This window comes from Ranitomeya imitator, chromosome 3 (genome assembly GCF_032444005.1).
Source record: "Ranitomeya imitator isolate aRanImi1 chromosome 3, aRanImi1.pri, whole genome shotgun sequence".
In the NCBI taxonomy this organism is placed as follows: domain Eukaryota; kingdom Metazoa; phylum Chordata; class Amphibia; order Anura; family Dendrobatidae; genus Ranitomeya; species Ranitomeya imitator.
In genome coordinates, this window is record NC_091284.1 from 285,296,935 (window position 1) to 285,418,597 (window position 121,663).

At 45.0% G+C, this 121,663-nt stretch overlaps 1 protein-coding gene across 1 annotated transcript; it reads right to left on the bottom strand.

Annotated features, from left to right (window-relative positions):
* Window positions 1-15,280: 15,280 nt before the first annotated feature.
* SARS1 (seryl-tRNA synthetase 1) lies at window positions 15,281-96,125 on the bottom strand. Its single transcript, XM_069756501.1, has 11 exons — window positions 95,893-96,125; window positions 77,889-77,959; window positions 72,975-73,055; window positions 62,651-62,809; window positions 60,618-60,761; window positions 58,476-58,631; window positions 54,276-54,497; window positions 40,845-40,974; window positions 34,005-34,162; window positions 27,539-27,668; window positions 15,281-15,640 (listed from the first exon to the last, which is right to left on the bottom strand). The coding sequence occupies exons 1-11, from the start codon at window positions 96,026-96,028 to the stop codon at window positions 15,495-15,497; spliced, it is 1,533 nt and encodes a 510-aa protein (XP_069612602.1). The 5' UTR covers window positions 96,029-96,125; the 3' UTR covers window positions 15,281-15,494.
* Between the last annotated feature and the right edge of the window lie 25,538 nt (window positions 96,126-121,663).

A 121,663-nucleotide genomic window follows, 5' to 3' on the forward strand; every position in this document is an offset into this window, starting at 1 on the left:
GCATGCTGGCTGCAATATTGGATTGAAGTTCATTCTCTGTCCTTCATAGTACATGCCTGCACAAGGCAAGATTACCTTGTGCAGGCATGTACTACGGAGGACAGAGAATGAACTTCAATCCAATATTGCAGCCAGCATGCAGCCAGCGGGTAAGGAAAGGGTGAATCAAAAACCCCAAAACCCCGCCTCCATGGCTGAAGATTGTTCCCTCCAAATTCAGGTGACAGTGTCCCTTTAACTATTTTGTGTCACATAACTCTCTGGTTTAACAGAATAAAAATTCAAAATGTGAAAATTGCGAAATTTTCAAAATTTTCTCCAAATTTCCGTTTGTATCACAAATAAACACAGAATTTATTGACCTAAATTTACCACTAACATGAAGCCCAATATGTCACGAAAAAACAATCTCAGAACCGCTAGAATCCATTGAAGCGTTCCTGAGTTATTACCTCATAAAGGGACACTGGTCAGAATTGCAAAAAACGGCAAGGTCTTTAAGGTCAAAATAGGCTGGGTCATGAAGGGGTTAATCCTCTGGGGATCATGTTTTCATCAATACAGTTCTCCCATATAGTTTGATCCCACCAGATACGTAATTCACTGAAGACAGTTTTTCAACTTCATGCATGTTTAATAAATCTGGGGGAGTATCCAGTTTTTGTCATCGATTGAAATAGATGCACTGCATGTGCTTTTCTAGATAGGTCAATTAGGGACTCCATGAAGATGAATTTATAGTGACTTTATAAAAAAAATAAACACCATGAAAAATATCATGAAAAAAAGCAACCTTAAAAAAATGTATAAGGAGTATGTCAAACTTATATTCGATGTTACTAAGTTACGCCCCTTCCTAGGTAAGCCCAGCCTTGGTTCACAAACCACATGACTCACCTGCGGGCGTGACAGTATTGCACAATAAAGCCAATCACAAGAGTGGTTAGGGCGTAAGGATAGATATTTAGACAATACATTTTAGGCGCCAGACCAAGGATTTGGCGTGTCCAATGTTGCACCTATTCTTAAAAGATAAGCTGCCGCCATAGCAATCTGGCAGCGGATCCTCTGTGCAAAGAGTAAAGGCACCGTCACACTCAGCAACTTTGCAACGAGAACGACAACAATCTGTGACGTTGCAGGAGCCTGGATAGCGATCTCGTTGTGTTTGACACGCAGCAGCGATCTGGATCCCGCTGTGCCATCGCTGGTCGGAGCTAGAAGTCCAGAACTTTATTTCGTCGCCAGGTCGGCGTGTATCGTCATGTTTGACATCAAAAGCAACGATGCCAGCAACATTTTACATGGAGCTAACAACCAGCGAGAACGATAAGTGAGTCGCCGTTACGTCACTGGATCGCTCCTGCATCGTTCTGGAGTTGCTGTGTTTGACGTCTCTACAGCGACCTAAACAGAGACGCTCCAGCGATCTAGTTTAGGTCGGCTCGTTGTCTATATCGCTGCAGCGTCGCAGAGTGTGACGGTACCTTAAGGCAAGATGTCTGCCAGCTGAACGATTGGCCGGAATATCATTTGGCTAAAGGTACCTTCACACATAACGATTTCGTTAATGATATCGTTGCTTTATTTCGTCGCTGGATCACCCGCTGACATCGCTGAATCGGCGTGTGACGCCGATTCAGCGATGTCTTCACTGGTAACCAGGGTAAACATCGGGTTACTAAGTGCAGGGCCACGCTTAGTAACCCGATGTTTACCCTGGTTACCATTGTAAAAGTAAAAAAAAAACAAACAGTACATACTTACATTGCTGTCACGTCCCTCAGCGTCAGCGCCGGCCATAAAGCAGAGCACAGCAGGGACGTCACCGCTCTGCTTTCCGGCCAGCGCTTACACAGTGCAGGGAAGCTGACGCTAGGGGACGCGACAAGAATGTAAGTATGTAGTGTTTTTTTTTTACTTTTACAATGGTAACCAGGGTAAACATCGGGTTACTAAGCGCGGCGCTTAGTAACCCGATGTTTACCCTGGTTACCCGGGGACTTCGGCATCGTTGGTCACACAGACAGCTCTCCAGCGACCACACAACGACTTACCAACGATCACGGCCAGGTCGTATCGCTGGTCGTGATCGTTGGTAAATCGTTAAGTGTAACGGTACCTTAACAGTTGTCTATTGTGTATGGAGCCTCGAAGCTAAACTGGTGTTAACTTGGCACCAGTAGATGAATGTATCCTGCAGTGCAGAAAAGGAGCTGAATTTTTGGTGTTCTCTTAGCATCAGCCTTCTGGTGAAAGCAGAAAACACCCACGGTACCTGTGTACTGTAATGAAACACCTGAGAAATCAGTGATTCTACACCCAAAATAATACTCAGAGTTGAATAAAATGGGTACATTTACATTTGTAAAATGCAGGAGAAAATCGCGCTGGTAAAACCCCAAATTCGTCTTTGAGCCAATTAAACAATATTCAGAAGGAAGGCACAGGAACTGGTGTGTGTAGGTGTAGTGCCTACCACAATGTGCATACTCAAATGGTGAAGCGTGTCCCAGAACCAAATACACGCTTATACCTTCTCTGTACATAAAACTAAAAGGGGGCCACTAATACTAATGAGTGGAGTGAACTAGATGAACTAAAGGTAAATACCTATGTGAATCCAGATCAGTCACCCGTCGTTCTATCCGGGAGTCTTCAGTAACGCTGCATGATAAAGATGGAATCTTTGACGGTAAGAGTTCCGGAGAGCTGCCCCGGCCGGTGGCAGCTGCTCCGAGTACCGAAGTCAAAGAGGGGATGGAGATGCACCATTTCAGGCCGGCAGCGCCGTAATGTGCGATCAGTGTGCACGGCGCGTCTAGGACCTGTGTGACGTGGTGAATCAGGTGACCGTCCCACGTGACTAAGGAGTTCAGTACGAATCGCGGTAAGGACCAGAACAAACCGACGCGTTTCGAAAACAACTGTTTTCTTCCTCAGGGCTGGTCCTTCCCTTGTTTCCAGGTCATTTTATAGCTTCCGCGATCCAATTATGCTAATGAAGCCAAACAATTCCACTCCACAGTTCAATCCTCTAGGGGTCAGTGTACCTAAAAGGCCGGGGACACACACAACGTATTTAAAAACGGTCCGTTTTTGACGGACGAGAATCGCACAAATTTTTACAAAACAGTGATCCGTGTGCAGTGCGAGGATGCGATTTTCTCGCGTCAAATGATCCGTTTGACATCCGTGTGACATCCGTATGGCGAGTTTTTCTCGCAGGCTTGCAAAATGGACATATAACGGTTTTTCCACCTGAAAAAATTTAAATCATCACCAAGAACATTATTTAATGGCCCTAAACACAGGTGCCACCCACCAATCTATGCAGTAGAGTCCCTGCTTGTGTTGGTGCACTTCGGATTGATGAGCAACATGTCTGATCGACTGACTTTCAACACCACAGAGCGTGTGCTTTTCAACTGGGTACTTTCCCAACGTTTTGGCCAGCCATACCCAGTTATTGTAGATCCGAGGAGGCGGAGACGGATGTGGGTACATCCACTTATCAAGCAACGGATCACTAAAGGCCATTTCAGCCGTCTGTATGCTGCTCTGAGGACTAATCCGGACAAGTTCTTCAACTATTGTCGGATGAGGATTCAAACCTTTGACATTTTGTTGGAGATTTTGCGTCCAGGGATCACGAAGAAGGACACCAGGATGCGCAAATCGATTTCAGCTGAGGAGCGCCTTATCCTTACCTTGCGGTATGCCTTAATACTAATTGACCCAATCTGTTACACATTTTTTGGTCGCTACCCTTTATTCAAATTAGATACTTAAATGGTTAAGTAACTTCAACATCATTTGTCCTTCTTTTATTAACTTAAATTTTTGCAAAGATCAAAGCCATTGCATCTCCTTTTTTTTTTTTTTAAAGGGTTTTATTGCCCCATATAACCCTGTATTGTGTTAATTTTATATTTGAAAACAATATTCTTTTGTCTTTTAGCTTCCTTGCCACTGGCCTATCATATGCGGCTCTGCATTTAGAGTTTTTATTGGGAAAATCTACAATTTCTGGGATTGTGCGGGATACATGCACGGAAATCTGGAGAAGACTCCATCAAGAGGTGATGGCTGAACCCAAAATTGCAGACTGGTTACGTATTGCTCAAGGATTTCAGGACACATGCCAGTTTCCGCACTGTATTGGGGCTCTTGACGGAAAGCACATCCGTGTGCGTAAGCTGCCAGGTTCAGGGACCCAATTCTATAATTATAAACAGTTTTTCTCTGTAGTGCTGTTGGCCCTAGTCGACAGCAACTACAGGTTTATAATTGTAGATATTGGGGCCTATGGGAGAACTGGAGACTCTAGAGTCTTCAGTTCTTCCATTATGGGTCGGCGGCTGCGCAACAATGAATTGGATCTCCCACCCCCAAGTCACATACCAGGGGCTAATTTGGATGCGGTCCCTTACATGATGGTTGCAGATGAGGCCTTTCAATTATCAAGGAACGTCATGAGACCCTATCCACGGAGAGGCCTGTACTACCGGCGCAGAATCTTTAATTTGCGTCTTTCCCGTGCCCGCCGTCTGGTCGAGTGTTCATTTGGCATTCTCAGTGCAAAATGACGGGTCCTTCAGTCTGTAATCCAACTGAGTGAAGGCAATGTAAATGGCGTGATTAAAGTTAGTGCAGATATAAATTGCGGGTGTTGCTGCAAGTTGCGATCATGTGTATGAGCTAACACTTGATGTGGAGGGTAGAAGGGCATCAAGTCCTGGGTACTAGATTGACCCATTTGGTCAGAAACCCCAATATGGCCATGTCGAGCAGACACATGTTGGGACCAGCCTCCAAACATGTGTCTGTTCAAGTGGTCAGATTGGGGATGTGCTGCAAAATCATAACTACCCGTTTTGGGCTTGTTGTGTGGTTTGTGCAGGCTGTTGTTGGGGAGCTAGAGGTTGCGGGGGTGGTGCTGACACAGTTTGTGATTGGTCCTGTGGAAGGTCTTGCACCGCCAGAAGGTTTGTAGATGACATTTGCCACTGTTCCAGATAATTAAAGATATTAGTGGGGTTGTTTGGGGGTGTTGCCGCATCTAGCAAAATTTGGATGCAACCTCTGGTCCGCAGCCTGAGCGAGCGGGGAATGGGCCGTAAATAGCGAGCAAGACTGCGGAAGTAAGCTTCCTCCCCATCGTCATTGGCAGCTCGGGACAGATAGTCCAACACCCCGGTATCAACTTGCCTCCTGGTGCCAATGTTCAAAGCCACCCTTCTGCGACGACCACGGTTTGGTCTGGTAGTAGGCTGTGGTGATGTATCCAGAGCCAATGTTGGACTGCTGCTCTGGCCTCCTTCATCAACCTCAGGATTTGCCTCCTGTGGAGCGGAAAACGCTGCTGCTGGTTGTGGTGGTGGGTGGTTGCTGCCTGCTGCTTGCCCAGATGGTCCAGCCATTTCTGCATCTTCAGCAACAGGGTCAATCAGCAACTCTGAGTCAGATCCAGTCTCTCTTTCAGTCAGATTTGACTCTGTTCTGTATTTCACAAAAGATTATTTATATTAAAAAATACCTACATATTCACATCATAAGATGTGTAAAATATTTGTAGACATGCATGCACTTACGGTCGTAGCTCCATCACCGGGGCAAGAAAATTTAGACGGTCATAATAAAGGTATTTCCTTTTTTGGGGGGCTGCATCACCACTCCGACCAGAAAGTTGTCGTTCACGGCGGTATTTGGTCCCGGCAACTCCGCCAGCGTCTATTTACATCGACTGCAAATATACAAAATATTTGATATAAATATCACACACAAACAGTTACAGGGTTTGCAATAACACATGGGCCCAGGAGGCTAGGGGGACATAAAATTCCTTTGGCCCTATATTAACGGACTATAGCTAAAATAATTTCAATCCATATTTGTGTCTCTTGGTAATGATTTTGCATCTTCAACCAAGAGCATGGATGATTTACTCCCATCATAAAAAAAACACATATGATGGTTTCAGGCTTATTTTTTTATCATGAAAAATCAAATAAGAAACATCATTTTTTGGTGAAGAATGGTACTTACATATTTCTTGCTGAACCTCTTGAGGTCGCTCATCAAAATCAGGGAACATGTGGCGACATATTGCCCTCCATGCTGCGTCTTTACGTGCACGGTCCGCATAATGTGCGTCGCGTTGGTCCCATAATTCGGGCCTTTCATGGACCAGAGCAATGAGCATCTCCACATTAATATGCCAGGCCATGCTGCTACAACAGAACACTCCGTGGAGGCGTGCTTCCTGGTTTGCAATCCAGCGTGGGCCAGAAATTAGCATGCCAAAGCTTCCTGATAATGGATGATTCAATTTCCTGTCACCTGGAGAAGTCTTCCGTATTTCTCGCAATGCACACGCATGGTCCGTATGTAATCCGATTTTTTCTCGCACCCATAGACTTGCATTGGCGATTCTCGGCCGAGATACGCTGACAATCGCAGCATGCTGCGATTTCCCTCGGATCCGGAATACGGCCGAGAAAATATCGGATGATGGGAGCTGCCCCATAGATTAACATTGGGACGAGTGCTATGCGATTTTTTAGCGCACTGCACTCGTCCGTAATACGGTCTAGTGTGACCCCGGCCATAGGAAGATCCACTTGCTTTCAGTTCTAGACATGGATTTGATATAATTCCCCCCTCTCCAATGTGGATGTACAGTTTCAATACCAAAAGCTTCCATTGTTTGGACGATTCCTCCATGTAACTCAATAAAATGTTTGGAAAGTGGGTGACCGATAAATTTTTTCTTTATATTACATATGTGCTCATTTAATCTAATTTTCAGGGGCCTTTTCGTGCGCCCGACATACATTTTCTTACAAGGACACGATGATATAAATGACTCCAGTTGTAGAGCAAGTTATAAAGTCATTTATCCTATAATTAGAATCCCCTTTTTCTATACTCGTAATATTATGAGTGTTAATTTGCTTACACATGTTGCATCTGCGACATGGGAAGAAACCTCTTAGTGCGTTATGAAAAAAGGAAATGTTAGCGGGGGGAGATTTGTTCTGAATTGTAGGGGCAACCATATTCCCCAGGTTCACCGCCTTCTTATATATAAATCTGGGACCAGTAGGTATCCTATCTCCAATAATCTTGTCGTCCTTTAACCCCTTTCTGCCATTAGACGTACTATTGCGTCCATGTGGGGTGGGCTTTACTTCCCAAGGACGCAATAGTACGTCATATGCGATCGGCAGCGCTCACGGGGGGAGCGCCGCCGATCGCGGCCGGGTGTCAGCTGTTTATCGCAGCTGACATCCGGCACTATGTGCCAGGAGCGGTCACGGACCGCCCCCGGCACATTAACCCCCGGCACACCGCGATCAAAGATGATCACGATGTGCCGGCGGTACAGGGAAGCACCGCGCAGGGAGGGGGCTCCCTGCGGGCTTCCCTGAGCCCCCCGCAGCAACGCGATGTGATCGCGTTGCTGCGAGGGTCTCACCTCCCTCCCTGCTCCCTCCAGCCCCGGATCCAAGATGGCCGCGGATCCGGGTCCTGCAGGGAGGGAGGTGGCTTCACAGAGCCTGCTCAGAGCAGGCACTGTGAAGCAGCCTGCACTCCTATCAGATCAGTGATCTGACAGAGTGCTGTGCAAACTGTCAGATCACTGATCTGTGATGTCCCCCCCTGGGACAAAGTAAAAAAGTAAAAAAAAAAAATTTCAAATGTGTAAAAAAAAATTAAAAAAAATATTCCAAAATAATGAAAAAAAAAATAAAAATATTATTCCCATAAATACATTTCTTTATCTAAATTTAAAAAAAAAAACAATAAAAGTACACATATTTAGTATCGCCGCGTCCGTAACGGCCCGACCTATAAAACTGGCCCACTAGTTAACCCCTTCAGTAAACACCGTAAGAAAAAAAAAAAAAAAAACGAGGCAAAAAACAACGCTTTATTATCATACCGCCGAACAAAAAGTGGAATAACACGCGATCAAAAAGACAGATATAACTAACCATGGTACCGCTGAAAACGTCATCTTGTCCCGCAAAAAACGAGCCGCCATACAGCATCATCAGCAAAAAAATAAAAAAGTTATAGTCCTGAGAATAAAGCGATGCAAAAATAATTATTTTTTCTATAAAATAGTTTTTATCGTATAAAAGCGCCAAAACATAAAAAAATGATATAAATGAGGTGTCGCTGTAATCGTACTGACCCGAAGAATAAAACTGCTTCATCAATTTTACCAAACGCGGAACGGTATAAACGCCTCCCCCAAAAGAAATTCATGAATAGCTGGTTTTTGGTCATTCTGCCTCACAAAAATCGGAATAAAAAGCGATCAAAAAATGTCACGTGCCCGAAAATGTTACCAATAAAAACATCAACTCATCCCGCAAAAACCAAGACCTCACATGACTCTGTGGACCAGAATATAGAAAAATTATAGCTCTCAAAATGTGGTAACGCAAAAAATATTTTTTGCAATAAAAAGCGTCTTTCAGTGTGTGACGGCTGCCAATCATAAAAATCCGCTAAAAAACCCGCTATAAAAGTAAATCAAACCCCCCTTCATCACCCCCTTAGTTAGGGAAAAATTAAAAAAATGTATTTATTTCCATTTTCCCATTAGGGCTAGGGTTAGTTAGGGCTAGGGTTAGGGCTAGGGTTAGGGCTAGGGTTAGGGCTAGGGCTAGGGCTAGGGTTAGGGCTAGGGTTAGGGCTAGGGTTAGGGTTAGGGCTAGGGTTAGGGCTAGGGTTAGGGCTAGGGTTAGGGCTAGGGTTAGGATTAGGGTTAGGGCTAGGGTTAGGGCTAGGGCTACAGTTTGGGTTGGGGCTAAAGTTACAGTTAGGGTTTAGATTACATTTACGGTTGGGAATAGGGTTGGGATTAGGGTTAGGGGTGTGTCAGGGTTAGAGGTGTGGTTAGGGTTACTGTTGGGATTAGGGTTAGGGATGTGTTTGGATTAGGGTTTCAGTTATAATTGGGGGGTTTCCACTGTTTAGGCACATCAGGGGCTCTCCAAACGCGACATGGCGTCCGATCTCAATTCCAGCCAATTCTGCGTTGAAAAAGTAAAACAGTGCTTCTTCCCTTCCGAGCTCTCCCGTGTGCCCAAACAGGGGTTTACCCCAACATATGGGGTATCAGCGTACTCAGGACAAATAGGACAACAACTTTTGGGGTCCAATTTCTCCTGCTACCCTTGGGAAAATACAAAACTCGGGGCTAAAACATATTTTTTGTGGGAAAAAAAAGATTTTTTATTTTCACGGCTCTGCGTTATAAACTGTAGTGAAACACTTGGGGGTTCAAAGTTCTCACAACACATCTAGATTAGTTCCCTGGGGGGTCTAGTTTCCAATATGGGGTCACTTGTTGGGGGGTTTCTACTGTTTAGGTACATTAGGGGTTCTGCAAACGCAATGTGACGTCTGCAGACCATTCCATCTAAGTCTGCATTCCAAATGGCGCTCCTTCTCTTCCGAGCTCTGCCATGCGCTCAAACGTTGGTTTCCCCCAACATACGGGGTATCAGCGTACTCAGGACAAATTGGACAACAACTTTTGGGGTCGAATTTCTCCTCTTACCCTCGGGAAAATACAAAACTGGGGGCTAAAAAATAATTTTGGGGGGAAAGATTTTTTTTTTTAATTTTCACGGCTCTGCGTTACAAACTGTAGTGAAACACTTGGGGGTTCAAAGCTATCACAACACATCTAGATGAGTTCCTTAGGGGGTCTAGTTTCCAAAATGGTGTCACTTGTGGGAGGTTTCTACTGTTTAGGTACATTAGGGGCTCTGCAAATGCAATGTGACACCTGCAGACCATTCCATCTAAGTCCTCATTCCAAATGGAGCTCCTTCCCTTCCGAGCCCTCCCATGCGCCCAAACAGTGGTTTCCCCCCACATATGGGGTATCAGCGCACTCAGGACAAATTGGACAACAAATTGTGGGGTTGAATTTCTCCTTTTACCCTCGGGAAAATACAAAACTGGGGGCTAAAAAATAATTTTTGTGGGAAAAAATTTTTGTTTTATTTTTACGGCTCTCCATTATAAACTTCTGTGAAGCCCTTGGTGGGTCAAAGCGCTCAGCACACATCTAGATAAGTTCCTAAGGGGGTCTACTTTCCAAAATGGTGTCACTTGTGGGGGGTTTCTACTGTTTAGGTACATTAGGGGCTCTGCAAACGCAATGTGACACCTGCAGACCATTCCATCTAAGTCTGCATTCAAATGGCACTCCTTCCCTTCTGAGCCCTCCCATGTGCCCAAACAGTGGTTCCCCCCACATATGGTGTATCATCGCACTCAGGACAAATTGGGCAACAAATTTTGGGGTCCAATTTCTCCTGTTACCCTCAGGAAAATACAAAACTGGGGGCTAAAAAAATAATTTTTGTGGGAAAAAAATTTTGTTTTATTTTTACGGCTCTGCATTATAAACTTCTGTGAAGCACTTGGTGGGTCAAAGTGCTCACCACACCTCTAGATAAGTTCCTTAGGGGGTCTACTTTCCAAAATGGTGTCATTTGTGGGGGGTTTCAATGTTTAGGCACATCAGTGGCTCTTCAAACGCAACATGGCGTCCCATCTCAATTCCTGTCAATTTTGCTTTGAAAAGTCAAACGGCGCTCCTTCCCTTCCGAGCTCTCCCATCCACCCAAACAGTGGTTTACCCCCACATATGGGGTATCCGCGTACTCAGGACAAATTGTACAACAACTTTTGGGGTCCAATTTCTTCTCTTACCCTTGGGAAAATAAAAAATTGGGGGCAAAAAGATAATTTTTGTGAAAAAATATGATTTTTTATTTTTACGGTTCTACATTATAAACTTCTGTGAAGCACTTGGTGGGTCAAAGTGCTCACCACACCTCTAGATAAGTTCCTTAGGGGGTCTACTTTCCAAAATGGTGTCACTTGTGGGGGGTTTCAATGTTTAGGCACATCAGTGGCTCTTCAAACGCAACATGACGTCCCATCTCAATTCCTGTCAATTTTGCATTGAAAAGTCAAACGGCGCTCCTTCCCTTCCGAGCTCTCCCATCCGCCCAAACAGTGGTTTACCCCCACATATGGGCTATCAGCGTACTCAGGACAAATTGTACAACAACTTTTGGGGTCCAATTTCTTCTCTTACCCTTGGGAAAATAAAAAATTGGGGGCGAAAAGATAATTTTTGTGAAAAAATATGATTTTTTATTTTTACGGTTCTACATTATAAACTTCTGTGAAGCACTTGTTGGGTCAAAGTGCTCACCACACCTCTAGATAAGTTCCTTAGGGGGTCTACTTTCCAAAATGGTGTCACTTGTGGGGGGTTTCAATGTTTAGCCACATCAGGGGCTCTCCAAACGAAACATGGCGTCCCATCTCAATTCCAGTCAATTTTGCATTGAAAAGTCAAATGGCACTCCTTCGCTTCCGAGCTCTGCCATGCGCCCAAACAGTGGTTTACCCCCACATGTGGGGTATTGGCATACTCAGGACAAATTGTACAACAATGTTTGGGGTCCATTTTCTCCTGTTACCCTTGGTAAAATAAAACAAATTGGAGCTGAATTACATTTTTTGTGAAAAAAAGTTAAATGTTCATTTTTATTTAAACATTCAAAAAATTCGTGTGAAGCACCAGAAGGGTTAATAAACTTCTTGAATATGGTTTTGAGCACCTTGAGGGGTGTAGTTTTTAGAATGGTGTCACACTTGGGTATTTTCTATCATATAGACCCCTCAAAATGACTTCAAATGAGATGTGGTCCCTAAAATAAAATGGTGTTGTAGAAATGAGAAATTGCTGGTCAACTTTTAACCCTTATAACTCCCTAACAAAAAAAAATTTTGGTTCCAAAATTGTGCTGATGTAAAGTAGACATGTGGGAAATGTTACTTATTAAGTATTTTGTGTGACACATCTCTGTGATTTAATTGCATAAAAATTCAAAGTTGGAAAATTGCGAAATTTTCATAATTTTCGCCAAATTTCCGTTTTTTTCACAAATAAACGCAGGTACTATCAAATAATTTTTACCATTGTCATGAAGTACAATATGTCACGAGAAAACAATGTCAGAATCACCAGGATCCATTGAAGCGTTCCAGAGTTATAACCTCATAAAGGGACAGTGGTCAGAATTGTAAAAATTGGCCCGGTCATTAACGTGCAAACCACCCTTGGGGGTAAAGGGGTTAAGAGATGCCAATGTTTATTGACTATTTTACGTAGAAAATGCGAATTGGTATTATATTGAGTGATTATGGGGATGGCTTCGTTATTTGCCTTCTGTACTCCAGTGGGATTAATCAAATCCTGGCGTGATTTAACCCCTTCATGACCTTGGGATTTTTCATTTTTCTGTGTTCGTTTTTCACTCCCCTCCTTCCCAGAGCCATAACTTTTTTATTTTTCCGTCAAATTGGCCATGTGAGGGCTTATTTTTTGCGGGACGAGTTGTACTTTTGAATGACATCATTGGTTTTAGCATGTCGTGTACTAGAAAACGGGAAAAAAATTCCAAGTGCGGTGAAATTGCAAAAAAAAAGTGCAATCCCACACTTGTTTTTTGTTTGGCTTTTTTGCTAGGTTCACTAAATGCTAAAACCGACTTGACATTATGATCCACGAGTTCGTAGACACCTAACATGACTAGGTTATTTTTTATCTAAGTGGTGAAAAAAAATTCCAAACTTTGCTAAAAAAAAAAAAAAAAAAAAAAAAATTGCGCCATTTTCCGATACCCGTAGCGTCTCCATTTTTCGTGATCTGGGGTCGGTTGAGGGCTTATTTTATTTATTTTTAGGTAATAAAATTAATAATAAGAAAGGGAAAACGAGGAATTTAAATGCACCACAAACTCGGAACACTACTAACATTAGACACCCTTTTTTTCAAGTGGGTACAAAAAAACATGCAAGACTGGCTGTGTTCTACTACCTACCCAAGGTGCACAAAAACCAGACCAACCCACCAGGTAGACCAATCATATCTGGTATCCAGTGTTTAACTACAAACTTGTCAAGATATGTGGACTGCAAAAAATTGTACCAACATTACCATCTTACTTAAAAAACAGTGCCCATATTTTAAAATTATTGCAGAATATACAGTGGCAAGACCACTTTATACTTGGCACATTGGATATTACTTCTCTATATACTATTATAGATCACAACAAAGGGTGCAATACTGCTAAATATTTCTTGAACCAGTCTTCTATGATTCCTAGTGAACAGATTGAATTTTTATATGACTCCATGCAATTTATTTTAAGTCATAATTATTTTGTATACAATAAGGACTACTACTCCCAGCAGTGGGGTACTGCTATGGAGACCAGGTTCGCACCGAGTTACGCTAACCTCTATGTGGGTGGGTGGGAAGAGAGTACCATCTACCCTGGGGGGCAACTTAGGGCGGACCTGGTCCTCTGGCAGCGTTTTATCGATGATATTGTTTTTATCTGGTCAGATGGACCTAATACTCTTAATAGTTTTTTAAGTAATTTAAATAAAAACAAATTCTTTTTAAAATTTACTGCTAATACTAGTACTGATGCCATCAATTTTTTAGATTTACACATTTTTATTGATAACGGTGCAATACAAACTCGGACTTTTTATAAGCCAACAGATACCAATAGTTTTATCCCCCTGGACAGCTGTCATCTCCCCATAAGGTTACTCAATATACCCAAAAGCCAATTCATGCGAATACATCGGAACTGCTCAAGAATTGAAGACTTTAGCATTGAGGCTGAAGCACTGACAAACAAATTCGCACAGAAGGGTTATAAACAGGACAGTCTGAATACAGCCAAAAATAATGCCCTCATTAAATCACGCCAGGATTTGATTAATCCCACTGGAGTACAGAAGGCAAATAACGAAGCCATCCCCATAATCACTCAATATAATACCAATTCGTATTTGCTACGTAAAATAGTCAATAAACATTGGCATCTCTTAAAGGACGACAAGATTATTGGAGATAGGATACCTACTGGTCCCAGATTTATATATAAGAAGGCGGTGAACCTGGGGAATATGGTTGCCCCTACAATTCAGAACAAATCTCCCCCGCTAACATTTCCTTTTTTCATAACGCACTAAGAGGTTTCTTCCCATGTCGCAGATGCAACATGTGTAAGCAAATTAACACTCATAATATTACGAGTATAGAAAAAGGGGATTCTAATTATAGGATAAATGACTTTATAACTTGCTCTACAACTGGAGTCATTTATATCATCAAGTGTCCTTGTAAGAAATTGTATGTCGGGCGCACGAAAAGGCCCCTGAAAATTAGATTAAATGAGCACATACGTAATATAAAGAAAAAATTTATCGGTCACCCACTTTCCAAACATTTTATTGAGGTACATGGAGGAATCGTCCAAACAATGGAAGCTTTTGGTATTGAAACTGTACATCCACATTGGAGAGGGGGGAATTATATCAAATCCATGTCTAGAACTGAAAGCAAGTGGATCTTCCTATTAGATACACTGACCCCTAGAGGATTGAACTGTGGAGTGGAATTGTTTGGCTTTCATTAGCATAATTGGATCGCGGAAGCTATAAAAAGGACCTGGAAACAAGGGAAGGACCAGCCCTGAGGAAGAAAACAGTTGTTTTCGAAACGCGTCGGTTTGTTCTGGTCCTTACCGCGATTCGTACTGAACTCCTTAGTCACGTGGGACGGTCACCTGATTCACCACGTCACACAGGTCCTAGACGCGCCGTGCACACTGATCGCATATTACGGCGCTGCCGGCCTGAGACGGTGCATCTCCGTCCCCTCTTGGACTTCGGTACTCGGAGCAGCTGCCACCGGCCGGGGCAGCTCTCCAGAACTCTTACCGTCAAAGATTCCATCTTTATCATGCAGCGTTACTGAAGACTCCCGGATAGAACGACGGGTGACTGATCTGGATTCACATAGGTATTTACCTTTAGTTCATCTAGTTCACTCCACTCATTAGTATTAGTGGCCCCCTTTTAATTTTATGTACAGAGAAGGTATAAGCGTGTATTTGGTTCTGGGACACGCTTCACCATTTGAGTATGCACATTGTGGTAGGCACTACACCTACACACACCAGTTCCTGTGCCTTCCTTCTGAATATTGTTTAATTGGCTCAAAGACGAATTTGGGGTTTTACCAGCGCGATTTTCTCCTGCATTTTATTTTATTCTCTACAATTTTGTGGTGATTGTTTAAATCTGCTGCAGGTAATTTTACACCCAATACCCCCAGCGCCGCTTCATATTTTATATATAGACATTTACATTTGTAATGTATTTCTTTATTCCATCACATTTTGCCATTGTAGTCAATATCGTTAAATGCTTTGTACATACGAAGTTTGTATTTTTTATTATTTTTGCAACCGATCTTAAGACCAGTAACAGACATTCTGCAATAGACTAGTTCAATATTGGTTGATATTGCGCAGCAGTTAGTCAATTGGACATCAATAAACTGTACTGTGGAGTAATTAAGCATTATTCACATCCATATTCTGCATCGGAGATTCTAAACCAGAATTTTGATTTTTCTTTCCTCCTTGCTGCTTCTTTTGCTTTTTTGTAAGTTCTTCGTCAATTGGAGCTGGTTTGACAAATTTGATTATTTCTTTCAGTCCTGCGAAAAAAAAAAAACTTTATTAATATTAACTGGTAGAAAACAGAATAGGATTAATTTTCTAATTCTACTTAATTTCCATAAAAAAAAAAAAAAAGTCTTGCATGCCCTGCACATTTATTTTGCGTTGTAGACATGATCCATAAGGGGCCTTGGCCCATTGGTAAATGGGTGGAATTGGGAAGTGGCCTAAATTGTTATCCTATGTGCTCAAACTGCACCACAAGTTTGCATGATCTAGTGTACAATAGTAAGCCAACATTAGACAATGTAAGCCACTTTGATAAATCTGGCACTTTTCACAACGGTTTCACAATAGTCTGAGTTTGCAAGGTTTAAAAGGTAGACAAGTTTAAGATGGATTTACACAGAAGGTATAATTTCACAATGATCTTTCGGAGTGAACAGGCTGCAGATCACCCAATCAACAAGCAAACCTCTTTGTGATCAGGTGATGTGATTATTTGTGCAGCACAAAATATCAAATGTTTTCAGTGAGTCCTGTTTACCCAAGAACCAAGTTCGTACAGTGTATATAGTTTACCATGGTCTGCCTGTGTAACCAAGCTATTTAAGTTAACCACTTCAGAAATTTTGACATAAGTTTACGTCATGCTCAGGAAAGAGTTTCAGCAAATTGACGTAAGTTTACGTGGGATGCTCAACTACGATCATTGTGATTGGCTGTTGAATTCTGATTTCAAAGTTTCGGCAAATGAAATTGCATGAAACATTGAAGTTGAGCTATGATCGGAGCAATAACAGCACCGATCATAGGCTGGAAGCTAGGCAATGGGGGCATCAGCGGACCCAGTGCTGATTGGTGCAATCGAATGATGGTGTCCTCATTCCGGCTTGGAGACATGTGCAGAGCAGTCACTGTCATTCTGCTGTGGATCTGCTGGGTCTTGTGGTGCCACAGATGATATTAACCTATGCCATTACTTCTGCTGCTGACCAAAGAGCTGAAGAACAAAAGACCTTCCTGACCCGTTCCCTGCTTTTTTCCAACTCACCCCAATCCATCTCTTACTCCTTTCCCTCCTGCACCCCCCCTGTCCCTAACCCCATCCCCAGCCCCCCTTGTGCTACCAAGCAATGATCAGTACTTGAGACCCCAATTTTTGGCAGCTTTTTTTCTTTTGCCCCACCTCCCCGCATGCAGCTTACACAGTAGTGTTCAAAATAATAGCAGTGTGTTCAAAAACATGAGTTAATCACAAAATCTTTATACTACTTTTTATTTCCATGCATTGGGAACATTGCACACTGTTTTCTAATTTAAAACATGAAGAAAAATGTATCATATTTTTCGGAGTATAAGACGCACGGCACCATAAGACGCACACCTAGGTTTTAGAGTAAATAAGGAAAAAAATAAGCAAAAAATGTGGTAATTTCTGTACTTCATATCCCCTATCCTGATATATATGGTCCCCATATCCCCTATCCTGATAAATACGGCCAACCTCATTCACACCTTGGTATGCATGGCACCCTCACACCAATCCTGGTCTGCATGGCCTCCACATCACAAATCTGGTGTGTATGGCCCCTCATCCCTATCCTGGTGTGCATAGCCCCCTTGTAGTGCCTGCATCTCTGCCTGCAGTCCCTCTCTCCCTGCAGAGACACCAGCATACTCACCGTCGAGGCTCCCGACCTGTTCCTTCCGGGTCTGCTGAGGTGCGTGCACTTCTGACAGGTCTCCAGGCACTGTGTTTAAGACGTGTGCACGCGCGCGCGCACGTACACACACACACACACACACACCCTCTTTCTGAAAGGGGTCGCGCGCGTTCCTCTAAAGTGTCCCCAGCCAATAGCTGGAGGTCACTTACTATTTAAAGCGCCTCCATGGAGGTGTCTGTGCAATGCTGTGAGTTTGACCCTAAAACTTGTCAGTTCTCAGGTCCCAGTGTAGGCATTTAGTCTGCCACACCCGCCAGTGCTCACCTCAACGGCAGCCGAACCGGTTGCACCTTCCAGTACTCACCTCAATGGCAGCCCAACCAGTTGCACCCATAATTGCACACCTCAACGACAGCTGAGCCTGCTGCACCCACTTGAGCTTGTTTGTTCCTCAGCCTGTCTTGTCTGCACCTGTGGTTCCTGTCACCTTCTCTGCCTGTCTGCATCTGTTGGACATTCCCCCAACAAACCTTATTCTACCCCTTCTACAAACAGGGTCTCCATGCATGTGTTGTGAAAGTGAAACAGCTGTGACACAAGCAGCTGCGGTGCCGCACAGCTGATCAACAGGAGCGATCCAGGTAATCGGCTTCCCTCTGCAGCTTAGTCAGTAAGCACTATAGGCTTGCCGAATAAGGAGGGACCCGAACAGATTCGCTCATCTCTAATAGGAATGTCTCTTTCTTGACCAAACTACATGGTTAAGGCAGCAACCCCACCGTTGTACGAGCTACAGCTACAAAGGTCTATTATCAGCAGGGAGAGGTGAATTAGATATATACAATAAAGTATAACTATTCGTGATAACACTAAAATAATAAACCTAGAATCAATGACAACTAGAGACCACCCTAACACACATATATAAATAACCAGTGCTCATATAAAAAAGTTCAATCTCACGCATATGTCTTCATGAGATATATACAGTCATGGCCAAATGTATTGACACCCCTGCAATTCTGTCAGATAATACTCAGTTTCTTCCTGAAAATTATTGCAAACACAAATTATTTGGTATTATTATCTTCATTTAATTTGTCTTAAATGAAAAAGCACAAAAGAGAATGAAGCAAAAAGCAAAACATTGATCATTTCACACAAAACTCCAAAAATGGGCCAGACAAAAGTATTGGCACCCTCAGCCTAATACTTGGTTGCACAACCTTTAGTCAAAAAAACTGCGACCAACCGCATCCGGTAACCATCAATGAGTCTCTTACAATGCTCTGCTGGAATTTTAGACCATTCTTCTTTGGCAAACTGCTCCAGGTCCCTGATATTTGAAGGGTGCCTTCTCCAAACTGCCAATTTTAGATCTCTCCACAGGTGTTCTATGGGATTCAAGTCTGGACTCATTGCTGGCCACCTTAGAAGTCTCCAGTGCTTTCTCTCAAACCATTTTCTAGTGCTTTTTGAAGTGTGTTTTGGGTCATTATCCTGCTGGAAGACCCATGACCTCTGAGGGAGACCCAGCTTTCTCACACTGGGCCCTGCATTATGCTGCAAAATTTGTTGGTAGTCTTCAGACTTCATAATGCCATGCACACGGTCAAGCAGTCCAGTGCCAGAGGCAGCAAAGCAACCCCAAAACATCAGGGAACCTCTGCCATGTTTGACTGTAGGGACCGTGTTCTTTTCTTTGAATGCCTCTTTTTTCTCCTGTAAACTCTATGTTGATGCCTTTTCCCAAAAAGCTCTACTTTTGTCTCATCTGACCAGAGAACATTCTTCCAAAATGTTTTAGGCTTTTTCAGGTAAGTTTTGGCAAACTCCAGCCTGGCTTTTTTATGTCTCGGGGTAAGAAGTGGGGTCTTCGTGGGTCTCCTACCATACAGTGCCTTTTCATTCAGACGCCGACGGATAGTACGGGTTGATACTGTTGTACCCTCGGACTGCAGGGCAGCTTAAACTTGTTTGGATGTTAGTCGAGGTTCTTTATCCAACATCCGCACAATCTTGCATTGAAATCTCTTGTCAATTTTTCTTTTCCGTCCACATCTAGGGAGGTTAGCCACAGTGCCATGGGCTGTAAACTTCTTGATGACACTGCGCACGGTAGACACAGGAACATTCAGGTCTTTGGAGATGAACCTGTAGCCTTGAGGTTGCTCATGCTTCCTCACAATTTGGTTTCTCAAGTCCTCAGACAGTTCTTTGGTCTTCTTTCTTTTCTCCATGCTCAATGTGGTACACACAAGGACACAGGTTGAGTCAACTTTAATCCATGTCAACTGGCTGCAAGTGTGATTTAGTTATTGCCAACACCTGTTAGGTGCCACAGGTAAGTTACAGGTGCTGTTAATTACACAAATTAGAGAAGCATCACATAATTTTTCGAAGGGTGCCAATTCTTTTGTCCACCCCGTTTTTTATGTTTGATGTGAAATTATATCCAATTTGGCTTTAGGACAATTCTTTTTGTGTTTTTTTCATTTAAGACAAATTAAATGAAGATAATAATACCAAATAATTTGTGTTTGCAATCATTTTCAGGAAGAAACGGAGTATTATCTGACAGAATTGCAGGGTGTGAATACTTTTGGCCATGACTGTACATCCGAGGTAAGACTGCTGCAGAAGAAGACATGTATGGGGGTATGCTCTACGTTAATCCTTTCGCGCCCTGTGTGTAGCTCCTGCTAAGTGTGGCACTGCCTAAAAAGTACCTCCAATATATGTCACCCTTCCTTCCCGTTTTATCCTCAGTATTCAGGGGAGTATATACACAAGGCAAAAATGGAGGGGGTTGTGGTGGTGAATAAACGCGGTTCCTGCAATAGCAGGAAAACCTAAGCAGGTATAGCATGTATTGCATGGACTTGAATAAGTCATGTGGTCATACGATGCACTGTGATGAGTGCCTGCATTAAATGCCATTGCTCCCATGCCCAATCACAGATCAATGTCTGACATCATATCTGGGCTATGGAGCGCACACGTGACACTCAATCTGTGGAACGCACTTGTGGGTGAGTGGAACGCAAGCAGACCCGCCGTTGGTCATACTGAAAGTGGGGGACACATCATCATGACATGCCTCTACCCCTGCCATCCAATGCCAGCTCTAGGTGGTGCCCGTTGTACCCAGTCATTAGTCGCATATTTAAACCTCTTACATAGGGACATGAACACTTCAGGGTCATGCTACTACAGAGAGTGTGAACAAGGTTTCACCAATACCTAATGATGATAGCTAATAATAAGAAAATATCTTGTTTTAATAGGCACAGCTTCACAAAGCAAAGAAACAGGACACAGAGGGAAATAATCTGCATATAAAACCATTATGGAATCTCAAAACAAAGGACTACAATTACCAAATTAATCATAGCATATATAGAGGGGAAAAGGAAGGGGGGGGGGTGGAGAGGTGGAAAAATAGGAAAGGAAGAGACATTAATGAAAGCAAGATATTACAGAAAGTAGCTGAACTGAAGTTGCTCATTAAGTCCTTAAGGGTGACATGTATCCAACTGAAAAATACATCTGGATTCTCTTTATAATAGCATTTTTTTGAAATTACGTCCTCTATTGAGAGGTTTCACCCTGTCAGTCACTATAAAATTAATAACTGATGTTACCTTTGATATTTTACTGGTATCACTAAAGGTTATATTATATTGTATCGATCTGATCTGATAGATATATACATATATATATACACACACACACATATATATATATCTCTCTAATATATAATTGCCTAGAATACTACTTCCTGCAATTTGTGCCAACTTCCGTGGCTTTGTCCGGAGCTAATGTCCGGAGATTAATTGCCTAGAATACTACTTCCTGCAATTTGTGCCAACTTCCGTGGCTTTGTCCGGAGCTAATGTGCGGAGATAATGTCCGGAGCTAATGTCCGGAGATAAGTGACGTCAACAGTGTCCAGTGTCTGATTGGTTGCTGCCTGCTGCGAGCGACCAATCAGAAACGTGCCGTACTGTGACACACTCCGCCCGCCATTTTGGTGTGATTTTTGAATTTTTACCTCACAGCAAGTTTCTACTGCGTGGAGGCGGGCCCAGTGACGTTGCTCTTCAAGCTCCTGCCGAATTTCGTCAAAAAAATGATAATACCATTTACCAAAACTATATATATTTAGTTGTGAAGTGGTTCAGTGACATTTTCACACCAATTTTGAACTTTTGTTTGGTGTTTTCTCCATATACTGCCTATTTTTGTTCTTTCTTACTATTATTTATTACTAGATGGCAGCCCGATTCTAAAGAATCGGGAGTCTAGAATCCATATATACTTTATTTATTCAAATGTAAGAATAATACATTTAATAAATAATAGTAAGAAAGAACAAAAATAATAGTAGTATATGGAGAAAACACCAAACAAAAGTTCAAAATTGGTGTGAAAATGTCACTGAACCACTTCACAACTAAATATATATAGTTTTGGTAAATGGTATTATCATTTTTTTGACGAAATTCGGCAGGAGCTTGAAGAGCAATGTCACTGGGCCCGCCTCCACGCAGTAGAAACTTGCTGTGAGGTAAAAATTCAAAAATCACACCAAAATGGCGGGCGGAGTGTGTCACAGTACGGCACGTTTCTGATTGGTCGCTCGCAGCAGGCGGCAACCAATCAGACACTGGACACTGTTGACGTCACTTATCTCCGGACATTAGCTCCGGACATTAGCTCCGGACAGGAAGTTGGCACAAATTGCAGGAAGTAGTATTCTAGGCAATTATATATTAGATTAATTGTATTATTCTTACATTTGAATAAATAAAGTATATATGGATTCTAGACTCCCGATTCTTTAGAATCGGGCTGCCATCTAGTATATATATATATATATATATATATATATATATATATATATATACATACACATATATATATATATATATATATATATATATATATATATATATATATATATATATAATCTAGGTAAGGGAACTTAAGATAAACTAATCAAATTTGCAGACGATGCAAAGCTAGCAGGGAGAGCTAACACTAGAGAAGACAGAGAAAGGATTCAGAAGGATCTAGATTAGCTTGAACAATGGGCAGCGACTAACAGAATGGTATTTAAGATGGAGAAATGCAAGATTCTACATCTGGGCAAGAAAAACAAAAATTACATCTATAGAATGGGAGGAGCAGAACTAAGCAACAGCACGTGTGAAAAATACTTGGGTATACTAATACATCACAGGCTGCACATGAGTCAACAGTGTGATGCAGCAACAAAAAAGGAAACAGTTCTAGGATGTATTAAGAGAAGCATAGAGTCTAAATCACGTGAAGTAATTATCCCCCTCTACTACGCCTTGGTCAGGCCTCATCTGGAATACTGTGTCCAGGTCTGGGCACCACATTTTAAAAAAGACACTGAAAAAACTGGAGCAAGTTCAGAGAAGAGCTACCAGGATGGTAAGCAGACTGCAAAGTATGTCCTATGAGGAAAGATTAAAGGATCTGGGAACGTTTAGCTTGCAAAAAAGAAGGCTAGGAGGAGACTTAAAAGCGGTCTACAAATCTGTGAAGGGATGTCACAGTGTAGAGGGATCTTCATTATTCCCAGCTGCACATGGAAACGCGAGAAGCATTGGAAAGAAACTGAACGGGAGAAGATACAGATTAGATATTAGAAAAAAAATTTGACAGTGAGGGTGATCAATGAATGGAACATGCTGCCATGAGAGGTGGCGAGTTCTCCTATAATGGAAGACTTCAAACAGAGGCTGGACAAACATCTGTCTGAGATGTTTTAGTGACTCCCGGATTGAGCAGGGCATTGGAAGCGATGACTTAAGTTCCCTTCCAACTCTAACATTCAATGATTCACCCAGATTGTTTACTGAGGTACTAGAAGAATATGAGGGGAAAATGTAAAAAAAATTGTGGCTAAAAGGATTTTTTCAGGAAAAGGTAAAATGGTCTTTTTTCCTGCCACTTATGTTATTCCGGGGAAGCCCATGAAGGGTTAATAAACTTCTTGAATGTGGTTTTCAGCACTTTGAGGGGGTGCAGTTTTTAAAATGGTGTCACTTTTAGGTATTTTCTGTCATATAGACCTCTCAAAGTCACTTCAAATGTGATACGGTCCCTAAAAAAATTGGTTTTGTAAATTTTGTTGGAAAAATTAGAAGTTGCTGATAGTCCTTTAATCTTTTCAAGTCGCGGCCCTTTTTCATTTTTGCGTTTTCGTTTTTCACTTCCCTCCTTCCCTGAGCCATAACTTTTTTTTTTTCCGTCAATATGGTCATGTGAGGGCTTATTTTTTGCAGGACAAGTTGTACTTTTGAACGACACCATTGGTTTTACCATGTCTTTTACTAGAAAACGGGAAAAAAATTCCAAGTGCGGTGAAACTGCAAAAAAAGTGCAATCCCACACTTGTTTTTTGTTTGGTTTTTTGCTAGGTTCACTAAATGCTAAAAGTAACCAGCCATTATGATTCTCTAGGTCATTACGAGTTCATAGACACCTAACATGTCTAGGTTATTTTTTATCTAAGTGGTGAAAAAAAAATTCCAAACTTTGCTTAAAAAAAAAAAAAAAAAAGTGCCATTTTCCGATACCAGTAGCGTCTCCATTTTTCGTGATCTGGGGTCGGGTGAGGGCTTATTTTTTGCGTGCCGAGCTGATGTGTTTAATGATACCATTTTTGCGCAGATACGTTCTTTTGATCGCCCGTTATTGCATTTTAATGCAATGTCGCGGCGACCAAAAAAACGTAATTCTGGCGTTTCGGATTTTTTTCTCGCTACGCCGTTTAGCGATCAGGTTAATGCTTTTTTTTAATTGATAAATTGGGCGATTCTGAACACGGCGATACCAAATATGTGTATGTTTGATTTTTTTTTTTATTGTTTTATTTAGGGGGGTGATTTAAACTTTTATTTTTTTATATTTTTTTCATATTTTTAAAAACATTTTTTTTTATTTGTGCCATGCTTCAATAGCCTCCATGGGAGGCTAGAAGCTGGCATAGCCTGATCGGCTCTGCTACATAGCAGCGATCATCAGATCGCTGCTATGTAGCTGAAATGCAGGTGTGCTGTGAGCGCCGACCACAGGGGGGCGCTCACAGCAGGCTTGCATCAGTAACCATAGAGGTCTCAAGGACCTCTATGGTTACCATCCTGACGCATCGCCGACCCCCGATCATGTGACGGGGGTCGGCGATGACGTCATTTCCGGCCGCCCGGCCGGATGCCGTGGTTAAATGCCGCTGTCTGTGTTTGACAGCGGCATTTAACAGGTTAATAGCGGCGGGTGAATAGCGATTTCACCCGCCGCTATTGCGCGCACATGTCAGCTGTACAAAACAGCTGACATGTCGCGACTTTGATGTGGGCTCACCGCCGGAGCCCACATCAAAGGGGGATTCACGGCATGCGCAGTACTAGTACGGCGCATGTCGTGAAGGGGTTAACCCTTCTAACTTACTCGCACAAAAATGATGCTGTTGTAAAGGAGACATGTGGTAAATGTTATTTATTAACTATTTTGTGTGACATAAATATCTGATGTAAGGGCATAAAAATGAAAAGTTTGAAAATTGCAACATTTTTGCCAAAATTCTGATAAAAAGTAAAAAATGTTGACCTAAATTTACAAGTACACTGTGTCACGAAAAAAACACAGTCTCAGAATCAGTGGGATCCGTTTAAGCAATCCAAAGTTATTACCACATAAAATGACACTTGTAAAGTTTGGCCTGGGGCTTGGGGTGTGAAGGGGTGAACACCAATATGTAAATGTTTAAGGTTCAGTAGTCCGTAGTGCAAGTTCCATGCAAACAAACCCTTAGTGAATTAGCCCAATAAATGTTTATTTTTCTAAATGATGCTAAAATAGATTGGCTGAAATCAGAAAAGAAATAGCTAGGACATAAGCTCACACTGCGGCCTTTCTGTCTATGTTACGGAGTGTACGTAGCCATGAGCACTCACCTATGGCAAAATGGTAGGTATTGTTTGAACAACTGAAGACTGATCATTGTCAGACTGCTTGGTGTAACCCTTCCTCAGTTTGCAAATACTCTTCTGTTGGTAATCGCTGCGTAGGCGCATGACCATTAACAAGTTGTTTCTAAAGGTACCTTCACACTAAGCGACGCTGCAGCGATACCGACAACGATGTCGATCGCTGCAGCGTTGCTGTTTGGTCGCTGGGGAGCTGTCACACAGACAGCTCTCCAGCGACCAACGATGCCGGTTCCCTGGTAACCAGGGTAAACATCGGGTTACTAAGCGCAGGGCCGCGCTTAGTAACCCGATGTTTACCCTGGTTACCAGCGTAAAAGTGAAAAAAAACAAACACTACATACTTACATTCCGCTGTCTGTCCTCCGGCGCTCTGCTTTCCTCTGCACTGTGTAAGCACAGCGGCCGGAAAGCACAGCGGTGACGTCACCGCTGTGCTCTGCTTTCCGGCTGGCCGGCGCTGACAGTGCAGGGAAGCAGAGCGTCGGGGACAGACAGCGGAAGGTAAGTATGTAGTGTTTAGTTTTTTTTATTTTTACGCTGGTAACCAGGGTAAACATCGGGTTACTAAGCGCGGTTTACCCTGGTTACCAGTGAAGACATCGCTGAATCGGCGTCACACACGCCGATTCAGCGATGTCTGCAGGGAGTCCAGCGACGAAAGTTCTGGACTTTCTGCAGCGACCAACGATGGCACAGCAGGATCCTGATCGCTGCTGCGTGTCAAACTGAACGATATCGCTAGCCAGGACGCTGTAACGTCACGGATCGCTAGCGATATCGTTCAGTGTGACGGTACCTTAACTACTACGGCTTACAAACTGCGCCAATCTGCATGTCAGAAAGGCCCAGCTATCATGAGGCCCAGATACCCCGTTTAGGGATTTCAACGAGTTCAGGAGAAAATTTCCATTTTTTTTCATCGAATCACAAGGTTATAAAATTCTGTGTGCTCTGAGCCAGGCCACATGCCCAAACAACAGACCACATATGGGATTTTAACAAATTTGGAAGAAATTGCATAATAGATTCTGGGGTCCATTTTTTAAAAGAACATTTGAAAAATGATGCTGGCATAAGACTAGATATATGGTAAATGTTATTTAATAACTATATTATGAGGTATGACTGTATGGTTTATGTATATAAGCATTTGACTTAACTAAAAATTTAGTAATATTATCAAGTTTCAAATTTTAGATAGTTTCATTAAAAAAAGTCAAACATTGACCTACATTAAACACTAACAAAGTACAATTGGTCACGTAAAAAGTTACTACTGCATAAAGTGAAACGTGAGATAAGAAAATGGGGCTCATCAGGATGGTCAATATTGGCTATAACCCTAAGGGGTTAAGTTAATACTGCACTATGGCTCTGTGCCATAATCTATCGTTAAAGGGGTTCTCCAACAACCCCTTCTTGCATACTACTGTATATTCCCCAGTGTAAAATAAAAACAACAGATACTCATCTCCTGCTATTCCAGCAGCGGGTATGGCAGGGCTTGTGTGACATTGTTATGCTATGTGAGCGCTGCAGCCAATCAGAAGACCTTAACAGGGTGCAGTTTACACAGCTCCTTTGGACATCCGAGGATAGTCTAAAGGAAGGGTGAGTGAAATAACCCTTTAGTTGTCGTCCAAATGGCTTTGTGGCATAGCAATTTCAAGAGTCCTGGGAAACCTGACGCAGACATCATGAGAACAGTAGCTGTGCTGTGGTAGTGTAGTTCACGAAGGACAGAAAGATGAGGTGGAGTATTCAAATCATGCCGGAGTACTACTAAAATTATATTAGCAAGAGCCGGCACATGAAAACATTGTGACTGTGTACATTAGAAGATGTGAAATACAAGCTTTGGACATGCTACCTATATTTTTTCCTACATGCTCACTTTCTTTTTATAAGTTGCGACTTCATTACATCTAGTGCTCCAGTAACACCTGAGGGCCTGTGGCTGCAGTGCGCGACATCCGCGAAGCTTAACACCAGTCACAGTTCCAGAGGAACTCGTTTTGCCAGTGTTAGGTGTTACATGAATGTGCTACACCAATGTCCTTACTGTAGGCCTGTGATACACCTTAGCAATTTAGTTTATTTTTTCTGAAATTTGCCAAATGTCAGTTACGGTTTGATAATAATATGGCAGCCATTGCATGTAATGTAGAAAACCTCATCAACTGCAGAAACATATTGTGACAAATTCAATGAAAAAAGGACAACCGTCTCTCATCCTTACCAGGAGGCATGAAATCTCTTAGTTTTTCCGGCACAATTATTCCTTCACTTGTTTGATAATTCTCTAAAATTGCACAGATGGTCCGTGTTGTAGCACACATTGTAGCATTTAGCATGTGGACATATTCAACCTGTAACAAAAATTAGAGATTTCAACAACGTCTAATCTTGGGAAAACCTCCACGATAAGGGTTAATGCACACACTGCGCATTAGCTGCAGATAAGGCTACTTTCACACTAGCGTCGGAACGGGCCCGCCGCAGTGCGTCGGGTCGACGTACCAACGCATGCTGTGAAGTAAAATCACAACGGGGGCAGCGGATGCAGTTTTACCACACATCCGCTGTGCCATTGTAAAGTCCGGGGTGGAGGGGGCGGAGGAAAAAGCAGACCCGACGGACAAAAAAAAACATTGCAAGCAACGTTTTTTTGTCCCGACAGACTGCAAAAACACGTCGCATCTGTCGCACGACGGATGCAACGTGTCGCGATGCGTCGCTAATTAAAGTCTATGAAGAAAAACCGCATCCTGCAGGCAACTTTGCTGGATGCGTTTTTCCTTCAAAACGATGTGACGTGCGTTGAACGACGCTAGTGTGAAAGTAGCCTAAGCAATACCATTTTACAGTGACAAATCTGCAGCGTGATATAGTAATAGTCAGGGCTGTGGAGTCGGTAAGCCAAACACCGACTCCGACGCCTCAATTTCCCTTACTTCCGACTCCAACACCAATAGTAATATAGATGAGATTAAACAAATGTCATATAAGTGCTGCGGCTATTTACCAGGACATATACTGACATGTGCCAACAAATTTGCCAGGTGTCTGTGGGGACTTTAGTATGGTTTGAAAGCTGGTTTTGCAGTTCTGCAGTTTTTATTTACTTTTTTATTCAAAACCAGCAGGAAAGAGAAGCAATAACTTTCTTTTCACTGTTATAATTCACTTCTGGCTTTGCCACTACATCAAAAACTGCACTATTATTTTTTTTCTAAAAGCTTTAAGCCAACAAAAATGGTGTCACAATGAAGTAATTTGCAACAAATCTTTAGTGTACCCCCCTCAACTCTGCCACTCCACATTTATCAAATGTTGCACATTATTGAGAGGTTTGGTACAAATTATACTAGTGCAGCTATTTAACCCCTTCCCGACCTTTGACGCCACGTAGGCGTCATGAAAGTCGGTGCCAATCGGACCCATGATGCCTATGTGGCGTCATGGAAAGATGGCGTCCCTGCAGGGACAGGGGGAGTGGTAGTTTAGCCCGAGTAAACCCCCCCCCCCCCCCGTGGCTACGATCGCTCTGATTGGCTGTTGAAAGTGAAACTGCCAATCAGAGCGATTTGTAATATTTCACCTATTAAAACTGGTGAAATATTACAATCCAGCCATGGCTGATGCTGCAATATCATCGGCCATGGCTGGAAACACTAATGTTCCCCCACCCCACTCCACCGATCGCCCCCCCCAGTCCTCCGATCAGTCCTATGCACCGCTCCATCCTGTGCTCCGTTCCCCCGTGCTCTTGTCCGCTCCCCCGTGCTCCAATCACCCCCCGTGCTCCGATCCAACCCCCCCTGCACTCCGATCCACCCCCCCGTGCTCCGATCCACCCCCCGTGCTCCGATCCACCCCCCCATGCTCCGATCCACCCCCCCGCGCTCCGATCCACCCTCCCATGCTCTGATCCCCCCCCCTGTGCTCCCCCCACCCCATCATACTTACCGATCCTCCCGGGGTCCGTCCGTCTTCTCCATGGGCGCCGCCATCTTCCAAAATGGCGGGCGCATGCGCAGTGCGCCTGCCGAATCTGCCGGCCGGCAGATTCGTTCCAAAGTGCATTTTGATCACTGAGATATAACCTATCACAGTTATCAAAATAAAAAAAAATAGTAAATGACCCCCCCTTTGTCACCCCCATAGGTAGGGACAATAAAAAAATAAAGAATTTTTTTTTTTTCCACTAAGGTTAGAATAGGGTTAGAATAGGGTTAGGGTTAGGGTTTCGGTATGTGCACACGTATTCTGGTCCTCTGCGGATTTCATAAATCCACAGTGCTAAACCGCTGCGGATTTATGGCGGATTTACCGCGGTTTTTCTGCACATTTCACTGCGGTTTTACAACTGCGATTTTCTATTGGAGCAGTTGTAAAACCGCTGTGGAATCAGCAGAAAGAAGTGACATGCTGCGGAATGTAAACCGCTGCGTTTCCGTGCAGTTTTTCTGCAGCATGTGTACAGCGTTTTTTGTTTCCCATAGGTTTACATTGAAATGTAAACTCATGGGAAACTGCTGCGGATCCGCAGCGTTTTCCGCAGTGTGTGCACATACCTTTAGAATTAGGCTATGTGCACACGGTGCGGATTTGGCTGCGGATCCGCAGCGGATTGGCCGCTGCGGATTCGCAGCAGTGTTCCATCAGGTTTACAGTACCATGTAAACCTATGGAAAACCAAATCCGCTGTGCCCATGGTGCGGAAAATACCGCGCGGAAACGCTGCGTTGTATTTTCCGCAGCATGTCAATTCTTTGAGCGGATTCCGCAGCGTTTTACACCTGTTCCTCAATAGGAATCCACAGGTGAAATCCGCACCAAAAACACTGGGAATCCGCGGTAAATCCGCAGGTAAAACGCAGTGCCTTTTACCCGCGGATTTTTCAAAAATGATGCTGAAAAATCTCACACGAATCCGCAACGTGGGCACATAGCCTTAGGGTTAGGGTTGGAATTAGGGTTGTGGTTAGGGTTATGATTAGGGTTGTGGCTACAGTTGGGATTAAGGTTAGGGGTGTGGGGGGGGGTTAGTGTTGGAGGTAGAATTGAGGGGTTTCCACTGTTTAGGCACATCAGGGGTCTCCAAACGCAACATGGCGCCACCATTGATTCCAGCCAATCTTGTATTCAAAAAGTCAAATGGTGCTCCCTCACTTCCGAACCCCGACGTGCGCCCAAACAGTGGTTTACCCCCACATATGGGGTACCAGCATACTCAGGACAAACTGCGCAACAATTACTGGGGTCCAATTTCTCCTGTTACCCTTGTGAAAATAAAAAAAATGCTTGCTAAAACATCATTTTTGAGGAAAGAAAAACGATTTTTTATTTTCACGGCTCTGCGTTGTAAACGTCTGTGAAGCATTTGGGTGTTCAAAGTGCTCACCACATATCTAGATAAGTTCCTTGGGGGGTCTAGTTTCTAAAATGTGGTCACTTATGGGGGGTTTCTACTGTTTAGCCACATCAGGGTCTCTGCAAACGCAATGTGACGTGACGCCCGCAGAGCATTCCATCAAAGTCTGCATTTCAAAACGTCACTACTTCACTTCCGAGCCCCGACATGTGCCCAAACAGTGGTTTACCCCCACATATGGGGTATCAGCGTACTCAGGAGAAACTGGACAACAACTTTTGGGGTCAAATTTCTCCTGTTACCCTTGGGAAAATAAAAAATTGCAGGCTAAAAGATCATTTTTGAGAAAATATTTTTTTATTTTTATTTTCATGGCTCTGCATTATAAACTTCTGTGAAGCACTTGGGGGTTCAAAGTCCTCACCACACATCTAGATTAGTTCCTTTGGGGGTCTAGTTTCCAAAATGGGGTCATTTGTGGGGGATCTCCAATGTTTAGGCACACAGGGGCTCTCCAAACGTGACATGGTGTCCGCTAATGATTGGAGCTAATTTTCCATTTAAAAAGCCAAATGGCGTGCCTTCCCTTCCGAACCCTGCCGTGCGCCCAAACAGTGGTTTACCCCCACATATGGGGTATCAGCGTACTCAGGACAAACTGGACAACAACATTTGGGGTCCAATTTCTCCTATTACCCTTGGCAAAATAGGAAATTCCAGGCTAAAAAATCATTTTTGAGGAAAGAAAAATTATTTTTTATTTTCATGGCTCTGCGTTATAAACTTCTGTGAAGCACCTGGGGGTTTAAAGTGCTCACTAGGCATCTAGATAAGTTCCTTGGGGGGTCTAGTTTCCAAAATGGGGTCACTTGTGGGGGGGCTCCAATGTTTAGGCACACAGGGGCTCTCCAAACGCGACATGGTGTCCGCTAACAATTGGAGCTAATTTTCCATTCAAAAAGTCAAATGGCGCTCCTTCCCTTCCGAGCCTTACCATGTGCCCAAACAGTGGTTTACCCCCACATGTGAGGTATCGGTGTACTCAGGAGAAATTGGACAACAACTTTCGTGGTTCAGTTTCTCCTTTTACCATTGGGAAAATAAAAAATTTGTTGCTAAAAGATGTTAAAATGTTAATTTTTTCCTTCCATGTTGCTTCTGCTGCTGTGAAGCACCTGAAGGGTTAATAAACTTCTTGAATGTGGTTTTGTGCACCTTGAGGGGTGCAGTTTTTAGAATGGTGTCACTTTTGGGTATTTTCAGCCATATAAATTCCTCAAACTGACTTCAAATGTGAGGTGGTCCCTAAAAAAAATGGTTTTGTAAATTTTGTTGTAAAAATGAGAAATCGCTGGTCAAATTTTAACCCTTATAACTTCCTAGCAAAAAAAAATTTTGTTTCCAAAATTGTGCTGATGTAAAGTATACATGTGGGAAATGTTATTTATTAACTATTTTGTGTCACATAACTCTCTGGTTTAACAGAATAAAATTTCAAAATGTGAAAATTGCGAAATTTTCAAAATTTTCGCCAAACTTCCGTTTTTATCACAAATGAACGCAGAATTTATTGACCTAAATTTACCACTAACATGAAGCCCAATATGTCACGAAAAAACAATCTCAGAACCGCTAGGATCCGTTGAAGCGTTCCTGAGTTATTACATCATAAAGGGACACTGGTCAAAATTGCAAAAAACGGCCAGGTCATTAAGGTCAAAATAGGCTGGGTCATGAAGGGGTTAAAGGGACCCTGTCAGCAGGATTGTGCACAGTAACCTACACACAGTGTCAGGTCGGCGCTATTTACACTGAATAAAATGATACCTGGGTTGATGAAATCCGTCTTGTGGTTGTTGTATAATCTTTATTTTCAGTTTTGACTTAATGATATGCGGCCTGTGGGGGCGTCTTCATGTAGTGCTCTGATAGGTATTCATCATGGCTTCTAGCGGGTCACTGACCTGCCCCCTATTTTACATACTGCATTGAATTATGGTTGTAAACGCGATAGATGGTACTGCACTACGATAAATATATAGTTTTGTTGTCAAAACATTAAAAAAAAAGAAAAAAAAGAAAAGAAAATTATGTGTAAAATAGGCATCCACTTTATCATGCCACGGTACAGGTGCCACTGCCAGGCCAGCACCTGCCTGATGAATATGATGGTTTTTTTTTTTTAACCATAATTTTATGATGTAAAATAGTGGGTAGGTCACAGAGGGATCAGTGAGCTGCCCCAGAAGCCATACAGATGATTAGCTAATCAGGTACCACATGTAGACGTCCCCCACAGGCCGCCCCGCAGCACGGGCAGAACATTAACTGAAAACAAAGATTAAACAACAACCACAAGGCGGACTTCATCAACCAAGGCATCATCATAATCCGTATAAAGGCACTGACCTGACACTGTCTGTAGGTTACTGTGCACAATCATGCTGACAGGTTCCCTTTAAACATATTTACTACAATTCCAAATGTCATAAAACAAAGCACTCAAATAACGCATTTTTTAAGCATGTTACAAAATTAAGAGGACCTTTCACCAAACTTTTCATGTGGTTCATTATGCAATAGGCACTGCAAATTATTATTTTTTTGAACTTCGCCTCTCCTTTGTGGAGATAACACAGATCAAAGGATTTAGCATCTAAAAATGGTAAATTATTATTTTTTTCAGTACAAATGGGAATTACCAGAGAGATTTCACTGTACCAAGCATCACTGGAGACCGAGCAACACTGGAGACTAGCCAGATAGGTGGGTCCCTGATGGCTTCTCCCTGCCCACTGCTCTGGAATGACAGGTCTCCCTCTAATCAGGGACAACATAGTCAGAGGATTCTCAGTACGAGATCAAGTGACCAGAGGAGCATCTCATGTTACAGAAGAATTTGGGAAAGCAACATATTTACAAGAGAGCTTATCTATGGCAGTGAGTTCACATGAGGGACTTGTAAAGTAGTCGATAACCCCTTTAGTAAAGTTTTCATTTCAAAATACATTTATCACCTATCCACAGAACTGGTTATCTCTGCAGCTTGATCCCCCCTACTAGCAGGTTCCCAGATCCTTCTTGCCCACAATTCTAACATGAATGGTGGTTAAACATGTGGCACTACGAGAAAAAGCCAATCACTGTGGATAGAGGATGTAAAAGGTAAGAAACCTGTCACATTAATGGGTCATAGTGGATTAATCAATTACCTTCATCACCAACAAACTCCTTTCCAAGAGAAATGGTAACTTCAAGTTGCTGACTTATTTAATAAAAATGAATATTAGTAGTAACAAGCTTAAATTGATCATTTTCTACAGATTACCTTGTCCATCATCTTTTTGGTCTGTCCATAACGAATCCGCAGCCGTCGAGCCTGATAGTCAGTACAGTTAGAACATGACACTAACTCTCTGAAGGCTCCAGAGCCTGGAAACCAGGCTTCTAAATCCAACTTCTTACTTGCTGCATGATTTAAAGAACCTAATAAAAAAGAAAGAAAGGAATTGATTCATCAGCACATGACAACCTATTTAAAATAGGGTTTTAATATAAAAAAAATTTAAAATCTAATTATGAGCCGCCTGTCGTGTGTTGGGGCAAGGGTTGTGAATTCCGCTCTTGGGCTCCCTCCGGTGGTGGTAAGTGGCACTTTTGTGAGTTCTGCTCTTGGGCTCCCTCTTGTGGTTTCTAGTGGTATGGCTGCTCCTTGGAGTTAGCTGTCATCAGCTGCCTCCACTTATCGTCTCTTCTGCTTGGCTATTTAAGTCTGGCTCTTTCTTCAGCCTGTGCCACTTGTCAATGTTTCCTGGCTGGATTCACATCTCTGTTTGGATTCTCCTGGTTTCCTGACCAGTTCTGCAAAGATAAGTTCTGGCTTTGCTCATTTCAGTCCACTTGTTGTGGACTTATTGTTCTATGCATTCTATATTTGTCCAGCTTGTCAGTATGGATTATTTCTGTTAGCTGGAAGCTCTGGGAATCAGATTTACCCTCCACATCTTTAGTCAGGTGTGGAGATTTTTGTAAACTCTGTGTGGATTGTTTTGTAGTTTTTATACTGACCGCACAGTATCCTTTCCTGTCCTATCTATCAAGCTAGACTGGCCTCCTATGCTAAAATCTGATTTCATTTCTGCGTATGTTATTTTCCCCTCCTCTCACCGTCAATATTTGTGGGAGGCTATCTTTCCTTTGGGGATTTTCTCTGAGGCAAGATAGGTTTCCTGATTCCATCTTTAGGGGAAGTTAGATCTTAGGCTGTGCCGAGGGGTCTAGGGAGCGTCAGGTACCCCCCACGGCTATTTTTAGTTGCGCTGCTAGGTTCAGGGTTTGCGGTCAGTACAGATACCACCTCCTTCAGAGCTTATCTCATGTTGTTCCTAAACCACCAGATCATAACAGTACAAGTGGCCAAAAATGAATTAAATGCATCTCAAAGGAAGGAAAAGAAAGTTCTGAACCATTTTTTTTTCTGTGCTTTGGTTTGTCTTTTTCTTTTCCTCTTGATATTTGGGTGGTTCAGGATATATGTTTTGGCATGGATGTTCAGGGTTTGTTTTCTCGTGTGGATCAACTTGCTGCAAGAGTAAAGAGTATCCAGGACTATGTTGTCCAGACTCCGGCTTTAGAGCCCAGAATTCCTACTCCTGATTTGTTTTTTGGGGACAGATCCAAGTTTTTGAATTTTAAAAATAACTGCAAATTGTTTTTTGCTTTGAAACCCCGTTCTTCTGGTGATCCCATTCAGCAAGTAAAAATCATCATATCCTTGCTGCGTGGTAACCCTCAAGACTGGGCTTTTTCTCTTGAATCAGGGGATCCGGCATTATTGAAAGTAGATGCATTTTTTCAGGCGCTCGGATTATGACGAACCTAATTCTGTGGATCATGCAGAAAAAACCCTGTTGGCCTTGTGTCAAGGTCAGGAAGTGGCAGAGTTATACTGCCAGAAATTTAGAAAATGGTCTGTGCTCACTAAATGGAATGAAGAGGCTCTGGCTGCTATTTTCAGAAAAGGTCTTTCTGAAACCCTTAAAGATGTTATGGTGGGCTTTCTTACGCCTGCCGGTTTGAGCGAATCTATGTCTCTAGCCATTCAGATTGATCGGCGTCTGCGCGAGCGCAAAGCTGTGCACCATATGGCAGTATCCTCTGAGCAAAGTCCTGAACCTATGCAATGTGATAGGATTTTGACTAGAATAGAACGGCAGGAATTCAGACGTCAGAATAGGCTGTGTTTTTACTGAGGTGATTCGGCTCATGTTATCTCTGATTGCCCTAAGCGTACTAAGAGAGTCGCTAGGTCTGTTACCATTAGTACGATACAGCCTAAATTTCTCTTATCTGTGACCCTGATTTGCTCATTGTCGTCCTTTTCTGTCATGGCATTTGTGGATTCAGGCGCTGCCCTGAACTTAATGGACTTAGAATTCGCCAGGCGCTGTGATTTTTCCTTGCAGCCTTTGCAGAGCCCAATTCCTTTGAGGGGCATTGATGCTACACCCTTGGCCAAGGATAAGCCTCAGTACTGGACACAGATGACTATGTACATGGCTCCTGCACATCAGGAAGATTGCCGTTTTCTGGTGTTGCATAACCTGCATGATGTTGTTGTACTGGGATTTCCAAGGTTACAGGAACATAATCCGATGCTGGATTGGAAAACTATGTCGGTGACTAGTTGGGGTTGTCGAGGAGTACATAGTGACGTTCCTTTGATGTCAATTTCCTCTCCCCCCTCTTCTGAGGTCCCTGAGTTTTTGTCGGATTTCCAGGATGTATTTGATGAGCCCAAGTCCAGTTCCCTTCCTCCACATAGGGACTGTGATTGTGCTATTAACTTGATTCCTGGTTGTAAGTTCCCTAAGGGCCGACTTTTCAATCTGTCTGTGCCAGAGCATGCCGCCATGCGGCGCTATGTTAAGGAATCTTTGGAGAAAGGGCATATTCGGCCCTCTTCGTCGCCATTGGGAGCGGGTTTCTTTTTTGTTGCTAAGAAGGATGGCTCCTTGAGACCCTGTATTGATTATCGTCTTCTTAATAAGATCACGGTCAAATTCCAATACCCCTTGCCTTTGCTTACTGATTTGTTTGCTCAGATTAAGGGGGCTAGTTGGCTTACTAAGATTGACCTCCGAGGGGCATATAATCTTGTTCGTATTAAACAGGGTGACGAATGGAAAACTGCATTTAATACGCCCGAAGGCCATTTTGAATACCTTGTGATGCCACTTGGGCTCTCTAATGCTCCATCTGTGTTCCAGTCTTTCATGCATGATATTTTCCGCAATTATCTTGATAAATTCATGGTCGTATATTTCGATGATATTTTGATTTTTTTCCAATGATTGGGAGTCTCATGTGAAGCAGGTCAGGATGGTGTTCCAGATCCTTCGTGATAATGCTTTATTTGTGAAGGGGTGTAAGTGCCTATTCGGAGTTCAGAAGGTCTCTTTTTTGGGTTTTATTTTTTCTCTCTCGTCTATAGAAATGGATCCTGTTAAGGGCCAAGCTATTCATGACTGGATCCAACCCACATCTATGAAGGGTCTTCAAAAATTTTTGGGCTTTGCTAATTTCTATTGCCGTTTCATTGCCAACTTTTCCAGTGTGGTTAAGCCCCTTACTGATTTGACGAAGAAAGGCGCTGATGTGACGAATTGGTCCTCTGAGGCTGTTGAGGCCTTTCAGGAGCTTAAACGCCGATTTACTTCTGCCCCTGTGTTGCGTCAACCGGATGTTTCTCTTCCTTTTCAGGTTGAGGTCGACGCTTCTGAGATTGGGGCAGGGGCCGTTTTGTCTCAGAGGGAGTCTGATGGTTCTTTGATGAAACCGTGTGCTTTTTTTTCCAGAAAGTTTTCGCCTGCGGAACGCAATTATGATGTCAGCAGTCGGGAGTTGTTGGCTATGAAGTGGGCGTTTGAGGAGTGGCGACATTGGCTTGAGGGAGCTAAACACCGTGTTGTGGTCCTGACCGATCATAAGAATCTGATTTACCTCGAGTCGGCCAAGCGGCTGAATCCTAGACAGGCTCGATGGTCCCTGTTTTTCTCCCGTTTTGATTTTGTGGTCTCGTATCTTCCGGGATCTAAGAATGTTAAGGCTGATGCCCTCTCTAGGAGTTTTTCGCCTGATTCTCCTGGAGTCCTGGAGCCGGTTGGCATTCTTAAGGAGGGGGTGATTCTTTCTGCCATCTCCCCTGATTTGCGGTGGGTGCTTCAGGAATTTCAGGCGGATAGGCCTGACCGCTGTCCAGTGGGGAAGCTGTTTGTTCCTGATAGATGGACAAGTAAGGTAATTTCTGAGGTTCATTGTTCAGTGTTGGCTGGTCATCCTGGGATTTTTGGTACCAGAGATTTGGTTGCTAGGTCCTTTTGGTGGCCTTCCTTGTCTCGCGATGTGCGTGCTTTTGTGCAGTCCTGTGGGACTTGCGCCCGGGCCAAGCCTTGCTGTTCCCGCGCTAGTGGGTTGCTTTTGCCTTTGCCGGTCCCTGAGAGGCCCTGGACGCATATTTCCATGGATTTTATTTCGGATCTTCCTGTTTCCCAGAAGATGTCTGTTATCTGGGTTTGTTTGTGACCTTTTCTCTGAAATGGTCCATCTGGTACCTTTGCCTAAGTTGCCTTCCTCCTCAGATCTGGTTCCATTATTTTTTCAGCATGTGGTTCGTTTGCATGGCATTCCGGAGAATATTGTGTCTGACAGAGGTTCTCAGTTTGTCTCTAGATTTTGGCGGGCCTTTTGTGCTAGGATGGGCATTGATTTGTCTTTTTCTTCGGCGTTTCATCCTCAGACTAATGGCCAAACTGAGCAAACTAATCAGACCTTGGAAACCTATTTGAGATGCTTTGAGTCTGCTGATCAGGATGATTGGGTGTCTTTCTTGCCGTTGGCTGAGTTTGCCCTTAATAATCGGGCTAGTTCGGCTACTTTGGTTTCACCTTTCTTTTGTAATTTTGGTTTTCATCCTCGTTTTTCTTCTGGGCATGTTGAGCCTTCTGGATTGTCCTGGTGTTAATTCTGTGGTGGACAGGCTGCAGCAGATTTGGACTCATGTGGTGGACAATTTGACGTTGTCTCAGGAAAGGGCTCAACGTTTTGCAAACCGCCGTCGGCGTGTTGGTCCCCGGCTTCGTGTGGGGGATTTCGTTTGGTTGTCTTCTCGTCATTTTCCTATGAAGGTTTCTTCTCCTAAGTTTAAGCCTCGGTTTATTGGTCCTTATAAAATTTCTGAAATTATTAATCCGGTGTCTTTTCGTTTGGCTCTTCCTGCCTCTTTTGCCATTCATGATGTTTTCCATAGATCTTTGTTGCGGAGATATGTGGTGCCCGTTGTTCCATCGGTTGACCCTCCTGCCCCGGTGTTGGTTGAGGGAGAGTTGGAATATGAGGTTGAGAAGATTTTGGATTCTCGTTTTTTGAGGCGGAGTCTTCAGTATCTTGTCAAGTGGAAGGGTTATGGTCAGGAGGATAATTCTTGGGTTGTTGCCTCCGATGTCCATGCCACCGATTTGGTTCGTGCTTTTCACTTGGCTCGTCCTGATCGCCCTGGGGGCTCTGGTGAGGGTTCGGTGACCCCTCCTCAAGGGGGGGGGTACTGTTGTGAATTCCGCTCTTGGGCTCCCTCCGGTGGTTGTAAGTGGCACTTTTGTGAGTTCTGCTCTTGGGCTCCCTCTTGTGGTTTCTAGTGGTATGGCTGCTCCTTGGAGTTAGCTGTCATCAGCTGCCTCCACTTATCTCTTCTGCTCGGCTATTTAAGTCTGGCTCTTTCTTCAGCCTGTGCCACTTGTCAATGTTTCCTGGCTGGATTCACATCTCTGCTTGGATTCTCCTGGTTTCCGGACCAGTTCTGCAAAGATAAGTTCTGGCTTTGCTCATTTCAGTCCACTTGTTGTGGACTTATTGTTCCATGCATTCTATATTTGTCCAGCTTGTCAGTATGGATTATTTCTGTTAGCTGGAAGCTCTGGGAAGCAGATTTACCCTCCACACCTTTAGTCAGGTGTGGGGATTTTTGTAAACTCTGTGTGGATTGTTTTGTAGTTTTTATACTGACCGCACAGTATCCTTTCCTGTCCTATCTATCAAGCTAGACTGGCCTCCTATGCTAAAATCTGATTTCATTTCTGCGTATGCTATTTTCCCCTCCTCTCACCGTCAATATTTGTGGGGGGCTATCTTTCCTTTGGGGATTTTCTCTGAGGCAAGATAGGTTTCCTGTTTCCATCTTTAGGGGAAGTTAGATCTTAGGCTGTGCCGAGGGGTCTAGGGAGCGTCATGTACCCCCCACCTCTATTTTTAGTTGCGCTGCTAGGTTCAGGGTTTGCGGTCAGTACAGATACCAACTCCTTCAGAGCTTGTCTCGTGTTGTTCCTAAACCACCAGATCATAACAGGCAAGATTACAGAGCGGTAACTGAAGCCACGCCGTTCGTGCCACTATGACTGAAAGCCAGAGGCTGCCGGGGGGAATAATGTTCATTTCCTCCTGGCAGCGGGGCTCTCAGAGCAGGCTCCGAGCAGCTTCACAACGCTATGATCCTGCAGATTAACCCCATACTGTCAAGATTCCATTGACCACTAACCTGGGGCACATTGAATCCTCCCCTCATTCACTAGGCAGTGCAAGACCTAACACTGGCAATCCAGATTGCCAGAGGCCAGAATATCTAGGAGAGGGGTATGGCTGAAGCTGCCTAGCTGAGGTCCTCCAAGCTGAACAGTCTAAGCGCTTTATTCTAACATACCGCAGGAATATAGGCTAAATGGCGCTCCCTCTGTGCAATGCTGTTTTGCATGAAGAACAGGTACTTGTTTCAAGGATTTCTGTGTCTTCACCTCATTTATCCTGTATACATGCAAGTTTTCTTCACCTTTCTGAACTGAAGGCATAGGACTACTGCTGTGCGCTGTTACTGTCTGCACTTACAACCCTAAAAAGGTTTATGGTCCTTGCATACATGTTATAAAAGCCAAGATTCAACCAGTGAGGATTTTCCATTGTGAATCCTTACCTCCTCAGACATCAACGGTCAAGGGTCCCCTATACTCAGACTTGTCGATATGGGGGGGTGGGGGGGGGGGTTGGTTGGCTGACGTTAAACTAATATGTGTGGGGGACATATTCATTCCCTCACAAAGCACTGGAGGAGCAGTGTGCATACCTGACACAATGTTCACAATACGGTATGGAATGCCCAGCGTTTGGTAAAACCCTTCTGCTGTCATGATCATCTCTTCAAACATTTCCCACGATTTGTTATCATGAGGTGATGCATAAACAAACTGCTCAATCTAAGCAAAAGAATGACAAAGGAGAGAAAAGACATTACAACATGTCTACAGCCAGATACTCACATATCACAGACACATATATACCAGCATATACGCCAAACACTGTAGTACGATTTCCAAAACATGGCACCCGAACTACCGATGTACATTATCTTGTGCCACGTCTCGTCACAAGTTCAATCATTTTAACCCCTTTTCATCTGAGCCGATTTTGTGCCTGTTTGCTTCCTCATCTTTCAACAGCCATTACTTAGTTTTTTTTCTTGTCACTACAGTTATATGGTGTCTAAGGCTGGGGTCACTCAAGTGTATTTTCTCCCTTGCAAGAGGTAAGGGTCGATTATAATAATGACACCTCACACTAAGCTGACACTGATCAGATCAGATTCCCTTGGATGAGGGAACCGTAGCATATGTGCAGAGAAGAAAAACTAAATTTCTCCGTTGTCTTTGTGAGTCCGAGAAAATCGGACTGCAGTCAGATGTCAGAGTGCAGTTCAAGGAATACCATTTCACCCTTAGGCCATGTTCACACGATCCTTTTTTTCATGCGGAATTGCCGCGATTTTCCCGCTGCGGGTCCGCAGCTGTTTTCCATGCAGGGTACATTACATTGTACCCTATGGAAAACAGGAACTGCTGTGCCCACAATGCGGAAAAAAAAAAAAAAAAGCCGCGTTGAATAGCTGCGGGAAAAAAGAAGTACCATGCCACTTCTTTTTTCGGAGCCGCAGCGGTTCTGCACCCATTGACCTCCATTGTGAGGTCAAACCCGCAGTAAAACCCGCAGCTGAAAAAAATATCTGCGGGTTTTACTGCGGTTTGTGGTGCAGAACCGCTGCAGCAGGAAGTGCGGGGAAGCGGGCGGAAGTGCGTGGGCGGAGTGTGGCTGCCCCCCCGTGCTCCGATCCTCCCCCCGTACTCCGATGCCCCCCCCCCCGTGCCCTAATCTCCCCCCCTTATACTTACCCGGCATCCCGGTGTCCGTCCGTCCGTCTTCTCCCTGGGCGCCGCCATCTTGCAAAATGGCGGGCGCATGCGCAGTGCGCCCGCCGAATCTGCCGGCCGGCAGATTCATTCCAAAGTGCATTTTGATCACTGAGATATAATCTATCTCAGTGATCAAAATAAAAAAAAATAGTAAATGACACCCCCCCCCCCCCCCCCTTTATCACCCCCATAGGTAGGGACAATAAAAAAAAATTAAGAATTTTTTTTTTTTTTTCCCACTAAGGTTAGAATAGGGTTAGGGGTAGGGTTAGGGGTAGGGTTAGGGTTAGGGGTAGGGTATTTTCAGCCATTTTAACCCTAAAAAACTTCCTAGAAAACACACAGACTCTGCATAGAAAACTGCATAAAAAAAAGGATAAAAAAAAAAGGATCAAAAAACGCATCAAAAAACGCATCAAAAAAAGGACAAATTCCTATTTACTATATTCAAAAAGGGCTCTAAAAGTGAACCTGGAAATTATAGGCCAGTAAGTCTAACCTCTATTGTTGGTAAAATATTTGAAGGGTTTCTGAGGGATGTTATTCTGGATTATCTCAATGAGAATAACTGTTTAACTCCATATCAGCATGGGTTTATGAGAAATCGCTCCTGTCAAGCCAATCTAATCAGTTTTTATGAAGAGGTAAGCTATAGACTGGACCACGGTGAGTCATTGGACGTGGTATATCTCGATTTTTCCAAAGCGTTTGATACCGTGCCGCACAAGAGGTTGGTACACAAAATGAGAATGCTTGGTCTGGGGGAAAATGTGTGTAAATGGGTTAGTAACTGGCTTAGTGATAGAAAGCAGAGGGTGGTTATAAATGGTATAGTCTCTAACTGGGTCGCTGTGACCAGTGGGGTACCGCAGGGGTCAGTATTGGGACCTGTTCTCTTCAACATATTCATTAATGATCTGGTAGAAGGTTTACACAGTAAAATATCGATATTTGCAGATGATACAAAACTATGTAAAGCAGTTAATACAAGAGAAGATAGTATTCTGCTACAGATGGATCTGGATAAGTTGGAAACTTGGGCTGAAAGGTGGCAGATGAGGTTTAACAATGATAAATGTAAGGTTATACACATGGGAAGAGGGAATCAATATCACCATTACACACTGAACGGGAAACCACTGGGTAAATCTGACAGGGAGAAGGACTTGGGGATCCTAGTTAATGATAAACTTACCTGGAGCAGCCAGTGCCAGGCAGCAGCTGCCAAGGCAAACAGGATCATGGGGTGCATTAAAAGAGGTCTGGATACACATGATGAGAGCATTATACTGCCTCTGTACAAATCCCTAGTTAGACCGCACATGGAGTACTGTGTCCAGTTTTGGGCACCGGTGCTCAGGAAGGATATAATGGAACTAGAGAGAGTACAAAGGAGGGCAACAAAATTAATAAAGGGGATGGGAGAACTACAATACCCAGATAGATTAGCGAAATTAGGATTATTTAGTCTAGAAAAAAGACGACTGAGGGGCGATCTAATAACCATGTATAAGTATATAAGGGGACAATACAAATATCTCGCTGAGGATCTGTTTATACCAAGGAAGGTGACGGGCACAAGGGGGCATTCTTTGCGTCTGGAGGAGAGAAGGTTTTTCCACCAACATAGAAGAGGATTCTTTACTGTTAGGGCAGTGAGAATCTGGAATTGCTTGCCTGAGGAGGTGGTGATGGCGAACTCAGTCGAGGGGTTCAAGAGAGGCCTGGATGTCTTCCTGGAGCAGAACAATATTGTATCATACAATTATTAGGTTCTGTAGAAGGACGTAGATCTGGGTATTTATTATGATGGAATATAGGCTGAACTGGATGGACAAATGTCTTTTTTCGGCCTTACTAACTATGTTACTATGACAAAAAAAGGACCAAAAAAAGGACCTGCGTTTTCTGCCAAGAGCTGCAGTTTTTTAAAAAACAGTCCTGAAAAAAAAAGGATGGAAATCAGGAACGTGTGAACGTACCCTTAGACTTGAATGGGTGAGTGCTATGTAACTTACGCATCAACTAGAAGCATGCTGCGATTCTTTTTGTCTCATGCTGAATCCATTAGCAAGCCCTAGGGTGGAACATTTCTCAATGTGGAGAATGCAAGCAGACATAAGGAAACATTTTAGGTCACGCAATGTTCCCCTGGGAATATAAACATGCAAATAGTCTCTATATGCCCCATCATCCTAAATATCAATATCGACCTATCTGCATATTTAAATTCCCAGAGGATCATTGCATGTTTTATAAGTCTCCTTGCGCCAACTTAGCACTTTCCACAAGGAGGAACTTTACTGTCAGAGGAATCTCATTCAGCCAAAATCACACCTTCTGCTTTATATTCAAGAGAGGCAAATATTCTAAAAAATGTGTCTGCAATTGGAGCGTATGGTTTGGTTTCCTAACCCAAGTCATTTTGTAAGGCTCATTAAAGGGTCAATATTAACTTTTAGGTGGCACTAGAGTTCAAGTCCTTTTAGAAGCTATTTTCTTTTCATATACTTGTAATTAGAGATGAGCGAACCTTTTGACGTCGGTTCGGCAAACATTTACATTTTCGCTGACTTGCTCAACGACCATAACCTAACGTAAAAAGATATGTCAACCCCTCCAGCACCTTTTCAAGCATATGACAGCTGATCTAATCACGTGATACACCAGAGGCTGTTAACATTAAATGCCACTGTAGAGTTCCAACAGAGGAATTTACCATGCACGCAACAGAAGTGTGTAATAAACCACGTCCATCAGCTCCCATCACATGACAGCCGGGCGCCAATGGCTAGCATGACAACCAGGTGTCTGCAGGATTCTCCTGAGGTTGTCACTGCCGATATGTCACAAGACGCCTCTCCATTACTAAACCGTGGGCTTGATGACACCGGGCAATGCAAAGATGACATCAACCCCACAAAAATTAACCTCACTTGCCACTGCCACAGGGCAATTGAGAAGAGCCGGGCAAGGCGCAGAATTGGCGCATCTAATAGATGCGCCTTTTCTGGGGTGGCTGCGAGCGGCTATTTTTCTATTTTTAGGTGAGGGGAGCAATATACATGGCCCCTTACCAGCCAGAGAATAGCAGCCCCAGCTGTCTGCTTTAGCTTGGCTGGTTTTCCAAAATGAGGGGGGGCCTAACGCCTTTTTTTAAAATAATTTAAAAAAATACGGCGCGTCAACCCCGCTATTCTTGACAACTTGCCTTCCTGAAGCTGACAGGTGGGGGTTGCAGCCCATAGCTGTGCCTGACTGGTTATCAATTTTAATAACCAGGAAAGGTTAAGTTTACAGCTGTGAGCTGATATTAATAGCCTGGGAACCTTTATGAATATGGTCGCTTTCCCAGAATATTAACATCAGTCCCCAGCCGTAGGCTGTTCCTCAGTTGTTTATGAAAATTACGGTGGACTCCACTCCATTTTTATCTTTTATTTTTTTTTATTTGTTTACTAGTACAGTAAAATACACATACAAGGTTATCTTAGTTTACAGCCTTCAGATTTTCCACCAGTTGGAAAGTTCAGTAACCTTAAAACGTCCCTCAAAGTTTCGTATGAGGTTTCTGGGACTCAGAGCTGCCGGGATATCTGGGTGCTGTGAACTCTGAGTTCAAGCCACAGGGTCTCAAGGTAGCTCCAGTGCCAGACTGTTGAATGCCGGAGTGCCAGACTCGAGGTCGTTCTACAGTCCGGCACTGGCACTTGCAGAGCAAGAGAAACAGCTGCTATGAACTCAGGTGACCTTACTGTTCTTGTTGACAATTAAAAAAGTTATTGAAAAAAAATGCATGGGAGGCCACCGTAATATTCATAATCAGCAGAGGTAAAGTTGACGGCTGAGGGGCTAATGTTAATATTCCTGGAATGAGACAATATTCATAAAGATTCTTAAGTGATTAATATATGCTCACAGCTGTATACTTAGCTTTCACTGGCTATTAAAATGGAGGTCCCTCCCCCCAAAAAAAGTGACGTAGGGTCCCTCTATATTTAATAACCAGCAAATGCTAGGTAGACAGATGTGGGCTGACATTAATAGCCTAAGAAGGGGCCATGGATATTGGCTCCTCCCAGACTAAAAACATCAGCTATCAGCCGCCCCAGACATGGTACATCCATAAGATGTGCCAAATCTGGCACTCAGCCTCGCTCCTGCCACTTGCCCAGGTGCGGTGGCAAGTGGAGTGATAGTTGGGGGAGGCGGTTGATGTCACCTTTGTGTTGTCAGGTGACATGAAGCCCAGAGGTTAGTAATAGAGAGGCTTCTATTACTAACCCCTTAGAAATATTGGATAAAAACACACACCCGGCATAAAGTCCTTTAATTGAAAGAATGAAAGTGAATCCTTTAATGAATCTAAATTAAACCATACCATCGCCCAGTCAACAGAAGCCATGATCTCCTGTAACAGAAGTAAAATAATAAACAACAATATTCCTCACCTGTCAGCAGATAAGATAACAATCAATTTGTCCCGCGACGGGTCTAGCTCTGCTACATCTAGATGGCAGACTGCATTGTTGCATGATGCGACTAAACAACTATTACAACTTTTTCCACGGCGCTCAGGCTGATGTCAGTGACTTGAACTTAGCTGATTGGCTGTAAGCTCACAGGCCCTTTTGACGGCACCGTGACGTCAATCAGGTCATAGTAGTTCACTGCAAGACACTACGCAGAGTTAGCAAATGCTGCTCAGTGTTTCTGCTGGATGGCAGGCTGTATACTCGCAACATGCTACAATGCAGCCTGCCACCTAGCAGAGCTAGTCCCGTCGTGGCACAAATGGATTATTGGGAAGAGCTGGGCAAAGCGCCAGAATTGGCGCATCTAATATATGTGCCTTTTCTGGAGCGGCTGTGGGCTATTTTTAGGCTGGGGAGTTGGGGACAATATCCATAGCCCCTTACTAGACTGGGAGTACCAGTGCCCAGCTGTCTGCAGTAGCTTGGCTGGTTGTCAAAAAAATGGGGGTGACCCAACAACGTTTTTTAAATTTACTTAAATTAAAAAATAGGGTGTGGGGTCCCCTCTGTTCTTGATGAACAGCCTTGCTGAAGCTGACAGATGAGGGTTTCAGCTTGAAGCTGTCAGTTTTGCCTGGCTGGTTATCAAAAATACAAGGGATCCCCACCACTTTTATTATTAGTTATAGCCCAGCCGGCAAACGATGAATACTCCCATCAGCCGTCGTTTGCTTTGGCTGTTAACAGTTGAATACAACTCTCAACATGGTCTCCTGCTAATGCTGAATGCAGCCCTCGATTGTGAGCCCTCGCGGGCAGGGTCCTCTCTCCTCCTGTACCAGTTGTGACTTGTATTTTTCAAGATTATTGTACTTGTTTTATTATGTATACCCCTCCTCACATGTAAAGCGCCATGGAATAAATGGCGCTATAATAATAAATAATAATAATAATGTGAGCTGTCTTCACTTCTTCACCCTGTGCTGGGGAACAGCGTGAACAGTACCGTTGATGTCATCCATATGTCATCAGTGTGCACGTGTGCAAGACGTTTTGCGGCCTGTGCTGCTACCAGAAACACTGACAGCTGAAAGATCCCTTAGAGAACTCAGTCATTTACCGAACTTTGGCCAACTTTTGCCGCTTTTTAGGAAAAATGCTTGGGAATCTGAACATGAATCCAAATGAGATACGCTCGTCCCGAATTTGAGATTAGCGAACGTTTTCAGAACAAGTTCGCTCATCTCTACTTGTAAACACCTTGCACTGAGATCTATCATTATATGTCTCATCCAGAAGAAAGCCTGTTCTCAGCTGTTGTGGGGGCTGCAGCCTTGCAGTGCTGGGGTCCTAGGTTCTAATCCCACCCAGGACATCATCTGCAAGGAGTTTGTATGTTCTCCCCACGTTTGCATGGGTTTCCTCCGGGCACTCCGGTTTCCTCCCACATTCCAAAGACATACTGATAGGGATTCTAGATTGTGAGCCCCATCGGGGACAGTGATGATAATGTGTGCAAAACTGTAAAGCGCTGCGGAATATGTTAGCGCTATATAAAAATAAAGATTATCATTATTTATGTTCTTCCCCCCCCCCCAGCAGTTTGCTGTCTGGTTAACATTGGTCATGGTAATACAAGGGAAGTTTACTCCCCAGAGAAGAATCTCTGGTAACACAACCTTGGACTTATCAAATTATAACCTTGACTTTACATGCTAATAACTTCACAAAGCATAGAAGAAATTAAAAAATAAAAATAAAGTTTTAATCAGTTACATGGCCACTACTCCATGATGTGGCTAGGTTTGTCTTGCTCAAACTGGTGAAAGGTCCACTTTAAAGGGAATCTGTCATCACATTTGATCTATTTAAACTATTATTATGGGCATACAGGTTATAGAATGCTGAGGAGAGTGATACCTGTGTGTCTCAGATACCTTGTTTCTGAGAAATCATCTTATTACTTTATGTAAATGAGCTGTTAAAGACTATGGGGAGGATGTTGCTTGGAAGATAGAAATCCAGCCGAAACAAAATTATTTTTTAGTGCAGAAAATTAGTACATGGATACAGGGAAACAGGTCCAGCAATGGACGATAGCCGTTTAGCGTTGGACGCTTTAACGGGTCCAAGAATGTCTTTGGCTGGATTTCTACCACGCTATTTGTTATAGGTGCAGTACCTATAATCGTGAAGCCCATAATCTGCTGGTCCGCTGAAAAGCTTTTCAAGGTATGCAATAAGTTGTTCGTTGCTGGTTCCTTCACACTTCAGCTGCCTGGAACTCTGCCTCCAGAGCTTATTTTACATGAGGGGGGAGTTAACAGTGTGACAGAGGGATTTTTGGTTCTTACCGTAAAATCTCTTTTTTGGAGCCTTCATTGGGGGACACAGGTAACCATGGGTGTATGCTGCTGTCACTAGGAGGCTGACACTATGCAAATAAAGAAGTAACTCCTCCCCGGCAGTATACACCCTCCGACAGACACCAGGCAACTCAGTTGGTGCAAAAGCAGTAGTAGGAACAGGTAATATAAAACTCAACCTATGTACCAACCCACAACAACGGCACGTTGGCCAACATGGTACAACTTCAATGGAGGGTGCTGTGTCCCCCAATGAAGGCTCCAAGAAAGAGATTTTACGGTAAGAACCAAAAATCCCTCTTTCTTTCTCGCCTCATTGGGGGACACAGGTAATCATGGGATGTCCAAAAGCAGTCCCTAGGGCGGGATATTCTGCAAAAAAGAGGAGTTCGGTAGGCCGGTCAGAAACCGCCGCCTGCAGTATCCTCCTACCCAGGCTCGCGTCCACAGAAGTCTGAGTATGCACCTTGTAGAATTTGACAAAGGTGTGAATGGATGACCATGTTGCGGCCTTGCAATCCTGCGAGGCCGATGCTTGGTGACGAACTGCCCAGGAAGCTCCCACAGCCCGGGTAGAGTGAGCCTTCACCCCCGACGGAGGCCGTTTGTCTTGAACACGGTATGCCTCCAGAACCGCTGAACGGATCCAACAAGCAATTGTGGACTTGGAGGCGGAGAGCCCCTTTCACCGCCCTTCCGTGACGACGAACAGAGAATCGGCCTGACGAAAGGAGGCTGTTCTGGCAAGATAAATTCGGATAGCCCTGACCACATCCAACTTGTGAAGAGATTTCTCCAAGGGATGAACCGGGGAAGGGCACAAGGAAGGGAGGACAATGTCCTCATTGATGTTAAAAGCCGAAACCACCTTTGGTAGAAAGGAAGGAACCGGACGAAGAACCACTTTGTCCTGATGCAGGACTAGAAAGGGAGAACGACAGGATAATGCCGCCAGCTCCGACACTCTTCTAATGGAGGTGATGCTACCTTCCCGGATAGAAGCGAGAAGGAAATGTCCTGAATCAGTTCAAAGGGCGTACGCTGGAGGACGTCCAAAACGAGGTAGAGGTCCCAAGGCTCGACAGGAGGACGATAAGGGGGAGCTATATGAGCGAACCGCTAGATGAAGGTCCAAACCTGAGGCAGAGAGGCCAGGTCTCTTTGAAAATGAATGGACAGAGCGGAAATCTGACCCTTCAAGATGCAAGGGAAAGACCCGAATCTAGACCCGCTTGAAGGAAACTGAGAAGGGATGGAAGGGAAAAGGTCATAGGAAACAGATTGTTGTCCTGACACCACCGGAAAAAAGCCATTCAACACTTGTGGTAAATACGCGAGGAAGCCGGTTTTCTCGCCCTTATCATAGTCTGGATGACGCTATGAGGAAAAACCCGCGTCCTTCAGGATCGCGGCCTCAACGGCCATACCGTTAAATTCAGAGACCGAGAATTCGGGTGGAAGAGGGGGCCCTGCGAAAGAAGGTCCGAACGATCCGGAAGCCTCCACGGAACGTCCAATAGCATGTTCACCAGTTCCGCATACCAGGCCCTGCAAGGCCAATCTGGAGCTACTAAGAGCACGGGAACCCCTTCTATCTTGACCTTTTTTACGACCCTTGGGATCAAGGGGAGGGGTGGAAACAGATCGGGCATCTGGAACTGGGTCCACGAGATCACGAGAGCGTCGCATCCGACAGCCATCGGATCTGGAGACGTACTGGGGAACCTTGTAGTTTGCCCCGGAAGCCATCAAGTCTACGTCTGGAACGCCCCACCGCTGGCAAAACTGGCTGAAGACTGCGGGAAGAGACCACTCGCCGCCACGATGCCCTGATGACTCAGAAAGTCGGCTTCCCAATTGTCCACTCCTGGGATGTGGACGGCTGACAGAGAGGGAACGTGACCCTCCGCCCATCGCAGAATTTTTGCCACTTCCGCCATGACTTGCCTGCTGCGAGTCCCTCCCTGATGATTTATGTAAGCCACGGCTGTGGCATTGTCCGACTGAATGCGGACCGGTTTCCCTGAGAGACTCCCAGTGGATGAGGGCTAGGAAGATGGCTCTGATTTCCAAGAGGTTGATAGGGAGGCACGCCTCCTGAGCAGTCCAGCGGCCCTGGGCCGTGAGGTGGAGGAAAACCGCCTCCCAATCTTGGAGGCTGGCGTCGGTGGAGATAACCTGCCAGCGGGGAGGGAGAAATGACCTCCCGCGCAGAATGGAGATGGACAGCGTCCACCAAGAGAGAGACTGTTTCACCCTGGGCGAGAGGCGAAACGGACGATCCAAGGAAAGTGGGTTCCTGTCCCAGACAGAAGGGCCAGCTGGAGGGGACGAGAGTGGAACTGAGCATAGGGGACCGCTTCCATGGAAGCGACCATTTTCCCCAGAACCCTCATGGCGAGGCGGAGAGACAGAGGATTCGGGCTCTTTAGAGCTCTGACCCCCACCCCAGCGAAGGGAAAGGAACTTCTCTTTGGGAAGAAAAACCTGAGCCTGAGAGGTATCGAATTCGATGCCCAGGAACTCCAGGCGCTGAGTTGGAATCAGGAAAGACTTCTGATAATTGATTATCCAGCCGAGGCGAAGAAGCGTGTCAAGAGTAAGTTGGAGGCTCTGACTGCAATCCTGACGGGATGGACCCTTGATCAAGAGGTCGTCGAGGTATGGGATTACCAGAAACCCCTTCGAACGAAGAATGGCCATGATAGCTGCCATGACCTTCGTGAAGACCCTGGGCGCAGATGCCAGATCAAAGGGGAGGGCCGTGAACTGATGATGACCCTGGATCGCGAACCGGAGGAATCTCTGATGCCATACGCAAATAGGAACGTGAAGGTACGCATCTCGGATATCCATGGAACACAGAAACTCTCCCTGTTCCATGGACGCGACCACCAAGCATAGAGATTCCATCCTGAAGCGCCGAATCCGGAGATGGCGGTTCAGCTGCTTGAGATCCAAAATTGGACGGAGAGAGCCGTCCTTTTCTGGAACCACGAACAGGTTTGAGTAAAAACACGAAAACCGCTTGCGATAAGGCACCGGAACTACGACTCCTGAGGCGAGGAGCGAATCGACGGCCTGGAGAAGTCCTGAGAGGTGGGAGGGCTGTTTGGGAGGATGAGAGAGCAGGAAACGTCTTCCTGGGGGCGAAGAAAATTCTATCTTGTAGCCTGAAGTGACGATCTCCCTGACCCAGGCATCGTCGACTACTGATAGCCAAACCTCTGAGAACAGAAGAAGCCGGCCTTCCGTCATTTGTTAGAAAACCTGTGGCCCCGAGATCCCAATGGTTTTGCGGGGTGGCTCTTAGTCCTCTAGCGAGGTGGGAGGTCTGAAAGGAGGTTTTCTTCGGTCTCCCTGCTAGGAAGAACGGTCCTGGTTGGAGTTTCCTGAGGGGAAGGACCGAAAAAGGGGGCGAATGGCCAGAATGTTGCTGTTAGCCCTGGTGGAGCAGGCCGCTGCATCAAGGGAGGCATTCAAGAGGTCTTTTCCTGCAAGAGAAATCTGATCCGCCAAATCAGACAGTTCCTCAGCAGGAGCAGAGGCCAAAATGCCCCTGCGCAGGGTCTTGGCCCAGGCTGATACAGCCCTGGCTACCCAGGACGAGGCGAAACTAGGGCAGAGGGAGGCTCCGGAAGCCTCAAATGCCAATTTTGCTAAAGCCTCGATTTGCCTGTCCGTGGGGTCCTTAAGGGAAGCCGCGTCCGGGATAGGCAGAACCGTCTGCGAGGATAGCCTGGAGACGGGCGGGTCGACCTTAGGAGTCCCCCCATGTGATGACCCCCCCTTAGAAGATCGCTTGCCGGGCGGCGTGCGGGCTGTAGGGAAGGGGGGGGGGGTCGGGGGGGGAAGGGTTCATACTGTTGCTTGAAGATCCCCTACCTGGGGTTGAGGAACGTATCAGGATCCCTTGTAGGATGGAGGGTCCTGGAAGAAGTCCTCTTCCCGCGCCACGAGCTCCCGCGCAGAAGACGGCGTCGACCCCTAACCAGGGGGAGAGGGTCACTGGAAGTGACCGCCGTCTTCCTCTCAGCCCACTCCGAGGAGAGGGATGAGGAGGGGAAACGGGCAGGACTGGCCACCGAGGAAAAGGGTCACCCTGAACACCCGAATGGGTGACAGGGGACAAGTCCTGCCCAGTGGGTCCGAGAGGGTGCGATGTGGGTGATACCACACTGCTCTCTCGGTCGCTCAAAGTGGGGAAAACAGGGTGAGAAAAACTGCACCCTGTTACCCTGAAGAAAAGAGTCTGAAAAAGAAAGGGAAAAGGTTAATAAACACAACAAATCCCTGTAAAAGAAATGCTGATCTGGGGTTAGATCCAGGTCCACCTCCTACGGACACTAAGCAAAAACTGAGTTGCCTGGTGTCTGTCGGAGGGTGTATACTGCCGGGGAGGAGTTACTTCTTTATTTGCATAGTGTCAGCCTCCTAGTGACAGCAGCATACACCCATGGTTACCTGTGTCCCCCAATGAGGCGAGAAGGAAATAATAGCCGCTCTCTGCAGAGCTGTGTGTGGTTATCACCAACACATCTGCAGATTCCTCTCAGCTCCAGCTTCCATCTCAGAGGCAGAGAGGACTGTAATATTGTTACAATACAGCAGAGCTGAGAAAAGAAGCAAAAAATGTGTTTGTAAGAAGACAAATTTTATTTCTCCTGTTCTGTGTTAGTTACTTGTCTCACACTGGTAACTCCCACTTCATGTAAAATACTCTGGAGGCAGAGTTATCCTCTGGGTAAAATCCCCTCCCAAAGCCTAAAAGAAACAGTCTATGCAAAGTGATGAAAGATGATTTCTCAGCAACAACAAGGCATCCGATATGAGACACACAGGTAGAACTTTTTTCAGCAGTCTATAACCTGTATGCCCATATTAACAGTTTACATAGGTCAAATGTGGTGACAGATTCCCTTTAAGCCAACAGCAGTGATTAGAGCTAGCGCAAATCGCTGTTAGCAGACAGTTTGAGTCCTCTCCAAACACCTCCACCCGTTGTGAGATATACATATACTTCACATGACGTGAAGGAGATCGGAATGTAAACCGCTGCGTTTCCACGCGTTTTTTTTTCAGCAGCATGGGCACAGCGTTTTCGGTTTCCCATAGGTTTACATTGTACTGTAAACTCATGGGAAACTGCTGCGTTTCCACGCGTTTTTTTTCAGCAGCATGGGCACAGCATTTTCGGTTTCCCATAGGTTTACAATATACTGTAAACTCATGGGAAACTGCTGCGGATCCGCAGCAAAATCCGCATCGTGTGCACATACCTTAGAGTGTCAGCAAAACAGAGCAAGCACATTGTTGTTTAAAAGTACACTGCATGATCCAGAAAGTACACAGACAGATAGAGTCATGGTTTTAAAATATATTTAAGTAGGCCAACAAATATGGACTTATTTGTCTGTGCACATCACCAGAAAATAAAATAAGTGACAATATACTCTTAGCTTTCAATTACCTTCTCAAATTGGTGCACTCTAAAGATGCCACGAGTATCCCTTCCATGGGAACCAACTTCTTGGCGGAAGCAAGTGGACAGACCTGCATAACGGATCGGCAAGTCTTCAGGTTTCAACCATTCATCACGATGCAAAGCAGCAATTGGCTGTTCTGACGTAGCAATCAGATACTTCTCATCAATGGAGCCATCATCTTGTTTTTCACTACCTTTTCCAATCACCTAATGTGAAAAGAAAAGATCAGTTTTGTATTATTGTACTGCCTAAAAAGTCAGGCATTACCGTACCTCTAAATATGAAACTACCGTGAAGCCACGAGGGGTCGCCCATCTATTTTGTGTTGTGTGACAATTTACATTCACACAGGACATATACGCAACAATCATTTACATGAATATGTACCTCTATACATGGAAGGTTTAAAACCCACACTGAAAATGCACACCAGATTTGACATTATGCATTTGAGTGTGGATTTTTTTCCTACATGTGGATGGGCCTTTTTTTTTTTTTTTTTTTTTTTTAAATAAAGATGAAATAAAATCAACTTGTATGTCTGCCCATATAGTCATGGGCGGACATACCGCATGTGCAGCCGCATCGGGGTCTGGAGGTAGAGGGGGGCCCCTGCAGGGTGGCTAATAATGAGGGCAATTTGGCATGTTTATCTGGCCCTGAGAATTCGGGGGGCCCCTGGCCAGATTGCCCTCATGTGCAGCGGACAGGGAGAAATCCCTGCAGCTCCGCTGCCTACAAGGGAAAATAGCAGCAGAGCTGAAGCGATCTGTCCTGCTTCCTGCCGCGCTTCCTCTCCCACAGGCAGCAGCGCCGCTGGATGACATCATTCAGTGGCCGGCTGTGCCAGAGAGAGGAAGACGACGGTGATGCTGCGGCAAAGCATGCGGAGAGGTGAGAGGTGCTGTGTGTGTGCGCATGCGTAGCGCTGCGGGGAAATGTGCAGAGAGGTGAATGGTGCTGTGTGTGTATATAGGGGGAGGAGAGGGCAATGATGGGGAGAAGGCAATAATGGGGTGGGGGAGGAGGAAATGATGGAAGTGGTGGAATGTGCAATGATGGTGGTGGTGGGGGAGGAGGAAATGATGTAGGTGGTGGAATGTGCAATGATGGTGGTAGTGGGGGGGGGAGGAAATGATTGAGGTGGTGGAACGGGCAATGATGGGGTGGTGGGGAAAAAGACAATAATGGGGTAGTGGGGGAGGAGGAAATGATGGAGGTGGTGGAATGGGCAATGATATGGAGTGGTGGGGGAGAAAGCAATGATAGTGGTGGTTGAGAAGGCAATGATGGAGGTGGTGAAGAGGGCAATGATGGGGTGGGGAAGTGGACAGTAACAGGATGCGGGGGGGGGGGAGGAGAACAATGAGGGGTGTGGGGGATTGGGATGGAAGGAAGAGGGACTTACAATGGATTTAGGAACAGGGGGAGGTGGAGGAAAACATTATTATCACTTATTATGTTTAACACAGTCCCTTAGTATAGAGTGTACGTACTTATGTATAACACAGTCCCTTAGTATTTAGTGTAGTCACTAATTATGTATAACACCATTCTTAGTTACATAGTTTCCTCTTTTATTATGTATAACATCGTCCCTTATTATGGACCATCCTCTCTAGTTATATATGGTGCTGTACCTTATTCTATAGCTTCCTCTGCTGTTATGTACAGTGCTGTCTCTTACATAGTGCATTCTTGTTATTCACAATGCCCTCTTTTATTACATAGTCCCCTCTCTTGTTAGATATAAAATGACTGCTGATGGAGGAGCCGATGTCCAGGCGACCAGTCCATCAGCTCCTCCATTAGAAAAGGAGGTTTCCAATGCTCCATCAGCAATCAATGCATTATACAGCTAACAAGAGAGGACGGTATGTAATAAAAAACAAGGCTTTGTAAAATGCAATATGTAGGGGACGGTACTGTACATAACAAGAGAACACTGTATAATAAGGGACGGCAATATGCATAAAGAAGACTATGTAATATATATACACACACACGTATGTCTCAATGAGACCTCTGGTTACTATGCCGACGCATCACTGACCCCCGATCATGCGAAGGGGGTCGGCGATGAGCGCATTTCCGACCGCGCGGCCAGAAGCGGTAGTTAAATGCCGCTGTCAGTGTTTGACAGCGGCATTTAACTAGTTAATAGCGGCAGGTGGATCGCGATTCCACTCGCCGCTATTGCGCGCACATGTCAGCTGTTCAAAACAGCTGACATGTCGCGGCTTTGATGTGGGATCACCGCCGGAGCCCACATCAAAGCAGGGGATCTGACCTCGGACGTACTATCCCGTCCGAGGTCAGAAAGGGGTTAATAGCGAGCACTTTGTCAGCCGGAGGCTTCCTGCAGCTGCCGACGGTCACATGGGCGTGGAATGCAGTGAATATTAATTTCTCTTTAGCAGCGGGCACAGGAATTAGCCACAGCAGCCAACTCCTGCCTCTGTGACCCGCTGCTCTGCCGATGCCCTTCCCTCCCCACCACAGCAGGTACATTTGGATTATAAGATGCACCCCCATTTTCCTCCATATATTTGGAGGAAAAAATGTGTCTTATGGTTTGAAAAATATATATTCCATAGACCGAGAACTGCTAAACAAAGGGCGAGGGGTCATAGGAGGACTAGTCCGTCAATGTTAATCTCTTTGTGATAAATCCTTCAGTTAATAAAAAACAAAACGCACTTTGACAAGTGACACATCCCTGAACTCTGTTTCAGCCTCTATCTTCGGCTGTTCTCAGATTACATAGCAAAAACCTGCTGACAGATTCACTTTTACAGCGTTATTTTACATGTCAGGTTTCCTTTTAATTCTGGGAGCCTGAATTGGCTGGATTAGGGCATTTTGCAGTGCTACTAATTGATGTTAACTATGAAATTGTTCTGATCTATAGAGATAAACAGTTACATGCAAACTTGGGGACTGCAGTTACACACCAGTTCTATATCAATCAGAAACACTACAGAAATTCTAAGGGCATAATTTATCAAAGCTTTCATGCCAGAATTCTGGTGTAAGAGCTTTGTAAGACCACATCCACACGTTCATTATTTGGTCAGTATTTTACCTCAGTATTTGTAAGCCAAAACCAGGAGCGGAACAATTAGAGGAAAAGTATAATAGAAACATATGTACCACTTCTGCATTTATCACCCACTCCTGGTTGTGACTTACAAATACTGAGGTAAAATAATGAACGTGTGAACGTAGCTTCAGGCTGTGTTCCCAAGATTAATTTTTTGCGTGCGTTTTTTAAACTGTGAATTTTTAAAAAATGTATAATTAACCTAAATTACTTAATGGGTGCAGAAAATCTGCAACATGTAAAACTCAACAAAAGCTCATGGTGGGAACGTAGGCAAAAGTCACAAAATGTAGTCGCAATTCAGAGTTGTGCCTAAATGTTGGGTCTTGACATTTTCACGCAAGTTTCTCCCAGCTCCAAAGAAGACAGGCTGGAGCAGGAAGCCAACTCTCGTCTAAGGCTAATTTCACACTGCGTTAGCAGCAGCCCGTTCAGCACATACGCTAACGGGCTGCTGTAATGCAAGTGCCGGCGTTTGCATCGCGCTAGCGCAGATAGAGCATCTGCTAGCTTTATCTGCGCTAGCAGTGACAGACCCGGAAACACTGCAGCCCGCGTCTCCGGGTCCGTCACTCAATGGCGTGCGCTAGCAATGCATCCGACATTGCAGTCAATGGCGGCCGTAACGGACTACGTTACACTGCGTTTATGCCGCGGTGTAACGTAGTCCGTCTAACGGACACCATTGACGCAGTGTGAGTAACTGTGGCATTCTCCACGATTCCTTGAGATTTCTGGTGTAATGCACGCCACTTGTCAGACGCTCCAGACTCATAAACAGACATGCAACTCTCCATGAACAAGAGTGTTTTACTCCAGCACGCCCTCTTATCAAGACCGTTGGGCCCCATGTCTGCAGTCATACGGTGTGCTACTGAATATGTCTAAAAGCCTAGATCACCTGCAGAGACACATAAGCACTTCAGCATTACCAAAAACTAAAGTGCCCATTCATGGCTGCAGATGGGCATGACTGTCAGCCAGATACATCAGCTTCCCTAAGGGATCCTAACTTCAGTGCAGCCATAACATGCATTTATTAACAGGACACAATTTCCACTCGATACTGTACAGAACACACCTTATACAGCTCTTCATCAAACTGGCTTAACTGGGCTACTTCCTGCATTATATCCTTCCTCATGAAGAACGGTGTGTAAATCGGGGTGTAGCCTTTTGCAGCCAACGTCTGAAGTGCATACTGGATAACAGCTTGTTCCAAAAACACCAATGGACCCTAAAGAAAGATAGGAAAACATAACCAAAACAGATTTGTGACAAGTTTTTTTTATGCAATACATTTTTTCTTTGATCACATCTTTACAGAAAAACACTGAAAAAAGCAACGTAAATTTGCTTTTGTTTGATAGGAGAAACTTGAGGAATTCTCAAACAAAACTAGACCGGATAAAACTGATGGTAGAAAAAAAAATTACGAAAATATAGTCCAAAACGCTAATGAAAATGAGTTTTTTTTGCATCAGGGAAAAATCTGCAATGTGTGAATGAGGCTTGAAGACTTTTTTGTGTTTTTGGAGCAAGTCATTTAAAGCTTGCACCACCTCTCCAAACTCCTTCACATCAAAGCCACTTTTGACATTTTTACCATATACTTAAGTATTAGGTTATAGATTTATACAATATCAAAGGTTCAATTCCAGAACAATACAAGTAAAGGTCAATAAAACAAAGTATAAAAGTTTGATTTAACATTGAGAGATAAACTATCAAAAATAAAATCCAGAAAATCACATTGTATAAATTATATAAATGTTTGCATTTTGCAGTGAGACATACGGTAAGTATTTGATCCCTCTGTCAAACAAGACTTAATATTTGCTGGCAAAACCCTTGTTGGCAAGCACAGCAGTCAGACATTTCTTGTAGCTGATGATGAGCTTTGCGCACATGTCAGGAGGAATTTTGGTCCACTCCTCTTTGCAGAGCATTTCTGAATCATTAAGATTTTGAGGCTGTCCCTTGGCAACTCGGAGCTTCAATGCCCTCCATAAGTTTTCTATGGGATTAAGGTCTGGAGACTAGCTAGGCCACCCCATGACCTTAACCCCTTCATGACCCCAGCTTTTTTTCGTTTTGCGTTTTTCGCTCCCCTCCTTCCCAGAGCCATAACTTTTTTATTTTTCATGGCTTATTTTTGGGGGGACGAGTTGTACTTTTGAATGACATCACTGGTTTTAGCATGTCGCGTACTCAAAAACGGGGAAAAAAATCCAAGTGCAGTGAGATTTTAAAAGAAAAGTGCAGTCCCACACTTGTTTTTGTTTGGCTTTTTTGCTAGATTCGGTAAATGCTAAAACTGACCTGCCATTATAATTCTCCAGGTCATTACGAGTTCATAGACACCTAACATGTCTAGGTTCTTTTTTATCTAAGTGGTGAAAAAAAAAATTGAAAAGTTTGCTAATAAAGGAAAAAAAAAAGTGCAATTTTCCGATACCCGTAGCATCTCCATTTTTCATGATGGTGGAAAGCCCAACAAACAGGCTCTCAGTGCATGTGCTGACAGTGACACAGCCACGACACACACGCAATGCAGCTCCGAACAGATGATCAGGCGGTGTGCTCCATGTATCCGGACTCCCTCTGCAACTTATTTGGCAAGCTCTATTGTTTGCCGAGTAAGAAGGGACCCAATCAAATTCGATCAACTCTATTCATGAGGCGATCACAATGGTCCAGTGTAGAGAATGGCAGCCCTAGAGCGTATTCCCGGGACCAGTGTACATCGTCTTTTCTCCCAATGGATTACTACTATCAGTTTTTCAAACCTGCTAGGAAACCGCTTTATCTACGAAACCATAAAAAAAAAAAAAAAAATTGGTAACGCTGTAATAATGCTGACCCGGAGAATATAATTTTTATTGCACCAAGAACACCATAAAAACAAAACTTAAAAAACAAAAGCAGTTGCTTTGTTTTCTCACCATTTCACTTCACTTGGAATTTCTTTCTTGTTTTTAGGACATTATTTGGTAAATACTATATCTTATCTGAGGAGACAAAAAAAGCCCTCATCTAGCTAGGTAGATGCTATAATATAAATGTTATGGATCTTGGAAAAAGTGTAAGTGGAAAAAAAAAAATAGCCTGTCATGAAAGGATTACGTTTGACTGGATTCTAGAACAGCACTCAGATTTGGGGCTAACAATAAATCATGATTTATTATCTTTCAAACCGAGCATGTCACGTAAGAATACTCACCTTCAGAAAGTAGCCCCTGCTGCCAGCAACTACTGCCCCTTTCTCCCCTTCATAGCCATCCACCATTGTGACAAGATCCACGTGGGAGTATTTCTTTTGTTGAGTACAATCCCCAGACAATCGTTCCACTTTGTTATCATTGTCCTAGAAGCAAAAACTTAAAATCATTTTTTTTTCTGTGTTCTCAATGTATGCTTAGAAGCACCACTCCAGAGTGGTGTTACCAATCCGTGTTTAATGACTCTAGCTGCCACTCCAGTCATTTCCTGCTGGATGTGATCTGCTGGATCACTCCAGTGTTTGTTGGATGAGCCAGAAGTCATTACTCAATATCTCATATTTTGCGGACTATAAGACGCCCCAGACGATAAGATGCACCCCAATTTTTTTTATTTTTTTTTTGGGGGGGGGGGGGGGGGGGGGGAGATAGGATTTTTTATTTTTATGAAATGGTGGTGCATCTTATATAGTTTAACTCTAGGGTAGCTTACCTGGAAGGGGTGGCGGCTGCAGTAGAGTTGGGTCACAGGAGAGAGGGTTGATGCTGCAGGAAGCTGATGGCAATAGAAGTGGGGCGATGCTGCTAGCCAACATCTCAGTTAGCGCATGCGCTGCCTCCGGAAGCCATTTTCCCGAAGTCTGCCACAGTGAAAACAATGGGAAATGCAGGGAGTCTTCAAACATTTTGTGAAAGCCCAGAGCCTGCCACAGCCACAAACCGCAAAAACACCTCTTCCTCCGAGCCAAGGGCCCGCAGCATCGCCGCACTCTTGCCGCCGCTGTTTACCTCTTGAAGAAGGGACCGTGCCTCCTGTGACTGTTGAGGCTGTTTACATGACGCGGAGCTGCACATAAGTAACGTTCTGATCTCGATGTCATGACATTTATTTTTTTTAATGTATGCCCTTATATTATAGATGAATGGGTGGCACAAATGACTATTTCCCTCATTTAACCACCCTGTGATTATCACATTTTCATCTAATCCCCATGTCCCACCTTATTTAATTACTGTTATCTTGTTCAATGGGGTGCTACACCCGGTATGGCTGACTTTATCTGATGTTATTTGTCTTGATGGTTTACACTAGAGCATATATTGTTTGGTCTGTAAGACCCTTAGCTTCCTTTACTGTATTATAAAATGGCCGGATTCTAACGCATCGGGTATTGTAGAATATGTATGTTGTATATTTATGAAGTAAACGTGAGTGAACTATGTGGCACTGTGACTGACAGAACTTGTTCAGTAAACATGACTGAACTACGTGACACTGTGACTGACGGAACTTGTTCAGTAAACGTGAGTGAACTACGTGACACTGTGACTGACAGAACTTGTTCAGTAAACGTGAGTGGATGTGATGTAAATTCTGCGCCAATATCGCCAATTGGTCGCGGATGGCTGGCGCGACCAATCAGCGACGCGGGATTTCAGTTACAGACAGACAGAATTAGACGATTATATAGTAGAAGGATAGCAAATAATAGGACCTATAAGGGTCAGCCATCGGTGAGCGGGGGCACCATTTTGTGCTCAAATTAGGGTGTCAACCTCTACGGCAAGTTAGGGACATTCTACATGGACATATCTGGGTGAGAGAGGAAACAGATATATTTATCAGTGTTTGTCTTTTGTTGTGGTATTTGTACAGTTTTTATCATAGACTGATACTATTACCTCCAACGCGCACAATATCTATTACTAGTTACACTACCTTCCCTTTTGGCGTTTATTCTTCTAATTCCTATATTCTAGTGTTGAATTTTTGACATCAAAAGTTACATTTTAACGATTATTTCTTGTGGTAAGCCAATATGAAGCTTCAATAAGGTCCAAATTACCATTAGTACAATAAAGGAAGATTCTACTGAAACTAGTACAAATGTCTTAAAGCTTGTAATGAAAACAAAATCTTTTACAATCCTGTAAATACAAATGTATCTTAATTTATGAGGAAGCAGACAAAGTCCTGCCCCAATCCATATACTGCTACTTACGTGTACCCGAAATACAACCATGAATGACATACCTCATCATTACTGATGGGGACACTCGGATGAAGCAAGTTTCCAATTTCTCTCAGACACTCAAATCTTGCAGCTTCTAATCGTAAGCGCTCTGCATCAGTTTCTGCTATTTTGTCATCTATTTCTAGCCGCAACTTCTTGATTTGTGTCACTGTCAACGACTGAAACAAGCGAAACACAAAGTGCAAAATGAAAATAAAAACCATAAAGCCAATGGCAATATACCGGTATCTTTATAATCCGCAAAATCAGTACAGGAACCGCACACCTGCATCTGTTAGCCCTAAAATCCCAGTGATGACTCCCATAAGAGAAGTTTTCACACTAAGAGCTCAATTGTTAAATGACATAAGCAAAAGAAAGACTCCGCTCAAGGGCTTCTGGATACCCAATGAAGACTTCGATGGGATGGAGTTACTGATAACTATTTTTTATTTTACTAATCAGTAATCCTTTCCCAAACTCCTTCCTCTTAATCCCAGTCTATGTGACTGCAGACTCATGAATCCTCCAGAGCAAACGCTGCAACGATCTGCTGGCTTATGAGCCGAGAACAGCGGTCATGTATGAAATATGCCTACTCCCGGGCAAAAGCCATCCAGTGAACACAGCCTCACTCCATAAAAGTGAAGTATGTCGCCTAGTGGGCGCGGCCGTCTTGTGGGTGCGGCTGCCTAGCGGGCGTGATCTTGTTCTATACAATTTTATGGAGAGAGGCCACACCCACTAGAAAAGCTCTGCCCAGGAGTATGTATAATGCATACATCACCGCCGGTCCCGGCTCAGACACCAGAGAATCCTCTCTGCACTCAGTGCATGCTCTGGGGGGATTCGTAAGTCTGCAATCACACAGAGTGACTGCAGACTTTTCCTTTTAGACCGGACAACCCCTTTAATGGATATAACAAATAGCTGAAATACCCAGAAAGCACAAAAAGCATGATTATATCATAACGGGCAGTGTTACATGATCAGTGAAAACAATTATAGAGAGTGATAAAATACAAAATTCAAAAGGACAAAGTTAATCGATTATAATAAATTACTAATACAATAATATGTGTAAAAGGAAAACAAATACTATAATAGGAGTGAGCAGGGGGTAAAAGCTCTTTGCATGTGGCTCAATGAAAGGTTATGATAAACTTACTGGCGAGTTATAGTCTTTACTGAGGGCTATACAGTCTTTATTAAAAGGCTGATGCGGTAATCACATGTACAACTAAGAAAATAAATAACTAAAAACTAATTACGGTATATGTTTCACATATCAGGGCAGAAAAAATCTGTTCCGTAAGAAGCTGTTAAAATTAGGTAAAAACAACCTCAGATGAACAAAAACCCTTGACAAACTACGTTCAAAGCGGAAGCAGTCTGTAAAAAATTAAGTGGACTCTTACTGCTTCCATGGGAATTACGAGGGCAAGTCACAGCCAGGTTCTGCTGACCAAATGTTCTTGATGGATTTATCAGCAAGTATAAAAGCAGAAGTTTTGTCAGTTTGCTGCTCTGGAGCATTCAGGCATGTGACACAATGGCAAGGAAAAAAGGCATCAGAATAATAGTAATGAGCGGACGTGCTGGGATAAGGTATTATCTGCCATGCTCGTGTGCTAACAGTGTTTTCGACGTGCTCAAATACTATGTTTGAGTCCCCACGGCTGCATGTCTTACAGCTGTCGGACAGCCACCACACTTGCAGGGATTGCAAACAAACAGGAACTCAATGCATGTGTTGCAGCCGCGAGACATGCAGCCGCTGGGACATATTTTTCAAGCACACCGAAGACACTCTGTTCACACACAATCATGCTCCAATAATGCATTATCCAAGCACGCTGCTCATCACTAATCTGCAATGATATTGGAAAAGCTATTTTTGCTGCCCATCATTCTGGCAATTTCCTAATAATTTGAAGCATATCAATCTACATTGAGAAAACAAAGAGGAAAACATAAAAAAAGTAACCATCTTCCGAGGAATGACGTAGCTGGCAAATTCACCAAAAAGGTCAAACTGTGCAATGCACAGATAAGTTGCAAGAAACCCAAGAGTCAAAGCTCAAACTCTAAAAGTCTCAGTTTCCATGTTTAACCCCTTTCTGACATCAGACGTACTACCCCGTCGAGGTGGGGTGGGCCCCTATGACCAGCGACAGGATAGTACGTCATGCCCTTTAATGCGACACTGCGACTTAAGTTGTGGTGATCGCATTAAAATTCCGACGCCATCTTACCTTGGGGAAGATGGCCTCGGCATCCTGGGGTATGGCGTCCCCTCCCCCGCCTCCCGATCGCTGTGATTGGCTGTTCATTTCTGAACAGCCAATCACAGCCTTTCTCATTGTTTCAGCCAATCAGCTTGGCTGAAACAGTGAGGTTCCAGGCTAGGATCGAGTACCGATGTACTCGATCCTGGGGCCGGTGCCTGGCAACCCAGGCACCGGCCAAAACCCCCCCGGATTGGCGCGATAGACGATCACATCGATCGCGCCAATCGCAGGGCACAGCGGCGGTGTTACCGCGCTGTGCCCTGCCTGAAAGTACCTGATCCGGAGCCTGCTTCATCTGCCCTGCGGCTCCGGATCCTGCAGCTGTGATTGGCGCGATCGATGTGATCGTCGATCGCGCCAATCAGGAACAGACCCGCCGGATTGGTGCGATCGACGATCACATCGATCGCGCCGATCGCAGGGCACAGCGGCGGTGTTACCGCGCTGTGCCCTGCTTGGAAATTATTGTGCCGGGCCCTGCATCTTCCTGCCACCTACCCCGCCACCTCCTGCAGCTCTGCCAATTAGGGCACAGCAGCGGTGTGCCCGCGCTGTGCCCTGATGGTGACCTGCCTATGATCGGAGCTGTGAGCTCCGATCATAGGCTGATGCCTAGCGACACCGGCATCACCAGGGCCTCCTCTGATTGGTGGGATCGATGTGATCATTCGATCCCACCAATGACAGGTCACAGCAGCGGTGTGACCGCTCTGTGACCTGTCTCACCTGTCCCTGACCTGTCTGACTGCTCTTCAGGAATCTTCACACTTGGTGAGGATTCCTGAAGAGCGGTCACGCTAACAGATCCCCTCCTGTGCTGAGACTTGTGGTGCCAAAGTAGCCTGTGACACCACAATTCTTGCTAAATAAAGAAGACAGAAGAAAGAAGACAGAAGAAAGAAGACAGAAGAAAGAAGAGAGACTACAACCGAAAGTGTTCATCCCCGATCCCGGCCCGATCATACTTCACCCCCCTTTAACCACCCCCCCTTCCCCCTCCACCCCCACTTTGCGCCGTGTCCGTCCGTGCCCAAATTTTGCAGCCGCCGAGCGTTGATTGGTGACGCAGTTCACCGATCAACACTCGTGCTCGCTTTTCTTTCCCACATCCCCTTGCGCGCACCCAACCGCTGCGTCCAAACCCGTGCCTTTCATTTTTTTTTTTTCCACATCCCCGTCCACGCACCCCGCCGCTGCGTCTGAACTCGTGCCTTTCATTTCTTTTTTTTTTTTCCACATCCCAGTCCACGCACCCCGCCTCTGCGTCTGAACCCGTGCCTTTCATTTCTTTTTTTTTTTCCCACATCCCCGTGTCCACGCACCCCGCCTCTGCGTCTGAACCCGTGCCTTTCATTTCTTTTTTTTTTTTCCCACATCCCCGTGTCCACGCACCCCGCCGCTGCGTCTGAACCCGTGCCTTTGATTTCTTTTTTTCTTTCCACATCCCCATCCACGCACCCCGCCGCTGCGTCTGAACCCGTGCCTTTCATTTTTTTTTCCCACATCCCCGTCCACGCACCCCGCCGCTGCATCTGAACCCGTGCCTTTCATTTCTTTTTTCCCACATCCCCGTCCACACACCCCGCCGCTGCGTCTGAACCCGTGCCTTTCATTTCTTTTTTTCCACATCCCCGTCCACGCACCCCGCCGCTGCGTCTGAACCCGTGCCTTTCATTTCTTTTTTTTTTTTTTTTCACATCCCCGTTCACACACCCAGCAGCCGCTGAACTTTGATAAGTGACGCAGTTCACTTATCAGAGCTAGGGCCTGCTGTTTTAGACTTTTCCTTTCACAGGTATTTTTTTTTCCCTATTCGCTTTTTTTCCTTTCAGAATAGTATGCACCAAACACTATCCCCCCCCCACACGTACACAGTTACCAATAAATATTACACCCAAGCACCATACTCACAAAAAAAATGTCCCGTTCGTCCCAGCAGCGCTATTCATTGGAGGAGGCATATGCTTTCCTTGCCTCCGACACTGATAGCTAGGGAGAGGATCCCACATTCCTTTACTCTTCAGATTCTTCATCCTCTTCCTCCTCAGGTCCTGCGGAACCGCCACGCAGAGGCCCCAGGAGAGAAGATCAGGCAGTGCCCACTCCTGAAGATGAACCAGCGCGACCCTCTTCAGACCCCATATGGACCTCGCCCCCCGAAAATTATGAGCCACTGATTCCTGATTTTGTGGCAGAATCAGGAATCAAGTTTGACACCACCGGCCTCACAGAAATAGACTTTTTCAAAGTCTTTTTCTCTGAGGCTTTCGTTAACCTCATGGTGGAGCAAACTAATTTGTATGCTCGGCAATTTTTGGAGCAAAACCCCCGTTCATCATTTTCTAACTGGTCTCCTGTAGACGCAGTTGAAATGACGCAGTTTTGGGGCCTGGTCCTCCATATGGGGATCGTGAAGAAGCCAGAAATTCGGCAATATTGGAGTGTAGATATTTTATATAACACTCCAATGTTCCGAATGGTCAGGGTTCGGATGCATTTTGAGGCCATCCATAAGTTCCTGCATTACAATGATAATGCACGGTGTCCCGCACGAGATGACCCCAATTTTGACCGTCTGTTCAAAGTTCGGCCGGTCATCGAACACTTCAGCAAAAAGTTTGCTTAAGTGTACGTGCCCAAAAGGGACATCTGTGTGGATGAGTCCTTGGTTCATTTTAAGGGGCGGCTCAGATTCCGTCAATACCTGCCCAGCAAAAGGGCCAGGTACGGAATCAAACTCTACAAGCTGTGTGAGAGTACCTCAGGGTACACCTACAGCTTTAGAGTGTACGAAGGGAAGGACAGCAGGATTGAACCGCCTGAGTGTCCTTCCATCCTGGGAGTGACTGGGAAAATTGTGTGGGATTTGGTGCACCCACTGCTGGATAAAGGTTATCACCTCTACACCGATAACTTTTATTCCAGCATCCCACTCTACAAATCCCTCTCTGCGCGAGGTACCGCAGCCTGCGGTACTGTCCGCAAAAATCAGAGAGGCCTCCCGAAGACGCTACTTGGGCAGATGCTCAGAAAAGGTGAGAGCAAAGCCCAATGTAGCAACCACCTACTGGTGGTCAAGTACAAGGACAAGAGGGATGTCCTTCTCTTGACCACCATACACGGTGATGGCAGTGCCCTCGGCAGTGTACGGGGTATCAACACAGGTCTGCAAACCGGACTGTGTACTGGGGTACAACAAAAACATGGGGGGCGTTGATCTCTCCGATCAACTCCTCCAACCGTACAGTGCTTTGAGGAAGGCCAAGGTGTGGTACAAAAAGCTGTCCGTGTACATCGTACAAATGGCAATGCTCAACACTTTCCTGCTGTCACGATGTGCACGACACACTGATACGTCGTACCTTCAGTTCCAGGAGGTAGTGGTTAAGGCCCTGATATTTGGCACAAGGGAAGGAGCGGGCCCCAGTACTTCCGGAACTGAGGGTGCTCGTATCGTACCAGGTCAGCATTTTCCGGGGGTGGTCCCGCCAACTGATAGAAAAAGTAAGCCGCAAAAAAGGTGTCGAGTGTGCTACAAAAGAGGAGTACGCAAGGACACCATCTATCAATGCGACACCTGCCCCGACAAACCTGGCCTGTGTATGAAGGACTGCTTCAAATTGTACCACACCTCCATGCACTACTAATATACTTAACAGGAACCAGTAGATTGGTTCCAAAGAAGGGGCACATCTAAGTAAGTTCCTTGGGGGTCTAGGTTCCAAAATGATGTCACTTGTTTTTTTTTTTTACTGTTTAGGCATATCAGGGGCTCTGCAAACAGAACATGACGCCCTCAGAACTAGTCCATCAAAGTCTGCATTCCAAATCGTCACTGCTTCCCTTCTGAGTCCCGAAGTGCCCAAACAGTTTTTTCCCCACATATGGGGTACCAGCGTACTCAGAACAAATTGGACAGCAACTTTTGGGGTCCAATTTCTCCTGTTACCCTTAGGAAAATAAAAAATTGGGGGCTGAAAGATCATTTTTGTGGGGAAAAAAATAGAATTTTTTATTTTCACGCCAGGCATCATAGACTTTAGTGAAGCACTTGGAGGTTCAAAATTCTCACAACACACCTAGATAAGTTCCTTAGGGGGTCAAGTTTCCAAAATGGGGTCACTTGTGGGGAGTTTCTACTGTTTAGGCACACCAGGGGCTCACCAAATGGCACATGATGCCCGCAGACAATTCCATCAAAGTCTGCATTCCAAAACGTCACTACTTCCCTTCCGAGCCCCGAAGTGTGCCCAAACAGTAGTTTTCTCCCACATATGGGGTACCAGCGTACTCAGGGTAAATTGGACAACAATTTTTGGGGTCCAATTTCTCCTGTTACCCTTGGGAAAATAAAAAATGGGGGCTGAAAGATCATTTTTGTGGGGGAAAAAAATAGAATTTTTTATTTTCACGCCGGGCATCATAGACTTTAGTGAAGCACTTTGGGGATAAAAGTGCTCACGACACATCTAGATAAGTTCCTTAGGGGGTCTAGTTTCCAAAATGGGGTCACTTGTGGGAGATTTCCACTGTTTAGGCACATCAGGGGCTCTTCAAACGCGACATGGCATCCGATCTCAATTCCAGCCAATTTTAGCTTGAAAATGTCAAGCGGCGCTCCTTTCCTTCTGAGCCCTGCCATGCGCCCAAACAGTGGTTCCCCCCCACATATGGGGTATCAGCGTACTCAGGACAAATTGGACAACAACTTTTGGGGTCCAATTTCTCCTTTTACCTTTGAGAAAATAAAAAATTGGGGACTAAACCATGTTTGTGGAAAAAATAGGATTTTTTATTTTCACGCCCGGGTTTTATAAACTTTCGTGAAGCACTTTGGGGATAAAAGTGCTCACCACACACCTAGATAAGTTCCTTAGGGGGTCTAGTTTCCAAAATGGGGTCACTTGTGGGGGGTTTCCACTGTTTAGGCACATCAGGGGCTCTCCAAACGCGACATGGCGTCCGATCTCAATTCCAGCCAATTTTAGCTTGAAAATGTCAAACGGCGCTCCTTTCCTTCTGAGCCCTGCCATGCGCCCAAACAGTGGTTCCCCCCCCACATATGGGGTATCAGCTTTTTCAGGACAAATTGGACAACAACTCTTGAGGTCCATTTTCTCTTTTTACCCTTGGGAAATTAAAAACATTATTGCTGAAAGAACATTTTTGTGACTAAAAAGTAAAATGTTAATTTTTTCCTTCCATGTTGCTTCTGCTGCTGTGAAACACCTGAAGGGTTAATAAACTTCTTGAATGTGGTTTTGAGCAGCTTGAGGGGTGCAGTTTTTAGAATGGTGTCACTTTTGGGTATTTTCTGCCATATAGACCCCTCAAAATGACTTCAAATGTGAGGTGATCCCTAAAAAAAATGGTTTTGTAAATTTTGTTGTAAAAATGAGAAATTGCTGGTCAAATTTTAACCCTTGTAACTTCCTAGAAAAAAAAAATTTTGTATCCAAAATTGTGCTGATGTAACGTAGACATGTGGGAAATATTATTTATTAACTATATTGTGTCACTTAACTCTCTGGTTTAACAGAATAAAAAATTCAAAGTTGGAAAATTGCGAAATTTTCAAAATTTTCACCAAATTTCCGCTTTTTCACAAATAAACGCAAGTTATAGCGAAGAAATTTTACCACTATCATGAAGTACAATATGTTACAAGAAAACATTCTCAGAATCGCTAAGATCCGTTGAAGCGTTTCGGAGTTATAACTTCATAAAGCGACAGTGGTCAGAAATGTAAAAATTGGCCCGGTCATTAACGTGCAAACCACCCTTGGGGGTAAAGGGGTTAATGGTCAAGTTCATAACAGTAATATAAGAAAATGCTAAATACCGTATATACTCGAGTATAAGCCGACCCGAGGCCCCTAATTTTGCCACAAAAAAACTGGGAAAACTTATTGACTCGAGTATAAGCCTAGGGTGGAAATGCAGCATTTACCGGTGAATTTCAAAAATAAAAATAGATCATTATTTCCCCATAGCTGTGCCATATAGTGCTCTGCACCGTTCATATTGCCCCATATCTGTGCCCCATATATGCTCTGCACCGTTCATTTTTGCCCAATATCTGTGCCCCATACAGTGCTCTGCACCGTTCATATTGCCCCATAGATGCTGCACAGATGCCACATAGTGCTCTGCACCGTTCATATTGCCCTATAGATGCTGCACAGATGCCCCATATAGTGCTCTGCAGCGTTCATTGTGCCCCATAGATGCTGCACAGATGCCCCATATAGTTCTCTGCAGCGTTCATTGTGCCCCAAAGATGCTGCACAGATGCCCCATATATTGCTCTTCACCGTTCATATTGCCTCATAGATGCTGCACAGATGCCCCATATATTGCTCTTCACCGTTCATATTGCCCCATAGATGCTGCACAGATGCCCCATATATTGCTCTTCACCGTTCATATTGCCCCATAGATGCTGCACAGATGCCCCATATATTGCTCTGCAGCGTTCATTGTGCCCCATAGATGCTGCACAGATGCCCCATATAGTGCTCTGCAGCGTTCATTGTGCCCCATAGATGCTGCACAGATGCCCCATATAGTGCTCTGCAGCGTTCATTGTGCCCCATAGATGCTGCACAGATGCCCCATACAGTGCTCTGCAGCGTTCATTGTGCCCCATAGATGCCCCATATAGTGCTCTGCAGCGTTCATTGTGCCCCATAGATGCTGCACAGATGCCCCATATAGTGCTCTGCAGCGTTCATTGTGCCCCATAGATGCTGCACATAAATCTGTGCCATGGCCGCTGCTGTAATAAAAATAAAAACACATACTCACCTCTCTTGATTGCAGCTCCCAGCGTCTCGTTCCGGCGTCTCCCCGCTCTGACTGATCAGGCAGAGGGCGCCGCGCACACTATATGCGTCATCGCGCCCTCTGACCTGAACAGTCAGAGCGCAGACGCCGGGAAGATGGAGCGACGCCCGGCGGCTGAAACGTGGACAGGTAAATATAACATACTCACCTAGTCCTAGCGATCCTCGCGCTGTCCCTGCCTTCCTCCCCGTCTTCTGTGCTGCAGCCTCTTCCTGTCAGCGGTCACCGGCACCGCTGATTAGAGAAATGAATAGGCGGCTCCACCCCTATGGGAGGTGGAGCCGCCTATTCATTTCTGTAATGAGCGGTCCCACGTGACCGCTGAAGAGGGGAAGAAGCTGCAGCACAGAAGACGGGGAGGAAGGCAGGGACAGCGCGAGGATCGCTGGGACTAGGTAAGTATACCTCAGCGCCCTCACCCCCTCACCCGCCGACCCCACCGCTACCGTGACTCGAGTATAAGCCGAGAGGGGCACTTTCAGCCCAAAAATTTGGGCTGAAAATCTCGGCTTATACTCGAGTATATACGGTAAGTATGGATTGTTTGGAAGCGTTGCCTGGAGACTCTTCTTTTTGAAAAGAACATGACAGCATAGGTAACGTTTGCACAGGTGTATCTAAACAAACTAAAAATCATTTTTGAAACAATATCCTTTGTACAGACAAGTTCAAAGTGGAGATGTCTGGCAAAAAGCAAACACAAAATATCAACACAAAGACCTCATACCAACTGTCAAGCATGGTGGTGAAGGGGTGACTAATTGGGCTTTTTTTTTTTTTTGCAGCCAGTGAATAAACCTGTATAACCATTTTAGAGTCTTTTCAAAGACCATCTATCCAAAAGCTAAAGCTTGGATGAAATGGAGTCATAAAACAGGACAATGATCAGCACATCAGAAAGTATACATCAGAATGGCTGAAAAAGAAAATTATGGTGTTGTAATGGCCCAATCAACAACCAGACCTCACCCCAACTGAAATGCTGTGGCGGGACCTTCCTGAACGGATTCAGAGAACCATAGAAAAGATTTCTTTACAAATGCTTCAGACAATATATTTAGCAGAATGCCGAATATAAGGAAAGGGAGAGCCAAAGGTCATGGTACTACTTTTTGTACATTTTCCATCGTCATTATTTTGCAGCCCCCTGAAAAAGAAAGTAAAACATTAGCATGCCTTATAAAGTGTGGCTTTACGGTAAACTTACACTAAGTATATCTGCTGCTATTTCCTCCACATTACATATACCGTCTGGAAGAACATCGGTGTCACCAACGGGCTCCTTTTTCTGTAATCACAAAGTAAAAAAAAATTAAAAAAAAAAAAAAAATACAAGTTATCCTCATTCATGGTTTTGAAGATCACTGCTGTCAGTAACTGAATGGGACCTTCACTAGCCCCTTAAAGGGAACCTGTCACCCCGTTTTTTGAGATTGAGCTATATATACTGTTAAATAGGGCCTGCGCTGTGTGTTCCTATAGTGTATGTAGTGTACCCCGATTCCCCATGTATGCTGAGAAATAACTTACCAAAGTCGCCGTTTTCGCCTGTCAATCAGGCTGGTCAGGTCGGGAGGGCGTGGTGACATCGCTGGTTCTTCCTCAGCTTTACGTTGGTGGCGTAGTGGTGAAGACACAGCGCGCGATCTGCGCTGTCATCCCTTTCGTCGGTGGGGGCGGCCATCTTCCTGGGGCCGCGCGTGCGCAGATCGAGTGCTCTGCTGCACGGGGCTTCAGGAAAATGGCCGCGGGATGCCGCGCGTGCGCATTAGAGATCGCGGCGGCCATTTTCCCAAAGCCGAGATGCAAACTCGGCTTTGGGAAAATGGCCGCCGCGATCTCTAATGCGCACGCGCGGCATCCCGCGGCCATTTTCCTGAAGCCCCGTGCAGCAGAGCACTCGATCTGCGCACGCGCGGCCCCAGGAAGATGGCGGCCCCCACCGATGCAAGGGATTACAGCGCAGATCGCGCGCTGTGTCTTCACCACTACGCCACTACGCCACCAACGTAAAGCTGAGGAAGAACCAGCGATGTCACCACGCCCTCCCGACCTGACCAGCCTGATTGACAGGCGAAAACGGCGACTTTGGTAAGTTATTTCTCAGCATACATGGGGAATCGGGGTACACTACATACACTATAGGAACACACAGCGCAGGCCCTATTTAACAGTATTTATAGCTCAATCTCAAAAAACGGGGTGACAGGTTCCCTTTAATGACCATAGGTATTTCTGTTTTTGTGTTTCCATTTTTTGCTTCCCTTCTTCCCACAGCCATAACATTTTTTATTTTTTCCGTCAATATGGCCATGTGAGGGCTTCTTTTTTGCGGGACAAGTTGCACTCTTGAATTTGATTTTACCATATCATGTACTGGAAAACAGGAAAAAAATCCAAATGGGGTGAAACTTCAAAAAAAAATTAAATCAATTCCACAATTACATAGTAACATAGTAACATAGTTAGTAAGGCCGAAAAAAGACATTTGTCCATCCAGTTCAGCCTATATTCCATCATAATAAATACCCAGATCTACGTCCTTCTACAGAACCTAATAATTGTATGATACAATATTGTTCTGCTCCAGGAAGACATCCAGGCCTCTCTTGAACCCCTCGACTGAGTTCGCCATCACCACCTCCTCAGGCAAGCAATTCCAGATTCTCACTGCCCTAACAGTAAAGAATCCTCTTCTATGTTGGTGGAAAAACCTTCTCTCCTCCAGACGCAAAGAATGCCCCCTTGTGCCCGTCACCTTCCTTGGTATAAACAGATCCTCAGCGAGATATTTGTATTGTCCCCTTATATACTTATACATGGTTATTAGATCGCCCCTCAGTCGTCTTTTTTCTAGACTAAATAATCCTAATTTCGCTAATCTATCTGGGTATTGTAGTTCTCCCATCCCCTTTATTAATTTTGTTGCCCTCCTTTGTACTCTCTCTAGTTCCATTATATCCTTCCTGAGCACCGGTGCCCAAAACTGGACACAGTACTCCATGTGCGGTCTAACTAGGGATTTGTACAGAGGCAGTATAATGCTCTCATCATGTGTATCCAGACCTCTTTTAATGCACCCCATGATCCTGTTTGCCTTGGCAGCTGCTGCCTGGCACTGGCTGCTCCAGGTAAGTTTATCATTAACTAGGATCCCCAAGTCCTTCTCCCTGTCAGATTTACCCAGTGGTTTCCCGTTCAGTGTGTAATGGTGATATTGATTCCCTCTTCCCATGTGTATAACCTTACATTTATCATTGTTAAACCTCATCTGCCACCTTTCAGCCCAAGTTTCCAACTTATCCAGATCCATCTGTAGCAGAATACTATCTTCTCTTGTATTAACTGCTTTACATAGTTTTGTATCATCTGCAAATATCGATATTTTACTGTGTAAACCTTCTACCAGATCATTAATGAATATGTTGAAGAGAACAGGTCCCAATACTGACCCCTGCGGTACCCCACTGGTCACAGCGACCCAGTTAGAGACTATACCATTTATAACCACCCTCTGCTTTCTATCACTAAGCCAGTTACTAACTAACTAATTGTTTTTTGGATTTTTTTTTTTTTTACTAGGTTCACTAAATGGTAAAACTGACCTGCCGTTATGATTCTCCAGGTCATAACGAGTTCACAGACACAAAACATGTCCAGGTTATTTTTTTATTTAAGTGGTGAAAAAAAATTCCAAAGTTTGTAAAAAAAAAAAAAAAATGTTGCCACTTTCTGATACCCGTAGTGTCTCCAGTTTTCGTGATTTCGGGTCGGGTGAGGGCTTATTTTTTGTGCGCCGAGCTGATGTTTTTATTCATACCATTTTGGTGTGTATAAGATCTTTGGATCGCCCGTTATTGCCGTTAATTACGGCATTTTGATTTTTTTTTCTCATTACGCCGTTTACCGATTGGATTAATTCTTTTTATAAATTGATAGATCGGTTGATTCCAAATAGGTGCATATTTGTTTTTTTGTATTGTTTTATTTGGAATTGGACAAAAGGGGGATGATTTGAACTTTTATATATTTTTTAAAACTTTTTTTTTTACTTTTTACTTGCTTCAACAGTCCCTACGGGAGACTAGAAGCTGCAGCCCTGCTCTATGTAGCAGATATGCTCACTTGCTATGACTTGCCATCCCACTTAGCGGTGCTCATAGCTATCCGGCTATGACAACCACAGGGGTCTCCTGCTGGCCCCAGGTTGTCATGCCAACCCATCGGTGACTTGCGTTCATGTGACACTGGCACCTATGGAAGGAGGTAATGACAAGCTTCCTGCTTGTCAACAAAAAAGCGTCAGATAAGCTCTGAGAGGCAGTTGCCGCATCTTATAGCGGCCAAAACAGCTGACAGATTCCCTTTAAATGCCGCAGTCAGAGTTTGATAGCGGCATTTAACATGTTAACATCCACAGGTAGATCGCAATTCCACCTGCGGCTGTTAGGGGCACATATCAGGTGATCAGATCAGCTATCATGTGCTGGAAAAGGTGCGGGCTCATCGCTGGAACCCGAATCAAACAGGGGGAGGTGTCCAATGACAGACACTGCCCGTCATTGGACGTTAAGGGGTTAATCTGCCATAGTCGTTTGAAGGGCAAACAGCTGCACTGAATGTTAACAGAGGATGGACACTATATACTTATATGTCTACTAGATGGTGGCCCGATTCTAACGCATCAGGTATTCTAGAATATGCATGCCCACGTAGTATATTGCCCAGCCACGTAGTATATTGCCCAGCCACGTAGTATATTGCCCAGCCACGTAGTATATTGCCCAGCCACGTAGTATATTGCCCAGCCACGTTGTATATTGCCCAGCCACGTAGTATATATTGCCCAGCCACATAGTATTTTGCCCAGCCACGTATGTCACAGGTTAAGAAATAAAAAATAAACATACTCACCTTCCAATCCGAGGGACCCTTGTAGTTCTGTCACCGCGCGGAAACTTCCGGTCCCAGGGTGTGAGGACGTCGCGGTCACATGACCGTGACATCATGGCAAGTCCTTCACGCGCAGGACCTGTGATGATGTCGCGGTCACATGACCGTGACATCATGGTAGGTCCTTGTTGCCTATCATTATTGCCACCGTAACCTGCCGGTTGCATGGAGCGGTCACCGGAGCGTCGCGAGGAGCGGGAAAGGCGGCGGAAGGTGAGTATATAATGATTTTTAATTTTTTTTTTTAACATTAGATGTTTTTACTATTAACGCTGCATAGGCAGCATCAATAGTAAAAACTTATGTCTATGGTACAACTCCAGCAATATTTCCACTTTTGTGCAGTGTGATACATCTTCAGTACTTATTTAGGCTGCGCACGCTGGCAGGACCTGGGGACTGATGACATCACCACAAGTCCATCTGCACTTCTATGTTGCTGCCTTCTTATGATTGGTCAGCGTCATATAGAAGGCAGAAGTACACTCCCCCAGTGAAAACTATCTAATAACACCCACTTGGACCTAACTAAAGTTAACTCCTTATTTGATTTCTATTACCTCTAACAACAGAAGGGCAAACTAAAAAAGAAAACAAACATTTTATTCCGCTCTGCAGCCATTATTAAATCGTTTGTTCAGTTCAACATTAAGAATTTGGTGAAAGGTTCTCTTTAGAGGTTATGTCCTGCTGTTCAGTTTTTGATGGTGCAAATTGTCTGCCCTTATTAGATAAATGTGCGGTTTTGAGTGCGCTTTTTTACGTGAGTTGTTGACGCCTAGGTCTTTTGGTTTCTTGTTGGTATGTCATGTTTTATAGAACACGGCTTTGTTTTGATACTTCCTGGAATTTTGACTTTGACAAAACTTTATTGAAACTGTCATGTGCAGATCACACTAAAAACGTATGTGTTTTTCACCTGCGGAATTTCTGTATTTGATGGAAGTCTACGTGAAAAATCTGCACAAACAATTCAGAGAACCAGCAAGACAGATTCACATATGGTTTTCAAACACGTACAGCAGGTCAGTTTACACTGTATAAAAAAGAAGCACAGTGCGCATTTCTATGAATGCCATCCACTTTTCTGGAACTGCAGGGCACCAAGTTATTTTGTGCAGTGAAAATATGCAGCATCAAAATCTCATTGTGGGAACTTTCCACTTACCTTCATTTTTTCTCCAATGCTCTTACTGCACAGATTCTTGGACTTGTTTAAAGCATCTGCCTGAAATCTGCCTGGAATTACAAACACCAGAAAATGAGAAGCATGAACCAGTATTGTGCGCCATACACCCACAAAAAAGGCAGGCATTCCTAGGTGCGGTATGTCTTATTGACAGTTCATACACTCATTCCCGGCATTTCTCTATAGATAAACCCATGGGGAAAAACATTACAAAAATGCCTCGCTTTGATAAAAGCACTACTGATCACTATAAAAGTGTTCTACATAGGGAGGGAAACATTCTCCGATTTCACTATAAAAAAATAAATAATCGGACAGCAGCAAAACACTTAAAATATATATATATATATATATATACACAGTACAGACCAAAAGTTTGGACACACCTTCTCATTTAAAGATTTTTCTGTATTTTCATGACTATGAAAATTGTACATTCACACTGAAGGCATCAAAACTATGAATTAACACATGTGGAATTATATACTTAACAAAAAAGTGTGAAACAACTGAAAATATGTCTTATATTCTAGGTTCTTCAAAGTAGCCACCTTTTGCATGGATGACGGCTTTGCACACTCTTGGCATTCTCTTGATGAGCTTCAAGAGGTAGTCACTAGGAATGGTCTTCCAACAATCTTGAAGGAGTTACCAGAGATGCTTAGCAACTTGTTGGCCCTTTTGCCTTCACTCTTTGGTCCAGCTCACCCCAAACCATCTAGATTGGGTTTAGGTCTGGTGACTGTGGAGGCCAGGTCATCTGGCGTAGCACCCCATCACTCTCCTTCTTGGTCAAATAGCCCTTACACAGCCTGGAGGTGTGTTTGGGGTCATTGTCCTGTTGAAAAATAAATGATGGTCCAACTAAACACAAACCGGATGGAATAGCATGCAGCGGCAAGATGCTGTGGTAGCTATGCTGGTTCACTATGTCTTCAATTTTGAATAAATCCTTAACATTGTCACCAGCATAGCACCCCCACACCATCACACCTCCTCCTCCATGCTTCACGGTGGGAACCAGGCATGTAGATTCCATCCGTTCACCTTTTCTACGTCGCACAAAGACACGGTGGTTGGAACCAAAGATCTCAAATTTGGACTCATCAGACCAAAGCACAGATTTCCACTGGTCTAATATCCATTCCTTGTGTTCTTTTGCCTAAACAAGTCTCTTCTGCTTGTTGTCTGTCCTTAGCAGTGGTTTCCTAGCAGCTATTCTACCATGAAGGCCTGCTGCACAAAGTCTCCTCTTAACAGTTGTTGTAGAGATGTGTCTGCTGCTAGATCTCTGTGTGGCATTGACCTGGTCTCTAATCTGAGCTGCTGTTTCCTAGCAGCTATTCTACCATGAAGGCCTGCTGCACAAAGTCTCCTCTTAACAGTTGTTGTAGAGATGTGTCTGCTGCTAGATCTCTGTGTGGCATTGACCTGGTCTCTAATCTGAGCTGCTGTTAACCTGTGATTTCTGAGGCTGGTGACTCGGATAAACTTATCCTCAGAAGCAGAGGTGACTCTTGGTCTTCCTTTCCTGGGGCGGTCCTCATGTGAGCCCATTTCTTTGTAGCGCTTGATGGTTTTTGCCACTGTACTTGGGGACACTTTTAAAGTTTTCCCAATTTTTCGGACTGACTGACCTTCATTTCTTAAAGTAATGATGGCCACTTGTTTTTCTTTACTTAGCTGCTTTTTTCTTGCCATAATAGAAATTCTAACAGTCTATTCAGTAGGACTATCAGCTGTGTATCCACCAGACTTCTGCACAACACAACTGAAGGTCCCAACCCCATTTATAAAGCAAGAAATCCCACTTATTGAACCTGACAGGGCACACCTATGAAGTGAAAACCATTCCCGGTGACTACCTCTTAAAGCTCATCAAGAGAATGCCAAGAGTGTGCAAAGCAGTCATTCAAGCAAAAGGTGGCTACTTTGAAGAACCTAGAATATAAGACATAATTTTAGTTGTTTCACACTTTTTTGTTAAGTATATAATTCCACATGTGTTAATTCATAGTTTTGATGCCTACAGTGTGAATGTACAATTTTCAGTCATGAAAATACAGAAAAATCTTTAAATGATAAGGTGTGTCCAAACTTTTGGACTGTACCGGAGAGGGAGAGGGAGGGAGGGAGAGGAAGGGAGAGAGAGGGAGAGAGAGGGAGAGAGAGGGAGAGAGAGGGAGAGAGAGGGAGAGAGAGGGAGAGAGAGGGAGAGAGAGGGAGAGAGAGGGAGAGAGAGAGAGAGGGAGAGAGAGGGAGAGAGAGGGAGAGAGAGGGAGAGAGAGGGAGAGAGAGGGAGAGAGAGGGAGAGAGAGGGAGAGAGAGAGAGAGAGAGAGAGAGAGAGAGAGAGAGAGAGCAGCCACAAGTGAATTACATTAACAATAATGATAGATAAGATAGATAGATGCAAAAACCCCAGAAAAATTGGAGGCAGCACACCATTTTGTAGTGAAAAGGAGCTATGTAATCATCCCAGAAAGCGACGTTTCGGTCCCAACAGGAAGCTTTCTGGGCTGATTACATACCGTATATACTCGAGTATAAACCGACCCGAGTATAAGCCGACCCCCCTAATTTTGCCACAAAAAACTGGGAAAACTTATTGACTCGAATATAAGCCTAGGGTGGAAAATGCAGCAGCTACCGGTGAATTTCAAAAATAAAAATAGATGCTCCATACTGTTCATTATTGCCCCATAGCTGTGCCATATAGTGCTCTGCACCGTTCAATATTGCCCCATAGCTGTGCCATACAGTGCTCTGCACCGTTCATTATTGCCCCATAGCTGCCATATAGTGCTCTGCGCCGTTCATTATTGCCCCATAGCTGCCATATAGTACTCTGCGCCATTCATTATTGCCCCATAGCTGCCATATAGTGCTCTGCGTCGTTCATTATTGCCACATAGCTGCCATATAGTGCTCTGCGCCTTTCATTATTGCCCCATAGCTGCCATATAGTGCTCTGCGCCGTTCATTATTGCCCCATAGCTGTGCCATATAGTGCTCTGCGCCGTTCATTATTGCCCCATAGCTGCCATATAGTGCTCTGCGCCGTTCATTATTGCCCCATAGCTGCCATATAGTGCTCTGCGCCGTTCATTATTGCCCCATAGCTGCCATATAGTGCTCTGCACCGTTCATTATTGCCCCATAGCTGTGCCATATAAAGCTGTGCCATTGCTGCTGCAATAAAAAAAAAATGCCATACTCACCTCTCTTGCTTGCAGCTCCTCAGCGTTCCGTCTCGGCGTCTCTCTGCACTGACTGATCAGGCAGAGGGCGGCGCGCACACTATGTGCGTCATTGCACCCTCTGACCTGCACAGTCACTGCAAGAGGACGCGAAGACAGAGCGGCGCCCGGCGTGTGGAACGCGGACAGGTGAATATTACATACTTACCTGCTCCCGGCGTCCCGCTCCCTCTGCCTGTCACACGGTCTTCGGTGCCGCAGCCTCTTCCTCTATCAGCGGTCACCGACACCGCTGATTAGAGAAATGAATATGCGGCTCCACCCCTATGGGAGGTGGAGCCGCATATTCATTTCTCTAATCAGCGGTCCCAAGTGACCGCTGAACAGGGGGAGAGCTGCAGCACCGAAGACCGTGGGACAGGCAGAGGGAGCGTCAGGACCGCCGGGACTAGGTGAGTATGCCTCAGCGCCCTCTCCCCCTCACCCGCCGACCCTGCCGCCCACCGTGACTCGAGTATAAGAGGGGCACTTTCAGCCCAAAATTTTGGGCTGAAAATCTCAGCTTATACTCGAATATATACGGTAGCTCCTTTTCACTACAAAACGGTGTGCTGCCTCCAATTTTTCTGGATTTTTATAATTGAGGTTTGGCATTTGCCTGGGAGGCTCTGCACCCAGACTCTTTTTTTGTGCTGCTCTAATAGATATTTAATAGATATAGTAGTGAAAAAAAACTGGCAAAAAAAAAAAAAAAAAATCAACCTGTCCACAGGTTACACATACAGTGCTGACATGACGCGGGTGACCTGCGGTGGCCCTGTATAATGACTCTACCCTGGCAGATGGCTGCACCACAGCCAGGGCCGGCTCCAGGTTTTTGAGGGCCCCGGGCGAAAGAGTCTCAGTGGGCCCCCCTTTAACACATACCACGATTCATGATCACATATAAACACAGCCATGTAGTATATAACAACAGCCCACGTAGTAAATAGCACAGCCACGTAGCATATAACACAGCCATGTAGTATATAACAGCCCACGTAGCATATAACAGCCCACGTAACATATAACACAGCCACATTGTATATAGCACAGCCCATATAGAATATAACACGGCCCACGTAGTTTATAGAACAGCCATCTAGTATATATCCTTGAATGGGCCCCCTGTCTCGACAGGGCCCCGGCACTTGCCCGGGTACTGACGCCGGCCCTGACCACAGCACTGCAACCATCAGCCAGGGTAGGGTCATTACACAGCACTGCAGCCATCAGCCAGGGTAGGGTCATTACACAGCACTGCAGCCATCAGCCAGGGTAGGGTCATTACACAGCACTGCAGCCATCAGCCAGGGTAGGGTCATTACACAGCACTGCAGCCATCTGCCAGGGTAGGGTCATTACACAGCACTGCAGCCATCTGCCAGGGTAGGGTCATTACACAGCACTGCAGCCATCTGCCAGGGTAGGGTCATTACACAGCACTGCAGCCATCTGCCAGGGTAGGGTCATTACACAGCACTGCAGCCATCTGCCAGGGTAGGGTAATTACACAGCACTGCAGCCATCTGCCAGGGTAGGGACACAGCACTGCTGCCATCTGCAGGGTAAGGTCATTACACAGCACTGCAGCCATCTGCCAGGGTAGGGTCATTACACAGCACTGCAGCCAACTGCCAGGGTAGGGTCATTACACAGCACTGCAGCCAACAACCAGGGTAGGGTCATTACACAGCAGGCAGATATAGCAGCAGATTTATTACCGCATCATTTTCGGCACAGTAAAATAAAAAACTTTCTGCTCCTTTTTACATATGGAAGCAGAGGTATTCCTGTGTAGACGCTTGTCCCCCAATATAAAGAATAACTTTTTTACAGAGATCTGATGTGCCAGTCAGGAGCGATCTAGCTTATTTTGCAAATCAGGCTGGAAGTGCAGTGAGGGCGGGGTTATATACTTGGAAGAAACAGTCCAAATGCACTTACACGCCCCTGTGCGCAATTTAGGAGCTACGTCCATGGCTGCATGTCTCAAAGAAGCTACATACTGGGGAGCTGTGTGGCCAGTATAGTGTCCTGATGATACTGTTACTACAGCCTGGATCCACACCAACATGTGCCAGATTTTTAACCACTAAAATTCTGCACTCAATTGTGATTGGGTATCCAATGGATGAATAAGCACCTTATTGATTTAATGGGAAAAACATACCGTGGCTCCTTCAGCAGGGGAAGGGAGGCAGGTTCTATCAATATATTGAAAAGCGAAATGGAAAATTACATAGATAAATTGAAAACTGAATTGAAAAATTGAAAAGCAATATTGAGAAATATTGGTCTCCAGGTCTCCAAACTAGAGATGGGCAAACCACAAGAGTAAAGTTCGGGCATGAACACTGAACGCGGACTTCACCAGGAAGTTCATGTTATTGTTCGGGTTCGGCTGCCCAAAAACCAGGTGTTTGTTGCGCTGTCATGTCAGGCTGAGAACCACTGGTGACTGAACTGCTGCTAGCACAGCGTCAGTGACTGGCGATGAGGTCATCACGGTTTCTCACGGTGCTAGAGGGGATCTCACCGATGTCACGGCAGTTCAGCCCGGCAGGGAACGTAGTCTCACCGAGGTCACAGCAGCTCATTCACCAGTGGTTCTCAGCCTGGACGGTAGAATCTTGGCACCGTCCAGGTTGAAAGCTAATTATCCCCCAGACATGGATTACGGTGTGGGACAGAATGGCAGACAGGTGAGGGACATTGTTGTTCTTTTATTTTTGTTTCATTACAGGAGAACGAGGGCTTCGGTGGAATATAAGGATTTCTAAGCTACTGCAATGCCTGAACAGGAGGTAAGCTGCAAAGCATATCAGAAGAACTATACTATATTTCTAATTGGAGGTACCGTATATACTCGAGTATAAGCCGAGATTTTCAGCCCATTTTTTTGGGCTGAAAGTCCCCCTCTCGGCTTATATTCGAGTCATACCCTGGGGTCGGCAGGGGAGGGGAAGCGGGGGCTGTCTAGTTATACTTACCTACTCCCGGCGCGGTCCCTGCAGTCCCTGCTTCTTCCAGCGCTGCATCTTCTTCCTGTATTGAGCGGTCACATGGTACCGCTCATTACAGAAATGAATATGCGGCTCCACCTCCCATAGGGGTGGAGCCGCATATTAACCCCTTTCTGCCATTAGACGTACTATTGCGTCCATGTGGGGTGGGCTTTACTTCCCAAGGACGCAATAGTACGTCATATGCGATCGGCAGCGCTCACGGGGGGAGCGCCGCCGATCGCGGCCGGGTGTCAGCTGTTTATCGCAGCTGACATCCGGCACTATGTGCCAGGAGCGGTCACGGACCGCCCCCGGCACACCGCGATCAAAGATGATCGCGATGTGCCGGCGGTACAGGGAAGCACCGCGCAGGGAGGGGGCTCCCTGCGGGCTTCCCTGAGCCCCCCGCAGCAACGCGATGTGATCGCGTTGCTGCGAGGGTCTCACCTCCCTCCCTGCTCCCTCCAGCCCCGGATCCAAGATGGCCGCGGATCCGGGTCCTGCAGGGAGGGAGGTGGCTTCACAGAGCCTGCTCAGAGCAGGCACTGTGAAGCAGCCTGCACTCCTATCAGATCAGTGATCTGACAGAGTGCTGTGCAAACTGTCAGATCACTGATCTGTGATGTCCCCCCCTGGGACAAAGTAAAAAAAAAAAATTTCAAATGTGTAAAAAAAAATAAAAAAAAATATTCCAAAATAATGAAAAAAAAAATAAAAATATTATTCCCATAAATACATTTCTTTATCTAAATAAAAAAAAAAAAACAATAAAAGTACACATATTTAGTATCGCCGCGTCCGTAACGGCCCGACCTATAAAACTGGCCCACTAGTTAACCCCTTCAGTAAACACCGTAAGAAAAAAAAAAAAAAAACGAGGCAAAAAACAACGCTTGATAATCATACCGCCGAACAAAAAGTGGAATAACACGCGATCAAAAAGACAGATATAAATAACCATGGTAACGCTGAAAACGGCATCTTGTCCCGCAAAAAACGAGCCGCCATACAGCATCATCAGCAAAAAAATAAAAAAGTTATAGTCCTGAGAATAAAGCGATGCAAAAATAATTATTTTTTCTATAAAATAGTTTTTATCGTATAAAAGCGCCAAAACATAAAAAAATGATATAAATGAGGTGTCGCTGTAATCGTACTGACCCGAAGAATAAAACTGCTTCATCAATTTTACCAAACGCGGAACGGTATAAATGCCTCCCCCAAAAGAAATTCATGAATAGCTGGTTTTTGGTCATTCTGCCTCACAAAAATCGGAATAAAAAGCGATCAAAAAATGTCACGTGCCCGAAAATGTTACCAATAAAAACATCAACTCGTCCCGCAAAAACCAAGACCTCACATGACTCTGTGGACCAGAATATATAAAAATTATAGCTCTCAAAATGTGGTAACGCAAAAAATATTTTTTGCACTAAAAAGCGTCTTTCAGTGTGTGACGGCTGCCAATCATAAAAATCCGCTAAAAAACCCGCTATAAAAGTAAATCAAACCCCCCTTCATCACCCCCTTAGTTAGGGAAAAATTAAAAAAATGTATTTATTTCCATTTTCCCATTAGGGCTAGGGTTAGAGTTAGGGCTAGGGTTAGGGCTAGGGTTAGGGCTAGGGTTAGGGCTAGGGTTAGGGTTAGGGCTAGGGTTAGGGCTAGGGTTAGGGCTAAGGTTAGGGCTAGGGTTAGGGCTAGGGTTAGGGCTAGGGTTAGGGCTAGGGCTAGGGCTAGGGTTAGGGTTAGGGCTAGGGTTAGGGCTAGGGTTAGGGCTAGGGCTAGGGTTAGGGCTAGGGTTAGGGCTAGGGCTACAGTTTGGGTTGGGGCTAAAGTTACAGTTAGGGTTTAGATTACATTTACGGTTGGGAATAGGGTTGGGATTAGGGTTAGGGGTGTGTCAGGGTTAGAGGTGTGGTTAGGGTTACTGTTGGGATTAGGGTTAGGGATGTGTTTGGATTAGGGTTTCAGTTATAATTGGGGGGTTTCCACTGTTTAGGCACATCAGGGGCTCTCCAAACGCGACATGGCGTCCGATCTCAATTCCAGCCAATTCTGCGTTGAAAAAGTAAAACAGTGCTTCTTCCCTTCCGAGCTCTCCCGTGTGCCCAAACAGGGGTTTACCCCAACATATGGGGTATCAGCGTACTCAGGACAAATAGGACAACAACTTTTGGGGTCCAATTTCTCCTGCTACCCTTGGGAAAATACAAAACTCGGGGCTAAAACATATTTTTTGTGGGAAAAAAAAAGATTTTTTATTTTCACGGCTCTGCGTTATAAACTGTAGTGAAACACTTGGGGGTTCAAAGTTCTCACAACACATCTAGATTAGTTCCCTGGGGGGTCTAGTTTCCAATATGGGGTCACTTGTGGGGGGTTTCTACTGTTTAGGTACATTAGGGGTTCTGCAAACGCAATGTGACGTCTGCAGACCATTCCATCTAAGTCTGCATTCCAAATGGCGCTCCTTCCCTTCCGAGCTCTGCCATGCGCTCAAACGTTGGTTTCCCCCAACATATGGGGTATCAGCGTACTCAGGACAAATTGGACAACAACTTTTGGGGTCGAATTTCTCCTCTTACCCTCGGGAAAATACAAAACTGGGGGCTAAAAAATAATTTTGGGGGGAAAGATTTTTTTTTTTAATTTTCAAGGCTCTGCGTTACAAACTGTAGTGAAACACTTGGGGGTTCAAAGCTATCACAACACATCTAGATGAGTTCCTTAGGGGGTCTAGTTTCCAAAATGGTGTCACTTGTGGGAGGTTTCTACTGTTTAGGTACATTAGGGGCTCTGCAAATGCAATGTGACACCTGCAGACCATTCCATCTAAGTCCTCATTCCAAATGGAGCTCCTTCCCTTCCGAGCCCTCCCATGCGCCCAAACAGTGGTTCCCCCCCACATATGGGGTATCAGCGCACTCAGGACAAATTGGACAACAAATTGTGGGGTCGAATTTCTCCTTTTACCCTCGGAAAAATACAAAACTGGGGGCTAAAAAATAATTTTTGTGGGAAAAAATTTTTGTTTTATTTTTACGGCTCTCCATTATAAACTTCTGTGAAGCCCTTGGTGGGTCAAAGCGCTCAGCACACATCTAGATAAGTTCCTAAGGGGGTCTACTTTCCAAAATGGTGTCACTTGTGGGGGGTTTCTACTGTTTAGGTACATTAGGGGCTCTGCAAACGCAATGTGACACCTGCAGACCATTCCATCTAAGTCTGCATTCAAATGGCACTCCTTCCCTTCTGAGCCCTCCCATGTGCCCAAACAGTGGTTCCCCCCACATATGGTGTATCATCGCACTCAGGACAAATTGGGCAACAAATTTTGGGGTCCAATTTCTCCTGTTACCCTCAGGAAAATACAAAACTGGGGGCTAAAAAAATAATTTTTGTGGGAAAAAAATTTTGTTTTATTTTTACGGCTCTGCATTATAAACTTCTGTGAAGCACTTGGTGGGTCAAAGTGCTCACCACACCTCTAGATAAGTTCCTTAGGGGGTCTACTTTCCAAAATGGTGTCATTTGTGGGGGGTTTCAATGTTTAGGCACATCAGTGGCTCTTCAAACGCAACATGGCGTCCCATCTCAATTCCTGTCAATTTTGCTTTGAAAAGTCAAACGGCGCTCCTTCCCTTCCGAGCTCTCCCATCCACCCAAACAGTGGTTTACCCCCACATATGGGGTATCCGCGTACTCAGGACAAATTGTACAACAACTTTTGGGGTCCAATTTCTTCTCTTACCCTTGGGAAAATAAAAAATTGGGGGCAAAAAGATAATTTTTGTGAAAAAATATGATTTTTTATTTTTACGGTTCTACATTATAAACTTCTGTGAAGCACTTGGTGGGTCAAAGTGCTCACCACACCTCTAGATAAGTTCCTTAGGGGGTCTACTTTCCAAAATGGTGTCACTTGTGGGGGGTTTCAATGTTTAGGCACATCAGTGGCTCTTCAAACGCAACATGACGTCCCATCTCAATTCCTGTCAATTTTGCATTGAAAAGTCAAACGGCGCTCCTTCCCTTCCGAGCTCTCCCATCCGCCCAAACAGTGGTTTACCCCCACATATGGGCTATCAGCGTACTCAGGACAAATTGTACAACAACTTTTGGGGTCCAATTTCTTCTCTTACCCTTGGGAAAATAAAAAATTGGGGGCGAAAAGATAATTTTTGTGAAAAAATATGATTTTTTATTTTTACGGTTCTACATTATAAACTTCTGTGAAGCACTTGTTGGGTCAAAGTGCTCACCACACCTCTAGATAAGTTCCTTAGGGGGTCTACTTTCCAAAATGGTGTCACTTGTGGGGGGTTTCAATGTTTAGCCACATCAGGGGCTCTCCAAACGAAACATGGCGTCCCATCTCAATTCCAGTCAATTTTGCATTGAAAAGTCAAATGGCACTCCTTCGCTTCCGAGCTCTGCCATGCGCCCAAACAGTGGTTTACCCCCACATGTGGGGTATTGGCATACTCAGGACAAATTGTACAACAATGTTTGGGGTCCATTTTCTCCTGTTACCCTTGGTAAAATAAAACAAATTGGAGCTGAATTACATTTTTTGTGAAAAAAAGTTAAATGTTCATTTTTATTTAAACATTCAAAAAATTCCTGTGAAGCACCAGAAGGGTTAATAAACTTCTTGAATACGGTTTTGAGCACCTTGAGGGGTGTAGTTTTTAGAATGGTGTCACACTTGGGTATTTTCTATCATATAGACCCCTCAAAATGACTTCAAATGAGATGTGGTCCCTAAAATAAAATGGTGTTGTAGAAATGAGAAATTGCTGGTCAACTTTTAACCCTTATAACTCCCTAACAAAAAAAAATTTTGGTTCCAAAATTGTGCTGATGTAAAGTAGACATGTGGGAAATGTTACTTATTAAGTATTTTGTGTGACATATCTCTGTGATTTAAAAATTCAAATTTGAAAAATTGTGAAATTTTCCAAATTTTCGCCAAATTTCTCTTTTTTTCAGAAATAAACGCAGGTTTCAAAGAAATTTTACCACTATCATGAAGTACAATATGTCACGAGAAAACAATGTCAGAATCACCAGGATCCGTTGAAGCATTCCAGCGTTACAACCTCATAAAGGGACAGTGGTCAGAATTGTAAAAATTGGCCCGGTCATTAACGTGCAAACCACCCTTGGGGGTAAAGGGGTTAATGACTGCAATGAGCGGTAACTGTGACCGCTCAATACAGGAAGAAGATGCAGCGGTGGAAGAAGCAGGGACCGCACCAGGAGCAGGTAAGTATACGGGGAGGGGAGCACTGCGCGATATTTACCTGCTCCTCGTTCCGGTGCGGCTCCGTCTCCAGTGTCCTCTGGCTGCGACGCTCAGGTCAGAGGGCACGGTGACGTAGTCAGTGCGCGCCCTCTGCTGAGCGTCAGTGCTGGAGACGGAGCCGCACGAGGAGCAGGTAAATATTGAAAGCGCCGGCCTTCTGAGCGAAGAGAGGTGAGTATGTGATTTTTTTTTTTTATTGCAGCAGCATTATATATTGCACAGCTTTATAAGGAGCATCTATAGGGCAATAATCAACAGTGCAGAGCATTATATATGGCACAGATTTCTATGGAGCATCTATGGGGCCATAATGAACGGTGCAGAGCATTATATGTGGCACAGCTTTATATGGAGCATCTATGGGGCCATAATGAACGGTATAGAGCATTATATATGGCACAGTTTTATATGGAGCATCTATGGGGCAATAATCAACGATATGGAGCATTATATGTGGCACAGCTTTATATGGAGCATCTATGGGGCAATAATGAACGGTATGGAGCATCTATTTTTATTTTTGAAATTCACCGGTAGCTGCTGCATTTCCTACCCTAGGCTTACTCGAGTCAATAAGTTTTCCCAGTTTTTTGTGGCAAAATTAGGGGGGTCGGCTTATACTCGGGTCGGCTTATACTGGAGTATATACGGTATTTGCTAATTTCATATGTGTGCATGCTCCGGAACCACTAAGAGTCACAGTCGCATAGTGTGCATGTTCACAAGCTATCATGTGGTCACTGACTCTCAGCGGCTCCGGAGCATAAAAGCGGATATGCATCCAGGAAACGGATAGTCATTGTGCAAGCCCGGGATCTGCAGGGAGATTTTGGTAGGGAGCAGGAAATTATGATGAGATGGGTGTGGAAAATTTGAAAAGGCATTTGACTAACCATGACTGGAAAGCTAGAGATCCCTGCCCCTATGACTGAAACAGAAAGTATGTGGGGCAATCATCAAAGTACACAGGGCCGGCGTTAGGGGCAGGCAGACTAGGTAGCTCCCTAGGGCCCCCGCTCCTCCAGCGGTCTGCCCGGCATCAGTGCCCACTCCCTAGGCGGCGCATTCAGCTGTATCAGCATCATAGATACCAATACAGTTGAAAGCAATAATGGAGGAGATGGCATCATATGACGTTCCCTCCCCCATCATTCTCCTCTGCCCTTGACACTGCAGGTGCACGACGACATCACTTAATCGCGCACCATGCTGTGTGTGCCAGGCAGACGGAAGGTGCAGTTGCTGAGAACGAAGCACAGCTGGAATCAGCGTGGGAGCGAGGAGGAGAGGCGAGTACTGTATTTTTTATTTTTATCACTGAGTGAGTACTGGTGGCCATAATTCTGTGGGACTGCATTTTACTATATGAGGGTCTACTGTATATACTATAAGGGGGCTGCATTATTTTCTATGGGGGGGCGACATTATATTCTATGGGGGCTGAATTATACCCTATGAAGGGGCTACATTATATTCTGTGGGATGGCTGCATTATGTTTTATGGGGGGCTGAATTACACCCTATGAGGGAGCTGCATTATATTCTAATGGGGGATGAATCATATTCTATGGGGGGGCTGAAATACACTATGAGGGGGCTACATCACATTCTATGGGGAGGCTGCATTATACCTTATGAGTGGGCTACATTATATTCTGTTTGATGGCCGCATTATACCATATGAGGGGGGCTGCATTATTTTCTATAGGCGGGGCTACATTATATTCTATGGGGGGGCTGAATTATACTATAGGAGGGCTGCATTGTAATCTATCGAACTATGGGCAGTGCATTAGAATATATGGTACCTGCATTACACTGTATCAAGGACTATGGGGAATGCATTATACTATATGAAGAACTATGGGGTGCATTATACTACATGGAGGACTACGAGGGATGCAGCATGTTATTTGGAGGACTATAGGGGGTACAATATACCATATGAAGGACTATGGGGAGTGTATTATACCATATAGAGGGCTACGTTGAGTGTATTATACTATATGGAGGACTACGGGGAGTGTATTATACTATATGGAGGACTACGGGGAGTGTATTATACTATATGGAGGACTACGGGGAGTGTATTATACTATATGGAGGACTACGGGGAGTGTATTATACTATATGGAGGACTACGGGGAGTGTATTATACTATATGGAGGACTACGGGGAGTGTATTATACTATATGGAGGACTACGGGGAGTGTATTATACATATGGCAGACTATGGGGAGTGTATTATACTATATGTCAGACTAAGGGGAGTGTATTATACTATATGGAGGATTATGGGGTGCGCATTATACAATATGGAGGACTGTGGTGCACATTATCCTGTATAGAGGACTATGGGGTGTGTTATACTATATGTACTAGATGGAACCTGCATTATACTGTATCGAGAACTATGGTGAATACATTATACTATACACAGAATTATGGGGTGCCTTACACTATGGGGCGTGCATTGTAGTACATGGAGGGACTATGGGGGGTGTATTATACTATGTGAATGACTATTGGGAGTGTATTATACTCTGTGGAGAAATATGGGGTGTACATTATACAATATAGAGGACTGTGGTGCACATTATCCTGTATGGAGGACTGTGGGGTGCATTATACTATATGTACTATAAAGGGACCTGCATTATACTGTATTGAGGACTATGGGGAATGCATTACACTATACGAAGATTTATGGGGTGCATTATACTATGGGGAGTGCATTGTAGTACATTGAGTACTATGGGGAGTGTATTATACTATATGGAGGACTCTTGGGAGTATATTATACTAAATGAAGTACTATAGTGCACATTATATTATATGGAGGACAATCGGGTGCATTAAACAATATGGTGGCCTGTGGTGCACATTATACAATATGGTGGACAGTGGGGTGTATTATTGCATGTGGAGAACCACGGGGAGTGTATTATACTATATGGAGGACTACGGGGAGTGTATTATACTATATGAAGGACTATGGGAAGTGTATTATACTATATGGAGGACACAGGGGAGTGTATTATACTATATGGAGGACCATGGGGCGCATTATATTATATGGAGGACAATGGGGTGTGCATTATACAATATGGAGGCCTGTGGTGCACATTATACTATATGGAGGACTGTGAGGTGTATTATTCTATGTGAAGAACTATGGGGAGTGTATTATACCATATGGAGAACTATGGGGAGTGTATTATACCATATGGAGGTCTATGGGGAGTGCATTATACTATATGGAGGTCTATGGGGAGTGTATTATACTATATGGAGGTCAATGGGGAGTGTATTATACTATATGAAGGTCTATTGGGAGTGTATTATACTATATGAAGGACTCTGAAGAGTGTATTATACTATATGGAGGACCATGGGGCACATTATATTATATGGAGGACAATGGGGTGTGCATTATACAATATGGAGGCCTGTGGTGCACATTATACTATATGGAGGACTGTGAGGTGTATTATTCTATGTGAAGAACTATGGGGAGTGTATTATACCATATGGAGAACTATGGGGAGTGTATTATACCATATGGAGGTCTATGGGGAGTGCATTATACTATATGGAGGTCTATGGGGAGTGTATTATACTATATAGAGGTCTATGGGGAGTGTATTATACTATATGGAGGTCAAAGGGGAGTGTATTATACTATATGGAGGTCAATGGGGAGTGTATTATACTATACTAGATTGTGGCCCGATTCTAACGCATCGGGTATTCTAGAATATGCATGTCCCCGTAGTATATGGACAATGATGATTCCAGAATTCGCGGCAGACTGTGCCCGTCGCTGATTGGTCGAGGCAACCTTTATGACATCATCGTCGCCATGGCAACCATTATGACATCATCGTCGCTGTGCCCGTCGCTGATTGGTCGAAGCAACCTTTATGACATCAGTGTCGCCATGGCAACCATTATGACATCTTCGTCGCTGTGCCCGTTGCCGATTGGTCGAGGCCTGGCGGCCTCGACCAATCAGAGAGCCGGGATTTCCAGGACAGACAGACAGACGGAAAAACCCTTAGACAATTATATATATAGATGGAGGTCAATGGGGAGTGTATTATACTATATGAAGGTCTATGGGGAGTGTATTATACTATATGAAGGACTCTGAAGAGTGTATTATACTATATAGAGGACTATGGGGCACATTATATTATACTAGATTGTGGCCCGATTCTAACGCATCGGGTATACTAGAATATGCATGTCTCTGTAATATATGGACAATGATGATTCCAGAATTCGCGGCAGACTGTGCCCGTCGCTGATTGGTCGAGGCAACCTTTATGACATCATCGCCATGGCAACCATTATGACATCATCGTCGCTGTGCCCGTTGCTGATTGGTCGAGGCCTGGCGGCCTCGACCAATCAGAGACGCGGGATGTCTACGTCCTTTATGACATCATCGTCGCTGTGCCCGTTGCTGATTGGTCGAGGCCTTGTGGCCTCGACCAATCAGAGACGCGGGATTTCTACGTCGATGCTGTGCCGGTCTCTGATTGGTCGAGGCCTGGCGGCCTCGACCAATCAGAGAGCCGGGATTTCCAGGACAGACAGACAGACGGAAAAACCCTTAGACAATTATATATATAGATGGAGGACAATGGGGTGTGCATTATACAATATGGACAGCACGGTGGCGCAGTGGTTAGCACAGCAGCCTTGCAGCGCTGGGGTCCTGGGTTCTAATCCCACCCAGGACAACATCTGCAAAGAGTTTGTATGTTCTCTCCGTGTTTGCGTGGGTTTCCTCCGGGCACTCCGGTTTCCTCCCACATTCCAAAGACATACAGATAGGGATTCTAGAATGTGAGCCCCATCGGGGACAGTGATGATAATGTGTGCAACCTGTAAAGCGCTGCGGAATATGTTAGCGCTATATAAAAATAAAGATTATTATTATTATTATTATATGGAGGCCTGTGGTGCACATTATACTATATGGAGGACTGTGAGGTGTATTATTCTATGTGAAGAACTATGGGGAGTGTATTATACCATATGGAGAACTATGGGGAGTGTATTATACCATATGGAGGTCTATGGGGAGTGCATTATACTATATGGAAGTCTATGGTGGAGTGTATTATACTATATGGAGGTCAATGGGGAGTGTATTATACTATAGAGGTCTATGGGGAGTGTATTATACTATATGGAGGTCAATGGGGAGTGTATTATACTATATGGAGGTCAATGGGGAGTGTATTATACTATATAGAGGTCTATGGGGAGTGTATTATACTATATGGAGGTCAATGGGGAGTGTATTATACTATATGGAGGTCAATGGGGAGTATATTATACTATATGAAGGACTCTGAAGAGTGTATTATGCTATATAGAGGACTATGGGGCACATTATATTATATGGGGGACAATGGGGTGTGCATTATACAATATGGAGGCCTGTGGTGCACATTATACTATATGGAGGACTGTGGGATGCATCATGCTATGTGGAAGACTATGGGGTGTATTATACTAAACAAGCACATGCTCCATATTCATCGAGTGATTGGATTGTTTATGCCTGAACAGAAATCCTTGTTCTCAGCAGCACATTGCCAGTGTAAACTGTAGATGTGCTGCTGATAACACGATACTGTACGGGGACAGATTGATCTAATTATGAATATTCTGTTCCCATCATTCTTTCTCTTGGTGTAAAGAGGCCGGGAAACAAGCGAACGACTCCAATATTGTTGATCACACTCGTTTAGCGGCCTGAACTCAGCGCATGTAAATACAGCAGAAATGCTTCTGTGTGATGTGATATGTGTCAGCATTTGGGGACATCGTTGCCTAAAACCGGCCCTGAAAGTATAATAAGAGTCATTTGTGACAAATACTGGGACGTTTTGAATTACTGAAGCAATGTGCATCACTAACAAGACACTGGGCAGTTTAACAGGAAAAAGGACGTGACAGATTCCCTTCCTTCACACCTGCTTGTTCTGCACCTCTTCCCGGCTCTGACAGCTGTCAATCAAAGAGGGGGCGGAGACAGAGGGAAGACAAAGCCAGCGAGAGCTCAGCAGAACACAGAGGGTGGGCGAGGTAACGACCCTCGTAGCAGTCAGTGCAGTGCGCCCGGCGGCTAGTGGGTGCGTGGGTTCTAGGAGCCGGTAGGTGGCGCTGTGGCAGTAAGACGTTGCATCAGCTCACGATAGACACCCGCCAGCATTGCGGCACGGCCGGTATATACGGCGCATGTGAAGCACTGAGGTCTCGCCCGGCATGACGTCACATGGCCACGCCCCTGCAGTCAGCCTGCTGCATGATTGCATCAGCCACATGGAGCGCAGGATCCCGGCATCGCCCTCTGCTGGCCGTGCGTGTACAGGGCCTCTCCTACACACCCTCGCTCGGCGATACTCACACTTTCTCCACGCAGTGTCTGCCTCCAGTAAGGCGTCCACCAGACCCGGATCCTTAAACCTCTTCCTCTGCGTCTCTCTCACCAGCTCGGGGTCTCCTCCTTTATCCGCACGGAACAGGTCTAGCTCCAGCACCATGGTGACAGCCGCAGTATGTCAGGAATCGCAGCAGCCGGGTACCACGCTCTGACAGCGAGAACAGCCGGGTCTGGCGAGTCACGTGGGAGGGGTGGAGCTGGCCTCATCCTGCACGCGATTGGTTGAAGGGAAGGATGACTGTACAATCATGTGACCGCGCACTGGGAAGCAACGAAGCAGAAGAACCATAGCAGCGGCCGGTGCTGTGCCGGGACATTCTGCACTGCCGCCACCAGGGGGCGCCGATCACTGTCTATACGGGAGCCAGTGGCCATGTCTCGGTGCTGCAGTCTCCCCAGACCAATCCACCGCCCTTATTTGTCCTGTCATTCCCATCATTGTCCTACCCATTAGGCCGGCGTCACACTCCGCGTAGGGAAATACGGTCCGTATTTTACAGGCGTAATACGCAGAAATGTTCCCTAGGCCGGCGTCACACTAGAGAGTTGTACGGACGTATGAGAGGCGCAAAAACAACGCATTGCACACGGACCAATGTTTCTCTATGGGGCAGCCCCTATCTGCCGTATAATTCTTGGCCGTATTTTACGGCCGTAGAAAATCGCAGCATGCAGCGTTTGTCAGCGTATTGCGCAAAAAATCCGCTAATGAAGGTCTATGGGGGCGAGAAAAATACGGATTACACACGGACCAGCAGTGTGACTTGCGAGAAATACGGAGCGCTGTTAGAGAGAAAAGCCGGCAATTCAGTGCGGTGTACAGTAAAATCACACTGACAGCTTACAGTAGAATAGGTAGAATAAATGTGTACACATAGAATAGGGATATATATATGTCAGTGAGACACGTGTATATATATACTAGATGGTGGCCTGATTCTAACGCATCAGGTATTCTAGAATATTTTTAACCCCTCTGTGACCTTAGACGTACTATCCCGTCGAGGTGCCCTGGGCTTATCTGACCCTGGACGGGATAGTACGTCATAGCCGATCGGCCGCGCTCACGGGGGGAGCGCGGCCGATCGCGGCCGGGTGTCAGCTGCTTATCGCAGCTGACATCCGGCACTATGTGCCAGGAGCGGTCACGGACCGCCCCCGGCACATTAACCCCTGGCACACCGCGATCAAAGATGATCGCGATGTGCCGGCGGTACAGGGAAGCACCGCGCAGGGAGGGGGCTCCCTGCGGGCTTCCCTGAGCCCCCCGCAGCAACGCGATGTGATCGCGTTGCTGCGAGGGTCTCCTCACCTCCCTCCCTGCTCGAGCCCCGGATCCAAGATGGCCGCGGATCCGGGTCCTGCAGGGAGGGAGGTGGCTTCACAGAGCCTGCTCAGAGCAGGCACTGTGAAGCAGCCTGCACTCCTATCAGATCAGTGATCTGACAGAGTGCTGTGCAAACTGTCAGATCACTGATCTGTGATGTCCCCCCCTGGGACAAAGTAAAAAAGTAAAAAAAAAAATTTCCAAATGTGTAAAAAAAATAAAAAAAAATATTCCAAAATAATGAAAAAAAAAAAAAAATATTATTCCCATAAATACATTTCTTCATCTAAATAAAAAAAAAAAACCAATAAAAGTACACATATTTAGTATCGCCGCGTCCGTAACGGCCCGACCTATAAAACTGGCCCACTAGTTAACCCCTTCAGTAAACACCGTAAGAAAAAAAAAAAAAAAACGAGGCAAAAAACAACGCTTTATTATCATACCGCCGAACAAAAAGTGGAATAACACGCGATCAAAAGGACAGATATAAATAACCATGGTACCGCTGAAAGCGTCATATTGTCCCGCAAAAAAAGAGCCGCCATACAGCATCATCAGCAAAAAAATAAAAAAGTTATAGTCCTGAGAATAAAGCGATGCAAAAATAATTATTTTTTCTGTAAAATAGTTTTTATCGTATAAAAGCACCAAACCATAAAAAAATGATATAAATGAGGTATCGCTGTAATCGTACTGACCCGAAGAATAAAACTGATTTATCAATTTTACCAAACGCGGAACGGTATAAACGCCTCCCCCAATAGAAATTCATGAATAGCTGGCTTTTGGTCATTCTTCCTCACAAAAATCGGAATAAAAAGCGATAAAAAAATGTCACGTGCCCAAAAATGTTTTCAATAAAAACGTCAACTCGTCCCGCAAAAAACAAGACCTCACATGACTCTGTGGACCAAAATATGGAAAAATTATAGCTCTCAAAATGTGGTATTGCAAAAAATATTTTTTGCAATAAAAAGGGTCTTTCAGTGTGTGACGGCTGCCAATCATAAAAATCCGCTAAAAAACTCGCTATAAAAGTAAATCAAACCCCCCTTCATCACCCCCTTAGTTAGGGAAAAATAAAAAAAAATGTATTTATTTCCATTTTCCCATTAGGGCTAGGGTTAGGGCTAGGGTTAGGGCTAGGGCTAGGGCTAGGGTTAGGGCTAGGGTTAGGGCTAGGGTTAGGGCTAGGGTTAGGGTTAGGGCTAGGGTTAGGGCTAGGGTTAGGGCTAGGGTTAGGGCTAGGGCTAGGGTTAGGGCTAGGGTTAGGGCTAGGGTTAGGGCTAGGGTTAGGGTTAGGGCTAGGGTTAGGGCTAGGATTAGGGTTAGGGTTGGGGCTACAGTTAGGGTTGGGGCTAAAGTTAGGGTTAGGGTTTAGATTACATTTACAGTTGGGAATAGGGTTGGGATTAGGGTTAGGGGTGTGTCAGGGTTAGAGGTGTGGTTAGGGTTACCGTTGGAATTAGGGTTAGGGGTGTGTTTAGATTAGGGTTTCAGTTATAATTGGGGGGTTTCCACTGTTTCGGCACATCAGGGGCTCTCCAAACACGACATGGCGTCCGATCTCAATTCCAGCCAATTCTGCGTTGAAAAAGTAAAACAGTGCTCCTTCCCTTCCGAGCTCTCCTGTGTGCCCAAACAGGGGTTTACCCCAACATATGGGGTATCAGCGTACTCAGGACAAATTGGACAACAACTTTTGTGGACCAATTTCTCCTGTTACCCTTGGGAAAATACAAAACTGGGGGCTAAAAAATAATTTTTGTGGGAAAACAAAAAGATTTTTTATTTTCACGGCTCTGCGTTATAAACTGTAGTGAAACACTTGGGGGTTCAAAGTTCTCACAACACATCTAGATAAGTTCATTGAGGGGTCTAGTTTCCAATATGGGGTCACTTGTGGGGGGTTTCTACTGTTTAGGTACATTAGGGGCTCTGCAAACGCAATGTGACGCCTGCAGACCAATCCATCTAAGTCTGCATTCCAAATGATGCTCCTTCCCTTCCGAGCCCTCCCATGCGCCCAAACGGTGGTTCCCCCCCACATATCGGGTATCAGCGTACTCAGGACAAATTGGACAACAACTTTTGTGGACCAATTTCTCCTGTTACCCTTGGGAAAATACAAAACTGGGGGCTAAAAAATAATTTTTGTGGGAAAACAAAAAGATTTTTTATTTTCACGGCTCTGCGTTATAAACTGTAGTGAAACACTTGGGGGTTCAAAGTTCTCACAACACATCTAGATAAGTTCATTGAGGGGTCTAGTTTCCAATATGGGGTCACTTGTGGGGGGTTTCTACTGTTTAGGTACATTAGGGGCTCTGCAAACGCAATGTGACGCCTGCAGACCAATCCATCTAAGTCTGCATTCCAAATGATGCTCCTTCCCTTCCGAGCCCTCCCATGCGCCCAAACGGTGGTTCCCCCCCACATATCGGGTATCAGCGTACTCAGGACAAATTGGACAACAACATTTAGGGTCCAATTTCTCCTGCTAACCTTGGAAAAATACAAAACTGGGGGCTAAAATATAATTTTTGTGGAAAAAAAAATATTTTTTATTTGCATGGCTCTGCGTTATAAACTGTAGTGAAATACTTGGGGGTTCAAAGCTCTCACAACACATCAAGATGAGTTCCTTAGGGGGTCTACTTTCCAAAATGGTGTCACTTGTGGGGGGTTTCTACTGTTTAGGTACATTAGGGGCTCTGCAAACGCAATGTGACGCCTGCAGACCATTCCATCTAAGTCTGCATTCCAAATGGCGCTCCTTCCCTTCCGAACCCTCCCATGCGCCCAAACGGTGGTTCCCCCCCACATATGGGGTATCAGCGTACTCAGGACAAATTGGACAACAACTTTTGTGGTCCAATTTCTCCTCTTACCCTAGGGAAAATACAAAACTGGGGGCTAAAAAATAATTTTTGTGGGAAAAAAATTTTGTTTTATTTTTATGGCTCTGCATTATAAACTTCTGTGAAGCCCTTGGTGGGTCAAAGTGCTCACCACACATCCAGATAAGTTCCTTAGGGGGTCTACTTTCCAAAATGGTGTCACTTGTGGGGGGTTTCAATGTTTAGGCACATCAGTGGCTCTCCAAACGCAACATGGCGTCCCATCTCAATTCCTGTCAATTTTGCATTGAAAAGTCAAACGGCGCTCCTTCCCTTCCGAGCTCTCCCATGCGCCCAAACAGTGGTTTACTGCCACATATGGGGTATCAGCGTACTCGGGACAAATTGGACAACAACTTTTGAGGTCCAATTTCTTCTCTTACCCTTGGAAAAATAAAAAATTGGGGGCAAAAATATAATTTTTGTGAAAAAATATGATTTTTTATTTTTACGGTTCTGCATTATAAACTTCTGTGAAGCACTTGGTGGGTCAAAGTGCTCACCACACCTCTAGATAAGTTCCTTAGGGGGTCTACTTTCCAAAATGGTGTCACTTGTGGGGGGTTTCAATGTTTAGGCACATCAGTGGCTCTCCAAACGCAACATGGCGTCCCATCTCAATTCCTGTCAATTTTGCATTGAAAAGTCAAACGGCGCTCCTTCCCTTCCGAGCTCTCCCATGCGCCCAAACAGTGGTTTACTGCCACATATGGGGTATCAGCGTACTCGGGACAAATTGGACAACAACTTTTGAGGTCCAATTTCTTCTCTTACCCTTGGAAAAATAAAAAATTGGGGGCAAAAATATAATTTTTGTGAAAAAATATGATTTTTTATTTTTACGGTTCTGCATTATAAACTTCTGTGAAGCACTTGGTGGGTCAAAGTGCTCACCACACCTCTAGATAAGTTCCTTAGGGGGTCTACTTTCCAAAATGGTGTCACTTGTGGGGGGTTTCAATGTTTAGGCACATCAGTGGCTCTCCAAACGCAACATGGCGTCCCATCTCAATTTCTGTCAATTTTGCATTGAAAAGTCAAACAGCGCTCCTTCCCTTCCGAGCTCTCCCATGCGCCCAAACAGTGGTTTACTGCCACATATGGGGTATCAGCGTACTCAGGACAAATTGGACAACAACTTTTGAGGTCCAATTTCTTCTCTTACCCTTGGAAAAATAAAAAATTGGGGGCAAAAATATAATTTTTGTGAAAAAATATGATTTTTTATTTTTACGGTTCTGCATTATAAACTTCTGTGAAGCACTTGGTGGGTCAAAGTGCTCACCACACATCCAGATAAGTTCCTTAGGGGGTCTACTTTCCAAAATGGTGTCACTTGTGGGGGGTTTCAATGTTTAGGCACATCAGTGGCTCTCCAAACGCAACATGGCGTCCCATCTCAATTCCTGTCAAGTTTGCATTGAAAAGTCAAATAGCGCTCCTTCCCTTCCGAGCTCTCCCATGCGCCCAAACAGTGGTTTACTGCCACATATGGGGTATCAGCGTACTCAGGACAAATTGGACAACAACTTTTTGGGTCCAATTTCTCCTGTTACCCTTGGTAAAATAAAACAAATTGGAGCTGAAGTAAATTTTTTGTGTAAAAAAGTTAAATGTTCATTTTTATTTAAACATTCCAAAAATTCCTATTAAACACCTGAAGGGTTAATAAACTTCTTGAATGTGGTTTTGAGCACCTTGAGGGGTGCAGTTTTTAGAATGGTGTCACACTTGGGCATTTTCTATCATATAGACCCCTCAAAATGACTTCAAATGAGACGTGGTCCCTAAAAAAAAATGGTGTTGTAAAAATGAGAAATTGCTGGTCAACTTTTAACCCTTATAACTCCCTAACAAAAAAAAAAATTGGTTCCAAAATTATGCTGATGTAAAGGAGACATGTGGGAAATGTTACTTATTAAGTATTTTGTGTGACATATCTCTGTGATTTAATTGCATAAAAATTCAAAGTTTGAAAATTGCGAAATTTTCAAAATTTTCGCCAAATTTCCGTTTTTTTCACAAATAAACGCAGGTACTATCAAAGAAATTTTACCACTATCATGAAGTACAATATGTCACGAGAAAACAATGTCAGAATCACCAGGATCCGTTGAAGCGTTTCGGAGTTATAACCTCATAAAGGGACAGTGGTCAGAATTGTAAAAATTGGCCTGGTCATTAACGTGCAAACCACCCTTGGGGGTAAAGGGGTTAAACAGGAGAAAAATACAGAGCATTGATGAAAAAATATCACAAATGTTTATTTAACAAATAGTATGCAGTAAAACGTGAAGCTTAACATCATTAACATCATGCAGTAACATACAAAGAGAGAGTGCCTAGAAATACTGAGACCCTCTTCCCCAAAGTACCCACAGATGGTTCCCCCACAGTGGAGAGTGACAAAGAACCCCCCCCCCCCCTTCCTTTTTAAAGAAAAAGGGAGAAGGGAAGGGTCACATAGGAGCAGGCACCCTATAATAGACGCGGCACAGCTCAGTAACAAATACCCATATCCCAAAGTCAGTGTCCCTCAATAAGGTTAGAAGGGAAGGGTCGCATAAGAGCAAGCGCCCTGTGATGGACACGCCACAATTGGCACGGCTCAATAACAAATGCCCATATCCCAAAAACAGCATCTCTCAGTAGGGATGAACAGCACTGCTAAGTAAAGGATTAATAAAGAGACCGGGCTTACCAACGGTGGGGGCTGAGTGGGGAGACAGCCGGACGGTGTATTCTAGAATATGTATGCATAGTGTATAGCACAGCCCATGCAGTACATTGCGCAGCCCACAAAGTACATTGCCCAGCCCACACAGTACACGTATATTGCGCAGCCCACGTATATTGCGCAGCCCACATAGTATATTGCGCAGCCCACGTAGTATATTGCCCACGTAGTATATTGCGCAGCCCACGTTGTATATTGCGCAGCCTACGTAGTATATTGCCCAGCCCACGTTGTATATTGCGCAGCCCACGTAGTATATTGCGCAGCCCATGTAGTATATTGCGCAGCCCATGTAGTATATTGCGCAGCCCACGTAGTATATTGCGTAGCCCACGTAGTATATTGTCCAGCCACGTAGTATATTGCCCAGCCACGTAGTATATTGCCCAGTCACGTAGTATATTGTGCAGGCCACGTAGTATATTGCACAGCCCACGTAGTATATTGCCCAGCCACGTAGTATATTGCCCAGCCCACGTAGTATATTGCCCAGCCACGTAGTATATTGCCCAGCCCACGTAGTATATTGCCCAGCCCACGTAGTATATTGCGCAGCCCACGTAGTATATTGCCCAGCCCACGTAGTATATTGCGCAGCCCACGTAGTATATTGTCCAGCTACATAGTATATTGCCCAGTCACGTAGTATATTGCCCAGCCACGTAGTATACAGCACACAGCCACGTAGAATACAGCACAGAACCACGTAGTATACTGCCCAGTCACGTAGTATATTGGCCAGTCACATAGTATGCACCATATCCGTGTTTAAAAAAAAAAAGAATTAAAATAAAAAATAGTTACATACTCACCTTCTGGAGCCTCCCGATCGAAGTGTCCGGTTACCGATGCTCCTCGCGCGCTCCGGTCTGAAGAGTGCATTGCGGTCTTGCGAGATGATGATGTAGCGGTCTCGCGAGACTGCACGTCATCATCTCGCGAGACCGCACTGCATGCAGCGGTCACCGGGGCGTCACAAGGAGCATCGGTAACCGGCCGCTTCAATCCGGAGGCTCCAGAAGGTGAGTATGTAACTATTTTTTTTATTATTTTTAACATTAGATATTTTTACTATTCATGCTGCATAGGCAGCATGAATAGTAAAAAGTTGGTCACACAGGGTTAATAGCAGCGTTAACCGAATGCGTTACACCGCGGTCAAAGCTGCCATTAACCCTGTGTGAGCGCTGACCGGAGGGGAGTACGGAGCGGGCGCTGTGACCGGAGGGGAGTACGGAGCGGGCGCTGTGACTGGAGGGGAGTACGGAGCGGGCGCTGTGACCGGAGGGGAGTACGGAGCGGGCGCTGACTGCGGGGAGGAAGGAGCGGGCGCTGACTGCGGGGAGGAAGGAGCGGCCATTTTCTTCCGGACTGTGCCCGTCGCTGATTGGTCGTAGCTGTTTTGCTACGACCAATCAGCGACTTGGATTTCAATGACTGACAGAGGCCGCGACCAATGAATATCCGTGACAGACAGAAGGACAGACGGAAGTGACCCTTAGACAATTATATAGTAGATATATACACTAGATGGTGGCCCGATTCTAACGCATCGTGTATTCTAGAATATGTATGTAGTTTATGAAGTTTTCAGAATAATGCAATTTATACAAAGGATTCGGCCGACCGGCCGCGACCAATTAGCGAAGCGTGGTTCAAATTCTGCGCCAATTCGCGGGCGAACTGGGCCTGTCGCTGATTGTTTGCGGCCGGGCGTGACCAATCAGTGAAGCCAGGGCCGGCTACAGGTTTTTTAGGGCCCCGGGCGAAAGAGTCTCAGTGGGCCCCCCTCTTTAACACATACCACGATTCATGATGCACAGATACAGCAGAGAAATATAGCACAGCCAAGTAGCATATAACAGCCTACGTATTATATAACACAGCCACGTAGTATATAGGACAGCTACGTAGTATTTTGCCCAGCCATGTAGTATTTTGCCCAGCCACATAGTATATTGCCCAACCACGTAGTATATAGAACACACATGTATAATATTGCCCAGCCACGTAGTATATTGCCCAGCCACGTAGTATATAGCACAGACACGTAGTATATAGCACAGACACGTAGAATATTGCCCAGCCACGTAGTATATTGTCCAGCCACGTAGTATATTGCCCAGCCACGTAGTATATAGCACAGACACGTAGTATATTGCCCAGCCACGTAATATATTGCACAGCCACATAGTATATAGCACAGAAACGTATATAACACTGCCCATGCAGTATATAACCCAGGCCACGTAGTATAGAGCACAGCAATGTAGTATATTGCCCAGCCACGTAATATATACCACAGCCACGTAGTATATAGCACAGCCCACATAGTATATAGCACAGATATGTAGTATATTACACAGGCCACGCAGTATCTAACACAGCCCACATAGTATATAGCAATGTGGGCACCATATCCCTGTTAAAAAAAGAATTAAAATAAAAAATAGTTATATACTCACCTTCCGTCGGCCCCCGGATCCAGCCCAGGCGTTTACCGATGCTTCTCGTGACGCTCCGGTCCCAAGAATGCATTGCGGTCTTGCGAGATAATGACGTACGTCATCATCTCGCGAGACCACAGGGCATGGATCGGACCATCCCAAGGAGCAGGAAAGGCCTGGGCTGGATCCGGGGGCCCACAGAAGGTGAGTATATAATGATTTTTTTATTTTTTTAAATAATTTTAACAGTTCTTTTTACTATTGATGCTGCATAGGCAGCATCAATAGTAAAAAGTTAGTCACACAGGGTTAATAGCAGCGCTAACGGAGTGCGTTACACCGTGGCATAGCGCAGCCCGTTAACGCTGCCATTAACCCTGTGTGAGCGCTGACTGGAGGGGAGTATGGAGCGCGCACTGACGGCAGGGGAGTAGGGAGTGGCCATTTCGTGGCCGCACTGTGCCCCTCGCTGATTGGTCGTGACCGTTTGACTGCGACCAATCAGCGACTTGGGATTTCCCTGACAGACAGACAGACAGACGGAAGTGACTCTTAGACAATTATATAGTAGATTTATATTTCATACAGAGCTAGATAGCAGAAATGCGGGTAATTCAATTGTCGGCTTTTGTTATCTCCTTATCAAATCCGACAGGATATGAGACATGGTTTACATACAGTAAATCATTTCATATACCTTTTTTTTTTGCATATTCCACACTACTAATGTTAGTAGAGTCTGTGTGCAAAATGTGGTGGCTCTAGCTGTTAAAATAAAGGGTTAAATCACCGAAAAAACTGGCGTGGGCTCCCGTGCTATATTCTCCTGCAGAGAGGGAAAGCCAGTGACTGAGGGCAGATATTAATAGCCTAGAGAGGGACCTTGGTTATTGCTTCCCCCCCCCCGGCTGAAAACATCTGCCCCCAGCAACCCCAGAAAAGGCACATCTGTAAGATGCGCCTATTCTGGCACTTAGCCTCTCTCTTCCCAGGCCGGAGTAGCGGTGGGATATGGGGTTAATGTCACCTTGCTGTTGTAAGGTGACATTAAGCCTGGTTAATAATGGAGAGGTGTCAATAAGACACCTATCCATTATTAATCCAATATTAAAGGGTTAATAATACACACACACACATTAAGAATAAAGTATTTTATTGAAATAAAAATACACATGGGGTTGTAAAATCTTTATTATACACTGCAGCCTTGCAGCACTGGAGTCCTGGGTTCTAATCCCACTCAGGACAACATCTGCAAAGAGTTTGTATGTTCTCTCCGTACATACTGATAGGGAATTTAGATTGTGAGCCCCATTGGGGACAGCGATGATAATGTGTGCAAACTGTAAAGCGCTGCGGAATATGTTATCGCTATATAAAAAATAAAGATTATTGTAATCCACCTGAAGCCCCTCATCCTGTAAAAGAACAAATATAAAAAAGCAACAATATCCCATACCTTTCCGGCGCTCAGTCACGACCCATGCTGTAAATCCATCTGAAGGGGTTAAATAATTTTACAAGCAGGAGCCTGCTAATGCAGCTGTGCTCCTGGCTGTAAAATCTGGGGAATGAATTGAAAGCAGGGGAATGTAGCTATCTACACTTGTGGTGCTGCGCCCCCTACTGGTATAGACTCATATGAACTCTAGCGTTAGAAAATAGAACCATGGTCCCTCTCTAGGCTACTAATATCTGCCTTCAGTCACCAGCTTTACCACTCTGGCGGAGAAAATTGTGCGGGAGCCCACGTCAGTTTTTTCCGTGATTTAACCCTTTATTTTAACAGAGCCCCCAAATTTTGCACACAGACTCTACTAACATTATTAGTGAGGAATATGTTAAAAAAAAGAAAAAAAGGGGATATGAAATGGTTTACTGTATGTAAACCATGCCTCATATCCTGTCGGGTTTGATAAGGAGATAGCAATAGCCGGCAATTGAATTACGGGCTTTTCTGCTATCTAGCTATATATATATATATATATATATATATATATATATATATATATCAAATATATATATATACACGTGTCTACATTATGCTGCAAAATTTGTTGGTAGTCTTCAGGCTTCATTATGCCATGCACACGGTCAAGTAGTCCAGTGCAAGAGGCAGCAAAGCAACTCCAAAACATCAGGGAACCTCTGCCATGTTTGACTGTAGGGCCCGTTTTCTTTTCTTTGAATGCCTCTTTTTTTTGTCCTGTAAACTCTATGTTGATGCCTTTGCCCAAAAAGCTCTACTTTTGTCTCATCTAACCAGAGAACATTCTTCCAAAACATTTTAGTCTTTTACAGATAAGTTTTGGCAAACTCCACCCTGGCTTTTTTATGTCTCGGAGTAAGAAGTGGGGTCTTCCTGGGTCTCAAACCATACAGTCTCTTTTCGTTCAGATGCCGACGGATAGTACGGGTTGACACTGTTGCACCCTCGGACTGCAGGGCAGCTTGAACTTGTTTGGATGTTAGTCGAGGTTCTTTATCCAACATCCCCACAATCTTGCGTTGAAATCTCTTGTCAATTTTTCTTTTCCGTCCACATCTAGGGAGGTTAGACACAGTGACATGGGCTGTAAACTTCTTGATGACACTGCACACGGTAGACACAGGAACATTCAGGTCTTTGGAGATAGACTTGTAGCCTTGAGATTGCTCATGTTCCCTCACAATTTGGTGTCTCAAGTCCTCAGACAGTTCTTTGGTCTTCTTTCTTTTCTCCATGCTCAATGTGGTACACACAAGAACACAGGACAGAGGTTGAGTCCATTTTAATCCATGTCAACTGGCTGCAAGTGTGATTTAGTTATTGCCAACACCTGTTAGGTGCCACATGTAAGTTACAAGTGCTGTTAATTACACAAATTCGAGAAGCATCACATGATTTTTCGAACAGTGCCAATACTTTTGTCCACCCCTTTTTTATGTTTGGTGTGGAATTATATCCAATTTGGCTTTAGGACAATTCTTTTTGTGTTTTTTCATTTAAGACAAATTAAATGAAGATGATAATAACAAAGAATTTGTGACTGCCATCATTTTCAGGAAGAAACTGAGTATTATCTGACAGAATTGCAGGGGTGTGTTTTTTTTTTTAAGAAAACAGGACATAACCCTTTTTGTTAGAAAAATATAACAAAGTGCTATCACAGCAGAGTCAAAGAAAAACATGTTTAGAAACAAAAATAAAAAAATTATCAAAAAACATTTCTCATTACAGATTCCTGTAAGTTGGTGGAGGTGATGGTGGAAGCTCAGGGTCCTGGTCAGGTGGCCTTTGTTGTGCCAATTGTCCATCATCCTGTGTGTATGATATCTGTCCCTGCTCAAAATGATGCCTTTGCTCATATTGGCCAGTTGTGTATTGGCTATAATAAGGGTATGGCCCTCATGAGGTTGAAAATAAGGCCTTGCATCATAACCCCCCCAATATGGCCATGCCGTCCAAACCCAGGTTGGGACCATCCTCCAGCACTGGGTCTGGACAAGTGGCCATATTGGGAAGGTTGATGGTTTGATGGCATTTGGTAATGTGCTGGCCTTGGTGGGTTTTGGGTGGGAACTTGTAGAGGTGTAGGACACGTGGAGGGGGTGCTTCAAATACTTGTTGAGCATGCAACTATTGAGATGATGAAAGGCGCAGGACGTTACATGCTGACAGCTGCCACCTCTCAATGAACTCAAATAATTCATAGGGTTCATTTGGTGGGGTACATCTATATATATAATTGTCTAAGGATTTTTCCGTCTGTCTGTCTGTCCTGGAAATCCCGGCTCTCTGATTGGTCGAGGCCGCCAGGCCTCGACCAATCAGAGACCGGCACAGCATCGACGTAGAAATCCCGTGTCTCTGATTGGTCGAGGCCGCCAGGCCTCGACCAATCAGCAACGGGCACAGCGACGATGATGTCATAATGGTTGCCATGGCGACGATGATGTCATAAAGGTTGCCTCGACCAATCAGCAACGGGCACAGTCTGCCGCGAATTCTGGAATCATCATTGTCCATATATTACGGGGACATGCATATTCTAGAATACCCGATGCGTTAGAATCGGGCCACAATCTAGTGCATCAATAAGTATTTGAAAACACCCTCTCACACGTAGCCTCACCTCACAGGGTATGGGACGGAGCTACTGGGCCAGGCTCCTCGAATAGGCTTCCTCACCATCATCCTGTGCAGCCCTGGCCAAATAATTTAGGACCCCAGTGTCCACATTCCTGCGAGTTTCTTGCAGCTCTCTCCTCCTGCGGACACGGCGGGAAATGACAGCAGGCGGTGGGGATGTCTCCAGTGGAACAGTAGGGCTGCTACTGTTTCCTGGATCATCCTGACTTCCTGGATGTGGTGCTGCTGCGGGTAGTGGTGCAGCTTCTTGGCCAGTTGTTGTCGGATCTTGTGGTGCAACTGAAGATGTTGCAGGAGGGATGTCACTGGAAGGATGTGAAGATGGGCCAGCCACCTCTTCTCCTTCCCCAACCGGATCTATCAGGGCCTCCGAGTCTGAGCCGGTCTCCCTCTCAGTGAGGTTTGACTGTGTTCTGTTTGTAAAGTATGAGAAAAATTAACCCCTTTACCCCCAAGGGTGGTTTGCACGTTATGGACCGGGCCAATTTTTACAATTCTGACCACTGTCCATTTATGAGGTTATAACTCTGGAACGCTTCAACGGATCCCGGTGATTCTGACATTGTTTTCTCATGACATATTGTACTTCATGATAGTGGTAACATTTCTTTGATATAACCTGTGTTTATTTGTGAAAAAAACGGAAATATGGCGAAAATTTTGAAAATTTCGCAATTTTCCAACTTTGAATTTTTATGCAATTAAATCACAGAGATATGTCACACAGAATACTTAATAAGTAACATTTCCCACAAGTCTACTTTACATCAGCACAATTTTGGAACCAAAATTTTTATTTGTTAGGGAGTTATAAGGGTTAAAAGTTGACCAGCAATTTCTCGTTTTTACAACACCATTTTATTTTAGGGACCACATCTCATTTGAAGTCATTTTGAGGGGTCTATATGATAGAAAATACCCAAATGTGACACCATTCTAAAAACTGCACCCCTCAAGGTTCTCAAAACCACATTCAAGAAGTTTATTAACCCTTCAGGTGTTTCACAGGAATTTTTGGAATGTTTAAATAAAAATGAACATTTAACTTTTTTTCACAAAAAATTTACTTCAGCTCCAATTTGTTTTATTTTACCAAGGGTTAAAGGAGAAAATGGACCCCAAACCTTGTTGTACAATTTGGTCTGAGTATGCCGATACCCCATAAGTGGAGGTAAACCACTGTTTGGGCGCATGACAGAGCTTGGAAGCGAAGGAGCGCCATTTGACTTCTCAATGCAAAATTGACTGGAATTGAGATGGGACGCCATGTTGCGTTTGGAGAGCCACTGATGTGCCTAAACATTGAATCCCCCCACACCATTTTGGAAAGTAGACCCCCTAAGGAACTTATCTAGAGGTGTGGTGAGCACTTTGACCCACCAAGTGCTTCACAGAAGTTTATAATGTAGAACCGTAAAAATAAAAAATCATATTTTTTCACAAAAATTATCTTTTTTCCCCCAATTTTTTATTTTCCCAAGGGTAAGAGAAGAAATTGGACCCCAAACGTTGTTGTACAATTTGTCCTGAGTACGCTGATACCCCATATGTGGGGGTAAACCACTGTTTGGGTGGATGGGAGAGCTCGGAAGGGAAGGGGCGCCGTTTGACCTTTCAATGAAAAAATTGACAGGAATTGAGATGGGACGCCATGTTGCGTTTGAAGAGCCACTGATGTGCCTAAACATTGAATCCCCCCACACCATTTTGGAAAGTAGACCCCCTAAGGAACTTATCTAGAGGTGTGGTGAGCACTTTGACCCACCAAGTGCTTCACAGAAGTTTATAATGTAGAACCGTAAAAATAAAAAATCATATTTTTTCACAAAAATTATCTTTTCGCCCCCAATTTTTTATTTTCCCAATGGTAAGAGAAGAAATTGGAACCAAAAAGTTGTTGTACAATTTGTCCTGAGTACGCTGATACCCCATTTGTGGGGGTAAACCACTGTTTGGGCGCATGGGAGAGCTCGGAAGGGAAGGAGCGCCGTTTGACTTTTCAATGCAAAATTCACAGGAATTGAGATGAGACGCCATGTTGCGTTTGGAGAGCCACTGATGTGCCTAAACATTGAAACCCCCCACAAGTGACACCATTTTGGAAAGTAGACCCCCTAAGGAACTTATCTAGATGTGTGGTGAGCACTTTGACCCACCAAGAGCTTCACAGAAGTTTATAATGCAGAGCCGTAAAAATAAAACAAAAATTTTTTCCCACAAAAATTATTTTTTAGTCCCCAGTTTTGTATTTTCCCGAGGGTAACAGGAGAAATTGGACCCCAAAAGTTGTTGTGCAATTTGTCCTGAGTGCGCTGATACCCCATATGTGGGGGGGAACCACCGTTTGGGCGCATGGGAGGGCTCGGAAGGGAAGGAGTGCCATTTGGAATGCAGACTTACATGGAATGGTCTGCAGGCGTCACATTGCGTTTGCAGAGCCCCTAATGTACCTAAACAGTAGAAACCCCCCACAAGTGACCCCATATTGGAAACTAGACCCCCCCACAAACTTATCTGGATGTGTTGTGAGAACTCTGAGCCCCCAAGTGTTTCACTACAGTTTATAACGCAGAGCCGTGAAAATAAAAAATCTTTTTTTTTCCCACAAAAATTATTTTTTAGCCCCCAGTTTTGTATTTTCCCAAGGGTAACAGGAGAAATTGGACCCCAAAAGTTGTTGTCCAATTTGTCCTGAGTACGCTGATACCCCATATGTTGGGGTAAACTCCTGTTTGGACACACGGGAGAGCTCGGAAGGGAAGGAGCACTGTTTTACTTTTTCAACGCAGAATTGGCTGGAATTGAGATCGGACGCCATGTCGCATTTGGAGAGCCCCTGATGTGTCTAAACAGTGGAAACCTCCCAATTATAACTGAAACCCTAATCCAAACACACCCCTAACCCTAATCCCAATGGTAACCCTAACCACACCTCTAACCCAGACACACCCCTAACCCTAATCCCAACCCTATTCCCAACCGCAAATGTAATCCAAACCCTAACCCTAACTTTAGCCCCAACCCTAACTGTAGCCTTAACCCTAACTGTAGCCCTAACCCTAGCCCTAACCATAACCCTAGCCCTAACCATAACCCTAACCCTAACCCTAGCCCTAACCCTAGCCCTAACCCTAGCCCTAACCCTAACCCTAGCCCTAACCCTAACCCTAACCCTAGCCCTAACCCTAGCCCTAGCCCTAACCCTAACCCTAGCCCTAACCCTAATGGGAAAATGGAAATAAATACATTTTTTTAATTTTTTTATTTTTCTCTAACTAAAGGGGTGATGAAGAGGGGTTTGATTTACTTTTATAGCGGGTTTTTTAGCGGATTTTTATGATTGGCAGCCGTCACACACTGAAAGACGCTTTTTATTGCAAAAAATATTTTTTGCGTTACCACATTTTGAGAGCTATAATTTTTCCATATTTTGGTCCACAGAGTCATCTGAGGTCTTGTTTTTTGCGGGACGAGTTGACGTTTTTATTGGTAACATTTTCGGGCACGTGACATTTTTTGATCGCTTTTTATTCCGATTTTTGTGAGGCAGAATTACCAAAAACCAGGTATTCATGAATTTCTTTTGGGGAAGGCGTTTATACCGTTCCGCGTTTGGTAAAATTGATAAAGCAGTTTTATTCTTCGGGTCAGTACGATTACAGCGATACCTCATTTATATCATTTTTTTTTTTATGTTTTGGCGCTTTTATGCGATAAAAACTATTTTATAGAAAAAATAATTATTTTTGCATCGCTTTATTCTCAGGACTATAACTTTTTTATTTTTTCGCTGATGATGCTGTATCACAGCTCGTTTATTGCGTGACAAGATGACGCTTTCAGCGGTACCATGGATATTTATATCCGTCTTTTTGATCGCGTGTTATTCCACTTTTTGTTCGGCGGTATGATAATAAAGCGTTGTTTTTTGTCTCGTTTTTTTTTTTTTTTCTTACGGTGTTTACTGAAGGGGTTAACTAGTGGCACAGTTTTATAGGTCGGGTCGCTACGGACGCGGCGATACTAAATATGTGTACTTTTATTGTGTTTTTTTTAATTTAGATAAAGAAATGTATTTATGGGAATAATATTTTTTTTTTTTCATTATTTAGGATTTTTTTTTTTTTTTTTTTTTACACATTTGTAAATTTTTTTTTTACTTTTTTACTTTGTCACAATACAGATCGGTGATCTGCCAGTTTGCACAGCACTCTGACAGATCACCGATCTGTCTCAGAGCACTGCAGCCTTACCAAGCGCCTGCTCTGAGCAGGCACTTGGTAAGCCACCTCCCTCCCTGCAGGACCCGGATCCGCGGCCATTTTGGATCCGGTACTTGCTGCAGGAGGGAGGTGGGAGACCCCCGGAGCAACGCGATCACATCGCGTTGCTGCGGGGGTCTCAGGGAAGCCCGCAGGGAGCCCCCTCCCTGCGCGATGCTTCCCTGCACCGCCGGCACACCGCGATCATGTTTGATCGCGGTGTGCTGGGGGTTAATGTGCCGGGGGCGGTCTGTGACCGCTCCTGGCACATAGTGCCGGATGTCAGCTGCGATAAGCAGCTGACACCCGGCCGCGATCGGCCGCGCTCCCCCGTGAGTGCGGCCGATCGCCTATGATGTACTATTTCTTCCTTGGGAAGTAAAGCCCACCCCACATGGACGGAATAGTACGTCTAATGGCAGAAAGGGGTTAATGATAAATTAAAATTTTACCTTTATAAAACATATGTGTAATTTTTATTTATGTTTTTACTTACAGTCTCAGATCCATACTGGGATCTAAAAAGGAGAGTTGGTCATAATAAATATATTTCCTTTTTTTTGCAGGCGCTGCTGCCCCACTCCTGGCCCGCTGTTGCCTTTCTCGCCTATATTGGTCGCGTATGCTGCGCCATTGTCTCATAACATCTTCCACTGCAATGAAAGCGATAAAAATAATGTATAAAAGGCCATTGTGCACAGTGGTACCACAATGTGTCAGTGATATAACAGATTTTAATGTGGCCTAGTAACCTGCATTTCTTAAAATAAAAATCAACATAAAGATTGTAAACACAAACAGCACAATACGATATAATGGAAAATACATAGAATTTCAGTCCATAAGGACAAGGTCCTCTCCCCTCTGTAGCAGTCTGTCATTGTAAATTTGTTTAATGTAAACGACATCTATAAAACTCTGTACGTAATCCCTTTCTCATGTCCAGCACCATGTAATTAATGGTGCTATATAAATAAATGAGATTAATGTTAATCAAAATATCAAAAGGCCCAAATTCATGTTGGTAATGCAGTTTGCAATATTATTCATAGAGAAACATGAGTGTACTTATCTGCCTCTGGACCTTACGTGGCCGCTGCTCATATTCTGGGAAAAGGATTCCACATATGCTTCTCCATGCCACCTCTTTTCTGGCCCGGTTGGAATAATGGGAATCTCACTGATCCCATATTTCTGGCCTCTCTTGCAGCTGGAATTGCAGCATTTCGACATTAATAATATTGGCCATGGTGCAGGAGACTCCGTGGAGGCGTGCGGCAGACTTCGGGATGTCTGTCTGGCTTTTTCACCCAATTTGCATGTCTAAGCTTCCTAATTGAGGGCTTGGCACATTTCCTGTCACCTGCTGAAGTCTTGCGTATTTTACGCAAGTCACACTTTTGGTCCGTGTGTAATCCGTATTTTTTGCGCACCCATAGATTTTCATTGACGGATTTTTTGCGCAATACGCTGACAAATGCAGAATGCTGCGATTTTCTACGCCTGTAAAATACGGATGCATAATTGTAACAACTCTGCTGGCATCACAGCATGGCCTCACATCTCTCACACTATCTTACCCACTGCTCCAGGCCATGATGTGCTTTCTCTTTAATGCCAGCTCCATGTTCTGTGTCTCTGCTCTCTGCATGCCTCATGGCTATGTGTATAGGGGGCTGGCGCCTGAACTCTCTGGTTCTTATAGGAATCAGGTGCATCTGTCTAATCAGTTCCTGACCAATTATCAAGAGGCCTCCTGTATATAGTGCAGCTCCACCCTGTGGTCTGGGCCTGTGCAATGTGTTAGCTCAGTTAGTGTTTAGCTGCTGAGTTTGCCTGGCCTTGCTCTGAGTTACTCCCTCTCTGGAGACTTTTCTCTATGCTATTGCCTTGATCTTGTAGTCCGCCCTCCAGGAGGCAGAATATCCTGGTCCCTGTGTCTTTGTCCCTGTGTCTTGTTCCATTGCCTTGTCTGTACTTTGTCTTTTCTCGGTCTCCTTGTCTGTGGCTTCCTTCCCTGCTGTGTCTTTCCTTGTGTTTTCTGTCTGCTTACACTCCGCACTCTTGCGGCTCTGCACTCAGTCCTTGCTTCGCACTCTCTGGCTTTGCTCTGTGGCTCCGCTCTTTGCGGTTCTATCTGGCTCCGCCTCCTGTGTTTCTGCACTTGGCTCCGTCTCTGCTCTTGGCTCCGCCTCCAGCGTCTCCGCTCTTGGCGTTACCTCCAGCGTCTCCGCTCTTGGCTCTGCCTCCAGCGTCTCCGCTCTTGGCTCCGCCTCCAGCGTCTCCGCTCTTGGCTCCGCCTCCAGCGTCTCCGCCCTTGGCTCTGCCTTCTCCTTCTCTTCTCTTAGTTCCACCTTCTTCTCGTACTCAGCCTCCTGCGTTTCTGTTCTTGGTTCTAGCTCTTGTGCTTTCGCTCTGCATCCGCTTTTGCGGTCTTTCTCTACTTGTTACTTAGTCCTCCTGTCTGAACAGGTTCCAACCTGTTTCACATACCTGCCTGAAGACCGGTCCCTACCGGTTCTTCCTATGTTCCAGCCGTACCCGCCTGCCTACCAGAGAGCCAGCCATGTCCGCCTGCCCGCCAGTGTCTCTGTTGTACCCGTCTGCCTGCCTGTGTCCCAGCCGTGCCCGCCTGTCAGCCAGAGTGCCAGCCGTGCCCGCTCCGTTCCTTAGTGGGATCAGCAGCCACAGCCAGACATCACCCTGGAGTGGCACCTGGTAGCTTCCTATTGCACAAGTCTGACCTCACCATCAGAGGCTCCAGCGAACACCTAGGAAGCTACTTAGTTACGCCCCTTCCAGGGAAGTTTGGTCTGTGGTCCAGTGGGGCCACACCCCCGTATGCCCGCGCCAACCAGTCTGGGCGCGTGCGTGACAATAATATACGCCAAATAGGAGCTGCCCCATAGAGATTCATTGGTCCGTGTGCAAGGCGTTGTTTTTGCACCTCACATACTCTCTAGTGTGACGCCGGCCTTAGTCTGGGCCTGAAGAGATGCTGTGAAGTTGTTTTTTATTCTAAAGTTTCTTTTTTCAGGTTTAATGACCAAAATAAATTCCAATAATAAACTCCAATACAGCGATGTGCCATGATGTAACATATGGTGTTCTGTCAGATCCTGCAGCATGTCCGGGTCACACACCTTGCTGAGCTCATACAGTGCCTATACCTGCTGCCCGGATCAGTCCGCATATACCGGCTGTCTGGGTCACACACCCCTGGCTGAGCTCATACAGTGCCTATACCTGCTGCCCAGGTCAGTCCGTATGTACCGGCTGTCACAGTCACAAACCCCTGGCTGAGCTCATACAGTGCCTATACCTGCTGCTCGGGTCAGTCCACATATACCGGCTGTCAGGGTCACACCCCTGGCTGAGCTCATACAGTGCCTATACCTGCTGCCCAGATCAGTCCGCATATACCGGCTGTCTGGGTCACACACCCCTGGCTGAGCTCATACAGTGCCTATACTTGCTGCCCAAGTCAGTCCGTATGTACTGGCTGTCACAGTCACAAACCCCTGGCTGAGCTCATACAGTGCCTATACCTGCTGCCCGGGTCAGTCCGCATATACCGGCTGTCAGGGTCACACCCCTGGCTGAGCTCATACAGTGCCTATACCTGCTGCCCGGATCAGTCCGCATATACCGGCTGTCTGGGTCACACACCCCTGGCTGAGCTCATACAGTGCCTATACCTGCTGCCCGGATCAGTCTGCATATACCGGCTGTCTGGGTCACACACCCCTGGCTGAGCTCATACAGTGCCTATACCTGCTGCCCAGGTCAGTCCGTATGTACCGGCTGTCAGGGTCACACCCCTGGCTGAGCTCATACAGTGCCTATACCTGCTGCCCGGGTCAGTCCGTATGTACCGACTGTCACAGTCATAAACCCCTGGCTGAGCTCATACAGTGCCTATACCTGCTGTCCGGATCAGTCCGCATGTACCGGCTGTCTGGGTCACACACCCTTGGCTTATCTCATACAGTGCCTATACCTGCTGCCCGGATCAGTCCGCATGTACCAGCTGTCCGGGTCACACACCCTTGGCTTAGCCCATGCAGTGCCTATACCTGCTGCCCGGTGGGCCGGATCAGTCCGCATGTACCAGCTGTCTGGGTCACACATCCCTGGCTTAGCCCATGCAGTGCCTATACCTGCTGTCCGGATCAGTCCACATGTACCGGCTGTCTGGGTCACACACCCCTGGCTGAGCTCATACAGTGCCTATACCTGCTGCCCGGGTCAGTCCACATGTACCGGCTGTCAAGGTTACACACACCTGGCTGAGCTGATACAGTGCCTATACCTGCTGCCCGGATCAGTCCGAAAGTATCGGCTATCAGGGTCACACACCACTGGCTGAACCTATACAGTGCCTATAACTGTTGCCCGGATCAGTCTGCATGTACCAGTTGTCTGGGTCACACACCCCTGGCTGAGCTCATACAGTGCCTATATCTGCTGCCCAGGTCAGTCCACATGTACCGGCTATCAGGGTCACACACCCCTGGCTGAGCTCATGCAGTGCCTATACCTGCTGCCCGGATCAGTCTGTATCAGTTGTCTGGGTCACACACCCCTGGCTGAGCTCATACAGTGCCTATACCTGCTGCCTGGACCAGTCCGCATGTACCAGCTGTCTGGGTCACACACACCTGGCTGAGCCCATACAGTGCCTATACCTGCTGCCCGGGTCAGTCCGCATGTATCGGCTTTCTGGGTCACACACCCCTGGCTGAGCTCATACAGTGCCTATACCTACTGTCCGGATCAGTCCGCATGTACCGGCTGTCTGGGTCACACACCCCTGGCTGAGCTCATACAGTGCCTATACCTGCTGCCTGGGTCAGTCCGTATGTACCAGCTGTCAGGGTCACACACACCTGGCTGAGCTCATACAGTGCCTATACCTGCTGCCTGGATCAGTCCGCATGTACCAGCTGTCTGGGTCACACACTCCTGGCTGAGCTCATGCAGTGCCTATACCTACTGCTCGATGGGCAGGATCAGTCTGCTTGTGCCGTCTGTCCGGGTCACACACCTGGCTGATGTAATACCGTGCCTATACCTGCTACTTGGATCATTCCGCATGTACCGTCTGTCTGGATCACACACTCCTGGCTGAGCCCATACAGTGCCTATACCTGCTGTCCGGATCAGTCCGCATGTACCGGCTGTCTGGGTCACACACCCCTGGCTGAGCTCATACAGTGCCTATACCTGCTGTCCGGATCAGTCCGCATGTACCGGCTGTCTGGGTCACACACCCCTGGCTGAGCTCATACAGTGCCTATACCTGCTGCCTGGGTCAGTCCGTATGTACTGGCTGTCCAGGTCACACACCCCTGGCTGATCCCATACCTGCTGCCCGGATCAGTCCGCATGTACCAGCTGTCCGGGTCACACACCCCTGGCTTAGCCCATGCAGTGCCTATACCTGCTGTCCGGAACAGTCCGCATGTACCGGCTGTCTGGGTCACACACCCCTGGCTTAGCCCATGCAGTGCCTATACCTGCTGCCCTGTGGGCCAGATCAGTCCGCATGTACCGTCTGCCTGGGTCACACACCCCTGGCTGAGCTCATACAGTGCCTATACCTGCTACCTGGATCAGTCCACATATCCCAGCTGTCGGGGGTCACACACCACTGGCTGATCTCATACCAAATATGACAGTACCAGAGGATAATGGGTTCCTGGTCGCTTCACATTTGAGTCTTCTCAAATCTTTGACAATTAATGTGCGACTTTTTTTCCCAACATTTTTACGACCCTGTTGATTATTTGCAACAAAACTGTTAATGATTCTGTGATCCCGCACCTACTGTATTTTTCAGATTATAAGACAAACTTCCAGGACTTCCAAAATTAGGGGGAAAATGGGGGTGTGTCTTATAATCCGAAACACTGTTCTTAGCAAGTGGCAATGCTACGGCCCTAGAGACGGGGGTGTTGGTACAGTGTCAAGCAGAAGCTGCCATTCTTGTTCAGGGATTTCGGCGTCCGGCTTCTCACTTGGCCCAGGCGCAGATGGAGGAAAGCCGAGATCTACATCCGCACCTGCCTCTACACAATGTCTCCAGGAAAATGGCCGCAGATGCAGGGCAGATGGAGCACTCGGCACGGCCCCAATGATGTCACCGCTAGTCAATGATGCTGCGCTCACAGCAGCTCATTCACCAGTGGTTTTCAGCCTGGACAGATGCATCTTGGCACTGTCAAGGTAGAAAACTGTTTCTCCCCCAGACATGAATTACAGCATGGGACAGAACGACGGACAGGTATGGTATTTTTTTTTTATTACAAGAGATCGAAGGCTTCGATGGAAATAGGCTTGGTCGTAAGTATGGTTTAATTGAGATTATTAAAAGGAGTCTGTGTCATATTTTCAAATAAAGGACTTTATTCTGGCTGTGTCTTTATTTACCATACAACTGTAGGAATAGTAATGGGGGTGTCTTATAGACACTTCTCCATTACTAAGCCTTGGGCTTAATATCACCTGACAATACAAAGGTGACATCAAACCCACAAATATGAACTCCACTTGCCACCGCTACAAGGCAAGTGGGAAGAGTCGGGCAAAGCGCCAGAACTGGTGCATCTAATAGATGCAACTTTTCTGGGCAGCTGCGGGGCTGCTATGTTTAGGCTGGGGGGCACAATATCCATGACCCCTTACCAGCCTGAGAATACCAGCCCCCAGCTGTGAACTTTAGGAAGGCTGGTTGTTAAAAATGCAGGGGGAGATTCCACGCCGTTTTTTATAATTATTCATTTAAATAATTGAAAATAAGGCGTGGGGACCCCTCTATTTTTGATAACCAACCTTGCTGAAGCCGACAGCTGAGGGTTGCAGCCCCCCGCTGTAAGTTTTGCCTAGCTGGTTATAGAAAAAAACGGGGGAACCCACACCGTTTTTTTCATTTAGTTATATCGCAGGCAGCGGGTGAGGAATACCATCATCAGCTCCTGCTGTCACTGTTCTTAGCGGGAGCAGGTGTAGATTGATGGGAGTAAGGCTATGTGCACACGTCAGGATTCTTTGCAGAAATTTCCTGAACAAAACCGGACTTTTTCTGCAAGAAATCCATTCGCGTTTTTACCGCTGCTTTTTTCCGGTGCTTCCCCAATGCAATAATATAGCAGCAAAAACGCAAAAAAAAAAAAAATCAGCAAAATTAATGAACATGCTGTTTTTTTCCCATGATGCGTTTTTTTTGCAGAAAAAAAACGCAACATGTGCACAAAAATTGCGGATTGCATTGTAATCATAGGATGCTTAATGTAAGCTTTTTTAGGGGAAAACCGACGAAAAATCCTGAACGCGTGCACACAGCCTAATAGTCCAAAAAGCCTCCACCTGCTGACGTTGTGCTGACTTGAATATGACTCATCATTCTCCTCCGCTTGTGCCGATCGCCGGCAGAGCAGGGAAGAATGATGAGAGCCATCCTCAGCACCCGGCGCCGGGGAACAACGCCTACTGTAGTTCTTCCCTGCCGCTGATACGTGTTACACAGATGACATACATGTGTGTTATCCATGTGCACGCATGAAGGACGTTTTGCTACCCGTTCTAACTGTAAAAAACAGACATGTCTATGTGTGGGGCACACGGAGACACAGTCTGTGGAAACACACCGACATGTGCACAGACCCGTTCATTTGAATGGGTCTACGTGTGTTAGTGTCTCCGGTACATATGAAAACTGCCACCACACATACCGGAGACATGGACGTGTGAAAGAGGCCTTAAGCTGAGGAGGGAGAGGAGCGATTCTCCTCCTCCTCCACTGCAGGGATGGATGGTGATTGGTGGAGGGAACTGTTGCTGAGCTGCCTCCACCAATCACATATCTGTCCCTGCACACTAATGTTACAACTACGGTACTCACAAGTCCGAGAAGCTTTTAGAAAAC

Coding starts and splice junctions, on each gene's coding strand:
- SARS1 (XM_069756501.1), bottom strand. CDS start 96,028: ATGGTGCTGGAGCTAGACCTGTTCCGTGCGGATAAAGGAGGAGACCCC. Junction 73,056..77,888: donor GCATTGGAGAAAAAATGAAG/GTAAGTGGAAAG, acceptor TTGTGATTACAG/AAAAAGGAGCCCGTTGGTGA. Junction 34,163..40,844: donor TATTGTGAACATTGTGTCAG/GTATGCACACTG, acceptor CTTTTTTATTAG/GTTCTTTAAATCATGCAGCA.